The sequence below is a fragment of the Aquarana catesbeiana genome, linkage group LG01, assembly GCF_042186555.1.
Source record: "Aquarana catesbeiana isolate 2022-GZ linkage group LG01, ASM4218655v1, whole genome shotgun sequence".
Taxonomy (NCBI): Eukaryota; Metazoa; Chordata; class Amphibia; order Anura; family Ranidae; genus Aquarana; species Aquarana catesbeiana.
Window position 1 is genome coordinate 236,159,374 of NC_133324.1, and position 144,179 is coordinate 236,303,552.

Genomic DNA, 144,179 nt, shown 5'->3' on the forward strand with positions numbered 1-144,179 from the left:
GCATAACGCAGCGCCGTATCTGATCGTGTGTGTACGGGGCATAACGCAGCACCGTATCTGATCGTGTGTGTACGGGGCATAACGCAGCGCCGTATCTGATCGTGTGTGTACGGGGCATAACGCAGCGCCGTATCTGATCGTGTGTGTACGGGGCATAACGCAGCACCGTATCTGATCGTGTGTGTACGGGGCATTAGAAGAGCTGAGAATACGCTGTGTTTGTCAGTTCCATTGAATGGCTGGAAGGCCATGACTCAGATCATGGGAGTATGATAAGGAACACAGTGCATCCGTTGTGCAGTACGACTCCAGGACAGAGAGCTCCTCACTCTGCTCCCCACCGGTGCTGGCCTGGCCCTTTAACGCCGCCGTCCGCTTCCTGTCGCGCATGCGCACTCCGCTTCTGCGCTTGTCATCATGGCGGCGCGGGGCCATGTGCAGGATCCCAACGATAGGAGGCTCCGACCTATCTACGGTGAGAGACCGGGGAGTGGGGAGGACCGCTGAGCACGGGGCGGCCGGTGTCGGTAGTGAAGGGCTCTTTAGCGGCGGGGCAGTAGGTAGGCCCGGCACCGGAGGAGACAGTGGAGCCGATGAATGGCTGGCCGGGCGGGGTGATCCGGGGCCTGGCATGCTGTGCTCGGATCTCTATGGTTGTAGATGAGCCGGATCTGTAGGCTGTCATAATGTATGGATCCTGGGGAGGATGATCACCATAGCAGGCTGGATCCATCCCCCCCCGGGGGCACATAGGGTCATGGAGATGTACACTATACATGGGGGGAGGCAGGGAATCATTGGCACCATTTCTAGGTGGTATGGACCTTAAAGCCCCACTGCCACTTTCAGTTTCTTGACCAAATCATATGACACATTCCCATAGTTCCTTAGGGTCAGGTCACATGAGTGCACTGAGAGAAAATAATAGGGGTCTATGTTCACACAAATGTCACCAGCACACCGAGGATCTCCAGAGTGGGTCCAGAGCCTTTATCAGTGATCATCGTTACCACAGATTGCAACGTTTTGGAGACACACAGGACCCCTTCATCAGGGATGTGATAATCGCACGCCAGACGAAGGGGTCCTGCGTGCCTTAGAGGGATGTGATAATCGCACTCCAGACGAAGGGGTCCTGCGTGGCTTTGAGGGATGTGATAATCGCACGCCAGACGAAGGGGTCCTGTGTGGCTTTGAGGGATGTGATAATCGCACTCCAGACGAAGGGGTCCTGCGTGCCTTAGAGGGATGTGATAATCGCACTCCAGACGAAGGGGTCCTGCGTGGCTTTGAGGGATGTGATAATCGCACGCCAGACGAAGGGGTCCTGTGTGGCTTTGAGGGATGTGACAATCGCACGCCAGGTGAAGGTCCTGCGTGGCTTCAATGTTTTGCAATCTGCTGTAACAATGTGATCGCTGATGAACCACTTCTGGACCGCCCCCACGCATATATACTGCAGCAGGGCAGCCCTTCAGCGCAAAATCACGGACCTGGACGTGAGTCGCGCCCCGCTGGCGATCAGCTCCTGCTGTGATTGGACACGGCGGGAGCCAATCGGCAGACCCGCCAATCGTTTTGTGGCAGAAAGAATGGCATTCTGTGACAGAAGACAGAGATCTTGTGTTTCTTCTAAGCAGGAACACCGATCTGTCTTCGTGCAGTACAAGCACACACCCCCCCCCCATTAGAAACCATTTAAATGCCCCATTTTAACCCCTTCCCTACCAGTGTCAGTACAGTTACAGTGCATATTATTTAGCATTGATCACTGTATTGGTGTCGCTGGTCCCCAAAAAAGTCTCACTTAACCACTTCAATACCAGGCACTTAGACACCTTCCCGCCCAGACCAATTTTCAGCTTTCAGCACTGTCACAATTTGAATGACAATTGCGCGGTCATGCTACACTGTACCCAAACAAATTTTTTATCATCTTGTTCCCACAAATAGAGCTTTCTTTTGGTGGTATTTGATCACCGCTGCGGTATTTATTTTTTGCGCAACAAATAAAAAAAGACCGAAAATTTTGAAAAAAAAATAGTTTTTCTTTGTTTCTGTTTAAAACTTTTTTGTAAATAAGTACGTTTTCTTCTTCAATGACGGGCACTGATATGGCTGCACTGACGGGCACTGATACAGCGGCACTGATGGGCACCGATGAGGTGGCACCGATGAGGTGGCACTGATGGGCACTGATAGGTGGCACTGGTATGCGGCACTGATGGACACTCATAGGTGGCACTGATGGACACTCATAGGTGGCACAGATGGGCACTCATAGGTGGCACAGATGGGCACTCATAGGTGGCACAGATGGGCACTCATAGGTGGCACAGATGGGCACTCATAGGTGGCACTGATAGTTGGCACAGATGGGCATAGATGGGCACTGATAGATGGGCACTGATGGGTACGGATGGGCACTGACAGGTGGCATGAATGGACACTGATGGGTGGCACTGATGGCACTGCTTGTTTGCAGTGATGCCCCTAAGGGTGGCATTGCTGGGCATCACTGCAACATAATGGTGCCAATCAGTGCCCATTTGTGGGCACTGATTGGCACAGATTGGGCACATGTGGATGGCCATGGGGTACATACCTGGCCATCCACATGTTGCCCCTTCCCTGGTGGTCCAGTGTGGTGATCTGCGGGGGGGCTGCGCTGATAAACAATCAGCGCAGACCCCCCCTGCCAGGAGAGCCGCCGATCGGCTCTCCTCTAATCGCGTCTGTCAGACGCGAGTGAGGAAGAGCCGATCAACGGCTCTTCCTATTGACAGCGTGATCAGCCGTGATTGGACACGGCTGATCACGTGGTAAAGAGCCTCCGCCGGAGGCTTTTTACCAAGATCAGTGTAGCGGTGTGTCAGACTGACACACCGCTCCACCGATCGCCGCGATGCGCGCCCCCGGGGGCGCGCTGCGGCATGTTATCCTGCTGGACGTCATATGACGTCCAGTCAGGATAACAGAACCACTTCCTGGACGTCAATCCACTATAGGGCGGGCGGGAAGTGGTTAAAGAGGTTGTAAACCTCCAAAAGAAAATACCCCCCCCCCCCAAAAAAAAAAAAAAACCCTGCAAGACAAAGGCGTAATGAGCTAGTATGTATTGCATACTAGCTCATTATTAAATAATTATCTTAGAACGATGCCCTGGGTCGACGCCAGGACACTGCTCACATGGCCGACATGTTTCCCCGAGTTACTTCCAGGTTCGGGGGCTCCGGTGCTGTAATTGGTCGGAGCGGCGATTACATCACTCCCACGCAGGTGCTGCTGGTCACAGCACGGGCCTTGAAGAAACGGCATGAGTGGGCCATTCTTTCTGTGCGCATGTGCTGATGACATCGGTGGCAGCGTATATAGTAAATCTCTCCTAAACGGTGCAAGTTTAGGAGATCTTTACAGTACCTATAGGTAAGCCTTATTTTATAAGCTTACCAGTAGGTACAATTAAAGGGGTAGACTTTACTTCCTCTTTAAGCGGCATACACACTATACAACTTTTCCTTTAGATTTACCTTCAACTATGTAATGTAAGGGCCTGCCTGATTGCATACAAAATGAAAGTGTTTAGGTGTGACCTCATATTATATGGTTTTGGTAAATCTAAAGATAAAAATCTAAAGAAAATTGTATAGTGTGAATTCACCTTTAGTGTCCGATTTGTCCGTCGCAATCATGATATAAGTCGCTGATCGCCACCATTACTAGTATAAATATAAATTCTAGAAAAATATCCCATAGTTTGTAGATGCTATAACTCTTGTGCAAACCAAGCAATATGCACTTATTAAGATATATATATATTTTTTTTATCAAAATATGTAGCAGAATACAAATCGGCCTAAATTGATGAAGAAATTATTTGATTTTTTTTTTTCTTTTATTGGATGTGTTCTATAGCAGAAAGTAAAAAATGTTGTTTTTTTCAATGACGTCACTTTTTTTTTTGTTTATAGCGCAAAAAATATAAAGCAGAGGTGATCAAATACCACCAAAAGAAAGCTCTATTTATGGGGAAAAAAAGGACATCAATTTTATTTGTGTACTGGGTCACACGACTGTGCAATTGTCAGTTAAAGTAACGTAGTGCCGTATCACAAAAAAAAATGGCCTGGTCATTAAGGGGGGTAAACTGGACCCATTCTGGAGATCCTTGGTTTGCTGGTGACATTCTCTTGCTCTGACTTGACACGGTTCCAGCCATTGGTCACTACAGCACCCGTTTATATGCACAGCCATTTCTACAGGAACATGTGAGTTGGATGTTCATACTTCAACACACTAAAATGCACACGTGCTCCTATGGTATCACAGAATACAGGAAGGGGTCGCACTTCACTGTACAGCAGTGCAACGCCCCGTGCCGCTATACGGTGACGTGAAAGGTGTCACTTTGCGCACTTCAATTAAAAGGGGCTCCGCCCGCACAGTTGCGTCATTCACATGGATTTGTGAATGAATAATACACAAGTCCCTTCTGCCACCAAGGCAGACGGCTTGTAGTCCTCAATGGACTGTGAGGGTGCTAGTGAGTGTGATCATAGTCAATTCACAAGTCTTCCAACTTTCCAATACAGAGGTATAAGCTGGAGGACATGTCTGCAGGAGCCTGACATTGCAGTCACAATCCACTGATTGCAGGTGTAATGCTCTGCAGGCTACTAGGGGATAAAATAATAAATGTAAATTTTTATTTTTGTTTTCCTGCAAAAATACGTGCATTTATTATTTTCTTTTCCCTAAAGGTGAACTTAGCCTTTAGCCTCGGTTCATACTAGATGCTGTGCGAATTCTCTGTGGATTCCACAACGCATCAAAATCGCAACCTGCTCATGTGAACCGATTGCAGAGTGTATGTTAATGACACCCCCGCAATCAGTTAGCAAAATGCATTGCTATTTGCAGAATTGGATTGCGTGGGAGTTTGGTGCGAATGCAGTGCGATTTGAGCCATACAAATCCATGGCTCAAATTGCACCCCAGAGACACCGCATGTATTTCACACAGGAATGTGCTGCGCTTCCTGTGCGAATTACATGCGGTGTCCTGCACAACATGAATGTGAACCCAGGCTTAAAGCGGTAGTAAACCACCCAAAAAGAAAATTGGGCCCCTGCAGGTTGTCATTATGTGCTAGTATGCATCACACACTAGCACATTATGACATACTTACCTTAAGCCCCTGGGTCACACTGAGTATATTCTGTGCATGCAATTTGAGTCATTCATTTTGAATGGATTAAATCGCACCGCATCCGCATTTTAAAAGGAGGGGAAAAAAAGGTGGGCAGCTTTTTTTTTTTTTTTTTTTTTTTGCACTGGAACTGGATCGCTTGAGTGTTCAAACACATGCAATCCAGTTCCGTCAAATGCAGCAGATCGCATGAACAGTGTGATTGCTACACAGCACGGGAAACACAGAGGAAACGCTGTTTATCGCATCAGTGTGAACTGGGGCTAAAACAAAGCCCTCCAGCAGTGCTGTCGCTGCTGACAGGGTTTCCATCTTCACCCGGTCTTCCTTTCTGTGTTTGCTGGCTCTAGCTGCTTAAATGGCCAAGCTGCAATTACATCACTCATGCACACAGGAGCCAACGTCACGGCACAACTCTGAATGGATGGCATCATCAGCGCAGTGCACATGCACCTGTGATGTCACCAGTTGCTACCAAAGTAAATATCTCCTAAACTGTTGTGCATATTAGGCGTTATTTACCTACTTTATTATAGGCATAAATACAAAAAGCGGACTTTACTACAGCTTTAACACCATCTGTAAGTTGGTGTAGAGAGATGGGCAGCGTGCCCATATTTACAGCCGCTACCCCCTCCCCTCTTGTCACTGGTTGTCCAGGATGTTGACGGGCTCCTGGCAACTGGTAATGCTGACAGTGGGCAGAGCCTGATGGATAAGCTGAGGTTCCCAGTCAGGTCCACGTTCTCCTTGTGATAGGCAGTGGGCAGATCCTAGAGCCAGTATCACTGTCTGTTGGCTATGGATCCGCCTACTGTCAGTCACAAGGGGGGCAGATCTGATTGTGTCCTCCAATCCCCATCAGGCTCCGCCCATCCAACTACAATGATGGGTGCAACTCAAAGAGAGAGCTCAGCAGCTGAACCCAGGATGGAGTGTTTTCAACAGGTGCTTGAATTTAGGGCAAGGACTGACATTTGTATTGGAAAGACACAATGTCATGCTGAATTATTGTAGACCTTATTATGAATTCCCCAGAATAGGAGATCTTTATGTAAGATGAGGCTGTGTTGAATATAAAACTCAAAATCCAGTGTGCTTACAAAATGCCAAAAAAATATACCCAACATTCAGTCCTCATTGGCTGATGCACAGCAGGTTGATGACCATTATTTTCTATGGGGCTCATTCATACCTCTACACTTCTTATCTGTGCAGTCTTAAGCCTCGTACACACGGTCTGATTGTTGGATGACCGAGCGTCTGATTTTTTTCAAAAGTGCGTGTGCAGGATTTTGTCTAGTATACTACCTATCTGCAAATTGTCGTTTGACAAACACGAACATAGTGAGGTACTATGAGAGTATAAAGAGGAAGTTTATTTCTCAAGTGCCACCCTTTGGGCCCCTTCTGCTATTTTCATGTTAGTAGAAGTTTGGTGAGCGTTGATTCGCGATTTTCAGATCGTACAAAATGCCTTTTAAAATATGTTTGGCATATCTAGATCAGTATCACCAGCAAAGCAGCTTTGTTATTATCCCATTAAAGAAGATGAGAATGTGCGCTGCATTTCGACATTTCATCAATTGCTGCGTCACGAATGTTAATTCTAGATTACGAACAGTAGTTTACAAGACCGAACTCTTCCCAGTCGTACCTTGATTCCGATCATGCGTGTGTGTATGTTCGACTTTCGTGTGACGATTTCTGCACTGACCATCCGAAAATCAGACGATGAGTTCACATCCGACAAAAACATTATAGCCTGCACATCCAGCTTTTGTCTGATGTAAAAGTCAAATCGGCTGTCGAATGCACCGTACTGACGATCCGAAAATTCGCAGACAGCTCGTCTTCAGACTTTTCCATTCTGATTTTCGTACTGTGTTCACAGCTCAAGCACCTGGTGTGTGAACCACAAGTGGTACGGGTCTTTCAGGGCTAAAACAAGCAGTGAGGAGGCAACATAACACCATCTCACTGCTCGCCAAACACCCTCTGAAATGTGATACACCACTGAATATTCTTCAGAGGGCAGTACCAGTGTAATCAAGCCTGAAGAGCCAATCTCCCAAGGCTGAGTCTTCCAGCTAGCAGTGAAAGCTATGTGGGTCACTGACACTCCACCATTCAATACAATTTGATTGTTTTTATTTTGCTGTGGATTCATTTTGCAGTTGGGAATAGGCTTGAGGTTACATACTGAAAGATATCCTATGAAAGCCCAGTACTCTCTGTGCATAGGATGTATGGACTAAACGCTCTTCCAAATTTTTGAATGAAACTTTTGGCCTTTTAAACACATGGTGTTTGTTATAAATATTTATATAGTCATTTATTACAGCTTTGAGCTGCTGACATCTGTTTGATTTGTTCTTAGTTTTTCACATTGGGGGTTATTTACTGAAGGCAAATCCACTGTGCACTGCAAGTTAAGTCACTGTAGATCTGAGGGGACACGCAAGGAAAATAAAAAAACGCATTTTAGCTTGCACATGATTGGATGATAAAATCAGCAGAGCTTCCCCTTATTTCAGATTTTCCCCTCAGATCTACAGTGACTGCACTTCCAAGTGCACTTGCAGTGCAGAGTGGATTTGCCTTTAGTAAATCAACCTCAATGTGTCATACACGCTTGTGGATGGAATGTAGCTCTGGCTTGGTGCATGTTCTATATTGAGAAAATGCTGCTGTCCTCACTTCTTGGAAACAGGTGGCCCACATGGCTAGTTTTGTACATTTCTTGATTGGTGGTGGAGGTGACTTTCTCTGTGTTCATTCTGAGGACCTTGTCCTGCTAAGATGATGTGTGTCGGGAACAAATTCTTAACTAGTCCTACTTTAAGTTCTTACCACAGCACTACCTGCATGGTGTCTGCCTGTTTCCACGTGCGCCTACATGGGTTTCCTCCAAGTTCTCTGGTTTCCTCCTACAGTCCAAAGACAGTGCATTAAGTGTGCATTATCTGTGTTGAAATGGGCTCTTGTAGTCTCCATTTAGAGACAGGCCCGTCTTAACCCACGTGGGATGCATAGGTGTTCCATGCAGCTGCGTGCAGACAGCCTGTTCAAATTAGGGTTGTCCAGTATCGGTCCCGATACCGAGTATTTGCAGGAGTACTTGTACTCGTGCAAATCCCCCCGATGCTTCACCCGATACCTGGGTGGACAGTGTTGACCCCTGATAACTCCCCTTTGAGACATGGAAAGGAACTGAGGATAGAGATATCCCAGTCCCTTTCTAAGCAGCCTCAACTGCTCTGTGTGTGTGTGTATAATATATATATATATATATATCCCATATTGACAGAAAAACACAGAATTGTTGACATTTTTGCAGATTTATTAAAAAAGAAAAACTGAAATATCACATGGTCCTAAGTATTCAGACCCTTTGCTCAGTATTTAGTAGAAGCACCCTTTTGATCTAATACCGCCATGAGTCTTTTTGGGAAAGTTGCAACAAGTTTTTCACACCCGGATTTGGGGATCCTCTGCCATTCCTCCTTGCAGATCCTCTCCAGTTCTGTCAGGTTGGATGGTAAAGGTTGGTGGACAGCCATTTTTAGGTCTCTCCAGAGATGCTCAATTGGGTTTAAGTCGGGGCTCTGGCTGGGCCATTCAAGAACAGTCACGGAGTTGTTAAGCCACTCCTTTTGTTATTTTAGCTGTGTGCTTAGGGTCATTGTCTTTCTTCGGCCCAGTCTGAGGTCCTGAGCACTCTGGAGAAGGTTTTCGTCCAGGATATCCCTGTGCTTGGCCGCATTCATCTTTCCCTTGATTGCAACCAGTCGTTCTGTCCATGCAGCTGAAAAACACCCCCACAGCATGATGCTGCCACCACCATGCTTCACTGTTGGGACTGTATTGGACAGGTGATGAGCAGTGCCTGGTTTTCTCCACACATACTGCTTAGAATTAAGGCCAAAAAGTTCTATCTTGGTCTCATCAGACCAGAGAGTCTTATTTCTCACCATTTTGGAGTCCTTCAGGTGTTTTTTTTTTTTAAGCAAACTCCATGCGGGTTTTCATGTGTCTTGTACTGAGGAGAGGCTTCCGTCGGGCCACTCTGCCATAAAGCCCTGACTGGTGGAGGGCTGCAGTGATGGTTGACTTTCTACAACTTTCTCCCATCTGCATCTCTGGAGCTCAGCCACAGTGGTCTTTGGGTTCTTCTTTACCTCTCTCACCAAGGCTCCTCTCCCCCGATAGCTCAGTTTGGCCGGACGGCCAGCTCTAGGAAGGGTCCTGGTCATCCCAAACGTCTTCCATTTAAGGATTATGAAGGCCACTGTGCTCTTAGGAACCTTAAGTGCAGCAGAAATTTTTTTGTAACCTTGGCCAGATCTGTGCCTTGCCACAATTCTGTCTCTGAGCTCTTCAGTCAGTTCCTTTGACCTCATGATTCTCATTTGCTCTGACATGCACTGTGAGCTGTAAGGTCTTATATAGACAGGTGTGTGGCTTTCCTAATCAAGTCCAATCAGTATAATCAAACACAGCTGGACTCGAAGGTGTAGAACCATCTCAAGGATGATCAGAAAAAATGGACAGCACCTGAGTTAAATAAGAGTGTCACAGCAAAGGGTCTGAATACTTAGGACCATGTGATATTTCAGTTTTTCTTTTTTAATCTGCAAAAATGTCAACAATTCTGTGTTTTTCTGTCAATATGGGGTGCTGTGTGTGTGTGTGTATATATAATATATAATTTTTTATTTTAGAAATTGTAATTTTCGGGGGTTTGGCACCAAAATGTCCATTCGGTGCACCTCCTAGTAAACGTTATTAGTAGTTCATTCTGATTACAGATGTAGCATGTTACTAAAGGAGAACTTATCCTTTAAATTAGAAGTGTGAATTCCAGTTGCATCACAACAAAAGGTGTTCAAAGTTTTAGGCCTTGTTTACAAGCAGTAAAAACAGTTTTCCTGCCCGCCAAAATAAAAATATAGCATGCAGCCTCTCCAGTTTGTATACATGCCGTGACTGCAATACCCCCTGTTGCTTTCGCCAGGCAGTACAGCCACCAAAGGCAACCCATTCAAGTGAATGGGGCTACGCCGCAACCATGAGCCAAACACTTGGCTCATTGTTGCAGCGTGGTATATACGTTCAAGATATCAATTTGGCAGTCAATTAAAAAAAATTAAAATCCTGGTAGCTTCCCTGCTCTACTACCCTCTGAAAAGCAATCCAACATGGATTGTTTTCAGAGCCTATACACACAGCTGCCTCTACGTACAAAAATGTGCCCTGTGCTTAGTCATGCACATGTGCCCAGCAGATTTTACTCACACTATTAAAAGAGAACTTTAGGCATGTATTTTACACAGTCTAAACACAGCATTTATTCTGCCCGTGTGAATGAACCCTTAATGGGTATATGGGATGTCTGTGGGTAAGGGTTGCATACTTTAAGACTTCTTTTTATAGACCTATTCTCATGCTAGTTTTTGCTCAACCCCACTGTCACCAAACCTCCATGATGAGTTGCAGCATGACTCCATGTAAGGCCTCACACCTGCATGCAGTTTGCATACTCCAGGTGCACTTTGTGCTTTTCAGTACACGTTTTTGATCCATTGAAGTCTATGGAACCAAAAACACAACCTGCTGGTCCCTGGTCCTTTCCATAAAATGCACAAATGTGAACATGACCCATAGGAAACAATGTTAAGTTGATTGTAGCGTGTTTCTGCAAAAGTGAGAAATGCGCTAAAAAATGCATAGGTGTGAACCAGGCATTCGTTTTTGATAGCATGGTGATATTAGAACTCTAGTCCAGTTACTAAAATGCTGTCTGTGCCCCCTGTTGTGGAGATTCACCCTCTTTGTCCTGTTGATCATCATCCTCAAAAGTGAAAGTAAAAAAAAAAAAGCCAAATTTTTGGTTGACACCAGAACAGTAATAGAGGGAAATAATCCAATGGAGACACTAGTTATGGTGACACCCTGGGATTCCCTCACTTTGGAGGGATTTCCTCTCACTTCCTGTTTTGGTTATGTGACAGGAGGTGAAGGGAAATCTCTCCAATGGCATACAGATGGTAAAAAAAAAAATATTAGCCCTCCTTTACTCTATCCAAAAATAAAGAAAAATATTTTTTGCCTATAGTTCTACTTTAACCGCTTCCAGACCAGCTGCTGCAGTTATACTGCGGCAAGTTGGCTCCCCTGCGTGAGCCGTCATAGCTGTATGTCGGCTCTTTAAGACACTTTAGCGGGCGCGCCCGCAGCGTGTCCCCAGAGCCGATGCGTGTACCCGGTGGGCCCGTTGACCGACGGGCACCAGCTATCGCTCGTGACAGAGCGAGAACCGATATCTGTGTGTGTAAACGCACACATCCCGGTTCTCTCAATGGAGTAGAGACCAAATGTGTGCTCCTACTAAGTAGGAACACTGATCAGTCTCCTCCCCTAGTCAGTCCCATGCCCCCCCACAGTTAAAAAACACCTAGGGAACACCGTTAACCCCTTGATCGCCCCTTAGTGTTAACCCATTCCCTGCAAGTGACAATTATACAGTAATCAATGGCTATTTTTAGCTCTGATCGCTGTATAAATGTCAATGGTCCCAAAAAAGTGTCCGCCGCAAAGTCGCAGTCAAAATAAAAATTGCTGATCACTGCCATTACTAGTAAAAAAAAAAAAATGGCCCTATTTTGTAGACGCTATAACTTGCACAAACCAATCAATGTACACTTATTGCAATATTTTTTGTAAGAAAAAAAATGTAGAAGAATACATATCGACGTAAACTGAGGAAATTTTTTTTTTTTTTTTTTAATTTTGGAAAATTTATTACAGCAAAAAGTACAAAATTATTGTGTTTTGCTTTTTTTTTTTTTTTTCAAAATTGATGCTCTTTTTCTGTTTATAGCGCAAAAAATAATCGCAGAGGTGGTCAAATACCACCAAAAGAAAGCTCTATTTGTGCGGGAAAAAAAGGACATCAATTTTGTTTGGGTACAAGGTGGCATGATTGTGCAATTGTCAGGTAAAGCGACACAGTGCTGTATCGCAAAAAATGGCCTGGTCAGGAAGGGGGTAAATTCTTCCTGGGCTGCAGTGGTTTAGGCTCATGCACACTGGACATTATAAAAAAGGCAGTAGTGTTAGCTGTAGAATGAGTTTTTTTGCAGTAGCGTTTTTTAGCTGTAGTGTTATTTCACTTTTTTTTTTTTTTAACAAAAATATACTCCCACAAAAGCGTATGGCTCAAAAACGCTGATAAATGCAGAATAACCACGCTTTTCAGCATTTTTTGGTGTTTGCTTTTAGCAGAGTTGGAGCATTTGTTACAGCTGAAAAACTCTGCTCAAAACCCGTTAGTTCTGGGTTTTTTTTTTTTCCGGCCAAAAACTTCTGATAACAGCCTATGTGTGCATGGACACACAGGATAACATGCTGGAGATTTTATTGGCTGCAGAAAAAAAACATCTGAAGCCAAAAACAGCAGCTGTAAAAAACGTGCAATGTGCATGAGGCCTAGTTCTTCTACAGACTCCCCACCAGTGGACTTCTCAGGAAATTGTAATAGCCAACATGTGATGCAACCAGACAGCATTCGTTTTGTGTGCAGCTGACCTTTTAATCTACCCAAAAAAATCAGTAGAGGAGACCGTCCTCTTTTAGGCTCCATGCACACTACTGTTTTTTTTTAAGCTCCTAGAACACGCCCGCAGCGTGTACCCGGTGGGCCCGTTGACCGCCGGGCACCTGCGATTGCCCGACGTAATCCTTAGTGTCCATGCACACTACATTAGGCTATTAGCATTTTTGAGCTTCAGCGTCCTTCCTTTTTTTTTTTTTTTTTTTCTTTTAATAAAAAATACCAATAAACAGCTAATGCTATCGCCAGCATTTTTTATCCAGTGATTGTTTTCCAGGATTTTTTTTTTTTTTAGTTTAAAATAAACGCTAGAGTGTATGGAGCCTAAATCTGGCTTGGTTGGCCAGAATGTTGCTTTTTAACTGTATATAGCTTGTTGAAAAGCCAATGTTTACCATTCTGTTTTTATATTTCTACATACGCCAAGATCTATATAATGAGCTAGAACACTGAAATATTAAAGAACTCCAGGAAGCAGTGTCCATGTTATTTGTTGCCGTAATAAAATATTTCCATTCTAAAGAAAAAAAACCCTCTCTGTGAAATGATGCACTGATTTGGAGGCCACATGGTTATAATCGTGCCTGAGATAGTGTGTGTGTGTGTGTCTTCATCCCATCCTCTGTCACTATACACTGCCCTGAGCCATTGAAAAATGAAGACTTTGTTCCCTAATAATATGAATCTCTGCTTCAAGGTACATGTACTGAAAACAGAAAATACGTTGATTGGACTTATGGGTTATTTTGCAGTGCTTGTTTGAATCTTAAGCCGGCCATTCATGGATCTTCTCCCCTGTCAAAACAGCGATCTGCCTTGTTTACATAGGCAGACCACCATTCTGCCTCTCACGGGAAAGATCACAGGTGGCTGGCGGACATCGGGTCCGCCGGACCTGCTGATTGGCTCCACCTCTGGCGTGTGCACCACCTAGTGGCTATTGCGCAAAATGACCTATAGGTACACGATTTTGCGCAATAGAGCCGGCCTGCCTCAGTACATGTATGTTAGGCGGTCAGCAAGTGGGTAAAATTAACATGCCATACTTACCTGCTCTGTAATGGTTTTGCACAGAGCAGTCCTGATTCTCCTCTATTTGGGTCCCCCGCTAGTGCTTCTTTCTCCTCTCCAAGTCTCTTTCTACGTGGACACTAGTGTGTCCTCACTCCTGGGCTCTGTTCTATGCATCCAGCCGCAGCGTTGCCCCACCCACGCTCTCTCTCCTCCATTGGCTAACTGGCTGTGATTGACCAAACCAAAAAAGTCCTGCGAGCCACAATGGTCCAATGCCCAAAGTACACCAATACTCAGCTGCGAACGCAGATCACGTTTCATATACCGTGCACGCTAATAATGATGGAAAATTGATTGACGGCAGTGGGACCCAATGGCTCCTGCTGCTGTCTCAGCCAAGAGGAGCGGGAGTCCGAGGACGGCCAAGGCTCTCGTGCACATCGCTGGATCCAGAAGGTGGTTCAGGTGAGTATTAGGGGGGCTGTGAGGGGAGCAGCACACTGATGGTGTGTTTTTTTTTTGTTTTTTTTTTATCATGCATAAAGGTGCGAATTTTGGTGTGTTCTTAGCTTTGCTTCGTGGTTTGCTCTGTCAGCCCCCTTCCCAGCCGACATCCTTTGATCCATTTATTTATGATCTTTTACAGGGGTACCAACAAATCTGGGCAGGCCATTTTTAGAATGCTTATTCTACAAAAACAGTCCTCTCTTTTCACATTTTCCTTTACTTCATGACCTATCCAAGGCATTAAGATATAAAGGCAACAATATTGCATTACTTTTCACAAAGAACGAAGCAATGTTTCTATTTGACCATGTCTGTATATGCCTGTGGTTTTTTTTTTTTTTTTCCTTCCATAACAAAGATAGTTCAAGCTGACTATACTTATCATTGTGATCTGTTGCCATATTTATTGGGAACATTGGATAAATTAGACCTTTCAGCAACTTTACAAGCTTCAATGAACAAATTCCTGACATGCACATCATAGTGCAGTAAAAAAGTCCCCTTTTATTAGCAGTTCTTCAGCTCCAGTGTTTGGGGAGATGACTACAGCCTATCTTTGCTGGCCTTAGTTATTAGTGCCGGAGAAAAGAATGGTGCTTTGCCTTTCCTATCCAGTCAGATTGAAAATGAGAATTTGCCCGCTGTTGTTGACAGTTCTTGTTTTAGGTGCATTAATAACAGAACTGCTTCATTTTCCTCAGTCTAGTTGGAGACCTATTTATTTTGTTCTGGGGGAAAAAAAACAAACTAAAAACAAAGTAGCCAAATAACCCATAGCTACCAAATTGTACCGTCTGTGGGGCCCATTGAAGGAATCGGCCTATATAACTGCTGTTCAGAAGTATAAGAACACTTCCAGTTGCTAAGTGCTATGGGTTTTTAATTATGGACAGTTTACTAAAAAAAGTCCCAGATCTATTTAATTCTACATCCTTCACTTATTTCTAGCTGATGGTTCATATCCTGTGATACTTGTGATCAGCAGAAAGATGCCGTACGGGTGTGGGAAGAGTGGAGTGATTTACCGATTTCTGTGGCCTGATTTAAATGGAGACAAGCCGCTTATAGCAAAGTGACACACGGTACATTACGTGATCGCGGTTCACTTTAAGGTTTCATGCACATGTGCACATTAAAATATTCCTACCTACACCCTGTCTTTCTGCCAGGAGCATAAAATAATGCTCATTTTGGTGTTTATGAATATTGACAGGTATATGGCATTTTTTTTAACCACTTCAATACTGGGCACAATACGCCTTCTCGCCCAGACCAAATTTCAGCTATCAGTGCTCTCTCGCTTTGAATGACATTCAGTGTCATGCTACACTGTATCCAAACAATTTTTAGCATTTTTTTTTTCTCACAAATAGAGCTTTCTTTTGATGGTATTTAATCAACATTTCGAAGGGAACATTTTGGAAAAAAAAAAACTTTTTTTTTCAATTGTAAAATTTTGCAAATAAGTAATTTTTCTTCATAAATTTGGGCCAAGATGTATACTGCTACATATCTTTGGTAAAAATAACCCAAATTAGTGGATATTATTTAGTCTGCGTGAAAGTTTTATAGTCGACAAGTTATGGTGCAAATCACTGAAAATTGATCACATCTGTTGTACTGAAGGCCTATCTAAATCCAGGGAAGTACAAATCCCCCCCCAATGACCCCTTTTTGGAAAGTAGGCAGACCAAGGTATTTATTAAGAGGCATGGTGAGTTTTTTGAAGTTGTAATTTTTTACCACAATTCTTGGGAAAATGGAGAAATATTATTTTTTTTTTTTTTTTTACACAAACTTATCGTATTGACAGGTTATTTCTTGAACACAGCATATGCATACTTGCAACTACACCCCAAAATACATTCTGCTGCTACTCCTGAGTAAAACGATACCACGTGTGTGAGACTTTTACATAGCCTGGCCACATACAGAGGCCCAACATTGAAGTAGCATCTTCATGCGTTCTACGAGCATAAATGACACATCTCATTTCTCAACCACCTATTACTCTTTTGAAGGCCCTGGAACACCAGGACAATGGAAACGCCCATAAAATGACCGCATTTTGGAAAGCAAACACCCCATTGTATAATCTATGAGGCATAATGAGTCTTTTGAACGGTTCATTTTTTTTCCAGAAGTTTTCAGAAAATGTGGGGAAAAAAATGACACAAAGTTGTCAATTTATAAGATATTTCCGACACATAGCATGTACATAGCAAAAATGACACCCCAAAATACATTCTGCTGCTCCTCCTGAGTATGGCCATACCACATGTGAGACTTTTACGCAGCCTGGCCAAATACAGAGGACCAACATTGAAGTAGCACCTCCAGGTGTTCTAGGAGCATAAATTGCACGTATAATTTCCTGGCTACCGATCACATTTTTTTTAAGGCCCTGCGTATTTCTAACACATGGCATGTACATACCAAATAACAAAAGATTACCTGTGTTTTTAGTAGTGCATCGGTCCAGGCAGGGATGTGGTGAGCGACAGCAAAAGCAATTGTCCAGGCAGTAGGCAGGAATACTGTCCATAGTTAGTACAGGCAGAGCAGAGATGCTGTTAGCACAGCCAAAGCATTGGTGCAGGCAGAGATGTCCAGGCAGGTACTGTCCATAGTCGGAGGCAGCAGGCAGAGATTTGGTCAACACAGCCTAAGTATTGTTCCAGGCAGCAGGAAGAAACGTAGTCCATAAAGTCCTTGGTCTATACAGACAGCGATATGGTCAGCACAGCCAAAGTATTGGTCCAGGCAGCAGGAAGGACCATCGAGCTTAGGGCCAGGGGTAGAGGCTTCTCCCACCCAAATCTCTTTGAAGCCTCCGGGTAACCAGACCCGGTTCTGTGAAAACAGAAAACCAAAAACTGATTTTTTTTCTACTCTAAACGCTATTCTGAAGCCCCTCGCATATGTGAGACCCCTGTGTACTAAAGTAGAAGGGCAAAAGATCAGTCCAAGTGGCAAGCAAAAACATGGTCGATTTAACAGGCTGAGGTCGGTGCACGTGGAAGTCAGAAACGTGGTTGAAGAGGCAGGCAAAGACATTGTTGGTAAAAAGGCTAGGGTCAGTTAACATGGAAGGTAGAAACATGGTAGCAGGCAAATGATTCACACAGGTATTTGAAATGTGGAAATGGCAGTCTGTTACTAATAAGAACTAATATCTGATGTATGTGTGATTTCTGAAGCAATCACAGATACACAGGCCAGGTTGGGAGGGACATTGGGGACAATAATAGCTGGTATCTCTTCTAACTCCTCCACTGCTGCATACACATCTCTTTTGGCGTCTTCTTCAAGATTCTGCGTGGGTAATGCTATAGGGAAAATGTTGCTCATGAAGTCCACTCACACTATCAGAGCGAATGCTTCCTGGGGCGGGTCCTTGCTGATAAATTAGGGCAGTGACGATGTCTTCAATATATTTGAGGTAGGTGATGGGTTGGTTTTTGTGTGATTTTTTTTTTTTTTTTGATAGTAGACAAACGAATTGAACAGGGCCATATGAAACAGATAAAATGTAATTTCTTATACCAATAACAAGACTTGCGGGTTGACGAATATGGTTGTAGCATCTGATCATTTAAATCCACCCCCCATATACAGATTGTAGTCATGGACACATTCAGGCTTTATTACGGGGCCACATCTTCTCTGAATTTTCACCAAGGTGTCATTGTGGATGGTAGGCATCATGTGAACATCTTTCTTGTCCCGCCACTTCATGGCCAACACCTCCTCATGAATGCAGATTCCCCCTTTTGTAGCCATTTTGATAGTAAACTCTGTGGGAAGCCCTTCCTATTTTTTTGGAAGGTACCGCGGGCCAGGGTTTGTTTACGATACAGGTGACAGCAAAGGGGCAAGCTGCTGTAGTAATTGTCTACAGATAAGTGGTATCCTTTTTTGAACGGGGTATGCAAAGTCCCAGACAATTTTACCACTGGTTCCTATATATGTGGGGCACTCACGGGGCTGGGGCTTGGGAGTCTTTGCCTTCATAAATCCAGAAGGTGTGCACATATCCAGTGGCTCAATCATATAATTTATTCAATTTCAACCTGTACCTGGCTCTCTTACTTGGGATATACTGCTTGAACTCTAGCCGGCCAGTAAAGTGGATAAGGGATTTGTCTACACAAATATTTTGGTCAGGGATAAACACTTCAGAAAATTGTTTGATAAAAGAATTTATTAGGGGGCGAATCTTATACAATTTATCGTATTTGGGATGATCTTGGGGAGGGCACTGCGAATTGTTGTTGAAAAGTAGGAAACTCATAATCGTATTGCAGCGTTCCTAAACATGACAGCAGAATATATGGGCATGTGGTGGGTGGGGTTGGTGGACCAGTAGGCATGCAGTTTGTTTTTCTTTGTAAGCCCCATATTAAAAGTAAGGCCCAAAAACAATTTGAATTCGTCTAGTGTGAGACGTCGCTAATGGAACTTACAGGTGTAGGATGAATTGGGGTTGGCAGCAATAAATTGCTCTGCATAGAGCTTTGTTTGGTCCACCATGTACTGCATCAAATCTTCGGCGAAAAACAAATAAAAAAAGGTCCAATTGTGAAAAAAAAGTGTTGGGCTGCATGCCTGGCTGTGCAGTGAAGGGGGGGCAAGCAGGCAACCATAAGGGTTTTGCCAGGTGATTGGGCAGGTAGGACTGGGCCTGGATTCTTCCGGTTGGGTGTGTACTTCCAGTACTGGCACTGGGCTCCTCTTCCTGGGGTCTGGCGCTGCTGGTGGTAGTCAGGTTTTCTGATGTTGGTCCTGATCTCCCTGTTCTTTTAGGAGGGACGGTTTCCTCCTCTGACTCGGACTCCGATCCACTACCCTCTACTGGCTCATACTCCAAACCAGAATCGGATGATGGGAGCTCCCCGCTGCTCTCATCATTCGACATGGTAAGAATGTTTTATATGCCTCCTCAACTGTATAAACTCTTTGAGACATAATGGCGGTACTTTTGGCTGGCCTGTGTGACGGAACTGGTAGTGCTACTGATGGCCGGCCTGTGTGACGGAACTGACAAGTTACTGATGGCCTGTGTGACGGTACTTATGACGGGCCTGTGTGGCGGTAGTGATGGCGGCCTGTGACAGATGGGCTGCTACAGATTCAGATGGTACTAATGGGCTGTGACAGATTTAGATGGTACTGATGGCGGCCTGTGTGGCAGTTGGGCTGTTACAGATCCAGATGGACTGTTGCAGGTTCTGTCTCTCTCTCTAAAGATGTTTTTCTATTTCTATTCCCACAGTGCCTCCGTCTCTGACCCACTGTTGACTCACCGACAGTCCCATTCACTTTAATGGGATGGCTGGTGACGAGGCAGTGACAAAAGGTGAATCTTTAATATTTGTGAACAAAATTAAGGTTTCCTATTTTTAATAATAAGCTTGCAGGTTAGTTAAACGATGATATCAGAACCGATTCAATCATACAGTTTGTAGTGTACAGATTTGCAAAACAATGGGATAAAGGAATATTCCTGAACTTTGTTTTATCTTGGATTCATTGAATGAGTTTACCAAAAATGTAAATATTTCAGAATATAAAGCTACATAACTAAGCTCCATTTCATGCTGAATAAACTAAATTATTAGTTTTCTATTTAAGATTCTTTGTCCTTAGATTTTAAAAAACATGCTTTTGGAATAAAATTTGATAAAAATCATCAGATTTAAAAATCATTGTTTTTTATCCACCCTGCTCTGACCACAGGTTTGGGGCTGACTACTGCCCTAAAATTCAAACTGAAATGCCACAATGTGTATGGACACAGTGGGGGTTGATTTACTAAAACTTAAGGGTGCAAAATCCGGTGCAGCTGTACATTGTAGCTCGGCTTTTAACTTCAGCTTGTTTAAGCTTTAAGCTGATTGGTGCAGCTCTGCAAAGAAACCAGATTTTGCACTCCAGTTTTATTAAATCAACCTCATTTGCTGAAATAGATCTGTGTCCAGAGGCATAGGGGGGAAAAAAAGAAAAATGTCTCAAAATGGCGTTTGTTTCTTTTTTTTTTCCACCCATGTGCATTAGGCTCCATTCACACTTGCACTCCTGTGTTTGGATGTACTGACATTTTGCCTGATTTTACTCACCTTTTTGCATGCACGTACGGAAGGTGGCAGGGTTGGATGTGTGGGGAATGCAGGGGAGGGAAGGTGGCAGATTTGGGGGGTGTTGGGGAATGCAAGGGAAGGAAGGTGGCAGATTTGGGGGGTGTTGGGGAATGCAAGGGAAGGAAGGTGGCAGATTTGGGGGGTGTTGGGGAATGCAAGGGAAGGAAGGTGGCAGATTTGGGGGGTGGGGAATGCAGGGGAAGGAAGGTGGCAGATTTGGGGGGTGGGGAATGCAGGGGAAGGAAGGTGGCAGATTTGGGGCTTTGGGGAATGCAGGGAAGGGAAGGTGGCAGATTTGGGGAATGCAGGGAAGGGGAGGTGACAGATTTTGGGCTTTGGGGAATGCAGGGAAGGGGAGGTGACAGATTTGGGGCTTTGGGGAATGCAGGGAAGGGAAGGTGGCACATTTGGGGCTGTGGGGAATGCAGGGGAGGGAAGGTGGCACATTTGGGGGAGATGCAGGGGAGGGAAGGTGGCACATTTGGGGGGGGTGCAGGGGAGGGAAGGTGGCACACCTTTTGGGGGAGGGGGTGGGGAATGCAGTGGAGGGAAGGTGGCAGATTTGGGGTGTGGGAGATGGAGGGTAGGGAAGATGGCAGGGTTGGGGAATGCAAAGGAGGGAAGTTGGCAGATTTGAGGCTGTGGGGAATGCAGGGGAGGGAAGGTGGCACATTTGGGGGGGGGGGGATGCAGGGGAGGGAAGGTGGCACATTTGGGGGGGGGGGGATGCAGGGGAGGGAAGGTGGCACATTTGGGGGGTGGGGTGCAGGGGAGGGAAGGTGGCACATTTGGGGGGGGGGGGGGGGTTGCAGGGAAGGTGGCACATTTGGGGTGTGGGAGTTGCAGGGTAGGGAAGGTGGCAGATTTGGGGGTGTGTGGGGGATGCAGGGGTGGGAAGGTGGCAGATTTGGGGGTGTGTGGGGGATGCAGGGGTGGGAAGGTGGCAGATTTGGGGGGTGTGGGGAATGCAGGGGAGGGAAGGTGGCAGATTTGGGGGGGGTGTGGGGAATGCAGGGGAGGGAAGGTGGCAGATTTGGGGGGGGGTGTGGGGAATGCAGGGGAGGGAAGGTGGCAGATTTGGGGGGGTGTGGGGAATGCAGGGGAGGGAAGGTGGCAGATTTGGGGGGGTGTGGGGAATGCAGGGGAGGGAAGGTGGCAAATTTGGGGGGGTGTGGGGAATGCAGGGGAGGGAAGGTGGCAGATTTGGGGGGGGGGGGTGTGGGGAATGCAGGGGAGGGAAGGTGGCAGATTTGGGGGGGTGTGGGGAATGCAGGGGAGGGAAGGTGGCAGATTTGGGGGGGGGGGGATACAGGGGAGGGAAGGTGGCACATTTGGGGGGGGGGAATGCAGGGGAGGGAAGGTGGCACATTTGGGGGGGGGGATGCAGGGGAGGGAAGGTGGCACATTTGGGGGGGGGGATGCAGGGGAGGGAAGGTGGCACATTTGGGGGGGGATGCAGGGGAGGGGAGGTGGCACATTTGGGGGGGGGGGATGCAGGGGAGGGAAGGTGGCACATTTGGGGGGGGGGATGCAGGGGAGGGAAGGTGGCACATTTGGGGGGGGGTGCAGGGAAGGTGGCACATTTGGGGTGTGGGACATGCAGGGTAGGGAAGGTGGCAGATTTGGTGGGGTGTGGGACATGCAGGGTAGGGAAGGTGGCAGATTTGGTGGGGTGGGGAATGCAGGGGAGGGAAGGTGGCAGATTTGGGGGTGTGTGGGGAATGCAGGGGAGGGAAGGTGGCAGATTTGGGGGGGTGTGGGGAATGCAGGGGAGGGAAGGTGGCAGATTTGGGGGGGTGTGGGGAATGCAGGGGAGGGAAGGTGGCAGATTTGGGGGGGTGTGGGGAATGCAGGGGAGGGAAGGTGGCAGATTTGGGGGGGTGTGGGGAATGCAGGGGAGGGAAGGTGGCAGATTTGGGGGGGTGTGGGGAATGCAGGGGAGGGAAGGTGGCAGATTTGGGGGGGTGTGGGGAATGCAGGGGAGGGAAGGTGGCAGATTTGGTGGGGTGGGGAATGCAGGGGAGGGAAGGTGGCAGATTTGGGGGGGGGTGTGGGGAATGCAGGGGAGGGAAGGTGGCAGATTTGGGGGGGTGTGGGGAATGCAGGGGAGGGAAGGTGGCAGATTTGGGGGGGATGTGGGGAATGCAGGGGAGGGAAGGTGGCAGATTTGGGGGGGAATACGGGGGGGGGGGATGCAGGGGAGGGAAGGTGGCAGATTTGGGGGGGAATACGGGGGGGGGGGATGCAGGGGAGGGAAGGTGGCAGGTTTGGGGGATGTAAGGGAGGGATGGCGGTGGCAGATTTGGGTGTGTGGGGAATGCAGTGGAGGGAAGGTGGCAGATTTGGGGGTGTGGGGAATGCAGTGGAGGGAAGGTGGCAGATTTGGGGGTGTGGGGAATGCAGTGGAGGGAAGGTGGCAGATTTGGGTGTGCTGGGGAGGGAAGGTGGCAGATTTGTGGGGGATGCAGGGTAGGGAATGTGGCAGGTGTGGGGGAGGGAAGGTGGCAGATTTGGGGGGTGTGGGGGAGGGAAGGTGGCAGATTTGGGGGGTGTGGGGGAGGGAAGGTGGCAGATTTGGGGGGTGTGGGGGATGCAGGGTGGGGAAGGTGGCAGATTTGCGGGTGTGGGGAATGCAAGGGAGGGAAGATGGCAGATTTGGGGGTGCAGGGGAGGGAAGGTGGCAGATTTGGGGGTGTGGGGGGTGCAGGGGAGGGAAGGTGGCAGGTTTGGGGATAACAAGGGAGGGAAAGTGGCAGATTTGTGGGTGTGGAGAGAAGGTGGCAGATTTGGGGGTGTGGGCAAAGTGATGGCGGGAAGGTGGCAGATTCATAAGGCACCTTGCATTGTAGAATCTGAATTGTGGGAATGAGAATACATATTTATCAGCTCAAGGTGAAATCCCTGTTTGCTGAATTTTCTTTCAGACGCCTTCCCCAAAAATATTGATTAATGCTATTGAAGGTAAAAACTCTGGTGAATGTAGGAAATGGGTTCACATGTGCAGCTATACAGCTACCTGCTATGTCCCGGTTCAGCTTCACTGCTGTGTGTTAAATTGATGCTTATAGGACACGGATAAGAATGCAGATTCATTGTCCAATCATCAGCCTGGAGATAGGTGACGTAGGAAGTTGTAACTGAAGTAGGAATGGCTACTTGTGTCAGGAAAGTAAGAATCGCAGGATTCATTGGACAGAATTATAATTTTGTGGCTGATAAATTTCCTCATTTGTGGATGATGTTTGGTTTGTTCTGAACACACAGCAGACGGCACTTATTCCCACACTGTTTTTAGGGGTTCTGCAAAGTAGATACTGTTGTCTATCACCAAGTTGTGATGCCCGGCATCCATTAGCCTTGATGAGCCGCTGTGCTACATTGTTGGATCAGTGAATTACAAGGACAGCAGTGGGGATCGGATGAGTGTACCAGCCAGAGCTGCTTCTTCGTTTTTAGCCTGTGCAAGGGGTTGGAATTTTACATTTACACCCACGCTGGATTTCTCCTTCAAGGAATACAGTGCTGTCATCTGAAGCATGCAGGTCAAATTCGGATACGTACAACAGTTAAAAAAAATAAATATGTTTTAGTGAGTAACATTCTTTCTTTTATGTTTACATTCTAGATTACCTGGATAATGGCAATAACAAGATGGCAATTCAGCAAGCTGAGAAACTGCTGAAAAAACATAAAGACCTGCACTGTGCCAAGGTATTACCATTGGTGTACTTACATGTCTTGTTCACATGGGCTTCGGCATGTATATGAGCAGTGTACAGCAAGCTTTAAACAACTTTGTTTAGGGCTTTGAAGCACCCTTCAGCTTATCTAAACCCAAAAACAAAAATGTAATATATTCTGGAATACTGGTGCTACCAGGTGGAAATATACTAGAAAAAGCGCCTAAAAAGAAAACTGATGTAGGCCCACATTTAAGGTGTGATAATCTACAATATGTAAACAGTTTGCTATTGGATTTAAGGCTTGTGTATTATTTTTTTTTTTTTAATTTACTGAACATTAAAATTTGCGTTCAACCTCTTCATAGTGGAATGCATTTCCTTAAAATGTTCAACAAAGCTGTTTGAAGCTTACCAAAAGCTTCACAAATGCTTTGCAAAAGCTTGCTGTATACGCCCATAGACAAACCGTATATAGCTCAGCCCTTCCCACCGCTGCCTCTTCACATGATTTAAATGGCTCCCGTTGCTCTCAGTGAAGCCTGTACAAGAATGTACAGGAGAGAGAAGAGCTGCAGCTGGGCACAGCACTTCATCAATGGAGGACTCGGGTATGTGTTTTGTGGGGGGGCTGGGGGGCACTGCTATTGTAAGGTTTTTACCTTGATGCAGACTGCATTAGGTCAAAAAACCTTTTGCCTCTAGAACCTCTTTAATTAATTTATTCTCTGAAAATGTAGAAATCTATTTAATTAGTTTATGAAAGGGGTTGCATTAAAAACTAACCAGAGTCACTAAATTTCTGTGACATATCTCCTAGGTTCTCAAAGCAATTGGGTTACAGCGAACGGGGAAGCAAGATGAAGCGTTTGTGCTGGCCCAAGAGGTAACAGCTCTGGAGCCCACTGATGACAACTCCTTGCAAGCACTCACCATCTTGTACAGGGAAATGCACAGACGTAAGTGTAAATTTTTTATTTATTTATTTTTTTGCACAATTTCCAGGTTAACAGAATTTAATTTGTAGAAATGTAAACAATTGGAAAATCTGTGCAGCAGCATTCTCCACTTCTTGGCTAAGGGTGCTTTTTGGCTGGATTCCCTCCTTCCTTGTCCTTCAAACACTGAAGAGTGCTTAAACACATTACAGGTGTCTAATTCACTCACTGGCGGGAAAGCAGAGAGGTTTTTTCTTTTTTCTTTTTTTCTTATTTTCTTTCTGGAGTGGAGCTTTTAGGCAACACAACTTTGCTTGATGCTCACTGTAAGGTGAGGGTGGTCACCAGCTGGGATACAATATATCTGCAGTTCACACTGAAGTCTTGGTATTTTTTTTAAATTAAGGCATACATGCATTTAGTCCATATGAAAACTATTCCCCATTTTAGTGAGTCTTGTTTAAAAATAACAAACATGTTATACTTAGCTGCCCTGTGCAGTGGATTTGCACAAAGCATCCCAGATCCTCTAATCGGGTCCCTCACCGGTGCTCCTGCCCCCTGCTGGGTGCCTCCACAGCAAGCAGCTTGTTACGCGGGCACCCGAGCCGAGCCGCTGCTCTGTGTGTCCATTCAGACACAGAGCTGCAGCTTGGCCCCTCTTTTCTCATTTGTTCACTGACTTTGACAGCAGCGGGAGCCAATGGAGCCTGCTTCTGTCTCAGTCAATCAGGAGGGAGAGTCCCAGACAGCTGAGGCTCTCGTGCAACATCGCTGGATCAAGTTGGGGGTCAGGTAAGTGTTAGGAGAACTGCTGCACAAAGAAGGTTTTTTTATCTTAAAGTGGATGTAAACCCGAAAATTGTGAGCCAAGTCTTGCCACGAAGAGTTAATCCAGCTCTAAGCAATCCTTTTTTATTGTTCAGTGAGATAAATCTTGACAAACTGAGAAAAACTTTGTCAAATCCTCCCCCTTGCTGTGAGTGACAGGTGATTTACATGTCTTGTGCACTAGCCTAAGACATGCATTATTTTTTAATTCCCACCCCCACTCCTTTCTTCTGCTGCTCTGCAAGGATTAATTGCTCCACACCTCACCATGATTTGGCATGCTGAAGTCATGTGGTTACTTTCCTGTCTTTTCACTGGATGTTAGAGATCATAGCAGAAGTTCAGTGTAAGAAATACACAGGAGAAAATGCATATTGACAATGGGAGTGTAGAGGTGGGCGGGGAGTCTACTGACATCACAACTCCACCCACCGAGCTCCAGACAACAGACCCACCCACAGAATCTGCAGTTTTTCAGCTCTCATAATAGACAGAGGGGAGACATTTGACAGGTAAAGATACATGCAGGAGGCATTTACATCCTTATAGATAACCCCTATGGCAGTAGTTTAGAAAGGATGACATTGGGTTTACATCCACTTTAATGCATAGAATGCATTAAGATAAAAAAAAAAAAAAACTTTTGCCTTTAGAACCACTTTAAATCTTATGTACCTGCAGGTGCGCTGTGCTTTAAAAAGTGCTGCATCTTTGGTGCAGTTTTTCAAAAGCACACCAAAGATGCACCTTCTATTGTAAGTCAATAGGAATGCTTTAAAACCGTATCAGTGTAAAAGAGCTCTTAAAGAGGATGTGTTTACTTCCTCTGTTTCCCTGCAAAGGTAAAGCATAATGGGCTACTATGCATCGCATAGTAGCCCATTACGTGTCACTTGCCTGACACAGGAGCCTGCGAGGTCACCGCTGTCCCCTCTTCAACGAAGCGCCCATCTTTCTTCCGAGTATCTCTGCTCCGGCGCTGTGACTGGCCGGAGCAGCGATGACGTCACTCCGGCGCATGCAAGCGGGAGCCGTCAGTGACAGCATGATCACCTTCACTAACGGCACGCTCAGTGCACCTGCGCTGTTGTCTACGGCGCGCATGCGCCATAGACATCGGTGCCAGTTTGTAGGAAAATATCTCCTTAATCGTGTAGGTTAAGGAGATATTTCTTGCACCTACAGGTAAGCCTTAATCTAGGCTTACCTGTAGGTTAAAGTGGTCTGTAAGAGTTTACAACCACCTTAAAGAGGAAGTAAACTCTTATGCATAGTTTGCACCTATAGGTACTGTAAATCTCTGTAAACATACAGAAGTTTAGGAGATATTTACATTACATGCAGCCAATTATGTCATCGGTGCATGCGCTCTGAAGGAAGGCTACTCGTACCCGTCCTTCAGCTATGTGTGCCTTAAATGAAGGTTCCCGCGTGGGTATGACATCATTGTGGCTCCGGCCTGTCGGTCTGAGTCCACGGAACCGGAAGGAAGATCAGGAGAAGATGGACGCTGCAAAAGGGCTTTGTTTTCAGGTATGTTTCACATAAAGTGCTAGAATGCGATGCGTACTAGCATATTATGCCTTTACCTTGCCTTTTACATTGCAGGTCCTAAAAAAAACAAATAAAAAGAACAGCTAGTATGCATTATTGCGCGGGAGCCTCCGTTCACGGCACAGGCTCGGAAGGAATGGCACACGTGGGTTCGAATGCACCAGTGATGTCACTGGCTGCATGCACTGAAAATATCTCCTAAACTGTACAGGTTTAGGAGATATTTTCAATACACATAGGTAAGCCTTATTATAGGCTTGCCTATAGGTAAATCTGCAGGGGAAGTTTACTTCCCCTTTTAAGCCGCAGAAAAGCGCATCAGTGTAAAAGGGCCCTAACACAAGTACTAATGCTTTTTAGACACTAGAGGGTGTTAAACATACCTTTCTTGTCACTTAGTGTTTAGTAGATTCTCCGTGGAAATATAAGGAATCACTTGCCTTGAAACAACCACTTTTACCTACACGTAAGCCTATATTAAGGCTTATCTGTAGGTGCTAGAAATATCTCCTAAACCTCCATGGTTTAGGAGATATTTACAATAAAGCCGTGCACCGATGTTGACATCGGAGCATGCGAGCTTTACAAAGGGCAGATCGTGCTGTTTCTAAAGGGGGTCATGTCATGACTGGCGGCTCCCACGCGCATGTGTGGGAGTGATGCCCCAGAAGGAAGAGGGGTGAAGATGGACGCTCACTGTTAGTGGGGACAGCGGTGACATCGCAGGCTTCGTTTTCAGGTAAGTGACACATGATCGGCTACTATGCCCCCACCAGGGTTTACTTCCTCTTTAAAGAACTGAGCAATAGCTGACATGGCGAAGGTGGCAAAAGATTTTTCTGGATTTATCAGGGATTTAATTATTTAAATCGACTTCATTTGTTTTTTTTTTTTGTAGCGGAATTGGTGACTAAACTCTACGAGGCAGCTGTGAGAAAAGTCCCTACCAGTGAAGAATATCACTCTCATCTCTTCATGGCTTACGCCAGAGTAGGGGAATATAAGAAGATGCAGCAGGTATAGAAATCATTGCATTTTTTTTATATCCTTTTCAGTCTACAAAATGTAAGTTCACTGTATGTTAACCCTTATTAAAATGATTTAAATCTTGGTGTATTTTCCTTATTGTTTATTGTGCTTTTAATTTGGTGTAGATGCGTTTGATATCTGTAATGTATTAGTGATAGCTCTAGACTGTTACGCTGATGATGAATGATTACTACCTTGTCTTCTTTTGCAGGCTGGAATGGCACTTTATAAAATTGTTCCAAAAAATCCGTATTATTTCTGGTCTGTGATGAGCCTGATCATGCAGGTAAGCAATGAATATATCTTGAGATTGCTGTCACTTCAGTGTAAATATGTGGTCCATTTTAGTATGGTTTATTAGATGAATGGCACACTTCTATAAGGGTTGCTTTCATATTTTTTGTGTTTAACATCATTTGAAAACGCAACCAATTTAAAACTTGCATTTAGTTAGGTTGAAAAAAGTCCATATAGTTCAACGAATGAAGGGGAAACTTAAAAAAAAAAAAAAAAAAAATCATACAATCTCATATACACAATCCTATAGCCACAGTTGATCCAGAGGAAGGCAACAAAACCCCAGCAAAGCATGATTCAATTTGCTCCAGCATGGGTAAAAATTCCTTCCTGATCCCAAAAGAGGCAATCTGATATACTTTGGATCAACTTTACCTATAAATGTTAGTATCCAGTTATATTATGTACATTTAAGAAAGAATCCCAAGCCTTTTTTTAAAGCTACTGAGCTGGCCAGAACCAGCTCTTTAGTATGTCATCTTTTTGGAAGTCTGTATTAAGGTTATGGGACCGCCATGTTTGTCACATTGAAAAATGTGATTCCATATTGTTTAGGTTCTAATTACTTTTGTGCATTTTGATGCACAAGAGCTCACAAAAAAAATTGAAGGAAAGGATTGAATTAGAACTGATTAAAGTTGATAGAGGTTAAATAGGAACAAATGTTATTAAAAAATAGGAATTGGTACGGTTGCCTTAACTGATTTCATTTGCAGATCAAAGGTTGCTCCTCTTCAGATGAATGAAACAATCAATACAGTGTCACATTGTATTTCTAAATAAAGCTTCTAGACAGTGCTTTATAAATACTTTTCAGAAGCTCAGTTTTCGCAGAAGCGATCTGCACAGGAATGGTGTAAGAAGTGTAATTAGCAGTTCTGTATTAACCACTTAGCAATTTACTGCCACAGGGCAGCCCCCGTGCGCAGAATCATGTTTGTGTGATTCTGCATTTCCAGGCAAAGGGGTGCGTGCGCCTGTCTATGCTGTGATTCCTCACAACCCATGCCGATCACCGGGTCCCAGCCAATTATTGACCGCCATCACCTGGTGATCTGTTCTGAGCTTCCCTAAACACAGCTCCGTGAATTGTTTATTCCCTGCTTAGCACACAGTACATACATAAACACTTATTGGGCACACATTTAACCCTTTGATTGCCCTAGATATTAACCCCTTCCTGCCCTGTGTCATTAGTACACTGAAAGTGCATATTATTGTCCATTGCAGTATCTCAGTCCCATTTATAAATCGCTGATAAATTTCATTTGGATACAGCATTGCATGTCTGTGCAGTTGTCAGTTAAAGTAGCACAATGAATAGCAAAAAATGGTCTGGTCGTGAAGGGGGGATGAGCCGAACATGCGAACAGACAAAAAAATTTGTGCGAACACTGTTAAAGTCTATGGGACACAAACGTGAAAAATCTAAAGTGTTCATTTTAAAGGCTTATATGCAAGTTATTGCCATAAAAAGTGTATGGGGACCCGGGTACTGCCCCAGGGGACATGCATGTATCAATGCAAAAAAAAAAGTTTTTTTTAGGAGCAGTGATTTTAATAATGCTTAAAGTGAAACAATGAAAATTAAATATTCCTTAAATATCATGCCTGGGGGTCCCCTTGGTCTACCTGTAAAGTAGCGCATCTTTCCCATGTTTATAACAATACCGCAGCAAAATGACATTTCTAAAGGAAGAAATGTCATTTTAAAATTGGTCTCCGCTGTATTATACTGCTGGATCCCAGCCGGCAATATACATTCAGAATCATTGAACTCCCCAAGTCCATACCAGGCCCTTCGGGTGTGGTATGGATATTAAGGGGAATTCTAGGCCAAAATATATAAAAAAAAAAAAAAAAAAAAGGCGTCCCATGTGAATGGGTATTGGCCCTTGCCTATATACAGTATCTCACAAATGTAAGTAACACCCCTCACATTTTTAAAAAAAATATTTTATTATATCTTTTCATGTGACAACACTGAAGAAAGGACACTTTGCTACGATGTAAAGTAGTGAGTGTACAGCTTGTATAACAGTGTAAATTTGCTGTCCCCTCAAAATAACTCAACACACAGCCATTAATGTCTAAACCGCTGGCAACAAAAGTGAGTACACTCCTAAGTGAAAATGTCCAAATTGGGCCCAATTAGCCATTTTCCCCCCCGTTGTCATGTGACTCATTAGTGTTAAAAGGTCTCGGGTGTGAATGGGGAACAGGTGTGTTAAATTTGGTGTTATCGCTCTCACTCTCTCATACTGGTCACTGAAAGTTCAACATGGCACCTCATGGCAAAGAACTCTGAGGATCTGAAAAAAAGAATTGTTGCTCTACATAAAGATGGCCTAGGCTATAATAAGATTGCCAAGACCCTGAAACTGAGCTGCAGCACGGTGGCTAAGACCATACAGCGGTTTAACAGGACAGGTTCCACTCAGAACAGGCCTCGCCACCAAAGAAGTTGAGTGCCTGTGCTCAGCGTCATATCTAGAGGTTGTCTTTGGGAAATAGACGTAGGAGTGCTGCCAGCATTGCTGCAGAGCTTGAAGGGGTGGGGGGTCAGCCTGTCAGTGCTCAGACCATACGCCACACACTGCATCATATTGATCTGCATGGCTGTCGTCCCAGAAGGAAGCCTCTTCTAAAGATGATGCACAAGAAAGCCCGCAAACAGTTTGCTGAAGACAAGCCGAGTAAGGACATGGATTACTGGAACCATGTCCTGTGGTCTGATGAGACCAAGATAAACTTATTTGGTTCGGATGGTGTCAAGCGTGTGTGGCGGCAACCAGGTGAGGAGTACAAAGACAAGTGTGTCTTGCCTACAGTCAAGCATTGTGGTGGGAGTGTCATGGTCTTGGGCTGCATGAGTGCTGCCAGCACTGGGGAGCTACAGTTCATTGAGGGAACCATGAATGCCAACATGTACTGTGACACATTGAAGCAGAGCATGATCCCCTCCCTTCGGAGACTGGGCCGCAGGGCAGTATTCCAACATAACCCCAAACACACATTCAAGACGACCACTGCCTTGCTAAAGAAGCGGAGGGTAAAGGTGATGGACTGGCCAAGCATGTCTCCAGACCTAAACCCTATTGAGCATCTGTGGGGCATTCTCAAATGGAAGGTGGAGGAGCGTAGGGTCTCTAACATCCATGATGTTGTCATGAAGGAGTGGAAAAGGACTCCAGTGGCAGCCTGTGAAGCTTTGGTGAACTCCATGCCCAAGAGGATTAAGGCAGTGCTGGGAAATAATGGTGGCCACACAAAATATTGACACTTTGGGCCCAATTTGGACATTTGCACTTAGGGGTGTACTCACTTTGTTGCCAGCGGTTTAGACATTAATGGCTGTGTGTTGAGTTATTTTGAGGGGACAGCAAATTTACACTGTTATACAAGCTGTACACTCATTACTTTACATTGTAGCAAAGTATAATTTCTTCAGTGCTGTCACATGAAAAGATATAATAAAATATTTACAAAAATGTGAGGGGTGTACTCCCTTTTTGTAAGATACTGTATAGGCCTTTGTGTTTTTGTGTTTTGTTTGTTTTTTTCCCTTCTTTCTATTTTTCGGGTCCATCGTCGCAGTGATTGAAGATGGATGGACATCGCGGGACCCTTTTTTAAATTTTTTTTTTTAATAAAAGGAATTGTCAAACTCTCTCCTGTCGTGTTTTACTTTTTTGGTGAATGGGTAGGGGTACCCCCTACCCATTCACTTAGGGGGGCCTGGGATGTGGGGTCCCCTTGTTAAAGGGGCTTCCAGATTCCAATAAGCCCCCCGTCTGCAGACCGCCACAGCCACCGGGCAAGAGTTGTGGGGAAGAGGCCCTTGTCGCCATCAACATGGGGACAAGGTGCTTTGGGGGAACCTCAATACCAATTTTTTTTTTTATTTTGGTGCAGGGTTAACCACTTCTTCAATACACTGTGTTGCCTCACTGACTGAATATAGAGTCAGAGCGTGCTGTGATTGGCCAGAGCATGCTTTGGTCAATCATACAGCAATGCACTGCGATCTCGCAGTGCATTATGGGGCGTTCCACAGCGCTCAAATTTTCCACGAGCGCCCCATAATATTTGCTTTTCGGCGAACACCAGATGTTAGGGTAAAACTTACGTTTAACTCAAACATCGAGCTCATCCCTAGAAGGGGTTAAAAACTTCCAGAGCTCAAGTGGTTAAACATTTTTTTGAAAATACATACATACATACATATTCTATAATCTTTGGCAACCATCAACCTTGTCTGTGTATATCTGCTTTGTAAACCAGTCCATTTTAAATTCTTTATTTTCTCTAGTCTATTTCAGCTCAGGATAAAAAATTGTCTAAAACAATGTTTTTGCCACTGGCTGAAAGAATGGTTGAGAAGATGGTAAAGGAGGACAAGATAGAAGCAGAAGCTGAGGTATGATCACTTTTTTTATTTTTTAGAAAAAGTTTTTCCCAGTTTCCTATTACATGTGTGAGCTCATGGCTAATATTGGTCACATGGTAACATTAGTTAGAAAACTAATTTCTCTAACGGACAAAGAAATCAGATGTGCCTTGTGGCAGCAGTCTAAAGATTGTAGCTAACATTTCCCAGAATTATTATCCCCCACTCCTGTAATTGGCTCACTTTATTTAATTTTTCATACTTTTTCATAGCATAGGAAGTTTGCAGGGAATATGGCATCCCTGACAACATTATTTCCTGTGAGATATTTGCAATACATCTACAAGGATGTCAAGCATGCAGCATGTCTTCTTTTAACTCTGGGGAATGATATGTGATAGTATAGCCAAAAGTGCTACCAATGTTTAATGTAAATGGATGTTTGTGCCATGTGTTAGGAGCCCTTACAATTTTCTTCTTTTGGTCCCTTTTTTTTTTTTTTTTTGTTAAATATACCATTTTAGTGTGGTGTGTTTTTGAACAAAAAAAAAGGGCAAAAAGAGGTTTTGATGTTTTCTGTAGCCCTGTCCTAGGGTGACAGCGCTGCTTTGCCATACATATATGGTGTAAAGCGTAAGCATCTCTCTCTGGGCAATATGTCCACACCTCAAAATTGGTTGCCATGTCGGTGACTCCGACGGATCGAACGCAAGATACGCTACTCCAAACATTTTCCTTTTCAATGAAGCATGACTTAACTGTATCTTGGTATTAAACTGTCCCCCTCATATGATGGGCTCTACCAGGCCAATTATTCAGCATTGTTTATGCAATTTTCTGTCCTCTTAACCTCCTTGGAGTCATCTCTCACTGTCATGGTTTGGTAGAATTAATGCAGTTCGCATGACCTATCTTCCTAAACTCTTCTTTGTTTTCAGAGTTCCTCCAGTCCCCATACCTCCTCATATTATTGGAATCCACTAGCGGAGTGTTTTACAATTCTCCCTGGGGGTCTTCTTGCCCTTGCCGCGTATTATTCACCCACAAGATAAATTGTGAACTTTCAATCTTCAGGTTTACTATCTAGCAGGTAATATAGCTCCACTCTTAATACTTCATGCTACTTGTCTTCCGTTCTAGGCAACTATTGACATGATTGACTCTCATTCTATCTCAATATTTGCCTTGCCCTGGCTCCCTCCAGAGTCCTGTCCCTGTACCTTAGGCCCTGCTCTGCTCTATACTCTTCGACTTTGGGACTTCCCACCCCCCCACCTTTCCAATCTTGAAGATCCAACGCAGTTCCACTAGTGGTCCAAGGACTTTACGAATGTTCACTCTCTCCTCACGCCTACCAGGATTCTGACCTTTGAAACCCCCTAGTTCCTCACATGAGATACCTTTTACGCGAGCTTTTCCGTTACTTATAGCTCCGTCTCTTTGTTTCTGGCCTCCTTTGATCCCAACCCACCCCATATAGTCTGATGCCCTTTGAAAGTCTTTGTCGCTCTTGTCCACACTCACCGGGCCTTGTTTCTCTGGTTTACACCTCGATAATTTCTATCAAGCAACCCCCCTGTAAGACAATACAGGCAACGATGGGAACTGGGTTCAACGCTGGATCCTCAGGGCTGGCAGATCATGACTTTGGCTTTCTCTAAGTGTTCGATAAATGTTGTTCTTTAAAATGCGTATGAAATGGTGTTATATGCCAGCTCGTTTTGGCTTGCATTATCCTTCGACTTATTTTTGCAGTGGTAACAACCTAGGAACAATGGCGCATATTTAGTGGAATTGTCCAAGGGTGAGCAGACTATGCTTTGCTTCGTACATTGTTACGCTCTAAAGCCTAGTACACACGGGCTGAATGTCGGGCGACACTGGCCGGTTCAATAGAAACTGGCTGACATTTGTCCCACGTGTATGGCAGCCGGTCCGGGTCATTACCAAAAACAGTCTGCCGATCAGCACTCTTAACCAAAGCCACTGACAGATTTGCTGTCTGATTTATCATGACGAATTTCTTAGTTTGGCAACCTTGGATATCGCATTCTCACCTTTTGCGTTTTCATCATCTGTTGTTAGACATTTGATACACCTGCACCTCTGACCCCTGAGATGCTCTTGTTACTCTTGCTGTTTTTCTCCTCCCCTCTTTCCTCCCCTTTTTATCCTCCTTTTTTCTTTTTCTCCTCCTGGGTTTTTTCCCCTCTGGGTTATGCGTTAGGCATAGTGGTCCTTTTTTGGCTGTTCTTTTCTGGTTCCTTTTCCGTTTTTACTGTTTGACAACTTTCACTTTGTGTGCGACCATTATGTCTCTATTTGCATTATATGTGGACTCTTATCTGCCCATTGTGTACCCAATTTCATCTTCCTATATTGTTTTTATTTGTGCACTATTTGGTGCTAATGAAATATGTGCTGTTTTTTTGTATTTTTTTTTTCTGTTGCTATCCATTAATAAAACTTATTGTAACAGAAGTGTGAGCATCCTCACCCTAGGACAGGAAGTGTTACTTACAGAATCAGCAAGTGAAAATAGAGGCCTTTTAAAAAGCTGAAATATTACATTTTTTGTTTTTGTTCTTGGGCCATTAACCTTTTTATACATATGCTTGTTTTATACGATTTTTGTATTTTCTAGGTTCCAGATTCTCCTTTCTGAAATTTTCTTCTTGATCATGGTTTCTCAATGGTTATATTATGTACGCATTTATAAATATGTATCTAGTGGAGTGTGCTCTGTATAATGGTTCCAATTTTTGGATACTTTAAACTGTTTTGAGGTTGAAGCAAACAAGCCAGGGTGATTACTTCTTTGGCTTCACATACCACTTGGTGAGAAACCGAGTCCTAGACTTTGGAGCATCTTAAGTGCTTATCTAGCACACTCATCTGGCAGCAGACACAATTAAGCTGCTTGTGTATAGGTTTACTCCTAAGAAAGAGGCTTAAATTAAATTACATCTTTCACCCCATCAGCAATGATACACCTTGATACACATTTAATTGTTAGAATTAGTCAGATTATGGCTGCTTTAATTGCAGTAAATTGAAATTGGCTCATTTTACGTTTAATGAATTAATAAGTTGTGGCAGTTTAATGTTTTTTCCATGTAGCAATGGCATTTTCATTTATTTAGTTTCAGCAGTGTGATTGCTGTCTGTTGCAGGTTGAACTGTACTACATGATTTTAGAACGTTTGGGGAAATATGAAGAGGCACTAGAAGTTATCAGGGGCAAGCTAGGAGGTATGTCTCTAACAGGAGTCATTTTTACTTTAACTTGTGCGTATGCTTAAAAGATATTTGCAGAAAATTGTTCAATGGGATTTCCTGAGTTTGTGCGGTTATGGTTTTGGAAGCGGGTGACGAAGGAACTTATTTGGGAAGCCGCACAGTCTTTAATGCAATGAAGAGGGGTTTTATTCACAATGAAAGATACAGTTTATTTCTTCAGATACTGGAACAGTTTCAACCACCACTTTTTATGTTATTAAGTTCAACAGGTGTACAGGTAAGTAATTATCCTGCTTTTAACTCGCTGGGAAAAGGAAACCTGTCATCTGCATAACAACCAAGTGACCAATTTGTTTGCCCAGTTTACAAGGAAAGCAGAGTCCTATCAAAATAGATACAAAGGAGTTGATTTACCAAGGGCAAATATGCTGTTTACTTTGCAAGGGAAATTTCCCAAGAGCTTAGTGAATGTGGTGGAATTTCACCTTGTAAAGAAGACCCAATCGCAAGGCAAATGAGAATACAACAGCATTTTTACTTTTAACCGATTTGATGAAAGTCAGCAGAGCATTCACTAAGATCTAGGGAAACTTTCCTTTCAAATTGCAATTTCCTTTAAAAAAAATTTGAACAGTTCCCTTTAGTAAACCCACCCCAGAGTAACAAAAAAAGATAATGAGAATGGTCAAAATCCTTTGAAAAGAACCAACAAAGAAACTCGTACCTCAATCACATATACAGATAAAGATCATGATCCCTGTTTAATCCTTGGGGATACAGTGAGGAGAGCTTTCTCGACACGCCTCATATTTTTCTAAGAGCAACAATGGGGGTCTCCTCATCCTCTGATCATTTTGGGCATCTTCTAAATCACTCCAGTATGATTCTTTATGATATTTTTTTTTTTTTCAGTGAAGTGTCTTGTCTAATAGCATAAATTGGATGATGCGTGTTGTCCTTGTAGCTCCATTAGATGGGAAGAACACTTCGCCCTTGAGCCCAGGTTCACACTTGTGTGAACATAGACATCACATGTGATTTGCACCCGCACTGCGATACCGATCGCATGCAATGTCTGTGCAATACGAGTTCAGCCATACAGTTGTATGGCTGAACTCGCATTGGATTTGCACGAAAACAGTGCAGGATCACATTGGTGTTCTGATTCCTGTGTGGGTTCACAGTTCGCACTGTGATCTGTAAACCGATCATGGGGTGCCGTTAACATTGTATTGACACCCACAGCTGTTCGTAGAGGGCAGTGTGAACTGCCTGCAGGAGAGATGCGATACGGGAACCAGCGCTGTAATTGCCCCGGTTCCGGCATCGCATATGTGTGAACCTAGGCTAAACCTGAACTCCATCGGTATTTCCACTTTTGCAGGTAAATTTGAGAAAACCCCACTGTTTGCTTTCCCATTTACACAGCATACCTTTTAAAAAGATAAAATAAATGAAAAAAGCCCTTATAAGGTGCTCTCTGCAGGATGGTCTACACTTGAGTTGGTGTACTCCTTATGGACACGCTTACCCTATACTCTGCTCCCTACTCTGAGTACCTCCACAGGAAAGTAACTTCACTTGTAGCTTTGGCAGGCTACAGAACAGGCTAAAGGTAATCCATGCAAAATCATAGGCGAATATTTGCTCTGCCAAAGGCCTGCACAACACTCAGCCACATTGAGTGACAATTTGTCCCTTGTGTCGAAGCAAGAGCCAGCTCTAACACTGAAATCAGCATCTGGTTCTAGCTCTATTTCAGGCACACAACAAGCAACCTGTTTTACTAAAGCAGAATTCCCTGCATCTATTTCATGTTTCCTCAGACAGATTTATGAGCACAGCCCTCTTCTAGGGCCCAAAAATGCCACACTTTTATTTATTTATTTTTTTCCTACTCTATTTCTCCACTTAGGTCAGATTCCAATATGCCGGCCATAGAGGATGCAGAGATTCGGGATCTGAGAGGCTATTCAGGCAATATTGAGAGGAAGCTGTGGAAGATTTGTCTTCCCTAGATTATTGCTATATTGAAGAGGGAGGCTTCGCACAGCATGCTGGCTAAAGTTGAGAAACTCATTTCCTCATTTAACAAAAGCCTTGGCATTGTGCAACTTGACTCTCCTATCTCACCATGCTCATTTTGGGTACAAAGAATCCTGCAAAACATTCCCTGTTCTTGAACAGATAGAATGTTCTATTTATGACAACTGGATCACTCCAGAAAGGCTTTTCACTCCCCCAAAAATCGTTGCTGTACTCTTTCCAGTGGAAAAAGGTTTGCAAAGAAGTGGGCTATTCCTCTGGTTGATTCTGCGGTCTCTGTCCTAATCAAACATCTCACTTTACCTATTGCACCTATTCCTCCTTTCACAGATTTTGCAGAGAAAACATAGAGATTTGTAGAGGCTGGCTTTACTTTTTCAGGTCCAGCGCTGCAAGCAGTTCTTTCTATATTTTCAGTATATCAAACTGAAGCAAACTATGAACAACCAACATGACACTGTATTTCATGATTGTGCTGTTAGAGTAATTAAAGCAATTGCCTTGTCCGCTGCTTTTTTTTGTGTGGATTTCCTAGACATGCCATAAGACAAATATGTAGAATGACTTATCTCAGTTCACATGCGAAGAATCTTATGGCTAAAAGCGTGGATAGATGAAGCTACCAGTAAAAGGTACCTCACACTTATGCCTTTTCAAATAAGATGTCTGGTGATACATTAACCAATTTGTTTGAGGTTACGCTGAATCGTTTTACTTTCCACACTGGTAGGTCCTAAAACCCCCTTTTTAGGACTCCCTAGCTTCTCTAAAGCTAGAGCACCTGTCTGCTCTAACCAGGCTTCAGTTTCAAAGCCAAAGTTCAGCCCTTCCTTTTGTTGCAAGGCATGGCTGACTAAAGCCACCAAGCCTTCCCAAAGTCCTCTTCACAATGATGGGGTGTCCTCATTCTTAAAATTGGGAGAAGTCTATTACAAGTTATCTCTTACAGATGTCTCAGATGTACATAATAGAAAGTGGTGACAGGGTAGGGTTTTCAACTCTAATTTCAAATCAAGCAAAAACTGTCCAAGCACAGTTCGATTTGCAGAATGCCCTAAATCATCCCTTGTACAAGATAGTAGTTGTGCCAGTACTGCCACAAGACATCTTCAAAGGATTCTCTTCAAACCGTTTTATGGTACCAAGCCCTAGCTGGGATGTTTGTCCTATTCTGGAGTTAATATTCATTGACAAGTTCTTTAAAATTCCAAAATGTATTCTGCAAGTTCGGTAATTGCCTCTGAGACGAGGGGAATACGTGGCATCCATGGACATGCAGGATGCCATGTTCCCATTTAACCATGTCAGCGCTTTCTACGATTTGCAGTGGCAGGCAGTCGCTTCCAGTTTGTTGCACTGCCCTTTGACCCATCCTCTGCTTCCAGAGTAATTCACAAAGTTCTTATCACCTCTGCTTGCCATTCTCAGAACTTGGGGCATTCAAGTCACAAGCTGTCTAGATTACTTACTTCTGAAGGACTCCATCTCCCTCCAATCTATCAGAAAATGTTTGCAAGACAACCGAAATGCGCCAGGCCTTCGGCTGGGTAATTGCAACAAATCTGCTTTCCAGCCTTTCCTTCCTCCTTGAATACCCAGATAACCTCACAGACCAAAGGTCGCTATCCAGCATTCCCTGCAGTTCACACCCCAGGAGTAGACCGCTGGAAAGCCGATTGCCTCAGCAGCTATTGGCTGGATTAACAGTAGATGGGCCCTTCATGCAGATGTCTTTATTGGATATGCGTAAGACTGCTCCCAGATCTTCTGTTCATACTTTTTTCATCGTTTTACCTGGTGTAAAGCCTTGTACACATGATCAGATTTTCGGACGACCGTTCATCCGTTTTTTGTTGCATGCTAGCCTCCTGTCGAAAGCGAAGAGGGTTACTCACAATACGACCAAATTCAACTTCAGAAGCGACATAATGTATTGAATAGTTTTGTATGTATTCTTTAGTAACTGAGCATGCGTAGTCCTGCTCTTACGTTTTTTTTTTTCGTCCAAAAACAATACTAATTAACTGAAAATCGGACGTTGAGTTCACATACAACAAAAATTTTAGTGTCTGCACATCCAGCTTTTGTCGGACGAAAAATCGTAATCGGCTGTCGAAAGCACCATACAAACGACCTCAAAATCTTCTCTCACAGCAGTACTCTGAATTTAAATCATCTGGCCCTTGTTGTTTGAGCCTGTTGGAGCAGTTATTTTTGCATCATTGTTGCCCACCCTTCCTAATTGTTTGGAGAGGTCCCATGGTTGTGAATAACTCTGTGTACTGTACGATTTAAGATGCAAGGCATTTTTTTTACCTGTTGTGACGGATACCCCGGCTGTGTGCCTCCACCAGACCTGTGTCTCCTGTTCTCCAAACACACCCGACAGACTCGCAATAACCAGCCCTTAACACTCCAATCACGAGGCAAACCACATAGGTGTTGAGACTTAAACATGCAGAGGATAAACTGTTTGTTAAGTACAAAACATACACCTTTAAACACAGGGACACTCCCCTTAGCCTTGTCATAGAGGGGGTAGGGGACAAGGAACCAATGGAAAATCAACACTTGTTCATTCAAACAGAAACTATAGTTGAAACACACAAAGGGATTATGATAAGCAGGCAGCCCCTCCTTACGCATCCCCCGCTGGGATGTGTCTCCACACCTTTTGTCTACGTGCCATGACCTAACCAAATGAAACACAATAACAAGAGGGGGAGGATGGGGGAGAAGGGATCCAACTTATAAAGAGACATCATTACATTATCCCAACGCCATTTTAGCCCCAAGTCTCTCGTTCTCTGCTTGGCCATAGTCTGTGGGTAGGAGGTCAGCCCACAGCCCCCTCCAAAACACAGTGACCGTGGGTTCTGTCACAACAATTAAGTCAAAAATTCCCCTTTTTCTGAGAATACAATGCATTGTCCGTAATGAGACAGAAAATCCTTTAATAGGGTTGTAAACCTCACCCTAATGCATTCTATGCATTGAGGTGAATAACCTTTGTGTTGTAGCTCAAAATTGGGGTTGTGATCTGTCCACTTATTTTGGTATGAATGCACCAACATGCCTCCATCCCATAAGGTACAGAAAAAATGGAGAATGGAGATGGGACTTTGTGTGAGGCATGTTGGTGAATAAGTCCACATTACAAAAAATGTTATGATGGGATGTCTAAAGTGGATCCTGTATCCAGTGATGATACCCACAACATATATAGCAAGAAAATGATATATACTTTAATACAAAAAGATCATAAAACCAAATACATAATAAAAGGAATACATTTGGGCTACAATGAAGCATGTTATCATACGTAGGTTTACAGACATGATTCGAATAGTGTTTATACATGTACAGGACATGATAAAATGGTATATTACATGGTACAGTGGATAAAAGTATGCATCAATAGATGTTAACTCTACGCGTTTCTTGGCTTGAAACCAATTGTCAGGAGTCTGATGCAGTGTAGCTGCATTGAAAAAATAGCTATGTGTCAGTAGAAGTATGGGGAAAATGGACGCATAAAAATGCAAATTTATTTTAATATACTCACAAAAGATGCATGGGTGGATGATAACCCATACATTATGGTGCAATGTTGGTCCGGGTACACTGAATCTCCCCCGAGGTTGAGGCAGAGAGCACGCTCCAAAGGACCGTCGGCCCCGACCGACAGGGTGGCCAGGGCATCTACAAGGGCCACCAAGCAGGGACAGATGACGAGGCCCAGGGGATGGGAAAACCACTGGGAATGAAAAGAGGAGATGTGAGTGTGAGTGACTTGAGTGAAAGGTGGGGAGTGAGTGTGGAGGGAGGACAAGAGGTAGGGCCCAAGGTGTGCATATGTATGGAATTGTGAAATAGCCCATCACAAAAGGAAGAAGTGTGTGAGACAAAATGTGAGTGTACAAAACGGGAAGCCACTGCAGGTGTCAGTGGAGAAGTGTGGAAGTGTACAGGGAGATTACCTGTGGTGAGACCGCCGGGCCAAGTGACGTGCCCCGAGGAGACATGGTGAGCGCTCGAGATGCCCGGCCAATGACGGCCGTTATAAAGCCGAGGGCTAGGGGCGCGCTCACGCCAGCGTCATGGGCGGGCATAGTGACGCGACGGGGGGCGGGCAGCCAGGAACCTCGTGCGGCCACCTCCCAACCCCTCAGCGTCAAGGCCCTAGTAGGTAAATCACCAAAAAAGCTCCGCCTACGGCAGCCGGAGGCGCCAGAGGCGGGACGTGGGAGTCATGACGCCGATGCGTCGAGGCCAAGGCCCGCCCCCGTCAATGGTGGGACGGGTGGCGGGTCATGGACTGGGCGCATCGCAACCCCGGGAGAGGACCAGATATGTCCCGGTACCGACTGCATGAAGAGAGTAGTAGAAAAATAATGTGAATGATCGAGAAGGATAAAATGTAAATATTATGGAAAAAGGAAAGTAAAAGGAAAAAGCAAAGTAAAAAAATAATAAACAAGCCTTATGAAGGCTAATAATCTCTGCCCTGATTATCAGCAATGGTTGGCAGAGAAAGTGACATAATAGCCACAGAATCTTGCAATGAATAAAATCATTAAGCAAGAGAGTGTGGAGGTAATTAGCTATAGCCCTGAATAAATATGTGGTATTACTAAGGGAAAAGCAGAAAAAAAGTACAAAATGGGAGACAAATTATGAGGGTAAAAGAATGAATAAAAGCAAAAACAAAGAACAGCTTTAGCCCTGAATTAAATCAGTTTATATTGTCTGACTAAAGGGAAAACAAATAAACCCAATAAACAAAGAAAAAAAAAACAAAAAAAAAAGAAAAGAAAAACAAAAAGGGAACAGCTTTAGCCCTGAATTAAATCAGTATTTGCCTGACTAAAGGGAAAACAATGACGATACAGATTTTCAGCCCTGAATTGAATTAGTATTAATTTAGCTAAAAAAGGGAATGACGGAAGCAAAGGAAAAGAATTAGATATACTAACGGTATCAATTGCTGTGTTAGTGTAACTCTTGCACTGAAGTAAGTCAGTAAGCGAGAGGGGGACCATAGGTGTCTATAACATGAAAGATACCAAGGAAAAGGGGAAGACGACAAAGACAAAACAAAAATAAGGGATAAATGATGAGACAGAATGAAGCGTAGGTAGGATGGGAAATGGGTGGGTATGGCGTAAGAAAAGTAAATAGGGTTGGGAGGTATGAGCTGGATAGGTGGATTGTCAGGTCACAGGGAACAGGTGTCTGCCACCCTGGTAGGTATATGTCAAAATTGGGGTTGTGACCTGTCCACTTATTTTGGTATGAATGCACCAACATGCCTCCGTCCCATAAGGTACAGAAATAATGGAGAATGGAGGTGGGACTTTGTGTGAGGCATGTTGGTGAATAAGTCCACATTACAAAAAATGTTATGATGGGATGTCTAAAGTGGATCCTGTATCCAGTGGTGATACCCACAACATATATAGCAAGAAAATGATATATACTTTAATACAAAAAGATCATAAAACCAAATACATAATAAAAGGAATACATTTGGGCTACAATGAAGCATGTTATCATACGTAGGTTTACAGACATGATTCGAATAGTGATTATACATGTACAGGACATGATAAAATGGTATATTACATGGTACAGTGGATAAAAGTATGCATCAATAGATGTTAACTCTACGCGTTTCTTGGCTTGAAACCAATCGTCAGGAGTCTGATGCAGTGTAGCTGCATTGAAAAAATAGCTATGTGTCAGTAGAAGTATGGGGAAAATGGACGCATAAAAATGCAAATTTATTTTAATACACTCACAAAAGATGCATGGGTGGATGATAACCCATACATTATGGTGCAATGTTGGTTCGGGTACACTGAATCTCCCCCAGCCAAGAAACGCGTAGAGTTAACATCTATTGGTGCATACTTTTATCCACTGTACCATGTAATATACCATTTTATCATGTCCTGTACATGTATAATCACTATTCGAATCATGTCTGTAAACCTACGTATGATAACATGCTTCATTGTAGCCCAAATGTATTCCTTTTATTATGTATTTGGTTTTATGATCTTTTTGTATTAAAGTATATATCATTTTCTTGCAATATATGTTGTGGGTATCATCACTGGATACAGGATCCACTTTAGACATCCCATCATAACATTTTTTGTAATGTGGACTTATTCACCAACATGCCTCACACAAAGTCCCATCTCCATTCTCCATATTTTCTTTGTGTTGTAGCACCCCCCCCCCCTTTTTTCTTACATGAGCCTTATCATTCCAGCAATGGGGACAAGCACAGCAGCTCTAGCCATTGTCTCGGGTCCTCATTGGACAGATGGATAGCAGGGGGAGCCAATGGCTCCCCCTGCTGTCAAATCCAGTGACATGGGAGCCGGGGGGTGGGGCCGAGTCCTGCTATCTGTGTCAGTGGAGGCAGCAACAGGACTCGGGAGCACGCCCGCACAAATGCCCCCTTGGAAAGCAGATCTACGAGGGGCACTCGAAGAGGAGGAGCCAAGACCGCCGCGGGGGGATCCCAGAAGAGGAGGATAGGGGCAATTCTGTGCAAAACCCTTGCGAAATTGTCGCCAACATTAAACAATAAAAAAAATCAGTCAATTTCATACGTAGTTTTGACGTCTCACGTACAAGTGGGGGCATCTAGTAGTTCCACTCATGCGTGATAATTTTCAAGAGATGTTTTACGGCCGACCTTCACACCAACGAATAGAATATCGTTCATTCGCAAACAATACAACACAATTTTTGTCAATGGGTTATCGGGTATTACTTGCTGGGCATCAACGAGTAGAAAATCGGCGATCATTCTCAGAATGGAAATTTTCACCCAATTTTTTTTTTTTTAAATGTATTTATTTTTTCTTATCGTGTATTCCTGCTATAAAACTATATAACCATGTTAAATTCCACACTCGATATAAATAAAAAGTGAAAGTGAGGACAGCTGCTTGCACATGTTAACAGATACAAACCTACTACAAATAATTCACACACAGTGCAGCTCTTATCACAAAAGCATGAATTAACTTCAATACAAGAAAACTTATAAAGTCAGTCCTTACAAAGAAAATCCATGCATAAGTGTTATTTAAAAAAATAAAGAATAAAAAGCCCACAAATGTGCGAAAAAATTACCTCCCATAATTATAAACCAGAATAAAAACAGTTCCAAAAGGGCAAGCTCCAAAGAGGAAAAAGCAAGAAGACGCCCCAAAGGTCCAGTGGAGTTGGCTGCTCACCAAAGGTTATTGGCTTTCAAATGAATGAAAAGCAAGAAGCACTTTAGGGGATAAACCACAAATGAATCCGCAAATTAACAATGTCATAAAGTCAGCAACCGGTTCCTGGCGGCCACAGTTCGTTGTGACGACATGTTGGGCAATGCCCTGCGCTTTTCTTCATACGTTTGACGTCAGGGGCGTGGCTGGCCAGAAGGAACCTGTTGCCGAAAGCAAATAACCTTTGGTAAGCAGCCACCTTCACTTCCACTGGAGCTTTGGGGTATCTCCTTGCTTTCTCCTCTTTTGGAGTTTGCCCTTTTGGAACTGTGTTTTTTCAGCGTTATGATTGTGGCAAGTACTTTTTTTGCACATTTGTGGACTTTATTCTTTCTTTTCTTGTATATCAACACTTTTATGCATGGATTTTTACTTTATTTTTTGTAAGGACTGATTCTTTTTGTGTTCTTGTATTTAAGTTCTTTTTTTTTTTTTTTTGTTAAGCGCTGCATTTTGTGTGAAGGATTTCCCTACAAAACCTTTCCATAGGTTACCAATAGCCATTATTACCAGTTGAAAAATCAAAGAATCTGATCTGGGATATATGGTAAATGATGAGCTGCCCAAAATGAAAAGGGGGAGGACTGCATTTTTTGTTTTAAGTAGTGTAAGGTGTGGTGGACCCACAAACTTTTCATTACATTCCCAAGGGTTAAATAGAAATTATAACATTTATGTGGATGATTAACACTTCATGCAGTGTGTTTTTCGTCTGCTTTTTTACAGAGTGCTTTGGCCCAGAAAGAAATCTATTTTTGGTTCTTTCTGAAGGATTTTGACCATTCAAAATATTCTTTATTACTTTAATTGGTTACTTGATTGCTATGCAGTTGATATATTTGCTGCCTCTTCCCAGTCTGTTGAATGTGAGATAGTTACTTACTTGTAACCTGTTGAACTTGGGTGGCAGCAGTTGAAACTGTTGTTCAAATAGACCATTCACTTTATAAGGAAAGTTGCACTTTTTAAGGGATTTTTCTAGGGTTGCACTGATACTAGTATCGGTGCCGATACAGAGCATTTGCACGAGTACATGTACTCGCACCGATACCTGGACAGTCGGAGATGCTCTGTGCAGGCAGTTACAAGTAACGATCTCTCCTATGTAGATTTCAATAAAGCATCTGACAGCCGCTTCCCCTCTCTCCCGCGGCTCTCTGCTGCTTTGTTGAAATGTATACAGGGGGATCGGTGCTTGTAACCCCTGCCCTATGCTGATCGTCCCTGACTGTCCCCTGTGTCCTCCTAAGGTCCCCCTCCATGTGCTCTTCCACCCTATCTGTCCTGCCCCAGATCAGTCAGGTTAGTCAGGATGGAGAGTGGAGGAAGGAGACGGTAAATATGTAATTTACTGGCTTCTTCCTTCTCTGAATGCACAGTCAGTGATCACTGCTTAGTGACTGAGGTGAAGCTCTAGTGACTTCTATCACCTAGTCATGTGCAAGCAAAAATACGTTTTTTCTACTTTCCTTGCACATTAATGGGTATTTTTTGCTAAGTGATATTTAACTACATTCACAAAAAAAAGTAGGAATAATTCCCTTGCAAAGTGTACAGTCTATTTGCCTTGTGTAAATCTACCCTTCTGTATCTTTTTGTTCTTGAATAAAACCTCTTTTTTGCATCAGAAAGTGTGCAGTGTCCTTTCTATTTATTTGATGATTGTTGGAGTCTACTTGAAACTTGTTAGCGCAGTTGTTTGACACCTGTTACGTGCACCTCAACCATTTGCTTTTGTGTGTGTGTGTGTGTATGTTCAGGTATGTATATAATTTATTTTCTTTTATTTTTCACAATCATGTCAGAGAATGGGGCAGCAACCGTTTACATTTCCATACATACCTTTTATTCTTTAAAATAGCAGAACTAATAATGGGGAGAAGATATTAACCTATAGCAGCCCAAATGCCTTTCGCTTATAAGTAACTTATAATTTTTATGGGTCGTTTTACATTAATTGCAGATTGCTATTCACCAATGATTGGTTCTTGAAGAATAACGTCTTTGAAAAGGAACATTTTAAGAATTGTCTTAATTTTTTTTGGGGGGGGGGGGATTTCTGCACAGTTTATAATGTACTAATCTACAGGGGCCTGTTGTGAAAATCTGTGTGACATTGATCTCCTTACCTATCTTCCATATAACCATCCCTCTGCTGCATTTACCAGCAAACAAGAAAACATAGCAATTGTATGAGTCAGGCGGGTGCTGTGGTGAACAGATGTTATAAAGTGGCATTGTCCTTTGTAAAATGAAAACTCTTATAGGTATAGCTAGTCTTAGCAATAGATGTGACATGGTTTGCCCAGATATGACCAAGAATGGACAACTAAGAAATATAAACTCTCACACTTATTGGACATTTAATATTTGTGTTTTGTTACTGTTCAGAGAAATTGACCAGTGAACTGCAGAGCCGTGAAAACAAGTGTATGGCCATGTACAAGAAGCTCAGCAAGTGGCCTGAATGTAATGCTCTCTCAAAGAGACTGCTTTTGAAAAAGTAAGTTCTGAGCTTTGTGTATCATCTCTGCCTTAATTTTACCAGCAACTCATCAGGACTGGGAAATGGAAAAGCTGCCATTGCCTACTAGTTTTTGAAGGTGCATACTACGAGGCTGCATCCTGATCTTCCTTTTCTACTTTTGTGAATTAAGGGGGCTCTGGGTTACTGATCTTCTAGGTATTGATGTCATGATCATTACCTGTGCCTTCAAAGATAATTTGGTGATGGTATCCCCACCTGGCATCCTCCTTGTTAATTTGTACATATTTGATTGTTGAGTGTGTGTAATAAAAAAAAATGTAATTTGTCTGATGGAAAGCCTACCATGTCTTTTGCTGATATTACTTGCCTTGTGTGGAGCACCTAGGTATTTACATGGCTTGCGTGCTGATACCACTTCACAGCTACAATAAATCTATACAGACACACACCATTGATAGGCCTAATTGTCCTGTAAAAATTGTAGATGGGTTGAAATTTTTCTTGTAGAAAAATATTTATTGCATCAAAATCAAATTCACTGGAATGGTTTTCCAAAAATATAAATAGAAATTCAAGTTTGGGCTTGCGTATATCAAGGGAGCAAGCGAAAAAGCTAGAGGATAGCACATATGTAGAAAAGAGTAAAAGGGAAGGAACAATCTGAAACACTCTTAAGTAATACACGTAGTTTCCTTAAAAGCTAAAATGAGTCTGGACCTCATTTCTGACATTAACTGAATAAACTGGCCTTGCAACCTATTACAGTGGTAACTTTTTCCAGGACTTGTTTGGAAAAGGTAGAATATAATTTACAACACCTAGGCCACCAATGTTACCTGCTGTAGACAAAAGCTTAGGGTTACGTTGTACATGGATAAGTGTTGAATATTCCTTTGCATTACTTTTTGTTGTTTTGGCTCCCTGGCACATGCAGATGTAACATATTCAACACTTAGCATACTTGCTCTGGGTCAGTGATTTTGGATCAAGAGTTCTGATGTGCGGCATACTTGTTCCAGGTCAAAGACTTGGGGCATCAGCATAATTGCCAAGCAACTGGTATTTTCGTAGTGAGGTGAGCCACTGCCATTTCTATGTTCAGTGTGTTTCAAGGTCTATTCACGACAGTCCTTGGACCGGGGAATTCAGACCTTTGTATCAAAGTGGAACCAGTTTCAAAGAAGGCACACGAAGATTTTCTTCCAAATAAATGTGACAGCTGTCATGTGTTTCATTTCATGCAGAGCTTTTAATTTTTAAGGTTTACAGTGAGTAGCAGGTTCAGCATAAAGATTTCCACTTTAGGACGTTTATCGTGTGCTTCTCTCAATTCTTCAGCATAAATGTTAATATTTTGTTTACTTGGCTTAATAAATATGTCATTTTTTTTTTGTAGTCCAGATGACTGGCAGTTCTATATTTCTTACTTTGACTCAGTGCTGCACCTTGTTGATGGATCATGGACTCCTCCAGTAGAGAGCCCAATGTAAGTCTCTGCATTTGTTCTTTACTTCTGCATACTTCCTTGACCTCAAAGATTTAGATCAGGTTGGTAAATTTAGGCATTGAAAATTGTAATGGGTAGTTGGAAGGGTATTAAACTGTTAAAAGTATTTGCTGCAGTACCCTGAATCTGGACTATTATGTCACAAAGCCCGCAGTATCTGAATATTTGCTGCAAACAGCAAGATTGCTGACATTGGCTGCTATTTCTACAACAATTTTCTGTTTGATATAGTATAATAGGATGTGGAAAGCTAGGCTTTAGTCTCGACTAAAGGCTATTGACAGCTTGATGATCAGGCAAATACATTAAAGTTTACCTGTCATGAGACAAATATGTAGGCTTCTGTTGCTGACCTGAAAATGCTAGTTCCCTGACTGTCTTTTGGCATTACCACTTCTGCATCTTTCGACGCAGGCCAAGCACAGATTAAACAAGCCAGAGAAAAAAGTCAGCATTTCTAATCCCCTATACTTGTTCCAAGATATTGGCTCATAATATTGAATTAAAAGTATAAATATGACAGCTAGTATTTTCAGGAGGAGCCTACATATTTTTCACAAAACATTTCTTTAAGTTGGAGGCTTAGTCTGTTTAGCTCACTTTTTTCCTCTGGGATCGCTGATATGATCAATGCATAAACATTGGTCCTGCCACTAGGGGGAGCCTAGAGCCCACATTTCTGCAGCAGAGTTTTATTACAACCCCTGAAAAAAGTTTGGAAACCTTGGAAAATGTTTATTTAATTCTGTAGAAAAAAGCTAATTAGACATGCTTCAAAACTATTTTCATTTAACATTTTAACCTTCTGGCTTTAAAAAAACGCTTAAAAAAAACAACAAAAAACAAACACCCGTAGTCAACTGTTGCAACTGTTTTTGAAGATCAAGCAGAGGGGAAAAAATGGAATCACTCAATTCTGAGGAAGGTATTATGGAATCACCATGTACTTTGCAGTTCTAAAACAAACATCTGCATCAGATTACATCTGCTAATTAGTCTGCAGTTAAAAAAAGAGTGCTTGCACACCTTGGCGAGCTGTTGCACCAACCTGATTGACATGAATCATGGCTCCAACACGAGAGATGTTATTTGAAAAAAGGAGTCGATTTAAAAAGCTTCAAGAAGGTAAAACATCACAGAATGTTGCAAAAGATTTTGGTTGTTCCCAGTCAGCTGTGTCTAAAATCTGGACCAAGTACAAATCAAATGGGAAGGTTGTTAACCTGTTGCCGCCCGCCCACCGTCATATGACATGATGGACTTTGAGCGTGGATATCTGAATGATGCCTGTAGCTACAGACATCATTCAGATATTGCTGTTTTCAGCCGGCGATTCCCTACACCATAAGAAGGATCATAGCATCTGTTCCGCCGCTTGATCATTCTTACGGGAGGCGAGAGGGGACGTCCCCTCCCCCCGCCTTCCGGTGCTTCTACTGACTCACCGCTACGATCTATGAGTCGAACACAGGATCCGCCGGCCCCGGATGTTGATCATGGAGTCTCTATGATCGTCGCAGGCCGGGCACGATGTTATGACGTCACGCTCGGCCTCTGCATTCAAGCCGTGATCGGTTTATTTACTTTTTTGATTTCAGGCTTCCCAGCCTAGTGGTGAGATGTGGGGTTTTATTGACCCCATATCTCACTGTAAAGAGGACCTGTCATGTCATATTCCTATTACAAGGGATGTTTACATTCCTTGTAATAGGAATAAAAGTGATCAAAAATTTTTTTTTTCAAAAAAGTGTTAAAACTAAAAAAAAAAAAGTATAATTAACAATAAAAAAAAAAAAAATGTTTTTAAAGCACCCCTTCCCCCGTGTGCTCGCACGCAGAAGTGAACGCACACGCAAGTTCCGTCCACATATGAAAACATGTAACCAGTAAAAAAACTTCAAGCATCGCCTATGGGGATTTTTAAGTACCGAACTTTGGTGCCATTCCACGAGCGTGTGCAGTTTTGAAGCGTGACATGTTGGGTATCTATTTACTCAGCGTAACTTCATCTTTCACAATATGCAAAAACATTGGGCTAACGTTACTGTTTTGTTTTTAAAGCACAAAACTGTTTTTTTCCCAAAAAAAGGCATTCGAAAAATTGCTGCGCAAATACCGTGTGAGATAAAAAGTTGCAACAACCGCCATTTTATTCTCTAGGGTCTTTGCAAAAAAAACATATATAATGTTTGGGGGTTCTATGCAAAAAAAGATGATTTTTACATGTAGAAGAGAAATTTCCGAATTGGCCTGGGTGGCAAGTGGTTAAAGGGAAGTGTACTGGTAGACCAAGGAAGACATCAAAGCATCAAGATAGAAAGCTTAAAGCAATATGCCTTGAAAACTTTCACAACATAACAAATGAGGAACGGTCAAACTGGAGTCAATGTCTGTGACCGAACTAAGACATCTCCTAAAGCAGTGGTTCTCAACTCCTGTCTTTAGGACCCACCAACAGGCCAGGTTTGCAAGATAACTGAAATACATCACAGGTGATATAATTTGCTGCTCAGTGATTTAAGTATTCTAGTCTGCATCTCCCCAAGGTAATACTTAAAATCTGACCTTTTAGTGCGTCCTGAGGACAGGAGTTGAGAACCACTCGACTAAAGGAAATGGGATTTACAGTAATAGAGATAAGCCAGGCGGAAACCATCATTCACTTCTAAACAGAAAAAAAACAGGTTACAGTGGGCTAAAGAAAAGCAACATGAACTGTGGATGACTGGATGAAAGTGATATTCAGCGATGAATTACGAATCTGCATTGGGCAAGGTAATGATGCTGGAACTTTTGTTTGGTGCCGTTCCAATGAAATGTATGAAGACTGCCTGAAACATGCAAGTTTCCACAATCATTGATGATATGGGGTTGCATGTCAGGTAAAGGTAGGGGGAGATGACAGTCCATTATATCTTTCAAAAATACAAGTTTTTATGTTGAGATTTTGGACACTTTTCTTCCATCAATTGAAAGTATGTTTGACATAATTTTTCAGGATGATAATGCATCTTACCATAGGGCAAAAGCCGTGAAAACGTTCCTTCAAGAAAGACATATGTCAATGGCATGGCCTGCAAATAGTCTGGACCACAATCCAATTGTAAATCTGTGGTGGAAATTAATGAACATGGTCTATGACAAGGCTCCAACCTGAAAAGCTGTTTTGGCAAATGCAATAAGAGAAAGCTGGAGCCGGATTGATGAAAAAAATGCTGATTAGTTTAAATCCATGCCTCAGAGAATTCAAGCTGTTATAAAAGCCAGAGGTGGTGCAACAAAGTACTAGTGATGTACTGTAGTGCTCTTTCATGATAGCATAATATTTTCTTCAGATTTGAGTGATTGCATTTTTCTCCTCTGCTTGATCTGCAAAAACAGTTGCCTACAGTTTTCTTTCTTTTTTATTTTAAGTGTTAAAACCAGAAGGTTGGAATATTAAATGAAAATAGTTTTTAGGCATGTCTGTGATTCGTTGTTTTTCTACACCATTAAACAATTGAATGAACATTTTTCAAGAATGGTGATTCCATACTGTTTGTCAGTTTGTATTTTACCTCCTACTTAAATGTATGAGCCTTGCAGTTATGGATTGTAAAAGTAAATTAGGCCTTTTTGGTGAGTCTAGTCCCACTTTAAGTTGGGACCTAAATATAAAGGTTTGGACTATAAAGTTAAAAAAAATGGTATCAAGCAATAGTGTTTCCCCAGGTCAGCGGAAGGAGACTTGGATCACACCATAGAGCAGGTGGTCAGGTTTGTGGAAGATCAAATAGAGCAAGATTCTAAAAATCCACGACCGCTCCGAGGACCATATCTAGCCAAGCTTGAACTGATTAGACGTCTAAGAAGCAGAGGCTGTAATGATGATTACAATCTGGGTAAGTGAACAGGCTATATATTGGGTGGTGGTGTGCAAAAATGGTGAATCCAAACATTGTGGCTGCCTTATGTTCATTAGCTATATCTTCAACTATATTTTTGCACAGCTTTTGGTCTTCGTTTTTCTCACTTATTTAATTTTACCTTGGATACAGTGTTTTTAAAATAAGTTGGGAAACATTGCCAAATTTACTTTGCTTTACCTGTATCTCTTTACATGAACAAAACTGAGGGTTGGCTGGGTTCGTTTTTCAATACAGCAAACCGTTTAGCAGCACTGGGTCTTTCCCTGTGGTATCCAGAATTACTAATGTCACACCCCAAAGGTTTTGAAATGGGATCAGGCATACTCAACAAGTTGAGCAATGCAGTAGATTCCCCATAACTACATATTGCCCTTGCATATTTTTCAATATTAAAACAAAAGAGATTTTGCTGCTTAAAATTAATAATGGAAGAGCTCTGAGACTGAAGTATTTTGGTGTTTTAGGAGACCCGGAAGATCTGATGTTCCAATTCTTTATTAAGTTTGGAGACAAGCCTTGCTGCTTCACCGATATTAAAGTTTTTGTGGATCTTTTCAGTCCAGCCCAGCATTCAAATGTAAGTTTTATGTTCTTTTCATTTTTGTGGTTTCGTATATCATTGCACATAACAGTAATAATGAAAATTCGAAGAATACTCCCAAGGCGAAAATACATGTCTCTTATTTCATTGAGGGACACGGCCTGCAAGAATCTTGACTATAGGGCTTTTGGCGCCACCTTCAGGAGTAGGACACTAGGCAGCTCATTTTTTTTTTTTTTGTCTAGTGTCTGAGTAAGAACCTAGCTCCCTGCTTGGGACTCTTAGTCCCTTTGTTTCTAGCAGGGTTTTTAGTTTTTTGTTTTAATTTTTCAATCTTAATCAACAGCCTAGATAGTATAGATCCTAGTAGTCACCCCAGCTTGGCCAGCAAGTGCATGCAGACCCCTAGCCACATGCCATCAAGGAGTAGCATGGCCCATGGGTTTTTTCACAGGAAACGCACGATAGAACAGTCTGGACTCTTGACACACTGTCCGCTCTGGCTAACAGACCCCCCTATGTGGGAGGCTGACTAGGACAAGGTTCCTACGCTATTCTGATAGGAGCGGCTGAGTCTGAAGTATGGGCAGCACTTCCAAAAGCGAAAAAAGTCTTTCTACTCCAGGTGTTTGAAACAACTGCAGAACACATCAGCTTCCCTCTGTTCTTTTCCCGGTACTGGTTCGGGGGAGTCCTGGAGATTCTTGTCTCTTGGGTGGAAGGGACGCTCAGCCATAAATAAGGTGAACAAAAAAAGCTTACTTCCCATCTCCTCTTCCTCGAAAGACTGAGGTAGAAGTTGATGTGGCTGTGGTTTCCACACAACCTGTGGAGTTGGATCCGACCCCCTTGGATGCTGAGAACAAATCTTCTGCAACTTCTTTAGCACAAGAAAAAGCCGGTGTCTGCCTTGATCTTCTCTGTGCAGGAGACCCTTGAAATTGAGGCTTGCCCCAAGGAATTCAGAGGTGGAGACGTTTTCTTTTGGCACTTACAGTGCCTTGAAAAAATATTCATACCCCTTTGAAACTTTCCACATTTTGTCATGTTACAATCAAAAATGTAAATGTATTTTATTAGGATTTTATGTGATAGACCAACACAAAATGGCACATAATTGTGAAGTGGAAGGAAAATGATAAATGGTTTTCAACATTTTTTACAAATGTGTGAAAAATGTGGCGTTCAGTTGTATTCAGCCCCCCTGAGTCAATACTTTGTAGAACCACCTTTCGCTGCAATTACAGCTGCAAGTCTTTTTGGGTATGTCTCTACCAGCTTTGCACATCTAAAGAGTGAATTTTTTGCCCATTCTTCTTTGCAAAATAGCTTAAGCTCTGTCAGATTGGATGGAAAGTGTCTGAACAGCAATGTTAGTCTTGCCACAGATTCTCAATTGGCTTTAGGTCTGGACTTTGACTGGGCCATTCTAACACATGAATAAAACCATTCCATTGTAGCTCTGGCTGTATGTTTGGGGTCGTTGTCCTGCTGGAAGGTGAACCTCTGCCCCAGTCAAGTCTTTTGCAGACTCTAACAGGTTGTCTTCTAAGATTAGTAGTGTAGTATTAAACCGCGCTTAGTGTTCAAATTGTGAAAATAAAAGCTAGTACAAAGCAGCCAGCACTACAAGGGACAACTTGTGCAAAAGAAAGAAGTATAAACAGTGCAGCGCTGAACTTGAATCTTATAGATATAAATAGTGATAATGAGTGGTGAATCATTATGTAAAAAAAAAAAAAAAAGGGTAATAACATAATAAGAGAACTCATAAACAGTTCATATATGAAAATAGTGAGTCCATAGAGTTTTGTGATGCCAATAGTAATAATCAATCACCCAAGAAAGAGGGATTACTGCTGTGAAAAACTTCTGCCACCAAAATATGATTTAAGGAGGCTTACCGGAACATATGGACCCCAGCTTATACCAAATGGGTCAAACAGGCAGTGGTGTCTCAACACCTAGATATAGACGATTCGCTGGAATCTCCTCCAATAGACCTTTTGATGTTAGGAAGATTTGCCAACAACCACAGGAGCCGATATGATATGTGTAGATGACCTATAGGGCCTTTCAGAGTCAAAACTGGAATCTTCTCATCAGTACTCCGTTAGGACATAGATCCAAAGAGAAAGGATAGAAGACTCGACATAGTGTAAAACCATAGATAAAATTAATTTTAAAAAAGGTAGATCACTCACATTTCAGTAAACGTCAAAAGCATGGATTGAACAATGCATGGAAAAATCGAGTTGTAGTGGCATAGACAGGACAGTAGAAAGTTTAATTTTTGTCTCATCTGACCAGAGCACCTTCTTCCACATGTTTGCTGTGTCCCCCACATGGCTTCTTGCAATCTGCAAACTGGACTTCTTATGGCTTTCTTTCAACAATGGCTTTCTTCTTGCCACTTTTCCATAAAGACCAGATTTGTGGAGTGCACGACTAATAGTTGTCTGGTGAACAGATTTTCCCACTTGAGCTGTGGATCTCTGCAGCTCCTCCAGGGTTACTGTGGGCCTCTTGGCTGCTTCTCTGATTAATGCTCTCCTTGCCAGGCCTGTTGGCTTAGGTGGATAGCCATGTCTTGGTAGGTTTACAGTCATGCCATACTCTTTCCATTTTCAGATGATGGATTAAACAGTGCTCTGTGAGATGTTCAAAGCCTGAGATATTTTTTTTTATAACCTAAGCCTGTTTTAAACTTCTCCACAACATTATCCCTGACCTGTCTGTTGTGTTCCTTGGCCTTCGTGATGCTGTTTGTTCACTAAGGTTCTCTAACAAACCTCTGAGGGCTTCACAAAACAACTGTATTTATACTGAGAATAAATTACACACAGGTAGACTCCATTTACTAATTAGGTGACTTCTGAAGTCAATTGGTTCCACTAGATTTTAGTTGAGGGTATCCGAGTAAAGGGGGCTGAATACAAATGCACACCACATTTTTCAGATATTTATTTGTAAAAAATATTTGAAAACCATTTTATCATTTTCCTTCCACTTCACAATTATTCACCACTTTGTATTGGTCTATCACATAAAATCCCAATAAAATACTTTTACGTTTTTAGTTGTAACTTGACAAAATGTGGAAAATTTCAAAGGGTATGAATACTTTTTAAGGCACTGTAACAGACTGTGCGCCACAGGAGTTTTTCCCTATCCTTTTCATTTTGACAGATTTGTGTAAACGGTTTTCATTTCCAAATTTCTTTGAGGAGGCTCTTCTCAAAAAGTGGACTTCTCTCCCAGTTGTGGGTCCACCAGTCTTCATGCGAAACAAGACTATTATGATTGAGGTGGAAAAATTGCCATCATTCAAGGACCAGGCCAACAGGAAGGCGGACGCTGTCATGCCTTCCACATATACCGTTGGCTGTCTGGCCCTTCACCCAGTTCTGCACACAGCCCTTGTTAACCAAACACTCATGGAATGGTCAAAACTTCTGCATCAGGGCTTGGGAAGGAACAGTTTGATCTAGAGCCTCAGGTGCGTGTGTGATGCATCGCTGGATGTGAGCCCCCTTGCTCTGAAAACTGTCTTGGTTGTAGTTCTGTGCCGGCAGAAGTCCTCTCTGGTCCCAACAAAGTGGTTAGAATACCTGTAATAGAATGAAAAAAAAAAGTTTTGGAAGTTGCACATCTCTGCAAAACCCTGTAAAGTGTATGAAAGCCTCAGTCCGGGCTCCAACCAAGCCACACCCCAACTCGTTTCACTCCGCCCACTGTTCCCTATGACTAAACTCTGTGGGCAGAGTGAAACACATTGAGGGCGTGGCCTGGTTGGAGGTCAGGCTGACATACACCACCTTACAGCGTTGTGCAGAGATGTGTGCCTTCCAGGACTTTTCTCTTTTGTATTAGAGGACTAGAGCTGGGACAAGCTCTCTTTGTCTGCACTCCAAGACTATATAAGAGGACCCAGTGGAGCCTTGAGCAGCACCTGTCAATTTTTGTTTGAGTCACGGTTACAATACCTGGGTCTGATTATAGACTTTACACAGCCAAGAGTGTTTATTCCACTAGAACAAGCTTCGGAAACTGCGAGCCTTGGTTCGGTTGTTGCTGTCTCGCAGGTGGTCCCCTGTGATTCTGCATGCTGGTTTTGGGCCTTGTGGTTTCCACCTACGAGGCATTCTAGTATGCACAGTTGTATACTCAAGTTTTGCAGAAGGAAATTCTGAAAATCTCCATTGGACAGTCAGTCAAGTCCCCCCCTTTTCTGGTGGCTTCAGTCTCCGTTTCTGCTTGGTGGCAAGATTTACCCCCTCTTTAGACTGTGGTCACAACGGATGCCTGCCTGTCTGATTTGGGGTGGGGGAAGAGGATCGATAGCTCAGCCCAAGGCCTTTGGACCAAGGAGGAATCTGTTGCTTATCAGCTGGAGCTGCGTGTGATCAGGTTTTGTCAGAGAAGGCCACGGTGGTGGCCTATGTCAATCACCAGGGCGGAACGAGCAGTTCGTCCGTGACACTATAGGTATCTCACACTCAAGTGAACAGAGTTCCAATTTCTGCTCTCTGTAGTTTTATATTTCAGAAGTAGTAAAACAGGCAGGTAGATTACCTCTGCCATCAAATTCTAGACCAAGTAGCGTGGGCCCTACATCTAGAGGTTTTCCAACAAATTTGCCTGCACCCTGTATGTGGATCTTCTGGAGCCTCCTCTTAACAGGGAGGTGCTAAATTTGTGGCGAGGGCAAGGGATCTCTGGGCAGATGTGACAGATGGCCAGGTTGAGTCTCTTATCTCTTCCCACCATTGAAACTCCTTCCAAGACTGTTGCAAAGGATAGAGGCTGAATCCTTTCCAGTGGCCTCATATTCGTGTCATGGACCCAGGAATGCCAACAAGATGCGCTTAGTCCTCGATGCCCCCTAGCGTCATGGTCTGTGAGAGGACCTGCTGTCCCAATGGTCGAGCTTCCACCCTGCTTTGCTGGCTTTGACCGCAGGTTCTGAGGGACAGGGGGTTGTTAGTGTCTGAAATCCCTACTATGTTGAAGACACGTAAATTGATTTCTTTAAAAATGTATTGTCGTACCTTACATTTTCCGGTGCAAATCTTCTGGTGTGTATCCATGCATCTTTTCAGTGGCTAGGATCCTGGCCTTCCTCCAGCGGGGCATTGATCAGAAGCTTGCTATAAGTACCATTTAGGGGCCAGGTTTCAGCCCTTGTGGTTTTCTTTCAATGTCCTCTAACTATGCATCTCTTTTTTTTTATACCTTTCTTCCAAGGGGTTAGACATGTAGCTCCTCTGGTGCATTCTCCATTGACATCGTGGGGCTTGAACCTGTTGCTGTCAGTCCTGCAGAAGCCTCTTTTTCAAAATAGAAGGGATATTTCTTTGATGACTCTTTATTAAAAGGTCACCTTTTTTTTTTTTTTTTGGTGGGTTTCACTACTTCTGCGTGTTCTGTGTTGAAACTGGCAGCTGTCTTGTAAATCCCCTTGGTCCTGCACTTGGTTTGGCCACTAGTAAAGGCTGCCCATAGACGGTGCTTGGGGGTTTTTTTGTTTTGTTTTGTTTTTTTCCTTCTGCCTAGTCTTGTCCTAAAGGTGGTGCTATAGCCATATGTCCAGGGTTCTTGCTAGGCTGTGTCTTTCAGTGAATGCAGAGAAAGGGATTAGAAGTAGTAGTGAGTAGATGTTTCGCTATGAACCGTACCTGTCAGTCCATTTTAGCTAACGCTTTCTTCTGTGTGAAGTTTATAAACAGGCTGCTGGGCTCGTTACCTCTGACTCCTCCTGTCGTGGGAGACTTTGCATTGCCAGAGGATATCAAGGGCATGCAGAGACACCTATGTGTGATTCAGCTTAGTAGACTGCTGGGGCTCCATGAAAAGATGGACAGAGCACAGAAACAGGAAGCAGTTAGAGAAATCATCTTTAGATACAGACATGGACTTCAGTTTGGTAAGTTTGTCCTGTGGCTAGTATATATATTTTTCATTTTGTTTTAACATGTCGCTTTAGAAAATCAAGTTTGGTGTCCTTTTTCATGTAAAACCAATTATTAAAGAGTCAATAAAATAGGCCAGGCTGTCTGCAGTGGTGTTAAATGGGTGTTCTTATTACATCAAGACTATGGAATGTTGTGTCCAAGAGCTGTGTATACCAAAGGGTTGTTTTGCACATGCCAAATGACACACATTTCAGTGCCAGCTCTGAATCTTTAATCTTTGCATTGAGATGAAATCGGTCAGGTGCATGTATTGTATATCGAATGAGCAAATACGTGACGCCTTAAGACCTACCTACAGTTGAATTAAGACATTCAATTGGTTTATTTGATTGCCAGTAATGTTGCTCTGTTGGGTGCAAGTTATTAAAAACTGAAAAAGGTATTTAACCGCTTGCCGACCGTATACTGTAGATTTACAACAGCAAGGCCGCTTTCCTGCGCAGGATCCATGTACCTAGTACATGATCCTGCACTTTTGGGTTTGGGGGACGCGTGCCTCTGCCAGCCCGCTCCTGCTATTAGACCCAGTGGAAGCTGATTATCGGGTACAACAGACTTGATGTCTACTGGCACCCGCAGATGCTTCAGTACACAGGCAGAACGGCGAACAAGGCAGATTGCTGTTTTGTCACTACAGAACACATGGATCCTGTGTCTCTGGTAAGCAGATGTTAACCCCTTCCCTGCCAGTGTCAGTACAGTGACTGCATATTTTTTTTATCATGGATCACTATTGGTGTCACTGGTCCCCAAAAATTGTCAAGTGTCAGTGTCCCGACTGTCCGCAGCAATATTGCAGTCGCTGTTCGCCGCCATTACTAGTAAAAATAAATGAATAAAAATATATAGCTTGTAGACACTATAACTTTTGTGCAAACCAATCAATATACGCTTATTGGGATTTTTTTTTTTACCAAAAATATGTAGCAGAACACATATCGGCCTTTGATGAAGGAGTTTTTTTTTTTTTTATTATTATTTTATATGTTTTATAGCAGAACGTAAGTAATGTTTTTTGTTTGTTTTTTTTTTTTGTTTATAGCGCAGAAAATAAAAACAAACACAGCTCTATTTGTGGGGGGGGGAAAAATACAATAAATTTTGTTTAGGTGCAGTGTTGCACAACCAGACAATTGTCAGTTAAAGTAACGCAGTGCCGTATCGCAAAAAATGGCCTGGTCATGAAAGGGGGTAAACCTTCCGGACTTGAAGTGGTTAAATAAAACAAGATTTTAAAAATAAATCTTAAACTATAAAATTATGAAAAACTTCTTTAGGCACTGGCATCTATAGGGACAGTTTACCTTTGCGGGTGCAAACGCAGCGGAAAGCGCTTTGCTTCGCAAAAGTGGCAAGCATGATCTCCTCCTGTCATGTTCAGCGGGTTGTACCACCGTCGAGTGTGACTCCGTGAAGTCAGTGGCACCGTGCTGCAATCGGGAGCCTAGCATTTGGCTTGCAGTTGCGGTACGTTATTCCTGTTCTAAAAAACAATTTGGCTGTCATAGAAAAACAGGCATTCAGAAGGTGGCAATATCGTCTTCTGAATGCATGGCTGAGCTATGACTAAGCAATGGTGATGCTGTGAAACGCGTCAACTGTTTGTTTGTCCTGCTTCTGTTGTCATATGAACGTTGACTATTCATACAACTAGAAAATTCATTTCCTGGAGAAAATGAGTGGGAATGCTGAATTGCTAAAGCTAACTGGATGAATAGCTTAAATCCGTAAGAAAAGGTTTAAGTGAGAATAGTTGGAAAAGTAGGAATTGTTTTAAAATAGACATGAATTTCATTAAAAAAAGTTTAACACCATCACTAATGTATGAAAGATGTGAAATATTTAAAAATTTTTTGAAAAGCTTTTTGATCATTAATCCCCACGCCTAATGAGTGAGAGACAGTGTGAGAGAACCCTTCAAACGAGCCTTAATAAATCCACAATGTACATGCTATGGAAACAGCGACTTCACCGTTAGAGCCTTTGTGAACGTATAAAATTTATGTTGATAAACTTAAAAATGTGGGCATGTCAGTGATTTAAAAAAGAAGTTGGCTGTGCGTTTCGCTGGGAAATGTGAAGAATTTTATACCGGACAGTCAATGGAAGAAAGAGTGTAGAACTCTTGTCATTTGGAAGCTCAACCAGCCAAAAGTATCACAAAACTGAGCACATTGCCCCAAATTAGACAAAAATACCTACGTTTTGATGTATAAATTGTGTGCGACAAGTAGATCTTGTGGGCATGAGAGCAATTTATAGAGAAGGAACTCAGATTATTTCTTTAAGGCTCTATGCTCTAGCTATGGCATCATCCACTCTAAGCAGCCCAATACACACTCTGTTTAATCGATAAAATTTCCTGAAATTATCACTAAACAAACAGCTTTTTCACAAAAACTGTAAAAGATATCAAACTGAAAAGATATAGCCAGATAGCTGAATATTTTGGCGTCTGTAGGTGAAAGTATGAAGGAGCTGAAACTTTTGGGAGCAGAAGCAGATTTTAAGGATTTGAAGCATGCTCTCATTGACTTCAATGTTAAAAAAAGTGTTAAAAAGCTTAATATTTTAAAAAGTATAAATAGTAGAAAAAAAGTTGAAAAAGTCCCTTCAGCTGAAAGAGCTGAACATTTTAAAAGTTGAATTGTTTTAATAGCTGAAAGTATGCAGAAGTTACACAGAGCCAAAAAACGTATGGAATAATAAAATTATAGTTAAAACTAGAAAATGCATTTCCTGGGGAAAATGCGTGGGAATGCTGAATAGCTGAATTGCCGCCATCAAAACGGCCCCCATAAAAACGGCCCCCATCAAAACGGCCCCATCAAAACAAATAACAATAGTGGGACTGCTGAAGCATTCCCACTGATAAAGGCTTTGATCGGAGTGCGGCTCTCAAGAATCCATTTCTTCGGTTGTGCCTGCACCAGTCTCTAAAGTGATCCACCACAGTTAGCTCTTCAGAGACCAAACGAGCAGTTACTGTCTTCAACTGCACTGTTAGTACATGATGCAAAAAAAAAAAAAGCAGCAAACTCCAATGAAAAACCTGGCAAAGACTCTAAACTCTCACTCTTATATTTTTACATAGATAAAGATCTGTTATGTAATTAACCCAATAGGTAAATAGAAGGCACATGTCCCACACCTGTAATGCAAATACAAAAGTACAAACATATTTTATTCACACAAATCTCACACAAATACGGTACAGTAAATAAAAGATAGAGCCAACATCCTCCATCCTCATCCTGGTTTAGGTACATCAATGGCGTCTTTATTTTATGGACAAGCTCCAGAGAAGAGGCTCAGTAATTTACGGCATGTCACTAACGCAATGTGTGATTCTCAGGTGACTTTTTTTGGGGATTTGAGTGTTGAAATCGGGCCAGGGGTTACAAACAATGCAAAACTGTAAAGGGGGATCCAGGCAGGTGCCCTTAAATCCAGATTGTAAAAAAGTGTATAGAGAGTTTAACTGGCTTTAAGCTTTTCAAAGAACCAACGAGCGTAACAGAGGGGATCTTCTATATGCCGGTAGAAAAACACAGGAGCAAACTAAAGTTACAAGTACGTTGAGTCCCTGGTATACACACACCTCTTAATGCAGTTCAAGGAGATACTGTATGTGCCAAATATTGGCATTTTTTAGCAAGGGATGAGCTGATCAAGAAGTTTTATACCAGCAGATCTAGAGTGGATATAAAGTCTACACACCCCTGTTAAAATGTCAGGTTTCTGTGATATAAAAAAATTAGACAGATAAATAATTCCAGAAACTTTTTCCACCTGTAATGTGACCTATAAACTGTACAACTCAATTGAAAAACAAACTGAAATCTTTTGCTGGGGGGGGTATAAAAAAAAAAAAACTAACTAAAATGTGCTTGCATATGTGTGCACACCCTCTTATAACGGTTGTAACTGTGTTCAGGATTAAGCATTTGCATCTAAGCTCATGTTAAATAAGAGTCATTACACCCCTGCCATCATTTATAGTGCCAGTGATTAACCTCAAATAAAGTTCAACTATTCTAGTAGGTCTTTCCTGACATTTTCTTAGTCGCATCCTGCAGCAAAAGCCATGGTCCGCAGAGAGCATCCAAAACATCAGAGGGATCTCAATGTTAAAAGGTATCAGTCAGGAGAAGGGTACAAAATCATTTCCAAGGCATTAGAAATACCATGGAAGACAGTCATCAAGTGGAGAAAATGTGGCACAACAGTGACATTACCAAGAATTGGATGTCCCTCCAAAATTGCTGAAAAGACAAGAAGAAAACTGGTCAGGAAGACTGCCAAGAGGCCTTCAGCAACATTAAAGGAGCTGCAGGAATATCTGGCAAGTACTGGCTGTGTGGTACATGTGAAAACAATCTCCCGTATTCTTCATATGTCTGGGCTATGGTGTAGAGTGGCAAGATGGAAGCCTTTTTTTTTTTTTACAAAGAAACATTTAAGCCTGGCTAAATTTTGCAAAAACACATCTAAAGTCTCCAAAAAGCATGTGGGAAACTGTGTTCTGGTCTGATGAAACCAAGGTTCAATTTTTTGGCCATAATGCCAAAAGATATGTCTGGTGCAAAAACACTGCACATCACCAAAGACACCATACCCACAGTGAAGCATGGTGGTGGCAGCATCATGCTTTGGGGCTGTTTTTCTTCAGTTGGAACAGGGGCCTTAGTCAAGGTAGAGGGAATTATGAACAGTTCCAAATACCAGTCAATATTGGCACAAGAGGAACTTCATCTTTCACCACCAGGACCCAAAGCATACATCCAAATCAACAAAGGAATGGCTTCACGAGAAGAAGATTTAAAGTTTTTGGAATGGCCCAGCCAGAGCCCAGAACTAAATTGAATTGAAAATCTGTGGGATGATCTAAAGAGGACTGTGCACAGGAGATGCCCTTACAATCTGACAGATTTGGAGTGTTTTTGCAAAGAGTTGGCAGATATTGCCAAGTCAAGATGTGCCATGCTAATAGATTCATACCCAAAAAGACTGAGTGCTGTAAAAAAAAAATCAAAAGGTACTTCAACAAAGTATTCGTTTAACCACTTAAGGACCAGCCTCGTTTTGGAATTTAGGTGTTTACAACAGTTTTTTTTGCTAGAAAATTACTTCGAACCCCCAAACATTATATATTGTTTTTTTTTTTTTTTTTTTCTAACACCCTAGAGAATAAAATGGCAGTCATTGCAATACTTTTTTTCACATCGCAGCGGTCTTACAAGTACGCTTTTTTTGGAAACAATTCACTTTTTTGAATAAAAAAATAAGACACCAGTAAAGTTAGCCCAATTTCTTTTATATTATGAAAGATAATGTTACGCCGAGTAAATTGATACCCAACATGTCATGCTTCAAAATTGCGCCCGCTCGTGGAATGGCGTCAAACTTTTACCCTCAAAAATCTCCATAGGTGACATTTAAAAAATTCTACGGGTTGCATGTTTTGCGTTACAGAGGAGGTCTAGGGCTAGAATTATTGCTCTTGCTCTAACGATTGCGGCGATACCTCACGTGTGGTTTGACCACTGTTTTCATATGCGGGTGTTACGTATGCGTTCGCTTCTGCGCGCGAGCTTGTCGGGACGGGGGTTTTTTTAAAAATCTTTATTTTACATGATTTTATTTATTTTTACACCTGTTTTTTTTTTTTTTTAAATTGTGTCACTTTTATTCCTATTACAAGGAATGTAAACATCCCTTGTAATAGGAAAAAAAAGCATGACGGGATCTCTTAAATATGAGATCTGGGGTCAAAAAGACCTCAGATCTCATATTTACATTAAAATGCAATAATAAAAAAAAAATCATTTAAAAAAAAATGAATTGAAAAAATGTGCCTTTAAGACGTATGGGCGGAAGTGACGTTTTGAAGTGTCATGGAGACGAGTGGGCGCCATCTTAGCCTCACTCGTCTCCAGGCACAGTAGGGAGACGGACGCAATCAGCTCCGGTATGCGGCGGAGGGCACCGAATTGTGGCGGGAGGGGGGGGGCCCTTTCCCGTCACCGATAAAAGTGATCCCGTGGAGACTCCGCCGCAGAGATCACTTTTATCTAAAAGCCGACCGCCGCACGAAAACGGGGATACCGGGGTTATGGCAGCTAGCTGCTGCCATAACAATATCCGCCACCAAACTTTGGATGTACATCGACGTGCGGCGGTCGGCAAGTGGTTAAGGGTGTGCACACTTATGTAACCGTATTTATTTTTTTACTTCCCTCCAGCTAAAAGATGTCAGTTTGTTGTTCAGTTGAGTTGTACAGTTTATAGGTCACATTAAAGGTGGAAAAACTTCTGAAATTATTTTTGTGGGGTTTTTTTACGTCGCAGAAACCTGACGTTTTAACAGGGGTGTGTAGACTTTTTATATCCACTGTATGTTTAGGAAAGCTCAATCACTGGGAGATCTACTTATGCATAGTGATCTTACCTGAGAAATGAAGAGAAGTCATGGCGTTCCAGGTGGTATGTCCAGATGTAGAATCTGATATTTGTGGATAGATGATAAAAGGTCCCGCTCTTGGTTCACCAGAAGGCACCCAAGGAGGGTGCAGGCAATGCATGGAGTGAAATACAGAGCTGGTGGACAATGTGTTGACCTGCCATTAACTTTGGCAAAACTATTTAAATATGTTCAGAGATGCAGGGTCACGTCTGACAGTCTTGTCTTCAATTTGAGATCTGCAGTGGCAGTGCATTTAGATTTGGAACAGAAATAGGATGTTACTGTATTGGACAGGTGATGAGCAGTGCCTGGTTTTCTCCACACATAATGCTTAGAATTAAGTCCAAAAAGTTCTATCTTGGTCTCATCAGACCAGAGAATCTTATTTCTCACCATTTTGGATTTCTTCAGGTGTTTTTTTTTTTTTTTTTTTTTTAAGCAAACTCCATGCGGGCTTTCATGTGTCTTGCACTGAGGAGAGGCTTCCGTCGGGCCACTCTGCCATAAAGCCCCAACTGGTGGAGGGCTGCAGTGATGGTTGACTTTCTACAACTTTCTCCCGACTGCATCTCTGGAGCTCAGCCACAGTGATCTTTTTGGTTCTCCTTTACCTTTCTCACCAAGGCTCTTCTCCCCCGATAGCTCAGTTTGGCCGGACGGCCAGCTCTAGGAAGGGTTCTGGTCGTCCCAAACGTCTTCCATTTAAGGATTATGGAGGCTACTGTGCTGTTAGGAACTTTTTTTGTAACCTTGGCCAGATCTGTGCCTTGCCACAATTCTGTCTCTGAGCTCTTCAGGCAGTTCCTTTGACCTTATGATTCTCATTTGCTCTGATATGCACTGTGAGTTGTAAGGTCTTATATAAACAGGTGTGTGGCTTTTTTTAATCAAGTCCATTCAGTATAATCAAACACAGCTGGACTCAAATGAAGGTGTAGAACCATCTCAAGGATGATCAGAAGAAATGGACAACACCTAACTTAAATATATGAGTGTCACAGCAAAGGGTCTGAAAACTTAGGACCATGTGATATTTCAGTTTTTCTTTTATTTTAATAAATCTGCAAAAATGTCAACAATTCTGTGTTTTTCTGTCAATATGGGGTGCTGTGTGTACATTGAGGAAAAAAAGTAACTTAAATTATTTTAGCAAATGGCTGCAATATAACAAAGAGTGAAAAATGTAAGGGGGTCTGAATACTTTCCGTCCCCAGTGTATGCCTAGAGGTGTTGACCACACGTTTCCTACTGCTCACATGAAATATTGTGGAAGATTGACTCTATATTGATGAAACTCAGTTGTTATAAGGTCCTATATTGGAATGAAAGCAGTTCTATATATGGGAAGTGCTTTTGTGCCAACAGAATATATGAAATTTGATTACCTATTGAATTGTATAGATTATACTGTGAGATTTTTGTAGAGAAATCCAGTGGCATTTACTCAATAGTGGGAGCCCTTTGAAGCACAGGAGGACACTGCCCTTTTTTTTCTCCTTTCTACTTGGCCAAGTATTCTGGTGATGATTATGTGAATAAATTCTGTTTTTTTTCTGCTTTTGTATTGGTAGAATTAGGCATGAGTGTATGTTCCTTCTATTTACCTTTATTTTTTGTTTGAAAACATGAGATATTTGGTATATATGAATAGGAGTGTGCGTTTAAAGTCTTGGCCAGGTTTTTTTTATGTGAGTTTGGATAATGAACATTCTACCAGAGACTCCTCCACTCAAATGTTCTGTTGATTTGATACAGTCTATGATTGTTAGGAACCTTGAGATTTTTTTTACCCAGTGTTTCCATTGTTCTTCCCATTAGGAAAGTCCTGTCTGAAAACAGAGCTGCAATTCTCTGATTACTACTGTCTCATAGGAGCCCACTTACTCCTAGATATGTGGCTTAGTGGTAAGTATATGCTTTATTTGGGAGTACTTGCTGTTTATAGAACACTCAAAATAAAATGCTTTAGTGAGATTTTTTTAATGAACCACAGCCAAAAGTCCATTTTGAAGTGAAGAAATCTTTGTCCCAGTGAGAGATATTTTCCCTCACTTCCTGTTCTGGTGACACAACTGCGAGTGAGGGGAAACCTCCGTAATTTGGCATAGACAGCAATAAATATCTGGTAGTGCAGAAAAAGTTTACAGCCGCTATCAAAAAAAAAAAAAAAAAAAAAAAAGTTTGACCTTCATTTTTTGACTGATCTATCACCTCTTATCTCCACTTGTAGCACCTGATGCTTTAAAGGTTCTGTTCCATTGAATTGCATGTACTTCACATTTGTTTAGCTTTTGACATAAGGGAGTACACACCTGAAGGCAGAATTTCACTGGGCAGAATGGATGCGGCATATACCATAGTAGTGGTCATTTTTGAGAGTGTCACGGTATTCAGGCTTATTGGGAGCCTGTACGGAAAGAAATACCGGTGCTGGCATTGCTTACCACCTTCTGAAAATGCTAGTTCCCTGGCTTTCTATGGCTTTAAGACTTTTTTTTTTTTTTTTTTTATCACTGACCAAGAACAACATGGCAAATCCAAGTAATGTCGGAACTCTTGATCTGCATACTTGGCTTTCGGCAACATCTCGAAGCCCATGGACCAGCAAGACAGCTGCTGTTTTCAGTAGGAGCTCAGCAATGGTGGCCCAAGTTTCTCTAAGCACTAATTTCCAGTGCAGACTTTGTTTTAGTAGCCTTTTGTGGAAAGAAAGCTCCTAAGCATTCACTTAAGAGAATTCAAAAGTCTTTAATTTGATTTCTTTGTGCAGGTGAAGACTGGGCAGTTTGGCACGCTCTTACTTTATTAGAAGAAGGATTAAATAACAGTCCTTCTAATGCCCAGTTTAAACTGCTGCTTATTCGCACCTACTGCACACTGGGAGCATTTGAGCCAGCTATGGAACTGTATAGCAGCCTGGATGCTAAACACATACAACATGACACAATTGGGTAAGTGTTGTGTTTTGTTTTTTTTTTGTTTTTTGTTTTTTCCCTGATCTTTCCACCTATATTGCAGTTTGAAAAATATTCCAAAGTACCAGTATTTTTGTTAACGTTTATATTGGAGATTTACTGGAACGGGTGCAGCTGTGCATAGTAACCAATCGTAAATCTTCCTCATTGTGTCCATATATATTTCCTGTGTTCATAAACCAGCTTTCTATATTTTTTTTTTTCTGACCCCATTGTTCAATTCTCTAATTCTCTCTATCTATGTCATAGCACCTGCTTTAACTCTAGGAGTGCTTCTTTTATAATTGCTGTATACATACAGTATCTCACAAAAGTGAGAACACCCCTCACATTTTTGTAAATATTTTATTATATCTTTAAATGTGACAACACTGAAGAAATTACACTTTGCTAAAATGTAAAGTAGTGAGTGTACAGCTTGTAATAACAGTGTAAATTTGCTGCCCCCTCAAAATAACTTGACACACAGCCATTATTGTCTAAACTGCTGGCAACAAAAGTGAGTACACCCCTTAGTGAAAATGTCCAATTATGGCTCAAAGTGTCAATATTTTGTGTGGCCACCATTATTTTCCAGCACTGCCTTAACCCTCTTGGGCATGGAATTCACCAGAGCTTCACAGGTTGCCACTGGAGTCCTCTTCCACTGCTCAATGACGACATCACGGAGCTGGTGGATGTTGGAGACCTTGCGCTCCTCCACCTTCCGTTTGAGAATGCTCAATAGGGTTTAGGTCTGAAAGACACGCTTGGCCAGTCCATCACCTTTACCCTCAGCTTCTTTAGCAAGGCAGTGGTTATCTTGGAGATGTGTTTGGGATCATTATGTTGTAATACTGCCCTGCGGCCCAGTCTCCGTAGAGAGGGGATCATGCTCTGCTTCAGTATGTCACAGTACATGTTGGCATTCGTGATTCCCTCAATGAACTGTAGCTCCCCAGTACCGGCAGCACTCATGCAGCCCCAGACCATGACACTCCCATCAACATGCTTGAGTGTAGTCAAGACACACTTGTCTTTGTTCTCCTCACCTGGTTGCCGCCACACGCGCTTGACCCCCATCTGAGCCAACCAAGTCTATCTTGGTCTCATCAAGCCACAGGACATGGTTCTAGTAATCCATAGTCTGCTTGTCTTCAGCAAACTGCGGGCTTTCTTGTGCATCATCTTTAGAAGAGGCTTCCTTCTGGGACAACAGCAGACTAATTTGATGCAATGTGCAGCGTATGGCCTGGGCGCTGACAGGCTGATTCCCACCCCTTCAACCTCTGCAGCAATGCTGGCAGTATTCATACGTCATATCCCAAAATCAACCTCTGGATATGACTCTGAGCACGTGCACTCAACTTCTTTGGTTGACCATGGCGAGGCCTGTTCTGAGTGGAACCTGTCCTGTTAAACCACTGTAGTCTTGGCCACCGTGCTGCGGCTCAGTTTCAGGGTCTTGGCAATCTTCTTACAGCCTTGGCCATCTTTATGTAGAGCAATAATTATTTTTTTTTCAGATCCTCAGAGAGCTCTTTGCCATGAGGTGCCATGCTTATCTTCCAGTGACCAGTATGAGAGAGTGAGAGCGATAACACCAAATTTAACACACCTGCTTCCCATTCACACCTGAGACCTTGTAACACAATTCACATGACACCGGGGAGGGAAAATGGCTAGTTGAGCCCAGTTTGGACATTTTTACTTAGGGGTGTTCTCACTTTTTTTTGCCAGCGGTTTAGACATTAATGGCTGTGTGTTGAGTTATTTTGAGGGGACAGCAAATTTACACTGTTATTCAAGCTGTACACTCACTACTTTACATTGTAGCAAAGTGTCATTTTTTCAGTGTTGTCACATGAAAACGTAATAAAATATTTACAAAAATGTGAGGGGTGTACTCACTTTTGTGAGATACTGTATGTTCCTACATACTTACATCATGGTTCATGATGATGGCTAAAATATTGATATAAATCTGTGTTCAGAACTTTTTCCTAGCTCATGTAATAATGCCACTGCTGTGTGTAGTAATTGTTCCAAGAAACATGATTGCTCAAGACCAACCTAAAACCATGAACAAAAATGTAATATCTTAATCGTACAATACAGCACTCAGGACCTGTATTGATATTTCATAGTTTATATGCAGACTAACTTCAGGTGATTGGACAATGCCAAAAAAATTGCTATGGCCATCCCTAGTGTGCAGTCGTATAACCCTGACAACTCTGTAAGACTCCAGTTTTTTTTTTTTTATAGATCCACCACCCAATGACACTATCATTCTGGAGGAGGTTTAACACCTAACATTTCTATCAGGTTTCTGACTTTTTATTTCCCAGGTTATCTAGCAGTTACTGAATCTGTACCCCTCAGTGTTACCACAAGGATTGGGCCCCGTGGTGTCAGCCAGTTGACCAGCCTGTAATGTTTCTTTGGACAATGGATACTGCATTAACCTTGGCACAAAGTATGTGTATTTAGCTGCAGGGTGCTATACAGCTATGAGGGTAGTTCCATTGTGACGGATGAAACCTTTACTTCTTCTGGTAGGCCCAGTGTTGTAGATAAGGAAAGACGGGGTTTCTCTGTATGTCCACTCTGGTTCCTAGCTTTTAATAAGATACTCAGTGGCATTTAATTGATGCTCAATAGGTACTAAGGGACCCAAAGTGTTGTGCTAAGAAAATAGCCCCCACCACAACATGACACCACCAACCTGAGCTGTTGATACAAGGCAGGATGGATCCATGCTTTCATGTTGTTTACACCAGATTCTGACCATCTGAATGTCGCAGCTGAAATCGAGACTCATTAGACCAGGCAACATTTTTCCAATCTTCTGTTGCCCAATTTTGGTGAGCCTGTGCGAGTTTTAGCCTCAGTTTCTTCCTCTTATCTGACAGGAATGGCACCCAGTGTGGTATTCTGCTGCTGTAGCCCATCTGCTTCAAGGTTTGATGTGTTGTGCGTTCAGTGATGGTATTCTGCATACCTTGGTTGTAACGAGTATTTGAGTAACTGTTTTTCTCAAACCAGGCAGATGCCCATTTTCCTCTGACCTGACATCAACAAGGCATTTTCGTCCACTCAACTGCCGCTCACTGGAACAGACAGCGGTGACTGACATGTCAACAAAAATCCGATGGAGCAAAGTCCAATCGTGTGTACACAAAGGCATCAGACTTTTGTACAAACTACAGTACGCAGCCGTGAGAATGTTTCCAGCATGATCTGATCGCGCTGGTTCTCGGCGACAGGGTACTGTACATCTCACGCTGGCTGCAATAGAAAAACCATATTTTCCTACTGCGGCGGGCGCGAGGGGGAATTCCCCTCTGGGGGAATACAGGCCCTTCGGTCTGGTATGGATTGTAAGGGGAACCCCCTACGCTGAGAAACGGCGTGGGGGTCCCCCCCAAAATCCATACCAGTCCCTTATCCGAGCACACAGCCCGGCCGATCAGGGAAGGGGTTGGGGACGAGCGAGCGCCCCCACCCCTCCTGAGCCGTACCAGGCCGCATGCCCTCAACATGGGGGGGTGGGTGCTTTGGGTGAGGGGGGCGCCCTGCGGCCCCCCCACCCCAAAGCACTTTGTCCCCATGTTGATGAGGACAAGGGCCTCTTCCCTGGCCGTTGGTTGTGGGGGTCTGCGGCGGGGGGCTTATCGGAATCCGGGAGCCCCCTTTAATAAGGGGGCCCCCAGATCCCGGTCCCCCACCCTTTGTGAATGAGTATGGGGTACATCGTACCCCTACCCATTCACCTAGGGAAAAAACTGTCAATAAAAAAACAGTACACAGGTTTTTAAAGTAATTTATTAGGCAGCTCCGGGGTCTTCTTCCTTCTTCGGGGGTCTCTCTGGCGTCTTCTCCCGGTGTCCGGATCTTCTGCTGGCTCCTCTGCTATCTTCTGCCGCTCTTTTGCTAGCGGTTGCCCAGACTTCTGGATCGTCTTCTTCCCTCTTCTCTTCTTGCGATGTTGACACAACGCTCTCTCCAGCTGGAATGCTCTCTGAGCGCTCCGCAATGGACTTATATAGGCGTGACCCCGTCCCCTTTTGAGGTCGCAGTCCCGGGGCATGCTGGGACTGTGACCTCATAAGGGGACATGGTCATTGGATGTCATGACCACGCCCCCTTATGAGGTCACAGTCCCAGCATGCCCTGGGACTGTGACCTCATAAGGGGGCGAGGTCACCGCCTATATAAGTCCATTGAGGAGCGCTGAGAGAGCGTCGTGTCAACATCGGAAGAAGACGATCCAGAAGTCCGGGCCACCGCTAGCAAAAGAGCGGCGGAGGAGCCGGCAGAAGATCCAGACACTGGGAGAAGATGCCGGAGAGAACCCCGAAGTCGGAAAAAGACCCCCAGAGCTGCCTAATTCCTTTAAAAACCCATGTACTGTGTTTTTTTTTAATTTTTTTTTTATTGACACTTTTTTCCCTAGGTGAATGGGTAGGTGTACGATGTACCCCATACTCATTCACAAAGGGTGGGGAGTGGGATCTGGGGGCCCCCTTATTAAAGGGGGCTCCGGACTCCGATAAGCCCCCCGCCCGCAGACCCCGACAACCAATGGCCAGAGTTGTCGGGAAGAGGCCCTTGTCCTCATCAACATGGGGACAAGGTGCTTTGGGGTGGGGGGGCCGCAGGGCACCCATGTTGAGGGCATGTGGCCTGGTACGGCTGGGGGGGGGGCGCTCGCTCGTCCCCACAACCCCTTTCCTGACCGGCCGGGCTGCGTGCTCGGATAAGGGTCTGGTATGGATTTTGGGGGGGACCCCCACACCGTTTTTCGGCGTAGGGGGTTCCCCTTAAAATCCATACCAGATCTAAGGGCCTGGTATGCCCCTGGAGGGGAACCCATGCCGTTTTTTTATTTAAAATTTGGGGTGGCGTTCCCCCTCAAGATTCATACCAAACAGTGCCTGGCATTGGCGGGGATCCAAGTCGGATCCCCGCACCAGTGTGAACCCAGCTCGCAATTTGTCAATCTCAACGATAAAAGTGGCAAGATTGACACAATATCAGACAACAATACAGAAGTTGACCAAAGGGTGGTGGTAAAGAGCTGAAAAACCACGTGATTTAGTGAAAGTTGGCTGGAAAAGTCCTGCCGTCTATATGAAATACAAACTTATGGCCAACGCCCTTTGTACAAAAATCCAAGGGAAAGTTTGTACAAAGTCCTATCGTGTGTATGGAGCTTTAGAGCCAGCGGGGGACTGATGCTGCATCCACCTAGGTAAGTATGATTCTAAAAAAAAAAACTGACCAGCCAGAAGAGATCTGGAAAAAAAAAATGTATTTAGGGGCATCGTTTTCAACAAACATGTACACTGTGTAGGATGACTGGATAAAAGAGAGGGTCTGGCAGTTAATATTTTTAAGGTTACGACCACTTTAAGGTACACACATTTTCAAGTGTGGGGCCTTGTGCATCATGTTCAATCCTCCTAAACCTTTTGCTGAGATTCATCCTATTGAAAAGGATTTTTAAAGCCCAACCCCCATGCAGTGGCACTGTGCCTGGAGTTTGGTTTTATACATAAAATCCCAATAAAATTAATTTACGTTTTTGGTTTTGGTTGTAACATGACAAAATGTGGAAAATTTCAAAGGGTAGGCAATGTACATCACTCAACAAACCCCCACCCCCCGCAAAAAAAAATTGTGCCCCGCTCAACATACATGGACGCACAAACAAATGTAATTGGCATGCTGGGAATGTGCTTTACTTATATGCGTGTGCTTTACTTATATGCGTGTGCTTTTCTTACATCCGTGTGCTTTTCTTACATCCGTGTGCTTTTCTAATATTAGTGTACTCCCCTTATACTGTGTCTGACTACCTGTGTACCGACCCCAGCTTCATTTATTGTCTGTGCTTGTTTGCTGCCCGCCCTGGCCTTGGCTTGTCTTCTGGATTTGCTTTTGTTTACTATTGTACTCGCGAGTGGTCTCTGCATCATCAGCTAGGTGTACCTGGGGGCTGCGACCTGGTTTCAGCTTGCTGCAAGTCCATCCCCACCATCAGGGGCTCTAGTAAAGAAGCAGGTTGGGGCTTAGACTCCACACCCTGGGGAACCCTGAGTTGGCGATTTACAATTTTTATCACCAGTTAATTCCCGATTACTCCTCTCTGGTGACCCCAATCACTTATTTAACCCGGAAGGGCGCTAATGCAAGAACCTGGCCTCCTGAAACAGTTGAGGCTTTCTACAAGCTCAAAACAGCCTTCCTCTCTGCATCTTTCAGAGCTTATGCCCTTGAGGAAAAGGTTCCTCCCTCCTCAGAGCTCATTGCAGCAGGATTGTTGGTGTCTTGGGCTTTTCAGCTGTATCCCACATATGCAAGGCTGCCACCTGGTCCTCTGTTCACATATTCTCCAGGTTTTACCAGGTGGATGTTCAGACCATGGTTAATATAATATACATCTGCCAGGTGCTTCAAGCATTTATCTGAGTGAATTCTGTTAACTTAACCCTTGTTTTCTCATTGTGGACCCATTGGCACTTTTGTTTGCTATATTGTTGCCAACCACTCAGTTTATTGTCTGGGGATGTCCCATGATCTTTGAACGCAAACCACTTGTATTGTACAATTAGGATAACAGAATTTTGACTTACCTGTAATATCCTTTTTTTGAACAACAATACATGACACAGGCCCCTCCCTACTGCCTTGGTCACTCCTTTATTGCTTGCTGATAAACTGGAGCCTTAGAGTGAGTTGAGTTATGAGTGTACACTAGGTGTGGCCCTGGCAAGCTTTTTTGCCAGAAGAATTGAACAGAGCTGATGGGAATGTTCGAGATAACTGTATTTTTTTTTTTGTGCACCTATTGAATGCTGTAACAAAGTATCCAGTGGTATATTTAACAGACGAAAAGGGAGCAAATAAGCACATTTCATTGTTAGATTTTACATTGCCTTTTAAGTAGCTCTTCTAAATCAGAGGAGCTCATTGTTGCAGTTTCCACACACTTTAATGTTGGAAAATGGCTGCATTATGCAGGAAGGAATGTAACCGTAATTCTTATTTTGCAGTTATCTGCTGACTCGTTTTGCAGGACCGTTGGGTCACTATAACTCTGCATCACAAGCCTGCAATGCCGCACTAAGGTTTTTCCACTCAAACCAGAAAGATGTGAGTATTTTATTTAGGCATTTTAGTCTGCCAGTAAAAAGTGCTCCCAATCATGGATCGAGAGCATCTCATGACCTTTTAGTTGCGTTCCCTATGGATGCATATTTACTGACGCTCGTTGTTAAAGCCCATTGGCCCAGAGGCCACATATATGCATACAGCCTGTGGGAACGAGTTAAGCAGTAGAGCCTTATTCATTTTTTTTTTTTTACCTTTTTTGTATTTGTGTTTTTCATTTGTTAATTTCTCCTGGTTTTAACCTTTTTTTTTTTTTTTCTCTGATTTTTATAGACCTCAGAATATATTATACAAGCTTATAAATATGGAGCCTTTGAGAAAATCCCAGAATTTATTGATTTTAGGAACCGGCTGAACAGTTCTCTGCATTTTGCACAAGTTCGCACTGAACGAATGTTACTGGACCTTTTACTTGAAGCACATATGTGAGTAGTTCTTTTCTTTCTGGCTAACACTGTTGCATGTTTCACAGCTTGTATTGCCTTGTATTGTGTTGTGTTCCTTTTTGTTACTGAAATATTTTTTCCATCAGCTCCAGCAGTCTGGAAGATAGTGTCAAGTCAATGTGTTTGATTCCAGAGGAGGATGACATTCCATGGAAGGACTTAAGAGATAACCGGGATCTGACTGTTCTTTTCAGCTGGGACGCACCAAATGGGTAAAACAAAAAACTTCAGAAACCGTGTAGTCACAGTTTAGAAAAATGTGTGTTTCCTAAAGCTGGCCATACATGGATCAAAATTTGGCTGGTTCAGTGGGAAATTTCGATCCATGTGTGGGAAGGCTGGTTGTACAGAAGTTTACCTACTGAAATTGGAAAATTTCCACATAATCATAACCGACAGCATTGATTAATTGATCAGTGAATTCTGACTATGGATAAGTCTCAAATTAAAGCAGAGCTCCACCCAAAAGGGATAGCTCCACTTGTTTGCACCCTCCCCTGCCACCTTTGGCACTTTTTGGGGGGGGGGGGGTGCGGGTACCTGTTTTTGACAGGTACCCACTCCCACTTTCTGTTCAGATCGCCACGGTGAACTGAGCTGGAAGTTCAGCCCCCCCCCCCGCAGTCTTCTGTTTCACATCACAGGTCCCAGAGGACTACGAGACCATTCACAAGGCGCATCGCGACTTGGGCATGCACAGTAAGAAACTCTCTGTGAAAGCCGCAAGGCTTTACTTCCGGTTTCCCTTATTATAGTTTTTGGCGCCTGCAGCCAATTGAAGAATCGGCTCCGATGAGGACATTTCAGGATCCCTGGACTAGTGAGTGTCCATATATTAAAAGTCAGCAGCTACAGTGTTTGTAGCTGCTGACTTTTTACCTTTTTTTCTGAAGGAGCTTGGAGCTCCTCTTTAAGATGAAAAGAATTGTAGAATTAAACGTAATGCTTTTAACTTAACTTGACAGGTCAGTAGATAGAGATAATCTGGCTTGTTCTGTGACCTTTATGCAGTACAGAAGACTGAATTTGCAGTTTTATTTTTGGTTTGACAAATTGAACACGTCCTCAATTGCCTTGTAAAATCCTTGCAAAAACTAGTGAACATGTCAGTCCATCCAAAAGTATTCTTTTAATTCATAGGAGGGCTTAGTCAGCCTCTGGCACGCCAACAGTGACATCTCCCTGTCATAATTTTCTGACTATTTGCTCCAACTCTTCTTGTTGCATTTTCCATAATGTAAAATAAGCAAATCCAAGAGTGTGGAAACCCAACAAGCTGTCAGGTGGTTTAACTTTTAGATCTAACCAGTTCTGAAAAATCACTTTTTGGTGGAATGGCCTTTAAAAGTTTATTGTAGATTCAATCCCGCTTCTGTTCTAAATAGTATATTTGAAACAGCATTGATTATTGGCACATATTGAAGTTTCAGTTAATACAAAATTTGACAGTGAACCACACATCTCCTAGAAACCTAAATGTGTAATATCTTTATCGTGCAATACAGGACATGGGTTATATGCTGCTACCTTAAGGTGATTGTTTGCTGGCAAAAGCTTTCCTGGTTCTGCCCACTAGTGTCCTCGTATAACTCCAGACATTTCATGAGGATCCAGTGTCCTCTTTTTGGAGAAGAATTTCGTACTATTTTTCACCAGATTTATTTTACCTCGTTTGACACTTGTCAAGATTTGACTGCTTGCTGCATTCATGGTTCACTAGCAGTTTCTGGATAGATGAATGACTCTTGTAAGGTGACCCTGGGAACCGTACCTGGATCCAAAGTGGGGCCAGCTTGTAATGTTCGCTTCGGCACTGGATCCTGTGTTTGAGTCTCACCTTGGCATGTGATGAAATGAGTGTTTTTAACTGCAGAGTGCTAGGGCCATGGTCCATTCCTATGGCAACCAGACCCGGAAGTTCCCTTTTGAGGGTATGTCCACAGTGACGGGTGAGGCCTGGATCCCATCGCAGACTAGGTAAAGACATCCTTATTATGCAAGTGGTTTATAGGACAGAGGTATAAGAGGACTTGCACATTTTTCACTAGTGTTATTGTCTCACTGTTCAATCTAATGGACAATGTTATAATATTTATTCTAATTTGGCAGTCTTCTTCCACCTCACCAATTTTGCATCTTGGAGTACAGTACAAGAAACATGTCTCTACCCTCTCTGTAATTTCTTCCTTGCTAACAAAACCAGATCCTCACTGAGTGGGCGGGGTTATATAGGGACATCGGGAAGCGGACCCTGCAAAGTTTTTGCCAGTGTCCAATCACCTGAAGGTAGTGGCATATAACCCAGGGTCTATGAATCGATTCCCATGTCCTATATTAGACTTAAAGATACAGATACAGAATTTACAGGTATGTTAAAATTCCTCTCTCTTTGATTTAGAGCCTATACCATAAGGCATATCTAAATCCCCCTTTTTAAAGCAGTGTTCATGCCATACTGCTGCTTTATAAATGGGACATTAAGCATTTCTGTTTCCAAAGATGGAATTTTACTTGCAATTACTGTTCTGGTATTGCTGTGTTATAGAAATCACGGTTTCCCTTTTTCTAGACACCATACGGAGGGTTACAACCAGCTCTCATTGGAAGAAGAACGTATCTGGCTACTTATCCGATCATTGACTTTAAGATTGGTTACTGGTCTGACCACTCTCAACCATACTGAGCCCAAGAATTCTGAAAAGGCTACAGAAAATGGGGTATCCTCCAAGATTGACACGGTGCGCACCTTGTTACAGCAGTATGAGGAGACAGTGGATTCTGGGAAACGATTTAGTGAAAGGAATATTAAGGTACAGCTATTTTTTGCACCCCTTCTGAAGTGTTTTTTTTTTTTTTTTGTATGCTTTTTATCTTTAGCTGTTTTTCGTTCTTGCCTGAAGATTCTGCTATGAGGTGTATTTATAAAGACACATGCTGCGTTTTCCTGCATTTATAAAGCATGTTTTGTAGATACACCTTCAAGTTTGGATAATACAAATTTGCTTACCTCTGTTTAATGGGGAAATAGTGTTCGTTGTACAGTAAATTCTGTAACGTTGTCAATATTACATTCACAAAAAACCCTGCACCTGTCACTCTGAAAAAGCACGGCATTGCATTTTGCTATGGACATTTTTGTGATCATCTGTGGAGAAGACCGATTTGTTTATCATACCGAACCTCTGTGTTTTACAGCCAGAGGCTGAGAAGTGTGCAATGTGGGGCCTTTTCTTTGTTTGTTGATGGGGAGAGGATGGTATACCCTTTTTTAAGAATCCCCATTGTTAAGGACATACATGTTGATATTAGCATGGCTGGGAGCACTGTCGTCTCATTATCCTACACATTGATACAAAAATTATTTTACTCTAAATATAATAATTTGTCAGCGGCTCATTTATTGCATTCAATATGTTAACAGATGTACATAAAGTCCAGCATGGTCTATGGATTTGCCAGGTTTCTAAATTGTTTGCTGTTCTCTTCACAGTATCCTTTCCTTGGTCCTCCAGCTTCTCGGCTCAGTGGATTCTTAAGCAGTGGCTGCTGTCAGTGTCAGAAGGAGACTTTTCAGCTGGTGAATGATATTTATCAGCTTGATTCATGTGGCATAGGTACGAACAATGCTACTCATTAGATGCGGTTGTAGAAAGGGAGGTGTGCTTCAGAATGCACCCTCCTGATACTAGAAGCTTGCAAGTGTTCTAAAATGGCTTAGGTGTGTTAGGGTGGAAATAAACTGAGCCCAGCAGTGAGCTTCTTTAGGGATGATCCTTAAAGGATATCTAAAGGTTTGTTTTTTTTTTTTTTTTAATAAAAATGTCATACTTGCCTCCTCTGTGCAGTTGGTTTTGCACAGAGTAGCCCTGATCCTCCTCTTCTGGGGTCCCTCAGCGGCGCTCCTGGCTCCACCTCTTCTCGAGTGCCCTGTTGGAGAGCCGCTCTCCCTCGGGGCCCTCGTGCAAGCTCACACCCGTGTCCTGCTGCTGCGTCCATTGACACAGACAGCAGGACTTGGCCCTGCCCCTGGCTCCCTCGTCATTGGATTTGATTGACAGCAGCGGGAGCCAATGGCTGCACTGCTGTCTTGGGTCCTGATTGGATAGATTGACACCAGCTGGAGCTGGTGTGCTCGCCCCTGTAGCTGGAAAGACCGCTTTCAGGTAAGTAAAAGGGGGGCTCTGGTGGGCAGCTGAATTACAGGAGGTTTTCCACCTTAATGCATAGAATGTATTAAGGTGAAAAACCTTGAGGGTTTACAACCCCTTTTAATGAATCAAATAAGCAGTTAACTTTTAACGAACAGCACTATTATTCAAAGTTTCTTTAGCGTGCAGCATGTTTTATCGCTTTTGTCCCGGTATGAGTAATTTTGTGAATATTCTTTCACTTGTACAGTATATAACTTGCTGTAAATTTACTGTCTTATGATTGCAGTGTTTCATAATGAAAACCAGCCAGCTCCCATGTTGTGCTAAGTTTCTGTTAGCAGTTTGTCACTCCCACTCCCCTTTATACCTACTTGGAGTTAATCATTTACCATCTACTAGTGCAATCAACACTGGTCACATTTCTTGTTTAACTTTCGCTCAGACTTTAGTTTCAGACAGTAATACTACAGAAATCCCAAACAGCTTGATCACTTGATACGTACATGAAATCGGCAGATGCACTCTAGATTTATAAGCCTTTTTAAAGAGCATTGTTAAATCACCCTCTTGGGGATCGCACTTCATTTCTCTGATGTGCTAGATTATGCTAGATGCAGATCAGACCAATTGCAGTCCTTTAGTTTTTGTTAAAGTGCCAATTTCCATTCCAAATTCTTTGGATTTGAGAATGCTGTGACTTACCGTGGATCTTGGAAATGAGCAGGTGCTTATTGAAAAGATTTTCTGTAAATGCATTTGATTTGTGGACTTTTTTATGGGATGAAATAATAAATGCATATGTTTCTACAATTAGAATTACTAGAAACACTAGGTAATGTGGTGTGCTTGCAGTGCATCAATGTGCTCTTGCCTTTTGGCCGCCATCACTTCCTGGTTACCACAGATTCTTTGCAGCAAGGTGAAAAGGGAGGCTGATCTGTGGTTCAACTGCAGGTATAGCCTCTCTGTGAATTGCCTCCTTAGCTGGTTGATTTAAACTCTGATTTTACTCTGATTTTGAGGCCACATGCCAAATTTTGAGTAACTTAGTAGAGGTCCAGCCCTAAATGTCCCCAAATAATTTAACCCTTCTATGGGTAATTAACCGTACTTCTTTCTAATGAATGCTTCTGGAGAGGAAAGGGATAGTTGGGAAGTAAATTTTGCACAAATTTTGAAAAGTGTTTGAGCCCCTAAGGTGATTGCATGTGTACATCAATACTCTTCCAACAGCACCTACACCCAAATTGGAACATTCCCTGCACTCCTTTGGGGCACACTAGTATGTTACTAATAGTGAACTGGCCATGCAGGATCTCTTTCAATATCACATGTTGGGAGTCCTAGCCCTCAGCTTCAAGAATGTCCCTGAACAGGACATAAGGCCACATGGCATCAGCCCACAGATGGTAGTGATGACTGACATTACCAAATGGTGTGGAGTGGAGGCATTTAGTCAGATTAGGAAAAAAAGGAGATTCACGCTTGAAAAGCTGAAAGTCAAAACTCAAGTTTTAGCTGCCAGTACAGTACATGGAGCTACCCTGTCTTTCCAGTTTCAATATTATTTGTTTTACTGAAAAAAAAGCTAACCAGCTTTAGAGGTGTCTTATCCAGGTTTGCAGACCACTGCTAGGAGGTCGTAGCCTGTAAACCCATGCAGTGATTAATGCCATCCCTTTTAATACTTATTGATGGAGTACTCACTTTATCTCAATCGTACAGGACTCAGGAATTGATTTTTAGACTATTGGCTTTTTGCTGCTACCTTCAGGTGATCGGACATTGGCAAAATCTTTGCTTTTCTCCACTAAGTCACCAGGACTCAACTCACTGTGTGGGAAGGTTAGCTCTAGTACCTAGAGCCTTTACTCTCTGTTGCTATAACTCCTATCTCCCTGGCTTACAACCCTCAGACTCTGCCTTGAATTTTTATTTGCCCCCCCCTTCCTGAATCAGTTTGCAGATTACAAAGTCACTCGTTTTACAGGCTGAAAAGCCATTCTACTTCAGTCTTCTCAAAAATACTGGCCTCTTACACCAGTCCACTCCATTTGCCAGTTTAGTATTTGAAAAGTTGAATTGCCACTGTTCTCAGTGCTTCCCTTATGTGTGTTTTCCCTATCCACATGTGGTCTGTAGGTACCCAGGCACTCGCCTGCCTCTCACTAGATATCTTCAGTTATATGACTGCTTCACAGAAATTTGCCCAGAGATCTCCTTGCATCTCTGATTCACTAACGTTCACCAGTTAGACACATTTCACCCTCTAGGTCGGGTGCCTCTCTTTCATTGGGTATTGGGTATGCAGATTGCTTCCCCCATACTCTGCATTCTATCATGGGAGGTAGTTCTCATCTAGTGATGGTGAATCCCATTCCAGAACCTGTTTCTGCTCCTCATCCTGCAACTCCTTCCTCTGTTTTGTATCACCAAACAACTATAGCCCTTGGTACTCTGCAGGTCTTGGTTGGACCTTCTGTATCCTCTTCCTAACACTCTTGCAGTTCTTATGCACTTTTTGCAAGAATTGGCTCCTCTTCATGGCCCCACTGCAACCTTTTGTTTTCCTCTGAGGCCTTCTTTAGGTGCTCTTGCCCAAACAGAGGAGCCCCCCCTTGTATCCAAGTGGACTACTCCCTTTGAAAGATCCTCTGTAAGATGGAGCCGCCTTCACTCTGTTTCCCCTGGCAGCTGTGGCTCTGCCTTGGCTCCTATGTTCTTGAGAGCAGCCCTTGTTTTATTAGGGGGGGAGGGGATCAAGTAGCCTAGAAGTCAGTGGTTCTTGCTTCCCTGGTGCTCCTCTATCACCTTTAATGGAAATGTCATTCTCCCTCCCCTTGTCCTTCCTTAAAGGCATATCAAACAATTTTAACTTGACTTATGGGTGGGGTCGGGATTGTTATCTATGGCTACTTGCTACTTCTCTTGGGAAGATGTCCCTGTGGGATTCCTTCCTCCTATTTTAAGTGGCTGGATGGTTATTTTGCCCCCCCAGGCCCTTGCCATCAGTGAGCGCCTCCTTACCTACATGAGCACGTTCTTCAGAGATGTCAGGGTTTTGGGGCTTTTTACATAATCCAGCACCTGTTTTTCTTGCTAGTTGTTGGGCCACCACCTGATGCTCTGTTCGTGTGAGATATATATATATATATATATATATATATATATATATATATATATATATATATATATATATATATATATATATATATAATTTTTTTTTTTTTTCTTTCTTTCTTTGCCAGGAGGCTGCTTGAGCCTGTGCTGATGCGTACTTCGGCTGTAAAGGTGCTTCTGCTGGCAACTGTTCGGGTCATTGACCCTTTTTCTTTTTCCCATGGGCCTGATGCTGCTATTTTAAATATTGTTGCCCATACCTCAATTTATTGCTTGGGAACATGCTGTGGTTTAAGAATCAATTCCTGTGTCATACACTGTACGATTTAAGATAATAGGAATTTTGACTTGCCTGAAAATTCCGTGTCTTGGAGTAACAGAACTCCAGTCTCTCCCCTCCTTTCTCTGTGATGTCCTGAAGCGTGATCATTGCTGCCTTGTCATTAGCATATCCCCACACACAGTCACCATATTCTGTGTGTGTGCATTCAGGCACTTCACTGGTAACGGCTAAACCTGACACTCCAGCTAAAGTGGCAGGTTTTATAATCTTATCAACAATATGAAAAATGTACATTTTAATCCTTCGTTATCCTACATATTTAAAACAGACTGAATATTTAAATTACTGATAAAGACTATTAATTAAAAAAAGTCATCTCTCTCCAGATGATAGCTGTGACATTCAAGAAAAAATTGGGAACAGATTAAACTCTTCTCTAGGCAATTTAAAAGGTACGTGCTGAATGTTTAATATGTATTAGTGCTGGCAGTACATGCTTTTTCACAAATACTAAGCTAATTTTTTTGATCTCTTCAGACCTTTTCAGCCAGTGTAAAGGAGATCTTCTGTTTTATCGAGAAGGACACTGCAAGACATCGCCTCTTATAATTGAGAACTTGGTCTTCTTTGTGGAGGTTTGTCCATGTATAATTTGCCTTCTGATTTCTTTCAAGTTTTGATTAAGAAAACTTGTGAAATAATGATTGGCTAATCGATGGGCAGCTCAGGAAAATGTAGTGTTATTTACCTGATTGTGAATCAATTGTATTTTCCATTGTTTGTAGCAGTCTACTGCTGGGCATCCACTTAAACTAATATGAAACCCACATTTAAAACGTCCGTTTTGCTGCGTTTAAATGCTGCGTTTAGAAGCGTTTAACAAAAACAATTTTATATATATATATATATATATACACACATATATATATATATATATATATATATATATATATATATATATATATATATATATATATATATATATATATATATATATTGCACTTTCCAGCTTTAGTAAATAAACCCCATTGTGTACTTAAAAGTGGGGTATGCCTGTTTTTTTTTTTTTTTTTTTTCAAAATAGCCAAAAATGAAAAAGCCTGTAAGTTAAACGCAGCTAAATGGCAGTTACCGCGTTTAGAAGCGTTTGGTGCTTGAAATGCCTCTAAATTCAGCTTCTGAACCCATTTTTTTGCGTTCCAAAAAAGCCTCTAAACCCAACTGCCTAGAAACGACTATAGACGACCCTGTGTTACATGGACAGATAAGATGACATTGGATGAGTTCAGGAGCAGATGAAAAAAATGCCCAACTGCTCCTAAACGTCAGTTTACTAGCTGCAGTGTACATGAGGCCTTAGGCTTCATGTACACGGGACATTTTTGCAATCTCTCCTGAACGATTTAACTCGACAGATAGTAACTCGCGTTTAAAACGTCAGTTTTGCTGTGTTTACATGCCGCGTTTGTGTTTAAATCTTTTTTAAAAAAATGGGTTCAGAAGCTGAGTTTAGAGGCATTTCAAGCGCCATACGCTTCTAAACTAACTCGCATTTAGCCGCGTTTCGTTTACAGGCGTTTTTCATTTTTGGCTATTTTGAAAAAAAAAAAAAACCTTTAAAAAAAAAAAAACGCTTCTAAACGCAAAGTGGAAAAACGCAGCTAAACGCGGCAAAACTGACGTTTTAAACGTGTGTTACTATCTGTCAAGTTAAATCATTCAGGAGAGGTTGTAAAAACACCCTGTGTACATGAAGCCTAATGGGGAAATGTTTTTGGGGTGGGACTTTCAGAATACGCATTAGGTGTCAACACCTCCTCCGTTCTTTCCGAATGAAGAAATCTATTTCACAGCAGCACATTTGTAAAATGCTATTTTTTTTTTTTCCTGTCTGTGCATGCGAGCTTGCCTGTTTTTTCAGTAAAGTTTGATCTGTGTTTCAAGAGCCATTTGTTTGAAAAGGGTTGTGGTTTAAAAGTAATGTGTTGATTTTACTGTTTTATTTTTTTCCTCCTGCAGACTATATCTATTGTTCTCTGGGTATCGGGATATTTTGCTGCTGTTCTTAGACCGTTCAAGTCAAATCTTCAAAAGAAGAAAAAGAAGAAAAAAGAAAGTAGTACTACCGTAAGTAAAGATGGGTGTAGAGCACTATTTCTGGAAAGGGTATTGTTGAAAGTTAAGGCTGCATTCTCACCTGAGCGTTTCAAAGTCGCACGTTTTTTGCCGCCATTTTGCACAGGTCACCAATGTAAAAAGCAGAAAAACGCCTGTAATCTGCCCCAAAGAAGCTCATGTTCTTTTTTGAGCTTAAGGCGTTTTGCTTCAGGTGACAAAACGCTCAGATGTGAACAGGTGCTATTGAAATGAATAGGGCTGCAACTAACGCTTATTTTCATAATCGTTTAGTTTGCCGATTGTTTTGATTAATCGGTTAATAACCTTAAAAAAAAGTGTGGTGTATAATTTGGTTAATATGTAAAGTTTTAAAAAGCAATTTATTCTTAAATATCTCTATGCAGTGGTAAATATAAATAACCAACTATATGGTTCGGGAGCAAAATATCGAATCCACTCTGAGAATAACAGAAGAGATATACCGTATATTGTATACTGTAGATATACTGTAGATACTATTAGAGGAGAGATATACTGTATATATTAGAAGAGAGATATACTGTATATTGTATACTGTAGATATACTGTAGATACTATTAGAGGAGAGATATACTGTAGATACTATTAGAGGAGAGATATACTGTAGATAATATAAAAGGGTGAATCTGGTAAATATCATCAGACTCGGATCAAATTTTTTTTATTCAAAAAACAAACTAGGTCTTACTTTTAAAAAAAATGTCATTTTAAGAACGTTCGTTCGATTTTCTAATGGTTAGTGGGGTCAAATCGACGTCGTTTTCAACCACAGTGACGGGAAAATTTGGAAATAGAAAACTTCTTGGTCAAAGCAATTTTCAGACAGTGTATGTGGTTTTGGTCAGAAATTACATTCATTTTAAAAACAAATGAAAATTTCAAACATTCTTTCAGCGAATGTACAAAGATTTTTCGTCTGAATATTCTCGTCTGAAAATTGATCGGTGTGGCCAGCATAAGGCTCGATAGACACCTATGCAGTTTGGTTTTGATTTGCTTCTGCAGTGCTTTTTGCTGTGCGTTTTGATTCCTGCACACATGATTTTGCTGCGATTTGCGTGTTTGCAATTCATTTTGGCCAATTTATTGGCCAGATTAAAAAACACAAATTGCTGCAAAAACGCATTACATGCTTTTCTGCAGCTTCTCCATTGAAGTATATTGAACCAAAAAAGCACCATTTTGCGTAAAAAAAAAAAAAAAAAAAAAAAAGTCCCTGACACTTTTTCCAAATATGCAGCAGCTGAAAAAGCATAGATGTGAATGTGTCCCATAGGAAACCATGTAAATGAACTGTAGTGCATTTCTGCAAAAAGCACCAAAAAACACATAGATGTGAACAAGGTCTAAGACGTTTAGTAACATTAATGGGGTTAAAAAAACTAAAATTAGCCCTTTATAGTACAAAAAAAAGCAGATAATCACTACTGTAAGGGGTTCATTTTTTTACTGTAGAACTGTGAAAGTAATACTTACAGTAGCAATTTGCTCTTTGTACTGTAAGGGGCTCATTTTAGGTTTTTTTTTTTTTTTTTTTTTAAACCCATTATGTTACTGGCCGATTAATCGATTATGAAAATAGTAATTGATTAATTTCATAATCGATTAGTTGTCGATTAATCAATTAGTTGTTTCAGCGATAGAAATTAATGGGATGTTGCTTGTTGGTCGTTTTTTCGGGCGTTTTATGAGCTGAAAACGCGCAGGTGTGAATGCAGCCTAAAACAAACAGCAACGGTTCAGAAGTTCATAAACAGCAATAGGTTCTCAAAACCAAGTAAAATTCTAGTACTGTCAAAGATATTGTAATGTCTGTTTGCTCTGTTTGTTGTGTACAATGATATCAACTTGGTTGATACTGTATATGATCTTGTTCAAATCAAAAAATTGATTACTAGAAACTGTTTTAAAATATTGGCTGTATATGTACATGGGCAATCTCATTTGCACATTAGGGCTTTTTCACACAGTAATGTCCGTTTTCGCAGACTTGGCTTGATCAGCAGGTATCGATCCATTGATCCCCGCTGTACCGGCGGATGACAGGTCCGTCTCAGCTCACTGTGCTGAAACGGACCTGTCAGAGCCGAGCTCTCCTCTATGGGGGATCGGATGAAAACTGATCCACCTGTCCGTTTTCATCCGGTCCGCCAGACGGATGGAAAATAGGGTTTCTATCCGTTTGGATTTAGCGGATCGGATGTTGGCGGACATGTCAACACTGATATCCGTCGTTCCATAGGGGTACATGGAGCATCCATTCAGGTCCACCTGAAAAACTGACAGGCGGACCTGTCAGTTTTGGGGCTCTGTCTGTGTGAAAGAGCCCTTACATAAGTAGGCTTTGTGTGTTTTGTTTTTTTTTTTTGCTTGCTTAACGCCGAAGGCTCCTTTTGAGATGGGCGGACTCCGCTATCTGATTCGGCTGCTCAGTGGGGTATCTGTCCGCTGATGCCTGCTGAGCAGGCAGATGACAGGTCTGCTCTGCTTATCCAGAGCGGACACAGTTTGCTTTCCTCTATGGGCTTCGGATGGAAACGGACCGCTGGTCAGCTTCCATCCAACTGTCATCTGATCTAGTCCGCCAGATGGGTGGGGAACAGATCCTCCATCTATCTGATCTTGGTGAATAGGATCGGATTGAATGTCGGCAGGTGTCAATGTGCACATGTCCGTTGACACTCACCGTTCCATAGAGGGCAATGGATGGTCCAATCGCGTTGGCCTAAAAACTGACAGGCAGACCCAATCGGTCCGTCTGTGTGAAAGGGGCCAAAATTAGAAGTCTAGTCAAAAACACGATAGCCCCAGCAGTTGGCTTCAGGGGAGAGGAGAGATCAGACAATGGCCGCAATGCCTATGTGTTGATGTCATCTGTTGTCAGCTGTACCTCCTCTACATTGAAGCTGGCGCTGGAAGTTGATCATGTGACCGGACCGGCGCACCCTTGGAATAGGTAAGACCTCTTTTTTCACATATAGCTAGGGCTTAGAATGTAGGTGGGAGCAGGTTCAAGTTTAGACTTCTACTTTAAACACTAAACTAAACCATACCTGACCCCAACACTTTACCTAATGCCTATAGTTAACAATCCTTTTTTCTACCTTAATCCTTCACCAAACAATAACCTAATGTCTGACTCTAAACCGCACTAGCATAGTGCCTATCTGACTCCCAAAGCATTATTGTTGATACTGAACAGTACTCAATTAAAAAAAAGAAAAAAAAAACCTGTGGTGCTGACACTGAATCCTCCTGATCTGCAAAATGTGTACTACCTGAAAAAATACTGTAACTGGGTGGCATCCACTCTTCTTAAAGTGTTTACATACATGGTTACAATGCTAACATTGCTCAATTGTTCTTTATAAAGGTTGGTTCTCGGTCTAACATTTATATCGGTCTCACTGTCCTTACTCTTTCCTTTTCCAGCCCCCTGTGTTTACTGGCTTCCATGACTTCATCACTGGGCTGCATACATTGCTAACAGACTCGAATGACTACATAAAGGAGTTGGAAGCCTCTTTGGTTGCACTGAAACTTGAAGATCTCTCCTTAGAAAATATAACACTCAGTGACGTTAGTATTTTTTTTATTCTTTTTTTTTTTTATCCTTGGGCATGTTTTCTTCAATTAGCAACTCAAGGTGTAAAACATCTAGTCACAAATTCTCACTGACAGGTGTAACATTCCTCACACCTGTCTGTTCTGATTGACATGTACCGATCTCACGAATTCTAGAACTGTGAGGGAAAACTTTACACGTTCATAGAAAATGTAGAAGTCGCTGCACAAAATATTTAGCTGAGATAATCATGTCTTGCAGTCACTTTTCTTTGTAAATTCGGGCGTGTGCCTTGAGTTTCTTGCAACATGACATTGTATTTGGCCTAGATCAGATTTTGGTCTTTACTGTGAGTACTTTATAAAGTTATTTGGCAACATAGTTTAAACTTCTGACAAGAATCTGTAATTTTTTTTTTTTTTTTTTAGCACTGTTTTTAACAAGTCTTGGTGTTGTCACACATTGCTGTTACTAATATATGTATCCCATGTGTGTTTATACATCATGCCACCGAGAATACTGAAAATATATTTTTTGCTTGTAGAGTTTGGGACACAGGAAAGTCGGCACTTACCATAGATTATATGCAGCTATCTTCAAAAAAATGTTGCTATTGTCCTTAGGAGATGGACCCCCTCCTCTCTACTGAAAGAATTATACCTCTTTCCTAGCTTAGGTTCAGCATTCAATTCCAATGGGGGTTGTAGTTTATCCACACAAGGCCTTAGTACCCTTTATTCTGATGGTTGCTCTCAATATGATGCCTTGTTCTGGCCATTCTGCTAGTTCATCTGCCACACCACCTTCCTCTTCCTCTAAAAAATCGTAATAACCTTGCTGGTACTATTTGCATTCAAATGGTGATCTGTGTTGGTGCTATCTGCATACAATTAGTAATCTGCTTGCTGTTGCCAGCTATTACCTTGTAAAACTTAAATTCCAACATAAATGTATATTAGGTTTTAGGCTAGGTTCCCACTATTGGGATGTCAGACATTGCATGCGATTCGCACCGCAGTGCAAATTATTTGCAATGTCTGTGCGATGCGATACAGATGCATACAGATTGTTTGGCTGAATTTGCATCGCATTCGGACAAAAATGCTGCAGGACCCTTTATTTGGTCCACACTGGAATCAGATGTGAACACCCATGCGATTAGATTCCTGCACCATTTGGTCGTTTGCACTACGATCTGCGAACCGATCTGGGGGTGTCATTAACTTTGTATTGACGCCCGCAGTGGTTAGCATAGGGCAGTGTGAACTGCTTGCGAGAGACGTGGTGCAGGAACTCGCACTGGAATCGCGCTAGTTCGCGCATCGCATATGTGTGAACCTAGCTTAAGGTTCAATATGTATGATGACTACAAATCCACTTCCACCAATCCTTATTATAAAGTGCTTGTGCTGTGTAAAACTTCTCAATGTCCAATATATAACCATTGCAAACAACGTGCTTCCATTAATTGTGCTCTTCTACCATATCAAAAGTGCTCTCCACCTCTCCCTTTTGAAAAGCCACTCGCCAGATCTTTATGACCTGTTATATAAACATGTCCACAACGTTTTATTAACACCCTTTATTTCCTCCAGTTTGGCTCCAAATGGCAACTTCTCTAGCTCTTCCGCACTCCGCTTCCGGTTACATGGCAAGGAATTACGAGGATAGAGCCTGCAGTAGTGTGTGTTTTATTAAAAAAATATCCCCACACATTAAAATGCACTTACAGGCTGACAAATGCGGTGTGCTATGAAAATCAATAGCACCTCCAAGGTCCCAGGCAAAGAGGCCGTGTAAATAATAAATAATTTTTTTAAATAAAACACACTACACTATCCCTTTTAAATTTTTTTTTTTTTTTTTTTAATCTGGTATCTTTGAGCATACTATGTTTTTGTTGAGCACTGCACTAACTCAACTATATTTTTGTACTGCTTTACTGTTTTCCATTTGGAAATAGGTGTGTAGCAGTTTATAACACGCTATTTGACACATTTCCAGAGGCACAGAGGTTCATTGTATTCTATTTAGTGCCCTCTTTTACTTAGGCCCTGCCAGGCAACCTACAGTTTTGTCTATTGCAACTTGATATAGACCATTGCTGTTTGGACTAAACGGCTCAAGATCCCAGATACATCCTAATGGATACCTCAGTCCAAGGTGAGTTAGACTTTTTACCTACAGCTTTGCGCTACTGTGTGAATGGCTTTTGGTAGACACACTTCATTAGATCTACAGGACAGGTCTTCTTTCCATCCATATGCTCAGGATCCTTTTGGCTTAACTGCTGATTAGCTGGGCTCTCCAGAAGCACCCCGAGCCCATGAAGGTGAATGCCTGTTGGTACCACCTCAGAAAAGTACTTCAAGGAGATAAAGGGGGTAAGATTACTCTTCTCCCACAGAAAAAGGCTTGTGCCTCTGCTAGTAGGACTTCAACTCTGAGGTTAGGAATTGGCCTTGCATTTTTGAATCCAAGGCAGCAACATACTTTCATAAAAAGCCATGGCCCTCCAAACCCACCAAGGCTAGTTCCAAGGCTTCTTCTCAGTGATGGGGTGTCCCTACTTCTCCAAAGTCCCAGAAAATCTCTCACTTGGGTCCAGAGTGTCCACTCTAGGTTCTACAAACTGGAATTTTGAACGGTTTCTCAAATGTTCAGGATCACCACGTGGTCTCCTATCCACACATTTAATCACTTGCCTACAGGGCTTTACACCCCCTTCCTGCCCAAGCCATTTTTTAACTTTCAGCGCTGTCACACTTTGAATGTTCACACAAATAGAGATTTCTTTTAGTATTTAATCACTGCTGAATTTTTTATTTTTTACAAAAAAAAAAAATTGAAACAATTTCTTTTACTTAGTTTCTGTTAGTAAATTTTGTAACCAAGTATTTTTTCTCCTTCACTGAGGTGCGCTGATGAGGCGGCACTGATGGGCACTGATAGGCTGAACTGGTGGGCATTGATGAGGTGGCAATGATGAGGCGGCACTGATGGGGCGGCCCTTATGGGCAGATCTGGGTGGGCCCGGATGGGCGGCGCTGGTTGGCACTTGTGGGGAGTGGTGGGCACTGATTGGTGACGCTGTTGGCGCTATAATGTAATCAGGGCACTGATGATCAGTGCCCTGATTACATGTTTTGTTGCCCCCTGTGAGGAGATACTGCTGATTGGCTCTCCTCGCCACTCACTCTGTCAGTGTGAGGCGAGTAACGCCGATTACCGGAATCTCCGTGTTTACATGTGACCGGCTGTGATTGGACTTAGCCGATCACATGGTTAAAGAGCCGCGGACGCGTGCCCTGCTAGAGCGCCTGTTCTGGGACGCTGTCATATGACATCCCAGAATGAGAGCCGCCCTGCTGTCATTTGATGGTGGGCGGGCGACAATTGGTTAAAGTGGAGCGTCACTCTCTTAATCCAGATTGACTGTTTTTTATCCTTATGCTGCTAGCATTAGAAAATGGTTAGGAAAGTATATTTTATATTTAAACTTTTTTTTCTCTTAGTCATCTTCCAGGACGGCACACCTGAGAGATGAGAGGCTCCTCCCTACAGGAAACACAATCAATCGACAGCTGTTTTAAGTCCACAACCTTCCCCTTGATCCTCAGTTTTTGATTGTGTTTCTCCCTACATAGCGAAACCGTTTGTTTTTTTCCGAATGACCCGAAGCCTGGGGCTGGTGGTCCCCCCCTGGGAGCCGGACCAAATGTCTGGGAAGGCCTACGGCCACATCACCCTGAAAGTGAAAGAGGGCGCCGCCTGCCCGATCTCGTATGATCTCGGAGGCTAAGCAGGGTCTGGCCTGGTTAGTACCTGATGGGCCTCTGGGTCTGGCCGGATATATTTATCCTTCCTGGGGGGTTCCTGCCTCCTCAGGGGGGGCAGCAGAAACTGGAAGAGCCCCCCTGAGAGCTGAAGGCCCCTGGGTACAGTGGTGTCCCCAGAACTTCAGGGGCCTTTTTCCTGTCTCCCCCCCCTTACCTGTCTGGGCGTCCGTTCAGACAGGGGTGCTGGCTGTCAGTTCTTTCCAGGGCCCCCGACTCCTGGGCCCCTGGTAGCTCACATGGGCTGCTGGGGAGGGCGCCGCCTGAACGACCCGCGTTCTTACCCAGGAGCGAAGGCTGAGAGTCAGCAGGAGCAGGCGCCCACATCCTCCTTTCGAGGAGGCACCAGTTCACTACGGTGGATGTCTGCCTAAACCACCTCAGAATGGAATGAGGAATGTACGGTATTGCCCCCCCAGGTGTGTATACTGACTGGCAGGACACAGCCCAGCCTTGCAGCTCCCTACGGGGACAGCAGTTGGGGGGGCACTTTGGCGGCTATCCTCCTTGCGTGTGGACCATAAGGATGGAAAAGCAAGCCCGGTGGCTGTGGCAAAAGGGGAAGACAACAACGGTGAGTACTTTCCTTTACCTTGGGAATTTAGCTGCAAAATCCCCAATCCCAGCCAGATGGTTTCCGGGCATTTGAGATAATCTCCCCTGGGGTCTGGATTCAAATAGCCCAGAAGCTTCTGCTAAAAACACCAGCTACAGCTCCCTCTTACATCAGAGATGCTGTATGGTGGACAAGTGGTGCAGAGGAGCGAGTGTGCCTAAACCACCTCAGATGGGAAAGAGGTAGGTAAGGCATTTCTTCCCCTTCCCCCTGTATTTACTGAGTGGTACCGTGCAGGACCTGGGGTCTGCATAACAAAATAGCCCAGAAGCTACTGCTAAAACCACCAGCCACAGCTCCCTCTTACAGCAGAGACACTGGTTATCACAACAGTAGGTTGCCAGCCTCTCCCTACATGTCCGGTTGTGGGACATTAGTAGGGATGAATAGAGCGAAGTGGGGGGGGGGAACCTGGTAGATACAAAGAGTTCCTTACAGGCCAGGTATACCACTGAACAATTTATGGATTGTGCAATGGTTGAAGGATTCGGGAGTAAGCTCTACTGGTCAGCAGGTGCACTAGGTTGTATGGCCCCATTAGCCCAGCTGCTAGGAATCTGAAGTCATAAGCTCCAACCTTCCACTCCACCTTTACATTGTGGTTATATTATAGTGCAGGAGGTAAGAAAAACCTTTTTGTTGGTTTGGGCTACAGTCAACTCAGTGACAGATCTAAAGGCGATTTACCATAAATCGCTTCCTATATCCTTTAATTAAGGATTTTCTGTGCAAACATATGCAAGAGCTAGATAGATACATGATTGCTTGTTTAACCACTTAAGGACCAGCCTCGTTTTGGATTTTAGGTGTTTACATGTTTAAAACAGGTTTTTCTGCTAGAAAATTACTTAGAACCCCCAAACATTTTATATGGTTTTTCTTCTAACACCCTAGAGAATACAATGGCGGTCATTGCAATACTTTTTTTTGCACAGTGTTTGCGCAGCGGTCTTATAAGCGTACTTTTTTTGGAAAAAATTCACTTTTTTGAATAAAAAAATAAAACAGTAAACTTATCCCAACATTTTTTTATAATGTGAAATATAATGTTACGGCAAGTAAATTGATACCCAACATGTCATGCTTGAAAATTGCGCCCGCTCGTGGAATGGCGTCAAACTTTTACCCTCAAAAATCTCCATAGGCGACGTTTAAAAAATTCTACAGGTTGCATATTTTGCGCTACAGAGGAGGTCTAGGGCTAGAATTATTGCTCTCGCTCTACCGGTCGCGGCGATACCTCACATGTGTGGTTTGACCACCATTTTCATATGCGGGCGCTACTCGCATATGCGTTCACTTCTGCGCGCGAGCTCGTCGGGACAGGGGGGTTTTAAAAAAAATTTTTTTTTATTATTTATTTTACAATATTTTATTTATTTTTACACTGTTTAAAAAAAAAAAAAAATTGTGTCACTTTTATTCCTATTACAAGGAATGTAAACATCCCTTGTAATAGAAAAAAGCATGACAGGTCCTCTTAAATATGAGATCTGGGGTCAAAAAGACCTCAGATCTCATATTTACACTAAAATGCAATAAAAAAATTAAAAAAAAAAAGTCATTTAGAAAAATGACATTTGAAAAAATATGCCTTTAAGAGGCGTGGACGGAAGTGACGTTTTGACGTCGCTTCCGCCCAACAGTGTCATGGAGACGAGTGAGCGCCATCTTGGCCTCCCTCTTCTCCAGACACACCACGGCACAGGACGCGATCGCCTCCGCCGCTACCGACGGCTCCGGTAAGCGGCGGAGGGCACCGGATCGCGGCGGGAGGGGGGGCCCCTCTCCCGCCACCGATAAAAGTGATCTCGCGGCGAATCCGCCGCAGGGACCTCTTTTATCTGAAAGCCGGCCGCCGCACGAAAACGGGGATACCGGGGTTATGGCAGCTAGCTACTGCCATAACAACGATATCCCCGTTCAAACTTAGGACGTACATAGTCGTGCGGCGGTCGGGAAGTGGTTAAGGCCTGCAGGTGGCTATTTTCCTCCAGGCTAAATGGGTGACCACCTTTTCTAGAGGTTGTCCTAAATTGGTCTCTAGGGCTGGGCTCATTGAGACTTTAATATCTGATCAGCCCCACGTGTGTGTGTGTGTGAGCTGGCCAGCGTTTGCTCAGTCTACGGAGGTAAGGTAGGACAACAGCTACTATAGTAAGGTGTCTAACCATTTTAGGATTTGTTCCTTCACTGGGGGTGAATTGTTAGTATCTACAGCCCAGGCTATGCCTAGGGATCAAATTGCTTTGTTGGTTATTTCATAAAGGGATACACCATGACTCCTCCTTGGTTGCACACCAGTAGACCTCAGTAGTGAAGGTTTGTCCTTGCTGGGATGTTTTGTGGCACAGCAGAAATGCACATTGAGATTTGTGACATTTCTGCTCATAAGGGGTATATTGCTGTACATCAGAAATGCACTGCACTGAAGCTTGGTTGTTGTCTGTTATATCCTAAAGGTACTGCCTTATTTGGCTACAGATCAGAAAAATACAACAGGGAAGGTGGTCTGTACTTTCTGGTCTTGTGAGGCATGGCGGAAATGCACATCATTGAGTTTTGTGACATCTCTGCTCATATTTGTTATATTGCTGCACATCAGACATACTCAAAATTGAGTTCTGTCTGGGGTTTTTTGTGTCCTGTATTACTGCCTTATTGGTTGCTTATTAGAAAGGCAGTAGTGAAGATTGATGGTCCTGAATTTTTGGGAAATACAAATTGAACCTGTGCCAGGGGTAGTACTTGTACTGCCTTTGGTAATCGGTGCAGCCCCGCAAAGTGGCGTCGGGCTGACAGTGCTATTAACGGCAAAGGCTGCCGATTTTAGGCATGCGATTTGACATGTTGAGTCGCATGCCAAATCCCTTCAATATGGATGTGCTATCTCTATTCAGATTGTTATATTGTTGCACATCAGATATATACAAGATTGAAGGTTATCTGTCCTTTTATGTCTTACATTTACTGCCTTATTGGCTGCATATCAGAAGGGACACAGCAGTGAAGGTTGCTTGTCCTTTTCTGATTTGTTTTTGCTGCCTCAGCAGGGAGACACATTGAGGGTGGTGGCGTCTCTGCTCAGTCTTGGTATATTACACATCAGACATACACAAAGATTGAAGATTGTTTGTGTCCTGTATGTTCTATATTTACTGCCTTATCGGCTGCATATCAGAAAGGCACAGCAGTGAGGGGTGTCTTTTCTGTTTCTCATTGTTCTACCTTGCTGCTTCTTAAGGATACACAGCAGGGGGTTGTTGGCTGCACTCCTCCAGGGAGATACAGCATTGGGGACCCCTCGCTGAAAATTGCAAGTTACCTGCGACCTGTGTAATCTTGAGGTCTGTGGATCCAGAAAGCAGGGTCTGCTTGGTGGCGCTGCGACCTGGAGTTGCACAGACACGAATGGTTCCCATTGGAAGCCATAGTGTATGACTTTTCTCTTGCGTTTTTGCGGTTGCAGGTTGGGTCGCACAGGTGTGGGAGCCCTAAGTTTTATCTGTCCCTTCTGGTTGAGGTTTTGCTACACAACAAGAATAGACATCATGGAGTTATTGCCTTACTTTGCAATACACCAGAAAGATCGCAGCTAGGAAGGCTGTCTGTTTTTATGTGGCTGCACAGCAGAAATACTCAACATTGAAGCTTGTTGGTGCGTTCTGTTTCAGATTCCCTTACCTTACTGCACTTCAGAAAAACACAATGCTGCAGGTTGCTTGGGTCCTTTCTTTGTTGGTTCTATGTGACTGCACTACAGTACTGCATAACAGAAAAGATATTGTCTTGTGTGCCATATTGATCTTATAACTGTATTTGGTGGTTCGTCAGAAATACGCAACATAGAAGTTTGGGTCTTTCTGTCTTATATTTATGGCCCTGTTTTGCTGTAGATCAGTAAAACTCCACCGTAAACAGGACTCCCGTCCTTTATGTATATATATCAGTTATGACCTAGCTAGCTGCACTTCAGAAACACGCAGCATTTAGGGTCGGTTCACACTGAGGCAGCACGACTTACAGCGCGACTGCCTCAGGCGACCCAGGACACGACTCAGCGGCGACTTGCGAAACGACTTCTGTATAGAAGTCAATGCAAGTCACCCCAAAGTCGTACAGGAACCTTTTTCTAAGTCGAAGCGACTTGCATCGCGCCGATTAGAATGGTTCCATTGCACAGAACAGGACGCTACTTGTCAGGTGACTAGGTCGCCTGACAAGTCGTCCCAGTGTGAACCAAGGCTGAGGGTTTGCGTTTGTCTTAATGTTTTTACATATTGACGGACTGTTTGTCTACATTGAAGTTCAGATTTGGGTCTCTCCCATATTTGATATGTTGGTTTAGCTAGTCACACTCGGATACACATTATTGTCTATGCTTGTGTCCTTTCTGTCTAAATCTATTGTGCTGGGTCCACAATCTATGATCTTTTTTAATTTGTGATATTAATAATGCATGTATCGCCTTTTGTATTTCAGCCCTCTTTTCCGTGGAGGGGCCTGGAGTTCTGGCTGCAGACGTCACATGTCAGAAAGCCTCAGCCCCTTACATTCGGGAATGCTGGAACCATTTCCTAGGGTTGAAGCCCAGTAGGGTTATAGGACACTGGAGGAAGGCGATAAAGAATCACCCTGCTTAGTAAGAACTTGGGAAGTTCTGTTCAGAGGAGTATTATGACCTGAAGATGAAGTATAAAGATGTATACCAGACCGAATAGGTTACGGCTCGGTGCATGGCCTTCATCTCACCCTTCTAGCAGAACTAGATGTAGCAGTATAAGTGTTATACTCCTGCTATGAACTTTATTCTCCTGAAGTAGGCACTCAGGCGTAAGTAAAGCCACAGAGTGGGCATGCCTTAAACCCAGGGATCAAGCCTCGGTTAATCTATTACCCTTAAGTAGGCTTCCCTTTAGTCTTTGCTGATGTAAAGATAAAAATGAACAAAAAAGGTTGTCTGTTAGGGGCCCACCTTTTTTTGCAGTTTTAATTCCATGAAACAGGGTAGTGTTAAGACAGGCCCTCTTAGTGATCAATGAGTGTCCTTGTCTTACAACACAGGTCTCTGATTAATCTTTAGGGGTTCTAAGTAGCACCTACAGGCACAATAGGCCATGGTTGTTAGATGTGTGAGACAGGCAATATTGCTAACCTACAAGTTTAACATGTTTTCTGATTCCATCTTTAAGAGCCCCACTCCACCTAGGTCCTGCATCCGAAGCGGAGAAGGCAGGGACATCGGTGGAGTAGACCTGCAGACCAGCCGCATGATCCAGCTATAATACCTTCATCAAGCATATGGAGTGGAGGTAAAACTCACTGCAGAACCAAGGTCCGCCAAGAGGGTCTTGCAGTGGTCCCACCCTAAGGTAGGCCTGAGGTAGCTTGATTATCCTCTCAGGTGTGCCGTCCTGGAAGATGACTAAGAGAAAATTGACAGTTACTTACAGGTAACTGTTTTTCTAGGATATCTTCCAGGACGGCAGGCCTACTTCCTGCCCGTTGGAGGAGGGAAAATGGTAGAACACTAGAAGGTGAGTACATATGAGGAATGATTTCCCTTGTGAACCAGGTTCAGGAGTTACTTCTCTACAAACTGAGGATCAAGGGGAAGGGTGTGGACTTAAAACAGCTGTCGATTGATTGTGCTTCCTGTAGGGAGGAGCCTCTAGTCTCTCAGGTGTGCCGTCCTGGAAGATATCCTAGAAAAACAGTTACCGGTAAGTAACTGTCAATTTTTTTTTACATTTAGTTACTTCTTGGTTTCCATGCTTAGGCAAATGTCATACATCCCAGCAGTCTTCAGTAGGGGAGGAGGGGCTTTCTCAGCTAAGCACACCCTTTCCTGCTTGCATGCTTGATCTAAGGGCAAATGGATTTCAGGAAGTGAATGCTACATGAATCTGCCCTTATTCAAGATGACCGGAATGCTAGGGGATGTTTTCCCAATAAAAATAAAGTATGAAGACATGGATGGATGGGGGGGTTTGATATGAATTAAATCACATTTTTGGTTTGTGGTGCTCGATTAAAGTATAGTTTCAGTTCTAACAGATGGAAGTTCAGGCCTCCTTGGATGCCAGTTTTGGGTGTAAGGTGCTACTAGCTGCTGTCTGAATCTGTCAAGCCTTTCTTAACCTTTTCTTTGTTGGGCCTGTTGGCATTGTTTGCTGTGTTGCCCACCCCACATTTGGACTGATTTTGGATGTTCCATGGTAAAGAATAAAGTTCCTATGCCCCCATACCTTAGAAATAAGATTTTTGACTTGACCGTAAATTCTGTTCCTTGGGATACGGAACAGATACAGTCCCTTTTTTTGATCTCCCTATTGCTTACTACAAACCTGAGGTTAGCTGCGAGTGGGCAACTTGTATAGGAGGGTGGCCCTGTAGCATTCTAATTTTTGCCTGAAGGTAGCTGCAAATAACCCATAGTAAAGACTTCATTACCTGTGTCCTGTACTGTATTACCTCACTAGCCAAACCAGCAATGTGTTGCTTTGTTTCTAGTTCCTTTCTTGATGTTGCCGGAATGAAAAGGGTCCTAAATTGGCTATAAACCAGTAGATTTTTCCTGTTTCCATCATTCATGTGCATACTCTTGACACTTTTCGATGCATTATAATACCATATATAGATAGCTTAAATAATCAGTTTGTATCTGTGTAGGTTTATAGTAAATTTGCTATATCGTATAGCTTGCTGTGGTCTGCTGTTTTTGAGTACTGTTCCTTCTTACTTACGTTAAGATCTTTCTATTTCAGGAAGAAAAGATATTTACAAAGCAATCTATGGACAAAGTTCAGAACAGCTATCTGCACTCTTTGCAAGAGGTTGGAGATCTTTTGAGGAAAAAACTCGAAACCATTAAGAAACTCAAGCTCTAGAATGTGAATAGGAACTATATAACTATAGATACTTTGCTGGGCTCCTGGCAGACATCTTAATCCAGAACTTCCCAAGAGGATGCATGAATGACTTAAAAACTGATTTTTTTTTTTTTTTTTTTGATTTTTTTTTTTCCTCCTTTGTTTTTTAAAGGTGTTGAGAATGGAATTTATACAGCTGATTTAAATTATTGTACATAAACTAAAAGCAGGAGCTGCCACCTGCCATAGACCACTTTTTATACATGTCCATGAACTTGCAGCAGTGAGGTTTTCATGCTTTTTTTTTTTTTTTTTTTTTGATTTTCATGCAACCTTGGAAACTCTGTACCCGCAGCAATAGAAAATTGGCTTAAAACCAGCAGCTTTTCTTATTCCTTGCCATTTAGGTGAATTTTATTTGGGGTTTTTTTTTTTTTTTTTTTTTTTTTTTTTTTTTGGCTCGTTAGGAAATCTATTAATCTTTTATTCCACACTTTATTTTTTCCTCTGCTCTATTAGCTTTGCAGTTTGTCCTTTCTGATGTCCCCTCTCCTCCTAGCAGCTTTTTTAATTTATAGGAACTGAAATATGTCTGAAGATGGCACAGAATTGAATAGTTGGTTCCAGATCATTGATGTGGTGGATATGCAGTCTAATCTAATGATGGCTGACTTTAAAGTGAGACTTTCAATGCTGTAGTGTCGGATCGCCGGCGGAGAAAGACCTCTGTTTAATCAATCATAGTTGGCAGCTAGCCACTGTAATTTGCTCTGCATTATTACACCAGTGCGGCTGTGTATACTATATTATAAATAAAAAAAGCCTAATGCTGCTTGGTTACACCACCAGTCTAAACAAGAGACTAGTTTTTGAACGTAACTGTTTTTAGGTTACCCAGATGCTGTTACTTTGCTTTCTACTGCAGAAGGAATATTTAGAAGCAACTGGTTCCATTTTGCTAAAAAAAAAAGAAACATTTACACCATTTTGTATGCTTATTTATGCAGCCCTGTCACCGAGTACTGGTGTATATTTATATAAATATAGATGTATGTATATTTGTATAGTATAATATGATGTACATACATATATGCATACAGTCAGATACACATGTAATTAAATGGCTTAGCTATACATGCAGAACAAACCAGCATGGAAGGAAAACAGTTCAACTTGGCTTGCCAGGTGAATGTAATATTTTCACAAATCTTCTACTTACTCTGACATTTTCAAAAGCTAAATATGAGATTTCTGAGACCCTGACAGTCAGGGCATTGTCATATATTACAGACTCGTTTTGTTAGTGATGCTAGGTGGTTGATGAGAGTATTTTTAAAATAAATCCCTACATAATAAGCAATGCGTATGTTTTCCTTTTTGTGGTATACAAATTAATAGGTACATTGCTTTTCAGTTGAGCTGGAAAACTAGTTTTAGTCGTGGAAAAACATGCTTTTGAAAATATATAGAACCAGTCATTTCTTATATTTCTGTAATGTTAAAGCACAATTCCAGCCAAACACCTAAATACACGACTGAAAAGTAAGTGTATTGCATTACTGGCTGAAAGAATATTGCACATCTATTCAGCTTGAAATGTGTACACTTCTGCAAAATTGCACAACAAGACTGGTGACGCACTTTTATTACCGGATTCAGCAATGCAGATTCTGCCTTCAGCCAGCTCACTTTCCAAAACGAAGAATGTTTTGGCTGGACTTTAAACTTAAACACGTCAGTGTACCTACTGGCAAGTCTGGAAGACCTGGCTTGTCACTTGGCCAAGAGCTAAATGACATTCATATGTTAAACAATATCTGATACAAATGGACATTACATTTTCCTTTTCTGGGCTTGCTAATAGAAGATGCTAAAGAAGCTGTTCATGACCTACTATAGCTCTGAAGCCCTTTTGTGTAACTTCTGAAATTCTTATATAAAACCAAACATAATCAAAATTATGTAACTTCATATTACCTGGTGACATTTTGCTTTAGTGAAGGTCTCCTATGATTAGAATGCACACTGATTTTGTCTGAAGCCTGCATTGTTTGTGACTGCTGTAGAGTGAATGTGATAAACATGAAATACATTGATTCAGATGCTGGTAATATGGTTAATAATATGACTTCTTATGTACAAATATCAGACCATATGTGTTTTTAGTGTCTGTTTCCCCATTTCAATTTTGTATGATGAAGATGAGGAAAAACAAGAGGATGTGGGAGAGTCCTTATGTTGTAGTATTTAAGTGATTCATTAGATATTGCAGAAGTGAAAAATTAGGTGAGGTCTCACATTACATCTGTAAAGGTTGCTAGAACTCATTGGAATGTCTGCAGCATTAAATGGCAGTTATAGAGAATATTTCGGTCTACATGAAGACCTTTCCGTTTGTTGTCTGGTCACACTATCGTCGTGGAGATCTGGTGCTGTTGGGTTACTGAAAGTGAATTTGTGGATCTCTAAAAGGTATATAATCTAGTGGCTCCCAAGTAAAGCGGATATCAAGAAACCATCTTAGAATGGGCACAGTGTCTCATAGATTAAAGATATGTTTTATTGTAAGTGAACATTGTTCCGAAACAAAAAATGCGTTTTGTGGTGGACATACAGCCACTTCTTCTGCCAGGGTGCATCAAACACTAAACACCACCATATCCACTTCCAGACCAGGCCTTTTCTGGCACTGTAAGAATCAATATTGCTAGAAAATTCCTTTAGGCTCCATGTACACTAGTGGCTCCTAAACTTGAGTGTTGAGGAGCTTTTGGTGTTTTTTTTTTTTTTTTTTTTTTGGCCAAAGCTCCTATACTCCACTCTATAAAATCCAATGTGTCCATGAACAAATAGGCTTTTAGAAACGTTTTGGAGCTGCTGCGGTTAGGGGAGGTTCAAATATTATATATTTTTAAAACGGAGGCCCTAGAGAATAAATTGGTTTCGCAATTTGTCGCACAATATTTGCGCAGTGGTTTTTCAAACGCAATTTTTTTGGGAAAAAAAAAAACTTTGAATCTCCATGCTAAAAAAAATACATAACCCAATTTGTTTTTTTAAAATATAAAAGTTGATGTCGTGCAGAGTAAATGGATACCAAACATGTCACACTTTAAAATTGCACACGTCTGTGCAACAGCAACAAATTACATACATTTTACTATCCATAGGTGATGACTTTACAGGTTACCACTTTAGATTTACAGAGGAGGTCTAATGCTAGAGCTACTGCACATGATCTGACGTTTGCAGTGATATCTCACATGTTTGGGACGATCGCTGTTTGCATGCGTGCGTTAGCCTTTGGACAGGGGGCAGATTCATTTTTTTTTATTTGATTGTTTTATTTTTACACTGTTCCTTTTACATTTTTTTTTTTGGATCACTTTTATTGCTGTCATAAGGAATGTAAACATCCTTGTGGCAGCAATAGGCATGTCCAATGCAATACTCCAACACACAAGTTCCTGCACAAACGGCTGTATCTTAAATTGGGTGCTGAAATTACCAACGGCTGGAACCGACTGCAATTATGAGAAGGAAGTGTCACCAGCACACCAGGATCTCCAAAAATGGGTCCAAAACTTTAATCACATAGTATCAAAAAATAAAAGCGACGTTCCGGGCCACGCAGGGCCCCTTTGTTGCCACATGACTGATGAAGGGGACGCTTTTATTTTTTGATACTATGTGTTTCAAGTTTTGGACCTAATTTTGGAGATGCTGGTGTCACTTCCTTCTCATGATAGCAATAGGCATGTGACATAGACCCCAGATCTCTCCATGAAGAGTACCTAAGACCCCAAATCCCTCCTCTGCCCTTTTAAAAGCATTAAAAACACCAAGATCGGGTACGTTGCTGGTCCGGAAGTGGATATTCTGTACAATGTACTTTCCACTGTTACCTGTAGGAGATTGACACCAGGCACAAAAACTGTGGACCAGCTCCTAGGAACATAATCTCTCTAACCTTTTTGCTCAGTTTGGTGCCCTCATGGAGGTTTGATTCATTTATTCACAACTTTACTTAGCCCAATGCTGCTGGTAGATGCATACCGGATCTTCATATCCCAGACGTCTCTTAAAAGAGAAGTATGTTTTTTTTTTTGTTTTTTTTTTCTGAATCGTACTTGCCTTGGTGGATGCAGCATCGGTCTTATGCTGCTTCTGTCCCCCGGCGCCTCTACACTGAGAGCCGAGCGGTTGAACACCGTCGATTGCTCAGTTCTCACAGTTCCCCAAGCAGAGAGCTGCAGACAGTCACAGTTCTCTGCTCTGCTCATTGTAGCACTGGGTTGTGGAGGGGATGGGAGCGGCCGGCTCAGGCTCTCAGCAGCTCGCTGAGCCGGGTGTTGGTCCAGGAATCTGGTGGATCCAGACTCTATTGTCATGATGATGCAGACCCTGGACCGACTTCTGTGATGTCAGCAAAGAGCGGACTTCAGCCTGCTCTCTGCTGAAAATAGGTCACAGGAGTGCAAAATGAACTGCACTCCTGTGATCCACAGGAGAAGTACAGCCAAACGAGCTTTGGCTGTACTGCTCCTTTTTAATGTGATTGTAAGGCTTCGGGTTTTTTTTTGTTTTTTGTTTTTTTTAAATAACAAACCATGTCATACTTGCCTCCACTGTGCAGTTCGTTTTGTACAGAGTTGCCCCGATCCTTGACTTCTGGGGTCCCCCGGCGGCGCTGGTACCGCCTCCCCACATTGTATAACCCCATAGAAGAAGCGCTCTCCCAGGGGGTTACCTTGCCTGCGCTCTCCCGAGTCCAGCATTTGGCGTCCATAGACGCCAAATGTAGGACTCGGCCATGGCACCATTGGATTTGATTGACAGCAGCGGGAGCCAATGGCTGCGCTGCTATCAATCTATCCAATCAAGATCCGAGAACCTTGGGCAGAGAGGAAGAGGCGGCGGAATACAGGGCTCAGGTGAGTAAAACAGGGAGGCTGGGGGGCCGGTCAGTGACAGAAGTTTTTTCACCTTAATGCATAGGCTGCATTAAGGTGGAAAAAAACATGAGGGTTTACAACCCCTTTAAGTCTGACACTGAATCCAGGTTTTACCAAATTCATATGATGGTAAGCTTACTGTGGTATGCCTGGAAGTGCCTTCTCATATACTCAGGACTTTGCTTTAAGTGTCCTGTGTAGCGTTGGTTTGCTCCATCTGAGAGCTTACCCTTTTTTTTTTTTTTTTTTTTTTTTTTTGTCAGGGTGAGCCGTTTGCAGCACCTCATTTATTCTTAGGGCCCATGTGCTTTGTTTGTTGCTACTGGCCCCAGTTTTACCACCCTTGCAGCTGTTTCCTCCCTTTTATGCTGCTTTCTCAACCCTGAGGTATTTTTTGCTGCAACTTTCATAGCTTCTGTCGCAATCCTGGTCATCAGGGTCAGGACACAATAAAACTGATAAGATGCCTTGGCCCCTTTCTCTAGGGCAGTGGTTCTCAACTCCGGTCCTCAGGACCCACTAACAGGCCAGAATTTAAGTATTACCTTGGGGAGATGCAGACTAGAATACTGCAATCACTGAGCAGCAAATGAGATCACCTGTGATGTATTTCAGTTATCCTGCAAACCTGGCCTGTTAGTGGGTCCCGAGGACAGGAGTTGACAACCACTGCTCTAGGGAGATTTAGGGTCTTTGCTCTCACAGGTTTTGATTGTCCATTACATTTGTTCTCTTTTAAGAACTTCCTTTATGAGCTTTGTAAACATCCAGACAGGTCTCAACTTCCTCCAAAACATTTTTCTGCCTGATTTGCCTTTGGGACTTTTGGACTAGGTCTACCAAGTCCATGTCCTAACATGGGTATTGCTATTACAGGCGATGAATCTCCTCTCCTTCAGATCCTATGGATCTCACTTCCACTCCCTATGTTCCCTTGGACGAAACCAGATGAAAGGGAACCACAGCAAAAGGGTAAACAACTTCACTGTGAGGCTTCCCTTGCACTGGTGAAGGATCCATTTTTTTACACCAGTCTCTGCATTCTGACTTAAGCAGACGCTTTTCTGCAAATAGGGTCCAAAAACACCAGGTTCCTTCTCCAGCTCCACGGTGTCTACCTGATTTGGATCCCAATATGCCTGCCCTTAAGGTGGTGGACATAGAAGGGAATAAGATGACCTGGAGGTGGTAGAAGAGTCTGTGGAAGATTTCTCACCCCAAGGCGCTGTGCATCTGATGTTATGGGTTTATGCAATATGCTTTCAAATGTGGATATGCTTACTTCTGTGTGCAAAAGCCTCCTACATTGTCGCACTTAAATCCCACCCCATCTTGCCGTTCCCCTTTATGGTACAAAGAAAAATTTAGAAAGATTTCCTGTTTATGAACATATAGAAAAATCTATTATGATTGGGGTCAACCCAGAAAAGATTCTCACCTCTCCATAAATCATTGCCAGGCTCTATCCATTGACAAAAAGTTACCAAAAATTAGTGTTATGGTAGTAGACAGAAAGTCTTCAGTTTTACAGTCTTCAGCATCTCAACATACCAACGGAAAATGTTTGTTCATTCAAAGAATCTGCAAATAGAAAGTTTGAGCGATATTAAACCACAAGGCAATCATTTATTATATTGCAGTTTACCAATTCTTGTGGCTACATTTGTTTTATCAAATTTATTTATTTTCACCTAGTGATAGTAATATGCTGGTTAGAAAAAAAAAAAAACACCTGTAAGGGTGCTTTCACCCCAAGGCGTCGGCAGTAAAGCGCCACTATTTTTAGCAGCGCTTTACTGTTGTTTCCGCGGTGCTATTTGGCTGCTAGTGGGGCGCTTTTAACCCCCGCTAGCGGCTGAGAAAGGGTTAAAACCGCCTGCAAAGCGCTGCTGCAGCAGCTCTGCCCCATTGACTTCAATGGCCAGGGCTGCTTGCAGGACTTTTTTTTTACCATCTTGCAAGCGCACTGCTCCAGTGTGAAAGCACTCAGGCTTTCACACTGGAGAGGCTCTTTACAGGCACTATTTTTAGCGCTGTAGCGCCTGTAAAGGGGATCTAAGGCCATTGCATAATGTGCATCGCATACTATCAAAATATGAAATACTTACCTTGGAATAAAGCCTTCCAGTGGTGCGCTGTCATCTTCCCCTCTGCACTTTCTCTCGGGTTCGCCTGCACCGGCTATGTGATTAGCCAGAGCCACGATGATGTCACTCATTGCGCATGCGCGCGGGAGCCCTCGGCTCTGGCAAGGTATGCTGGTCCTTCAGAGCACATGTGCCAGTGACATCACCAGCTGCATCTAGGGTGAATATCTCCTATAATGGTGTACATGTTCATTTTGCATATAAGTAAGTGTTAAAGGCTTACCTGTAGGTAAAAATCATTAAGTGGGCTTTACTACAACTACTCACTACTAAAAAGTGTGAGCTGGAGTTTGATTTAACTTTGTTAGTGTATTGACATCTGTTAGCACACGTAACATTCCCCTTCTCCCAGATTAAAAAAATGCTACAGTCCAAAGGTGTGTCTGTGTTGCTCCTTCATTCATAGTGTAAGCACTATAATAAGGTAAAGTGTGTTATTGGCCAGATCACTAAGTGAAAACAGAGGGAAAAAGGCAAAAAGAAAAAAATTAATGCAGCCACATCTGAGGATTGTTAACCCTTTCACGTGGAGCGGATCTGTTGGACAGACTCCGCCGGCTTAGTGGGATCTCACTCTGTTGATCCCTGCTGAGCAGGTGGACGACGGGTCCATCTCTGCCAACTGTGCAGGGATGGACCTGTCAGAGCCCCACTGATCTCTGTGGCGAGATCAAATGAAAACGGACAGGCTGTCCGTTATACATCCGATCCGCTAAAGAGATGGCGAACGTTTCACCAGCCGCCTGCTGATATCCACCTGCCAATATAAGTCAATGGGTGGCCCACTTGGATCTGCCTAAATGGGCAGGCAGATCCGAGCGGCCTCTTCATGTTAAAGGGGCCTTTAAGGGTAAAACAAATCTTCATGCTTAAGCACAATTTTGCAACTTTGACATGTGTTGTTAAAACTGTACATATCACAACTACTATGTGCATCCAGGTGGATTATACCTTGCTTTTGTCAGGACAAATTGGGCTTTCATTTGGATGCAAATAGTTATGGATACCCTTTCCTTTTTTATCATCAAAGGAAATCTGGCCCAAAATAGTAATAACATTTTTTTTTTTTTTATTTAGCTGTATTTTTCTTGTTACTACCAAAGAACAACCCAAAACAAAATTCTGCTCATGACGATCTCAGCTATACCACATATGTGATACAAGATATTATATATATAAAAATATATTATCCGTGCTCCCACATATATGCATAAACATTAGCGAAACAAAACTTATAAGGTTGGCACCAACCTGTGATGTGAAAAGTGTCACTAAATTTGACATACAAAATTCAGATAAATAATAAATTGGCAGTCCATGAAGTCCAAAGTAAATCTAATATGGTGCATATTCAATTCACGCATATGTGAAAACAAAGTAGTGTTCCTCCACCAACATGTAGATGCACACTGCACTCATCAGACTCTATTGAACCCTATTACAGGGAGTCAAACACAGCAGAGAGATAGGCTTGCTAGCTGGTCAACAGTTCCACATCCAGATTGCTGCTAGTGTCCACCCACATCTCATGGGTGTAATCCCATATGGTGTGTAACACAGCGCTCCAGCACTTTAAATTATGGCTCAGCATAAGTGGGCAAAGAGAAAAGGGTTCTCATGGTGTAGTGTTATAAAAGTTTATTTTAAAACAACAAGTTACTTACTTTGTAGTTGAATCATAATTAAAATCACTGGAAATGCCGGTTTGCGTTCCAACTACTGGATATGACGTGTCTTAAAGGCTATGTCCAATGCGTTTCATCAGCATACGCCTGATGTCATCAGGATTTTTAATACTTTATATCATACTATATTTTTTACTTTGTATGTTTTACTTTCCAATATTTTTATTGAATATAGTGTATAAAAAATATACAATATTTATTGCTCAAATATAAACAACAATGTAGAAGAGATTAAGAGAACAGAACTCGGCCAACATGGCCTACACACAGTACATATAGCAAAATGTAACATTTTTACTGGTGAGTATATCAGTTCTACATCTGTCTGTCCTTACATTTTAGTTGCCCCAGAATCGTTACCTTATCACTTATGTATTCCTTGTAGAGAGGTTGTGGCGCCGGGAGTCCACCCCAGATGGGATCTACTCTGCGGACGAGAGGCTCCCAACCCCCCAATCCCCCCCACTTTCAAGCAGCTATGCTACTATCGCTTCTTGATTCTTTGCTAATATTGCGAGGGCAATAACACCAGACAGGAGAACCTACATAAACTAATAAATGTGGAGAGAGGAAAAATTAAAGAGTAAGGGGGCAGAAGAAGAAGAGAAGAAGAGGTGGGGGGAAGAATTGGGGTTGAGTGCGCCCCTAGGGATCTTCTCTGAGATCCATTAGTTATCAAAGCCCGCAGATAGGTATGTCAACCATGGTTCCCAGATCCTGTCGAAAGCCTGTTGTTTATCCGAAAGGATCGCCGACAGGCGTTCATTAATCATGATCCATGTCAGTTTAGCTTTTACCAGTTCAAATGGGATCAGAGGTTTTCTCCAGGATCTAGCAATCGCAATTCTAGATGCTGTGAAGACAAAGGATATGAGTTTTTGCCTGTACCGAGGCACACCTTCCACTGGACTTCCCAGTAGTGCCTGTTGTGGGGATTTGGTTAGGTTAACTTGGGTCAGTGAATAGATAAAATTATAGATGCGTATCCAAAACCGTCTAACCTTAGAACAGGACCACCAAGTATGATATATCGTGCCCTCCCCTCCACACCCCCTAAAACACAGTGGGGATGCGCCGGGGATGTATGTAGCAATTCTCGCCGGAACCGTATACCACCGTAATAAGACTTTATAATTCGCCTCTATTAGGGAGGTATTTATATAACCTTTTGAGGCTAATTGAGCCGTATTAAACCATGTGTCCGTTTCCATCATTTCCTCCATATCTTGTTCCCACTTTTGCATGTAAAATCATTTTTCTGTCTTGGAGGAAAAAATACCATAAATGTTGGATATGTGACCTTTATGTTTATCGAAGGACCTGCATAGATATTCCATTGGAGTGAACGTCATAATGTCAGATTTGCGCTGTAGAGTTTTCAGGAAATGTACTATCTGGAGGTAGTGATAGAATTCTGTATTAGGTAATTGGTATTTTTCTATAAGGAATTGTTTCGATACTTTGTATGATTTAAGATTTGTATTCACTAGATGACACTGGTAATCCAATTGCACGGGTTTGGGAACCACTATAAGCAATAGTGTGTGTTTTTGCTTTTTTTTTTTGGTCCTAACTAAAACACACTGATGTTAATTAAAAAAATAAATAAAATCCTGCCCAAAATATACTGACTTTGACCCAAGCACTAACCTAAATCAAACCTTGATCTAGGTATTTTTTTTTTTTATCCCCCCCCCGTAAGGAAAGAAATACATTGTATCTTTCCTCACCATTCACAAAGAAACACTGGGACTGGCTTCACAGTGACTGATCACTGTGGTAGCCAATTAGAGGCTACCACAGCGATCAGGTGATCCAGAGGCTAACGCCCTGTGAGGCCATGTCAAGGTGGTGTTGGGCATATTATAACCAGGCTTTTTTGTGGCATTGGCACAGTAAGCCTCGGTTCACACCAGAGGCGGCACGACTTGCAGGTCGCCTCACCGAGGCAACCTGCACACGACTGCCAGGGCGACTTGCAAGACGACTTCTGTATAGAAGTCTATGCAAGTCGCCCCCAAAGTAGTACAGGAACCTTTCTTCTAAGTCGGAGCGACTTGCGTCGCTCCGATTAGAACGGTTCCATTGTACAGAACGGGAGGCGACTTGTCAGGCGGCTAGGTCGCCTGACAAGTCGCCCCCGAGTGAACCGGCTCTAAAGGATTCTTTCTGGCAACTCAACCATGCAGCTAATTTTTGTTCATATTGTTCTTAAAAACAACCATGCCGTCTTTTTCCAAAGCAGCCTGTATTTTTCATGAGCTTACCTGTGGATTTTTCTTTGTATCCTGAACAATTCTTCTGGCAGTTGTGGCTGCAAACTTTCTTCGTCTACCTGACATTGGCTTGGTATCGAGATTCCTGAATTTCCCACTTCTTAGTAAGTGATTGAACAGTAATGGCCAGCATTTTCAAGGCTTTGGATATCTTTTTATATCCTTTTCCATCTTTATTAAAGTGTCACTAAACCCAGGACCCTGCATTCACTATAGCTGGTCTCCCACAGTACGCATAACATGGAAAGGCAATCATTTTAGTAAATATAAACTGCTAAAAACCTTTTGTCATCAGTAGTATATAGCAGCCTTGTGACTTCTATCACTGCCTGGTACAGCTTGTAAGAGGAGTTTTCATTTTCCCACAACTGTCTTATCAGGCTTCAGGACCCCTGACCCTCTGTCTGGGTAGTGCTGATTGGCCCTGTGCTGATCCCATGCACCCTCCCGAGTATAAAAAATAAAAAAAGCAATATACAACTGAAGCATGTGCAGCCTAACTCCACTAACTCTGTCTTATCTGGACCTGGTTTGGAGTCAGTGGAAGAACAGCATTTTTACACAATGCAGAGGATTAACCCCTTCACAGTGAGTATAACAAGCCTGCTTTATTACATATACAGACTGATTTTACTGTTGTGGGTTTAGTAACACTTTAAGTTCCATTACCTTGTTATGCAGGTTTTTTGACAGTTTTTTTTTTTTTTTTCTGTTCCCCATGGCTCAGTATCTAGCTTGCTCAGTGCATCAATGTGAGAGTTAACAAACTCATTAACTTTTTATAAACAGACACTAATTGCAAGTTAAAGCGGTTGTATACCCCGCTTTGTGATTTTTACCTACAGGTAAGCCTATAATGAGGCTTACCTGTGGGTAAAACGAATATCTTCTAAATGGACACCGTTTAGGAGATATTTCCCCCTGCATGCAGCTGCTGATGTCAGCAGCACATGCGCTCTGAAGGTCCGGCGCATTGTGCTGGAACTTCAGAGCTTCTTCCCAGAACCGAGGGCTCCCATGCACATGCGTGGGAGTGAAGCCATTGTGGCTCTGGCCCCTCAGCACCGAAGCCCACGAACCAGGAAGAAATGCTGGGGCTTGGTGCCACTGCGGTGGCTTCGTTCTAACGTAAGTATGTCATAATGCGCTAGTATACAAAGCATACTAGTAAATTATGCCATTGTCTTACAGGTTTTTCTTGTGGGGTTTTTCCAGCGGTTTACTACCACTTTAAAAAGTCACAGATGTGGGAAGATTAACCCTTTAATTGCCATTTTATATCCATGCCAAAATGTCAAGATTTCTGCTAAAATATGCAAATAGGATCCCCACGTGTCCCGTAATGGTGCAGGGCCGCAGAGGCAGAGCAACAAAGACGGCAGCAGCGGCATCTTGAAACCGCAAGCAGTACGAGGTTGGCTAGGACCTGCTCAGGGGGGAGTGGGAGAAGACTTCACCGTCACCCTGACCTGAGCAGCATAAGCGCAGCATTCCTGGCACCGCCTAGAGCCTGCACTCCGAGCTGTCACTGTCATTAAGAAGGAAGGGCTGACCGGCAGGCAGGGCTAGGTGGTCTTCCACCCCCCTCTCTCTCCCCCCTCTCTCTCTCCCCTCTTTCTCTCCCACTCCCCTCTCTTCTACCTTCCTCTCTCTCTCCATCTCCCCCCCCTCTCTCTCCCACCTCCCCCCCTCTCTCTTTCCCACCCCTCCTTTCTCTCTCTCTGTGTGAGAAAGGGGTGGGTGAAAGAGACTCCCTAGCTCTGCCTGCAGTCCCACCTGTGCCCCATGTCTGTGGGTAGGTGTGTGTGATGCATCTACCTCCTGCCCATCTTCGTCCTGGGAGAGAGAGCACAAGCCCCTCAGAGCTGAGTATGTGACAACCCCCCCCCCCCAGGTAGGTCAGTGTAGGAATTGAGTAGAAGACCTCACCGCCACCCTGACCTGAGCAGCAGTGGACGCAGCATCCCTGCCACCTCCCAGAGCCTGCACTCCTCCAGCGTCCACTCCCAGCTGTCACTGTCATCAACAAAAGGGAAGACAGGCTGACCAAGGGCCCAGATGACGAAGATGGGCGGGAGGTAGGTGCATCACACACACCTACCCACAGAGGGGGGCACAGGAGGGACTGTAGGCAGGGCTAGGGGGTCTATTTCACCCCCCCTCTCACCCCCACCTCTCCTCTCTCTCACACCCCCTCGCTCTTTCCCCTCCCCTCTTTCACGCATCCCCTATGAGCCCCTCAGAGCTGAGGATGTGACACCCCCCCCCCCCCATGGAGGGGGTAGGAATCGGGTAGGTCAGTGTAATGGTCAGTATAGGAATCAGGTAGGTTAGTGTAGTGATCAGGTAGGTCAGTGTAGTGGTCAGGAGTCAGGTAGGTCCAGGTAGGAATTGGGTAGGTCCGTGTAGTTTTTAATCCAGATTCCTCAGGTCATTTGTATTCCTTTTGCAGTATAAAGTATGGGGGGTGGGGGTTTTATATACAACTTTAGTGCCTTAGATATAAAGAGCATTTGTTTCATGTATGTTAGCCCAATATTGTAAAAACAATTACACTCTGAATCTAAGTGGTCGCCTGCAGCTGCAATGTTTGGCTAACATACATGAAACAAATGCTTAAATAGGTAAGGGGCAAGGCCACCCAGCGACGTCACGTGGCACCGCCCCCTTGTGACATCATTGACTGCTGCATGCTGGGGGGTGTCCACGAATGGCAGTTTGGAAATGTTATCACCCTATATGCAAACTTTTATGAGCACAACTGTATACACAGGCTGAAACTGGTCAGTGCGTCAGGAACTGGACGACTTTTGGCTCGTGTATACAACTGTCTGTCCTACAGAAGTTGGTCTCACAACTGGTTTATGTCAAACGGGTATACTGTAAAACCAGCATTCATGCGGCATCCCATCAGCGCTGGTTCTGGTGGGGGGGCGGCAGTCACCCTGTCAGACCCTAAAGGCATAGCGGGGGAGACTGCCTTTGTTCGTATGGCGATTTTGTTTTTTTTTGTTTTTTTCGTTCGGCCCCTGGATTGATCAATTAAAAAAAAATCCTTCTAGTGTGTGTTATGAAGTAACTCTTTGTAGGTATAGTGAAAGTGACCTTTTATTTGAATAAAAGTCGTAATTACCTTGACAATGTCCCTTTTTAATTTGGTAAAACCTCTCAAACTAAATTTGAGTTTGTTTACATTTTTTGAGCTGACCAAACTAGTGATTCCTTCTCACAAGTGTTAAAGATACACGGCTGACAATTTAGTCATGTATGCTCAGAAAGTGCTGTGTGAATAATCAGACTTCAAATATAAATCCACAATGGTCATGTAAAATACAAAAATATTTGCCTGGCTAAATCTCTGGCCTTCAGTGGCCATACTACATTCTGTGAATGCTGAGTTTCCAGTACTGTTTTCTTTTTCATACATCATGGGACACAGAGTCAGGCTAATATTCATTACCTGCTGGGTTATACGTCATCTCCAGGTGATAGGACACTGGTAGACCAAAGGTCTTTAGACAGGAAGTGATCCCCAATATAACCCCTCCCATACATGAAGCACTTACGTTTTTTACCAGTGTCTGTAAGGTGGATGGCATGGTTTGTTTGAGCTCTCTGACCTCCAGGTCTCTAGTCTCACAAGCGGTTCTTAAATGAATCAAGGGATTAACTGATCGGATCCATTTGACACAGGCTTTATATGCTTAGATAAATGGTACCTGCAGGGTGCTGTACAGGTCCAAGGAAGTGGACCCTAAACATGAAAACGGTACCCAGTCTTTGAAGGTCCTGAAGTGACAGGAACCCACCGTGATGGATGAAGTTTGGGCTCTTAGTTTCTAAGCTGCCCTGCGCCTAGACTGGTAAGTGAAACCCCTTTACTTATTATTGTGGGGTGTCCCAGTGATTGTGACGATCAGTCAAGCTAGCTAGTGGCTGGACACCTGTGTGCGGTGACCAAACGGGGGATTTTTGGGCTAGCTGTGGGTGTTTGAAAAGTGTACCTTTTTTTTTTTGCTTGTGTCTGGCTGTTTTTTTACCTGTATAATGGTGCGCCATTTCGCCTTGGTTCATCATGGCGCACGTGCATTCGCAAGATTGCCACTGTGCTCGGCAGTTGTTTGGTGGCTATGGTGCACGTGTATTTGCAGAAGCACCGCTGGACTTAGTTTGTTTGGCGGTCATGGCACATGTGTCTTCGCCGTACATGTGCAGTAGCCTTTATCTGGGCGCACGAAGATTTGCCTCGTACGCGAATACAGCCACGCCTGTTCGCCGGGACCGCGTACATGCGCACAGAACGCTCCAGCGCACACCCAGATTATTTAAGCTGTATATGCCAAGCATGCGGTGCTTCCAGAAGGCAGCTGTGGGACACAAATCAGACTCTGAACAGGCAGTTGCAGTGGTTCATTTCTCCTTACCCGGGTCACATGAGTCACTAAGTGTTGCTTGGCAGGCTAAGGTGCTTAGCAGGCTTGTTGCATGGGGGCTTGGTGAGCCCTACTAAAGGGTCTCCCTTCTGAAATGTTTTAATACCACACCCAAGTACTCTCTTTTTGTGGCTAGTAAATGTCTTCAAAAAGAGGAGTGGGATTTATGTCGTCAGTAGTTCCTAATGAACCTAGCCGTATCCCTAGTGTTGTATCCCCTGAAGGACCTGAGGCTTCCGGGCAATCTGAGCTGCTGCACCTATCTGGTATTGTGCGTACAGTCAACGCTGCTGCTTCACCCTTTATCACCAAGGATGAACTGTCCTCGGCCCTAGCCTGGTTAGAGCACAGGATTGCTGGCATGTTTGCCTCCATCCCGCAGGGTGGCAAGAAGTGTGACAGATCCCCCTCCCCGGAGTCTCGTAGTTTGGAGAAGGAATGGGTTGAGAATGGGGAAGAGCTAAAAGAGGATTCTGTGGAGGGCCTGGCGGATGAGTCTGCTTCCAAGCAATCTGGACAAAAAGATATCCAGTTGATGTCTGCCTCTCAGTCATCCTGACCAAAATGGTTCGTTCTGCCTTTAAGTTGCCTCTTGCAGAGGTGACTGAGAGCCCCCCTGGTCCTCTTGGGATCCCTGAGGCCTCTTCAGGCCGTACAGGCTTTCCCCCTACACCCCCCTGCTGGAACAGGCGGTATATGCTGATTGAGAACATCCTGCCAGGATTTTGTTCCTCTTAAGAGGTTTTCCCTTTTATAGCCCATGGATGAAAAGTTTATTAAAAAAGGGAGCATGCCAGCCGTAGATGCAACAGTCTCTTCCTTAAACAAGAGCTTAACTTATCCAGGTAGATAATGCAAAGGGCTTGAAAGACCCTGTTGACAAGAAATTGGAGTCCTTATTAAAGGCTTCCTTTTCTTTAGCCAGTTCCACTATTCAGTCAGCTGTTGCAGCAATTGGTATTTGCTAGTCCGTAAAGGATCAGGTTAAACGGCCTGATATGCCTAACCAGGAGGATGATCTGCCTGAAAATAAGACAGCTATTCCTCGAACGCTGGTGTTTTGCTGTTGACGCCATAATTCAATACAGCAGGTTTCTCGTTTGGCTCTCTTGTCCGTACATATGCACAGACTTTTGTGGCTTAAGAACTGGTCAGCTGAGCTTCCTTGTGAAAAGTTATTGACAGGTTTCCCTTTTCATGGGGAACATTTATTGGTGATCATTTGGACGAATATATCCAAAAGATTTCCGGAGGGAAGAGTTTCTGTGAAGAAAAACACCAGGCATCCCCCGTTTAAAACTTCAGGGACTGCTTCCTCAAATGTCTCAGCGCCAAGGCAGTTCCGCTGCCAACAGGGCGCTAGGGCCAGGGGCAAGCCGCAAGGTCAGGGCCAGAAAGCCCTGGGTCCAAAATTCTTCTAAAGCCAGCACCAAGCACTTCTTTTGAGGGGACGCCCCTACTCCATCGGGTGGAGGGAAGGCTGCTGCACTTTGCAGACATTTGGAGAACGATCATTCAGGACAAGTGGGTCACCTCAATTACATCCCGCAGTTACAAGCTGGAGTTGCGGGTGGTTCCCCCTCAGAGGTTTTTAAGATTCAGCATTCCTTTGGATCCTTCAAAAAGAGAATTATTGCTTCAGGCACTACATCATTTAGTGCATCAAGGAGTGATTGTACAGGTTCCTGTATCCGAAAGAGCGAACCTGTTTTACGGTTTAAAAACCAAACTGGGTCACAAGGCCTATTTGTGGACCTAAGATCCCTAAACCAGTATCTACTAATCCAGTCCTTTCAGATAGAGTCTGTCCACTCAATTGTAGCCACGCTCCAGATGGACTTTTTAGCCTTCATCAATATTAAAGACGCGTATTTACACATACCTATCTTTCAGCCTCATCAGAGGTTCCTGTGATTTTCAGTAAAGGAACCTCGTTTTCTGTTTGTGGCTCTACCCTTCAGGCTTGCTACAGCTCCCTGGCTGTTCACAAAGGTCCCAGCACCAGTGCTGGGTCTTTTAGGGGCCCAAGTGATCCTGGTGCTTGGGTATCTGGACGACCTACTGCTCAGATATCACTCATTACAGGCTCTAGAACAGAGCATAACATGCACAGTGCGGTATTGAAAAGCTTAGGCTGGGTCAGAAATACCAAAAAGTCAGCCTTGAAACCAGCTCAAGGTCTAAAGTATTTAGGTCTGATCCTAGATACGGTCCAAGCAAGAGTATTCTTTCCACCCGCAAGGATCTGTGTACTGAAGAATCAGGTGCGTCAGATAAGGGGCACCAGACAACCCTCCATTCGGCTCTGTATAAGTCTTCTAGGGAGGATTGTATCCTCCTTCGAGGTGTGCCCTATGCCCAGTTCCATTCCAGACCTCTACAACAAGACATCTTGTTGGCCTGGAACAGGAGAGGACAAGCCCTGGATTATCCAATGTTCTTATCTCCTCGGGCACGCTTAAGCCTAAACTGGTGGTTGCAGGATCAGAAACTGAGAAAGGGAAAATCTTTTCTCCTGGCAACTTGGAAAGTACTGACTACAGATGCCAGTCTCTCAGGCTGGGGAGCGACCCTAGAAGGACTCACAGCTCAGGGGAAATGGTCAGGGACAGAACAGATCCTGCTCATCAACGTCCTGGAATTACGGGCAGTACGTCTGGCCCTACGGTCCTGAACGGTGGAGCTTTAGGACGGCCCTATCAAGGTTCAGTCCAACAATGCCACTGCAGTGGCCTATATAAACCACCAAGGTGGTACCAGGAATCGTTTAGCTCTGAAGGAGGTGAACCACATACTAGCCTGGGCAGAGGGACATGTGCCGATTATTTCGGCAGTCCACATCCCGGGAATAGAGAACTGGAAGGCAGATTATCTCTGCCGCCAGCAGATCGGGGGAATGGTCCCTACACCCGGGGGTGTTCCAGGAAATTTGCCAGCGTTGGGCATGGCCAGGGGTCGACCTATTGGCATCCAGGTTCAACAACAAGCTACAGCAATTTGTGCCCTGAACAAGGGATCCTCTGGCAATCGGAGCAGATGCTCTGATAGTTCCATGGAGCCGGTACTAGTTTTATGCTTTCCCTCCATTCCCTCTCCTTCCACATTTGTTGCGCAGGATTCAAAGAAAGGGAGTTCCAGTCATTCTGTTGGCATCAGCCTGGACCAGAAGGCCCTGGTTCCTAGAGATTGTGAGACTGACAATAGACGGGCCATGGACGCTTCCACATCGCCCAGATCTACTGTCTCAAGGTCAATTCTCAGCTATGGAAATCAAATTGGCTTTGATTACAATCAGAGGTCAAGTTTTGGCTCTATCCGTATTCTTACAAAGGCCTTTAGCCTCCCATTCACTGATCAGAAACTTTATGCAGGGGGCAACCCACTTGCCTCCCCCCATTAGGTCACCTTTGTGTCCTTGGGACTTGAACTTGGTGCTGTATGTGTTACAGAAGCAACAATTTGAGCCTATTAAGGAAATTCCATTAGACGTGCTGTCACACAAGCTAGCCTTCCTGATGGCCATCACCTCGGCTAGAAGGGTGTCGGAGTTGGCGGCCCTTTCGTGCATGGAATCATACTTGATCCTTCACCACGACAGGGTCGTGTTACGACCTGTTCCATCCTTTTTTCCAAAAGTGGTGTTGGCCTTTCATTTAAATCTGAACATTATTTTGCCTTCTTTTTTCTCTCAGCCTCGTTCGGCGAAAGAGACGACTGCATTCTTTTTTTTTTTTTTTTTTTTATTTATTTCAGAAAAAAGTTGCATAACAGAGCCTCTGGGCATTCCCCGGCTCAAGGTGTATAAAACATTAGACAAGGCATACCATACCTTAACTACTAGCCTAAACTAGTTAAACAAACAGCAAAACGACCCCATAGCTTGCTGCTAAAAATAACAGGATAAGTGTAATGCTCAGCAAATTACATAGATATGTGATATACGACAGGTATCACCCAAAAAATAAATACATAAAAAATCTACCACCAAGTGGGTTATTATAGGCACATGGTTAGTCAGAATGCACCCCCCGTGGGGACAGTCAGAGGAACCATCATCTCATTTGTGAGATCAAATCAGACCGGTAGTCCCATAGGGTCCTCTCGTTCTACAGTTGTCGTCTCTGACTCTAACCATATGTTCCAAACCTTTTGAAACTTCAGGGGACATCCTCTACTAGAGTATGTTTCCTTATATAAGGGTACTGCAAGGTTGACTAACGATTTCCATGCATTCAGGGTGAGGGCAGACGTGGGAGCTCTCCACTTGAGTATGATGAGTTTCCTGGCATAGAAGAGAAGCAATCCTAGTAGTGTACGAACCGCCCTCAAAGAGGCAAGAGCATCTACCAGGCCAAGTAGGCAAATAATGCTGTACATCAGGGCATGACCAGATCATATGTAAGAAACCAGCAGAGTCAGCTCGACAGCGCCAACACTGCGACGTGCAGTCTGGATATATTTTGTGAAGCCTGTATGGAGTATAATAAAACTTGTGTAGTAATTTAAACTGAATCAACTGATCTCTAGAAGAGACCAGGGTGACCAAAGGGGGAGTCCCAGATATCCTCCCAGTCCTCCCCATTCAACTCCAGCTCCGAAGCCCAGGAGTCACGAAGTCTCTCCAGACCGTGATGCACGGTAGGCTGCAGAGCCTTGTAAATTGTGAACAGTGGTTTAGTTAATGTCTCTTGACGTAAAAGCGATTCTGTGTTTGACTGACTGGTAAAGGGTCAGGGGAGAGCCCCCGAACTGTGCCCTGTAGGCGTGACAGAGCTGCAGGAACCGGAAGAAGTACACATTGGGTAAGTCAAATCTAGATTTAAGTTGGTCAAATGTCAGCAGTGCACCATTCTCAGATATGATGTAAATACCGAATACCCCGTGACGCCCATATGACCCGGTCCGGGATGGAATAGAATTCAGGTAGAGAAGGATTAATCCATAGTGGAGTATTTGGGGAACGCACCTGGGGATCCGCCACCCGGGAGCCGGCTGCCCCAGACCATGCTCTAAGCACCGTTTTCGTTGTGGTAGTGAGGGGATGTGGAGCCATAGTACCTCGAAATAGAACATTCCGCAGTGCTTCGAATGACCCCACAACGGCTGCCTCCAAGGCAACTGCTGCATTGGTGGCATTCAATATGAGCCAGTTTTGAGTATGGGTAAGCATCGCCACAATAAAATAAAGGAAAAAATCAGGGAAGGCTAGCCCCCCCTGGATCCAAGGTCTTTGGAGAATAGACAATCGGAAACAGTGGGGGGCCAGAGCCCCACAAAAAGCTGGATATATGAGAATTTAGCCGCTTAAAAAGTCACACGTTGACTAACCACATTGGAGAATGGCGCACTACATACAGAAGAGGGGGAAGTAATTTCATTTTAATTGAATTTATCCTTCCAATCAATGTAAGGGGGAAGGTTAGCCCACGCTTTCAACCTATTTTGAAAAATTTGTAGGAGAGGGAGAGGGTTAAGCTTGCAGAAGTCCTGTACTCTGGGGGAAAATATGGATGCCAAGATATTTTATACACTCAGCCCATTGTAGTGGAAGTGACAGATCTGCTAACTGTGTAGCACCCGGATCCACTGGCAGTATCTGGGACTTGTCCCAGTTAATTCTTAATCCTGACATGTCAGCGAAGCGTGAGAGGAGCTCTAACGCTGCCCGGAGGGAGGGCCCTGGATCCCGGAGGAAATGGATGATATCGTCGGCATAAAGTGCTATTTTTTCCTCCAGGGATCCGACCCGTACCCCCCCAACAGCATCCGAGGACCGTGGTGCAACAGCCAGGGGCTTAACCATCAGGGAAAAGAGGGCGGGTGTAGAGGACACCCCTGTCGGGTGCCTCACTCCACAGGGAATGAAGAGGATAACACCCTTCCATGTTTAATCTGTGCTGTCGGTTTCTAGTATAAGAGCTGAATCTATTTTCTAAAAGTGGGGCCAAAACCATATATCTTGAGTACCTCCTCCATGTAAGGCCAGGCTACAGAGTCTAATGCCTTTTCCAGGTCCAAGGCAACCAAGACTCTGGTACTCTGTTCTGTAGGAGGAATTTGTAAATGGGTGAACACCTTACGAATATTAACATTCGTCGACTTTCCTGGCATTAAGCCTGTTTGATCCATATTTACCAAGAACGGGAGGATCCCCATCAGTCTGGTGGCTAGCACTTTCGTTATTATCTTTAAATCATAATTTAGAAGGGATATGGGTCGATATGCTGAACAGTATGAGGCATCCTTCCCTGGCTTTTGTATCAGTACTATATGAGCTTGCGACATTGAGTCAGGTAGGCTTCCTGCTTCTAAACTAAGGGAATACAACTTTTGGAGTCTACTGGGAGACCATCAGGGCCCGGTGTCTTGTTAGGGGGAAGTAAACGAATTGCCGTTTCAATCTCGGTCACCGAGATCTCTGTGTCAGACAAGGTCTCGGAAGGGATCTGCTATTGGGCACTCTGGTGTGCGCTGGTTCGCGCTGGTGCCAATTGCCCTATTTAGCTTGCTGGAACCTGCTGCTCAGTGCTGTCCGATCTGCAGCTCCCAGTTCCTGAGTTCCTGTTTCCTGTTTGCTTGTCTGATCTCCTTGTGGCCCCGGCCTGTCTTTGGACTCCTCAATGTCATCTGCCTGCACCTGACCCCGGCTTCCCTTGATCACGAATCTGCCTGCTCCTTTGTACCACTTGCCTGATTGCTGCCAACTCTGCCTGTGACCGGACCTGCCCTCTCTGCTCCTGCTCTGCATCAGCTGCCTAGGCCCCTGCCTTCTAAGGACTTCTAGACCATTCGCATCAGGATCCTGGGCCTTACCTCCGCAAGTCACCCGCCAGACTCTCTTACCACTCTGCGCTCCTGTGCCTTCTGTTTACACTACCAGGGGCTGGGAACCAGATACGTACGGGAGGCCTTCCCCTGCTATATTGGGTTCCTCAGTCAGGTACGTGCAAGTCTGACAGTATCGGACAGCCATGTCCGAGCCCGAGCAGGGATCCTCTCCCATGGAGGAACTATGCAGACACCTGGCGGGTCTCACTCAAGCTGTAAAGAGCCTTCAGGATGGTTACACTAGGCTGGAAGAACGAGTCCAGGTGCTGTCCTCACCTGCTAACCCTCAAGCTGCTTATGCTGCCGGACTCTCATCTCCTCCCTCCGTGGTTATGCTTCCTCCTGAGCCAGGGTTCCTACACCCAACAGATTTTCCGGTGAGCGTAGCAAGTTCCTTCCGCATTGCCTGTGGATTTTACTTTGCTCTGCTACCACGAACCTTCTCCTTGGAAGTGACTAAGGTGGGCTTCGTGATTTGTCTTCTGTCTGGTGAACCACAGACCTGGGCCCACCGTCTCCTGGAACAAAAGTCAGCATCTCTAGACAACCTGGATGCATTTTTTGCCGCCATGTCCCAACTATATGAGGACCCCCAGTTGAAAGCCACCGCTGAGTCCGCTTTGCACGCCCTACAACAAGGGCATAGACCCGCAGAAGATTATGTCCTGGAATTCAGGCTTTGGAGTTCGGACACGGATTGGAACGACGCGGCCCTGCGTTACCAATTTTGCATGAGTCTTTCCGATTCGCTTAAAAATGAGTTGGCGTGAGGGGGCGTGGCCTGACACTGCATGGAGTAGGACGTGTGGACTCTGAGCTCCGTCCATTACTCCTGTAAAATCATTAATCCTGGACCTATTCACTGACCAACTGGCTGGACTACCTCTCTAGGACACCTGGGACAGCTGGCCCTGACTCCTGAAGGAAAAAGACGCACGGCGGTCCGAACGGAGCGGCGATCTCCCGCTCGGCGGGTGAAAAACTAATTGAGACCACGGCTTCGGCCTACAACCGGAGGCCGCGGCCATCTTGGTACACCCTAATCTCGGACCTGCTTGGATCCAGCCACACAACACAGGTACCTGGCTGTTAGATAACTCCCTGAAGGAGCTGCACTGTGCTCATCCCTCCTCCTCCTAGCCTGCTCACCCATCTGAGGCCCAGAGAGACTGACACTCACAAACGGCCTGGCTGGAGGCCTGGGCCTACATGTGCTGACCGGCGGCCATCTTGGCACACCTGCCCCCTATACCTGTGCAGTACACATAGACTGCAGCCCTGCTATCCCCCTGTAAGGGCGGTTTATCCTGAGGACGTGGCCTGACAGAGGAATAGGACGCATTCCTGAGAAGATCTGCCCATTACTGCTGACTTTACCTCATCCTGTACCCGCAGACCCCTCTAAACAAGCCTAGTAGCTCTCCTTTCGTGACCGCTGAAGAATCCAATCAAGATGTCTCCCACAAAGGCTCAGAAAGCAGCGACGGCGGCAAAACTAGCTCAGTACCGCCGGCAGGAAGGAGAGGAGATGGAGGAAAATGATACAGCGGAAAAGCCTGAGGAGGAACGCCCGGCGGGAGATACGGATCGGCTTCTCGAGGCAATCACATTCTGCAGAACTTCACTAACAGCCCAGATAGAGGAGGTAAAGGTAGATATATCTCTGATCCGACAAGATTTACATAAACTCCGAGACCGGGTTAAAACTACAGAAAACCGAATCAGCAATGTGGAAGACGCCATCCCGCCCCTGCAAGAGGGGACAGAACGTATACAGCGCCAAATCCAGCAACTGTTCTCCAAGCAAGACGAAATGGAGAACAGACTGAGGAGATGCAACCTGCGATTAATCGGCCTCCCTGAAGGCGCTGAGGGAAAGGACCCCACCACGTTCCTGGAGCAGCTACTTATCACACACTATGGCAGAGAGGCTTTCTCTCCAATGCTAGCTGTGGAAAGGGCCCACCGAATGCCTGCCAGACCGCCTCCGCAGGGAGCACCCCCGCGCACCTTTATAGCCAAACTCCTTAATTATAAGGATCGGGATGCGGCCCTGAGAATGGCGCGAGAAAAAGGCAACATTCAACTAGGGAACAGTAAAATCGCCATATTCCCTGACTTCTCAACAGAAGTACAGCGCCGCAGACAAGGGTTCACAGAAGCCAAACGCAGGCTGAGATCAAAGCAAATTAAATATGTCATGCTATTTCCAGCCCGACTCCGAGTAGAGCAAGATGGCAGAGTTCACTTTTTTGAGGACCCCGAGGAGGTGATAACCTGGCTGGAACGCCAAGGGGCACCGGAGAGAGCAGACTGATACCGCTGTAAGTACTTTTTTTTGCTACCACTTACCACAATCAATACAGCATACAACTCCTGACACTTATTGCAGACCTGATTAGAAATTAACAGATATGCGCTGTGCACTGAAGTGGACATATACAGATCAAACTGCTAGATTTAAATATTCTTTGCACTAGCCCATTTATTCGCTCAGTGAGCCAGATGGAAGACCCGCCAGGGAACTGTGAGTTGTATCCTTACCACGAGAGTCAAGTTTAGCCAAACAGTCAACAAGCTGATTTTTTTCCCTTACCCACATTTTTTACTTTAATTTGTTTTCCCCTGACATCTGATGTGGCTCAATATGTTTTTTGAGAAGACGGAGCCCCGGAGAGGGCACAGTCCTGCCCCTCTATTGCAAAGTGCAGCGAGACTTTACCCCACTCGACATCAGAGAATATGCTAGTGGGATTGGGGACCACTGCAATGAACAATTATATACCGCTCCTCCATTACGGAGTGTAACCCGTCAGCACTCTCTTGTGCAGTGGCCCCAATTACTCACATGTTTATGGCTTCACCATGCAAAGTTTTGTATTTCCTTGTTGGGGATTTTCAGTCGGTTTGGGGATGATGCCTGCAACGGTTGGGGAGGTTGCAAGGCGTGGTGGGGGGGATAGTTCAACCGTTGAACAGATTTATATGTGTCATAACCAGATGGTACACCAACCAAAGTTGGACATTGTTGTTGCAGACATTAAACGTTATGCTATACTTAGTGCAATGCACGCTAAATATACATTACAGACATCTGAGAAGGCTAACCAAAAATCTAGATGTATATATGATGGCTGAAATACGTTGCTGTATAGAAGAGAACACATGGGGACTCTAAAGTTTCTTACCTGGAATGTACGGGGCCTGCGTGAGAAGATAAAACGCTCGGCGGCCCTCACGTTCCTTAAAAAACAACACGCTGACATCTTAGTCTTAGTGGAGACTCATGTGGAAGGGAGATTGCAAATGGCTCTTCGCCGACCATGGGTCGGATGGGCATTTCATTCAACCTACACATCACACGCACGTGGAGTATCAGTTTTGGTGGCCAAATCGGTACAATTTGAACTTATAGAGGTTTCCACAGACCCGCAGGGACGGTATGTCTTTTTATCTGTCAAGCTGTATGGGGAACCTTTCCTTATTTTGGCTTTCTATGTACCCCCCCCATTCTCCATACCCATAATCTTAGAGGGCTTCACATATATGACCAAACACCCCACAGTCCAGGCGGTCTGGCTGGGGGATTTTAACACCACACTAAACCCCTCGGTAGATAGACTTCAACCCTCGAATCCACAACCAATAACCAACAGAGAAACCAAATTTGCCAAGCTAATTTCCTCCTTTCACCTTGTGGATTCTTGGAGATACAAATACCCACACAAACAATTATTCTCTTGTTTCTCTTCCTCCCACGGCTCTATGTCTAGAATTGACATGATACTGTTATCACAAAGTCTCACACCCCGACTACTAGAGACGGCTTTTTCTCCCAGGCTGTTGTCTGACCATAGCCCATACTGGATTACACTAAGCGTGCCCACTGACAAACCAAAGCGGAATTGGCGATTAAACCCGTTCTGGCTCTCACTACTCCCTGAGGATGATGAACTTATGAATGAGTGGAAGTCGTTCTTCAGGAACAACGACCGCTCAGCTTCCCTGACAACAATCTGGGAGTCTTTTAAATCTCATGTCCGCATGATACTCTCAACCCGCATCAACAGAATTAAAACAGATTCCTCTGGAGAGCTTGATAGAGCGATAGCGGTACTATCCCAATCCGAACAAAACTATATAGATGATCCCTCTCCCGCAAATGCAGACTTACTTAAACTTCAGGCCAGAATAGTAGCCCAACTCCAATATGGGAAAGAAAGACACAAACTGTTCTTTGCTAAACAAAAACTGTTTGAGCACGGGGAAAAGGCTGGCAAGCTCATAGCATACCTGGTACACAGTGAAGATAGACCCCCTGTGGTAATATCTTTACACGGCCCTGGCGGTGAATCCATCACTAATCCCCTCACAGTAACCTCTATGTTAAGGGATTTTTTTATTGACCTCTACACCTCAAAAAGTCCTGAGGATAAGGGCCCAATGAACTCCTTTTTGGAGGAGACGGCATTTCCCCAGTTAACAAAAGACCAGGTTGACCTCCTTGAGGCACCACTCACTGAGGAAGAAATAGCGTTGGCTATTGCTGGATTTGCCAGGTCCAAATCCCCGGGCTCGGACGGCCTACCTATAGAATTTTACTCCCAATTCGGCGATTTTTTGATCCCAAAACTTCTAACCTTATATAATCACCTATTCGAGACATTTACACTCCCCGCTTCTATGAGAGAGGCAACAATAGTCCTCATACCCAAACCGGGAAAAGATCCAGGATACCCCGAATCCTACCGCCCAATCTCCCTATTACAAGTAGATATCAAGATATTAGCCAAGGTACTCTCCCTCCGACTCAATCAGGTCATTCTCTCTCTGATACATACGGATCAGGCGGGGTTCATGCCTGGTCGTAACACCTCGTTCAACCTACGAAAATTGTTCATAAATTTACAGGCCACACATGAAAATGTGGGATCCCGGGTGATTGTGACGCTTGACACGGCCAAGGCATTCGACTCCGTGGAGTGGGGATACTTATGGCAATGCTTGGGAAGATATGGCTTTGGCCCCAGATTCCTTAAGTGGATCAAACTGCTTTATCAAAACCCCACAGCTAGAGTGGTGGCGAACGGATGGCCGTCTCAAGAGTTTGACCTCAGTCGAGGCACGAGACAGGGCTGCCCTCTTTCCCCACTTCTCTACGCCTTAGCTGCGGAGCCTCTGGCTGTGTCAATCCGTGCAGACCCCGAGATTGTGGGTCTACAAATGGGAACCTTAACTGAAAAAATTAGTTTATATGCGGACGATACCCTATTATACCTCGCTGACTCAGGCCCATCCCTTCAAAAAGCACTACAGTTGATCGAACATTTTGGAACGTTTTCCGGTTTAAAGATGAACTGGGAAAAGTCCCAGATACTACCTATAGACAGTTTCCCACCATCTGAATCATGGACAGATACCCCACTAAAAAGAGCAGACACAATCAAATACCTGGGAATCCATATATCCAGAGATCCGGCTGATTATATTCCCCTTAACATTGAACCCCTCTTTTCACTAGTCAAAACCAAACTACGCACTTGGACCCGCCTACCACTAGGAGTATGGGGTCGCATAAATCTGATAAAAATGGTCCTTCTCCCAAAAATCCTCTACATATTGTGGCATACCCCACTCTATCTCCCATTAAAACACTTTAAGTCTCTTGAAGCTTTACTCAAACCCTTTGTGTGGGGGACTAGCAGACATAAAATCGCATGGTCAGCGCTTAAAAACCCGACAGACATGGGGGGAATGGCCCTACCGGATCTGAACCTCTATTACATTGCATCACAACTATCACAACTATTCCACATAGACAAGACAGACAACGTACGCTTCCTGACCCTTCTTTGCTCCAAAAGTGTGCAACTCACAGGTGACTCTCTGTACACAATATCGGCGGGATCCAGGAATACTGAAATGGGGGGAGACAAGAAGTCCTTGCTATACCATTATAGACGTATTTGGGACCTTGCCTCCACCAAATTAGAAATACCAAGACTGCACGATCATACACCGATATGGCACAATAGAGATATGTCAGAATTCATTAACATACCGGACTCGGAGCTGTGGGAGTCTAGGGGAATTTATTATATACATCATCTGCTGTTCAATGGAACTCTCAAAACCTACGATATACTCAAAGAGGAATTTTCTCTTCCACACTTCATGTTTTTCAGATACCTGCAAGTAAGACATGCAACCCAAACACAATTCTTACAGGTTGAGGCTCCTCCTGCTCTTCATCCCGTTATGGCTATTGTTAAAAGTACAGACCCACGTGGACTAATATCCACATTTTATAATATGCTTCTAACTCCCACCTCGTCAAAAATAGCGTTTGATTTGAAGCCTCGATGGGAGAGAGAGGTGGGCCTGATGGAAAATGAGGAGTGGGAGGAAGCCCTCGAGACATGCAAAGCAGTATCACCAAAACTCTCGGACAGACTCTCTCAGATTTACATAACACATAGAACATACCTCACCCCAATTCGAGTAGCCAGATATAAGCGTAATCAGTCCACTCTATGCCCGATGTGTGGCCAAGAAACAGGTACGTTCTTTCATTTAATATGGACATGCCCCAAGATACAACTATGGAAACAGGTCATAACATTTCTACACGACACCATGGGCTCCCCAATAGCATTAGAACCAAAACAATGTCTCCTAGGGATATTTCCAGACACAGTTGACAAATTCACCAAGGTATTCCTACATGAGACTCTATTCTCCGTCAGAAAAATTATTGCAAGAAAGTGGATGAGACCATCCCCTCCCAGTGTGATGGAGTGGAAAATAGAAGTTAACAATACCTTGCCATACAAAAAACATATTTACATTAACAGAGGATGTCCGACAAAATACAACAAAATCTGGGATCGATGGTTGCAAGAACCTGAAACTTGCACTTAACCATAAACTCGCTCAGTAATACAGCATGTGGATCTCTGTACCTAAAACTCTATTCCAGATACATACAGAGAAAGTATAAACCAAAAGATACCATGGTCCATGTTGTTCCCCCAAAATGGTCATGTCTGTACTAAACACAATATATCCCCTATAGACTTAAAGGTATATAACAGTGTCACATTATGCACATACATAGCACGTGTACTAAAATAAAATACAATTAAACCAAATATGTTCAACGGGGGGGGGGGGGTGTGGGAGGGAGATAATATTACACATTATGATGATAGTAGTTCATGGTGGTATACATTTATTTTACATTAACATATACTACCTCTAATGTTGATTATATTAACAATGTATACTGTCCTTGTTTAATGCGCTTTTTTTATGTATATGTATATACATATTGGTAATACTATGTATTTATATGCATCATCTTTGCCTAATAAAACCCTGTTTGATGAAAAAAAATGAGTTGGCGTGGGTTGGAGTACCACAAACATTGGAGGACCTTATCAATCTGTCTGTCCAGATAGACCAGCGCCTCAGAGAGCGCCGCTCCGAAAAAAAACACCAATCAGTTCCGTCCCACCTGGGTCCTCCCAAAGGTCCCTAGTGCCACCAGCTCTGTCAGCCCAAGCCCTCATGTACCGCCTACCTCGGTCCTTGATTCCCCTGAGCCAATGCAGCTTGGCCTTCTTCGACCATCTCTCACGCCTGAAGAACGAAAGCGTCGACGTGTCAACAATCTATGTATGTACTGCGGGGAGTCAGGTCACTACGTGAAATCTTGCCCTAACAAGACACGTAAGTCTCTTTCAACCTCTACTAAGTGTGCACCTGCCTTGCATAACCCTGCTAATCATCTTGCTCTCCCCATTGTTCTACAGCTTCCCGGACAGGATCTTACAGTCTTGGTCATAATTGACTCCGGAGCTTGTAGCTGCTTCATGCCATTAAGGCCGCATTGGAAGAGTGGCGTTATCTTTTAGAGGGTGCTGCACATCCCATTTTGGTCTATACCGACCACAAAAACCTTGAGTACTTGAGAACAGCCAAGAGACTGAGACCTCGGCAGGCAAGATGGGCTCTGTTCTTCTCTAGATTCCAGTTTCACATCACGTACAGGCCTGGCTCCAAGAATATTAAATCGGACGCATTATCTCGCATGTTCCAGGATTCTGAGGAACCTTTACCTTCAGACACCATCCTTCCTGCTGGAAATTTTCTGCTGCTACAGGGGAATATCATATCCCAAATTAAACAAGCCTCCAGGAATCTGTCCCCACCTACGGGAGTCGACATAAGTTTGCAAAATGGTTTGTTCTTGTACAAAAACAAGATCATGGTCCCAGAGAGTCTAAGAGTGGCAGTACTGGAACTCTGCCATGACCATAAATTGGCTGGGTATTTTGGCGTACTGAAGACGAGAGAGCTGGTGCAACGTACATTTTGGTGGCCTCAATTGGTAAGAGATTGCAAAAGCTATGTGGAGTCCTGCACCACCTGTGCTCGGAACAAGAATAGTCGGACAAAGGCCCAGGGGCGGATCCAGAGTCTAGTCTCGGGAGGGGCACTGCCAGAAAATATATTTTTTTGGGGTACATCTATCGGGGAAATGGCTGGTGTTGGCGCTTCAATCATCACGGCACCATGGTTGTTATGGTGTCAGGATGATTGAAGCGCATTATTACTATTATTACATTGTTATAAAAAATTAAATAACTCACCATAATGCAGAATCAGTGGGAGCCCCGAGTGTGTCACTTGCTACGTCACCTGTCACCAGATGCAGATTGTCACTTGCCACGTCGCCTGCCACATGTTGCGGATTGTCACTTGTCACGTTGCCTGTCACCAGATGCAGATTGTCACTTGCCACGTTGCCTGTCACCAGATGAAGATTGTCATTTGCCACGTCGCCTGCCACGTTGCGGATTGTCACTTGCCAGGTTGCCTGCCACATGTTGCAGATTGTCACTTGCCACGTCACCTGTCACCAGATGCAGATTGTCACTTGCCACGTCGCCTGTCACCAGATGAAGATTGTCACTTGCCACGTCGCCTGCCACATGTTGCGGATTGTCACTTGCCACGTCGCCTGTCACCAGATGAAGATTGTCACTTGCCACCTGCTAAGGTGGTCTCTTGTGTCCCAGAGACAGGCAGCAGAGAGATGATGTAATCTCTCTGCTGCCGCAGCTGCCTGCAATGTTGGGGGGAACTGCAGGGATGCAGGGCGGGCGCCGGGCAGTGAGAGATGATGTCATCTCTCTGCTCCCCCGCCCGCCGGCTCCCTGATTGGCCAGCAGCCCGCCCCCTCTCACTATGGAGCCGCCTGGCGGCTCTCTCACTCACGGAGCCGCTCAGCGGCTCTCTCACTGACTCACGGAGCTGCCCGGCGGCTCTCTCACTCACGGAGCCGCTCGGCGGCTCTCTCACTGACTCACGGAGCCGCCCGGCGGCTCTCTCACTCACAGAGCCGCCCGGCGGCTCTCTCACTCACGGAGCCGCCCGGCGGCTCTTTCACTCATGGAGCCGCCCAGCGGCTCTCTAACTTACGGAGCCGCCCGCCGGCGGGCTCTGTCACAGTCACCCGCATTTCTCGGAGGGGGCAGTTGCCCCGTTGCCCCCCCCCCCGGATCCGCCCCTGCAAAGGCCTGGGGTCTACTAAAACCCTTATCCGTCCCAGAAAGACCCTGGAAGATGATTGCGATGGACTTCATTGTAGAACTCCCTCTGGCAGAAGGTTTTTCCACCATTTTCGTCATTGTGGATAGGTTGTCTAAGATGGCTCATTTTCTACCCATGAAAGGCACGCCTTCTGCCATAGAAACTGCAAAAATTTTCGTCAAAGAAATCGTGAGACTACATGGAGTACCATCAAGTATAGTCTCTGACAGAGGTGTGCAGTTCACTTCCAGGTTCTGGAAGGCTCTCTGTGGCTCACTTGAAATTGAATTGGCGTTCTCATCTGCCTACCACCCCCAGACAAATGGGCAGACAGAGAGAACTAATCAAACTCTGGAGCAATACCTCCGATACTTTTCCACCTTCTCACAGGACGATTGGGTCTCTCTTCTGCCTATTGCTGAGTTTGCATATAACAACTCTGTGCACTCAGCAATCAAACAGACACCAATCTTCGCCAATTATGGCTTTCACCCGTCATTCCTGCCTGAATCCTTACCTGAGTGCTCTATTCCCGCAGCTTCTGAAACAATGGACTTCTTCTTCACCAACAATAAACTACTACGTGAAACCATGGCTAAAACCCAAGACTATAATAAAAGAATGTTTGATAGGAAGAAGCGTGGAGAACTCATTCTGGTGCCTGGCAACCAGGTTTGACTGTCTACCCTTAACGTAAAGATGACCTGTCCCTCAAAGAAGTTGGGTCCCAAATTCATGGGTCCCTTTCCAATCAAGAGGAAGATTAATGACGTGACCTATGAGCTGGACTTACCCAATACATTAAAGGTTCACCCAGTCTTCCATGTATCCTTGCTGAAACCCGTTATTCCCAATTCCTTTTCGGGTCGTAATACCGGCCCACCTGAACCTGTAATCGTGGAAAACGAGACAGAATTTGAGGTGGAAGCAATCCTGGACTGCAGGAAGAGACACAATCAAGTCCAATACTTGATCAAATGGAGGGGGTATGGACCAGAAGATAATTCCTGGGAACCAGAAAGCAATCTGCACACTAAGGAACTTTTAAGAGATTTCTGGAGTACCCACGCTGATAGACTGGCCCAGATGGGCATCAGGAGGCTGCCCTTTAGAAGGGGGCACTGTCAGAGAAGGTCTCGGAAAGGATTTGCTATTGAGCACTCTGGTGTGCGCCGGTCCGCACCGGCGCTCGCCCGTTCGCACGGTGCCAATCGCCCTATTTAGCTTGCTGTAACCTGCTTGGTGCTGTCCGATCTGCAGCTCCCAGTTCCTGAGTTCCTGTTTCCTGTTTGCTTCCTGTTTGCTTGTCTGATCTCCTTGTGACCCCGGCCTGTCTTTAGACTCCTCTCTGTCATCTGCCTGCACCTGACCCCGGCTTCCCTTGACCACGAATCTGCCTGCACTTTTGTACCACTTTGCCTGCTTTTTGCCAACTCTGCCTGTGACCGGACCTGCCCTGCTCTGCACCGGATGCCTAGGCCCCTGCCTTCTAAGGACTTCCAGACCATTCGCATCAGGATCCTGGGCCTTACCTCTGCAAGTCACCCGCCAGGCTCTCTTACCACTCTGCGCTCCTGTGCCTTCTACACTACCAGGGGCCGGGAACCAGATACGTACGGGAGGCCTTCCCCTGCTATATCGGGTTCGTCAGTCAGGTACGTGCAAGTCTGACACTCTGCCTCCAGGGAGGCAACGTCCTCCTCTGTCAAGGTTGCCAGAGTCAGTTCGCGGAGATACAAGAGGTGGTCAGTGGACATCTGCGAGGTGGTAGAGCTATACAACGCGGCGTAAAAAACTTCATCAAGGATGTCAGACAGGTTTGAAGTGACCCCCCCCCCCCCCGCAGCAGTATGTATTGTGGGTATAACTGTTTGAAATTTGGGGTCGGCCACCAGACTGGCTAGGAGCCTCCCGTTCTTGTCCCCAGACTCAAAAATTCTGTCCCTGAGCAACCTTTCTGACGAGGTAGTTGAACCAGAGAGGTGTAAAGAGAGCGCCCTTCGAGCCTGTGCCAGGGAGGAATATGCCCCAGGAGAAGAGTCCGACACAAACACCTCCTCTGCCATACTCACTCAAGACTCTAGCTCTTTAGTCTCGGAGGCATAGTCCACCCTGGCAGCTTTAATTGCAGATATATAATCCCCTCTTATAGTTGCCCTAAAGGTTTCCCAGGTCACCTGTGCACTGGCCACATTGTCATTACAGTCCCAATATTGGGCAATTTTCCCTTGCATATTCTCGTCTTCTTTTTCATCCTGAAGCCAGCGTGTTGCCAGCTGACAGCTGACAGCAACATTTGCGCCCCCCCCCCCTCCAAGCTGCAGAATGACCTCTAGGGGGGAATGGTCTGAAATCCCCGCCGGCAGGTAAGTGGCTAAGGGAGAGCAAAAAGCCAGGTGTATTCTGGAGCCCGAGCGGTGAACCGCAGATAAGTGGGAGTAGCGCTGTGCTTGGGGATTTTTCCATCTCCATACCTCTGTAAGCTGCAGGGCCATGGCCCATTGCCCCAATTCGAGGTCCGGTAACCTGGTTGGGTTAGAGGTGTCCAAAGTCTGGTCCAGAATGCCATTAAAATCCCCTGCTATGATGATTCTAGTGACCATATAAGGAGCCAGCCTGTCATACACCGTATAGAGTACAGACGTGGAAAAAGGGGGCGGAACATATACGTTCACAAAGGCAAACATCTGGGCCTCTATGGACAACAGTAATATGACAAACTGTCCCCCAGGGTCTGAAATAACGTGTTCCACCAGTTCAGGGATCTGTTCAGGAGAATGGACACCCCTCTGGCATAGTTAGAGTATGTGGCCTGGAAAGATTGTCTCATCCATCTCTTGCGAAGGACCAAATGTCTATTGTCCGTCAGATGGGTCTCCTGAAGAAATAGGATATGTGGCTTATGTGCTTGTAAATACTTGAACATAAGTGTTCTTTTGAAACGACTGTTTAAACCATGCACATTCCACGATAACAATCTAAGCTCCATCTTGCATGTAAATGTGGAATGGGACGGCCCCCGGGGGGGCAACCACTCCGCCCCCCCCGGGCCATCCACCCCCGTAGAAGGATAAGATAAAAATCACCTGTATGTACCCATTGTCATAATCACATGTGCAGATAAACAGTATCAATGAATAGTAATATAGCAGCAAGCAAACAACCCCTGCCAACCCACCAGAACCCTTAGGACGGGTTAGCTTCATCCCTAAACAAAAAAACTGGAACAGTCTGTAATCCAAACTAATCTCTAAGATAAGAGAAACTAGTCAGTCCTATTTCTTCTATACTTTTGTGGTGCGACAACAGTACTTTGTAGTGGAGACAGATTCAAAAGGGGGCAACGTCCAAGAGTGTAAAGATCCTCCATTCTGTATAGGATGACAAAAGCAGTATACAGGAGAGTACCTAATTATGCGGCAGAATGTTCAGACCTGTTAGGGTAGGAAAATATATTAGTCAAACACCATGGGACATTTCAGGCAACCACAGCTTACCGCAGAGTGGAAAACCATGAGTCGGCCTCCTCCGGGGAATCAAAGAATTTTGCAGTGCCAGCATGTACAACTCTCAGGCGGCTCGGGTATAGCATGCTGTAGGGCAGGCCTTTTTCTCTGAGGCATCTGCGGATGTCTTGGAAGGTTTTTCTCTTCTGTAAGTCCGCCAAGAAGTCAGGGTAAAAGTGGATGTTAGCATTTTCATACTTGAGGTGAGGATGTTTCCTGGCTTCACTGAGGATGCGATCATGATCCCGATAATTGAGGAACCTTACCAGGAATGCACGAGGTGGTGCCCCAGGGGGTCGACAACCAGTGGGAACGATGTCCTCGTTCGACCACGTAGGTTGGCGGAACAGGCGCCAGCTCAAGGATGTCCTTGAAAAAAGCCTCAGCAAACTCTGCAGGTCGCTCGCCCTCCGGCAGACCAAGCACTCTCGCGTTGTTCCTCCTGAGGCAATTCTTGGCATTGTTGGATTTAGCTACCAGTGATTTGACCGTGTTCTCTAGCACTTCAATGCGGTGGTCATGGCTGGTAGTCAGGTCCTCTGTGGCTGATATGCGTGATTCAGATTCTGTGAGGCGGCCTCTGAACTTCCGTGAGCTTATCAATACGGGTCAGCAGGGAGGATATACTGTTTTTGATGGCTAGCAGGATCACCGCTGTGTCTCCGGAGGTGGAGGACACCGGGGTCGCCGGAGCCATCGGGCCCTCCCGGCTCACGGCCATGTTCAGCTCAGCCAGCAGCACATGGAGCCTGTCAGCTAAGATGGCGTCTGGGCGCTCGGTCGGCGCCGGCGGGTGCTTTTTACTGGAGTTCAGGGCCACGGTTTTTCCTTTTGCCGGCATAAATGGAGGCACAAGGGCAAGTGCTGTCTGATCACACTGTGTACAGACAATCCGTGCTCACCAGTAGCCTCCCCCCCTCACAGTAGACATACAGGCAGGGGCAAAGCAGTCAGGATGCTGGGCTGGGAGTGCCAGGGTGTAGAGGGCCCAGAGCAATGGGACACAGGCAGCAGTAGAGAGGGCACACCAGGCCACTGGATACCCCAGCTCAGGCAGAGTCTGTGGTGGCACCCCAGGCTATGGAAGGGATCCAAAGGACCGGCAGCATGGGTGAAGAAAGGAGGCCCGCACCTCCAAGTTAGGCCGGACCAGCCGCAGTTCTCCCTGCGGGATAGCAGCCGCAGGAAACAGCGGGGATCCATAGGCCGCACTAGGCCAGACCAGGCTGCGGCCGCCACGGACGTCCCCGGAGCCAGGGCAGGCCTCCGGATTGTACCAGGTGGGTGGATGGGCAGTATTTGGGGATGGATGAGAGAGTCCCTTACCTCCAGAGCCGTTCTGAGTAAGTTTCCCCGTAGGCCTCAGATCTGCAAAATGGCGGCGGCCGCGGGTGTCTGGAGGCTATATACCTCAAGTGGTCACAGGCAGAGCTGCTAAGAAATATTGGTGCAGGACACTGCGGGGCACCTGGATGGGCAGATTGGCAAGGTGTTTGGCTCCTAACAGGTATTTATATGTACAGATGTCGGCGGAATAAAGTCAGGATACTCGGAGCTCCTTGGAAAGAAGTCCACCGCCGCTCACATCAGGACACGCCCCCCGACAACTGCATTGTTTGGACATTTTCCGGGCAGTCAAGGATTATTTGTCTAGATCCGAAGATCAGACTCCTTTTTTGTTTTACCAAAAGTACCCAAGAAGGGGCAGGCAGCTTCCAAGGCTTCCATTTCCAATTGGGTCAGTCAATTGATCATTGAGGCCTACAGTCTGAAACATAAAGCTCCTTCCTTTAGGGTGAGAGCTCATTCTACCAGGGGTGTAGGAACCTCCTGGGCTTTTCACCATCGGGTATCTGTGGCTCAGATTTGTAAGGCTGCCACCTGGTCTTCAGTGCATACATTCACAAAATGTTATCAAGTGGATGTTCGAGCAGCCGAGGATTCGGCTTTTGGCCGCAGTGCACTGTGGGCTGCCGTATACGTTCCGATGGCTATTGTTTGGCAGGGTGTCTCCCCCCCCCTCAAGGCTATTGGTCTTGGACGTCCCAGCAAGTAATGAATATTAGCCTGACTCTGTCCCATGATGTATGAAAAGGAAAGTAGGATTTTTTTCGTCATACTTACCTGTAAAATCCATTTCTTTGAGTACATCATGGGACACAGAGATCCCTCCCCTCTTTTTTGAGGATTCAGTGCTTGCTACAAAACTGAAGTGCTTCCTGTATGCGAGGGGTTATATAGGGGATCACTTCCTGTCTAAAGACCTTTGGTTCACTAGTGTCCATTCATCTGGAGATGAAGTATAACCCAGCAGGTAATGAATATTAGCCTGACTCTGTGTCCCATGATGTACTCAAAGATAAGGATTTTACAGGTAAATATGACGAAAAAATACTATTTTCCCATAAGCGGAGTTTTCCTCAGGCATACTGTTTGTGGGAAATCTTCCAATGGGGACACTACTTTTGGTAACCTAGGGATCCCCAAGGATTTTCTATATCTGCAGGGATTTCCCTCTCATTTCCTATTGTGGCTATGAGACAGGAAGTGAAGGTAAGTTTCCACAATAGGACACAGAAAAAAAAATCCAACAGGGGTAATAACCCACTCTTGCTCGATCCAAAATTAATAAACTTTTTCCTGTAGTTCTACTTTAAAAACAAGATGAAATGTTTTAACACAAACACATAAATACCTCCTCCCTTTAGAATTACCAAGGGAAACAAAAATCCCCTGTAATTTGAACACTTAAATGTTTGTATTAGGTCAGGTAACTTTCGATGTCTGCCTAGGTGTCTTAAACGTGGATAAATCATCTCAATGCATTTTGTGGGAAATCCTGCTTCTTCAGGAGAAGTGGGGAGTGCAAATACAACTAGAATTCAAGCAACAGATATAGTATACAAGTGTGCACACAAATTATACAAATTCCTAAATACAGCTACATTTCAAGCTTACCAGACCGCCAGCAGGGCCACAACCGGGGGGGCAGGGTTGGCAGCTGAGACTGTCAACAACACTCCTTGGGGCAAGAGTGTAGGTACCTTAAATATTTAAAAAAAAATGACAAATGAATTGCAACCCTACAGGGTTTATTCCATATGTCACATAACAAACTAAAAAAAAAATGAAAAATTACTGCAGCCCTGGACTAGAATTCAAAGTACCATGGTAATATAGAATCAACGAAGACCTGACAAAGGCTAATAAACAAATGACAATTGTAAATAAAGGCTTACCACATGTTTCACTGATGGTGTTTCACCAATTAAAATAAAGCTGAAGTGATATAACAAGTGCTAAAATAAACTATATGATACCTAAGGAGTCAATGTTTTTTTTTTTTTTTTTAATTCTTTTTATTGTTTTGCAAAAAGGAAAAAACAAACACCAACAACCAGACGGGCAACGTACCCATCCTCGAATCTGCCTTGCAGGGCTATTTGTCTAACAAGTTCTACTACTACTACTACTCCCTTGAACTCCCTCCCCCCCCCTTAACCCGACCAACCGTCACGGCTGCAGTGTTAAATGTAGTATTTATACCCTGAACATATACAATTATATTGTCCTCTATGATACACAAAACCGTCCCCACTATTATATATGAAACACATAACAGGAGATACTGACAGCTTCTATAGAATTAGGACCTCAAGGACTTATGGCTTCATCTCTCCCCCACCAGGCCTATTTTACAATGCCAATTCGCAAACCTACAGCATATTTGTTATTTAGCCTACCGTTACTGTTGAATCCAACCATGGTTGCCATACTTTTGAGAATTTCTTTGGGCAACCTCTGATTCTATATGTGGCCTTATATAAGGGTATGACCGAGTTGACCAAACCCTTCCAAAAGGAAAGTGTGGGCGCCGCTGCATTCTTCCACTTCAGAAGGATAGCTTTTTTACCATAAAATAGGCCTATATTCAACAGGGTGCGGTGTGCCAAGGATGGCACCACTTCCTCCACCAACCCAATGAGGCACACTCTGGGCGTCAAGGGCACTGGGGTACTAAGCACCTCCGTCAGACAGTCTGTAACCTCCCTCCAAAATGTATGTATTTCCGGACAGTCCCAAAAAATGTGTTTCGCATCTGCCTGGGGAAACCTACATCTCCAGCACTTTCCATCTGTGGATGGAAAAATTCGCAACAGCCGAGCTGGAGTTAGATAGATGCGGTGGAGAAATTTGAATTGGATTAGCCGATCACGAGCTGATACTAGGTTTGTAAATGGGTGGTCCCACATATCCTCCCAATCCTCTCCTTGCAATTCCGGGACCTCTCTTTCCCATTTTTCCCTACATTTAACTACCCCACTCGGTGTTTCCTTGAATAGAGATTTATAAACAGTTGATAGTGGCTTGGCCAAGTCTTCATCTTTTAACATAAGCTCCAGTGAGGAAGGGAGATATTCCACCCTTCGATTCCCGAACTGCGCTCCAAAAGCATGGCGCAGCTGGAGGAATCGAAAAAAGGTAGAGTTTGGAAGGTCGTGTCTTGCCTTAAGCTGATCAAAAGGAAGCAGCTCTCCTTCTCTGACAATATCCTCCAGTTTCTTTACACCCCTACCAGACCACACAGCAGGATCTGGAATGGAGCAGAAATGCGGCAGATTTGGGTTAAACCATAGTGGTGCAGATGGTGTGACTCCCACATAACTAGGGGACACCATGGCAGTAGCCACCTCCCATGCTTTAATAGTGGCTCTCATAGAAATAGTCATGGGTAACCCCGACCTTGGCCCTCTGTATAGTGCTAGACTTAAACTTTCATACGACCCTATATAGGCTGCTTCCAGAACATTAGCAGAGTCCCCATCCTCCGCCATCAGCCAGCGTCTGGCAAAAACCATTTGCCCTGCCAAGTAATATTTTTGCCAGTCTGGAAGTGCCAAACCTCCCTGTCCCCAAGGTTGTTGAAGGGACTTTAAACTTATCCTTGGTGCCCGTGGGTGCCATAAGAAGGACCCAATAATACCGTTGAGAGTGGAGTAAAAAGATTTCGGAATCCAAATGGGGGAATGGCGCAGAAAATACAGTATGACAGATAAAAATGTCATCTTTAATAGACTCACCCTCCCCATAAGAGACAATGGTAGCCTCTGCCATAGTTGAACTTTGTGTTTAAGTCTAGACACTAGGGGGAGAAGATTTAGTTTCATGTAGTCGTATATGTTATCCGTGACCTTAACCCCTAAATAGGTGATATTGGGAACCCATTGTAGCGGGAGGGTAATGTCTCTTACACCCTGTGCCCCATGTCCCAGTGGCAATATAGACGACTTGCCCCAATTCACTCTCAAGCCAGAGAAAGTTGCAAATCTATCAAGAATCTCAAGAGCAGCCTTTAAGGAAGGCCCCGGATCTCGGAGGAACAACAGCAAGTCGTCAGCGTAAAGTGCTACACACTCCCGAATTGTCCCCACCTGAATTCCACCTACGGCTTCAGATCTCCTTAGTGCCCTGGCTATAGGTTCCATCATCATTGCGAACACGAATGGGGAGAGTGGACACCCCTGTCTAGTGCCCCTGTTAATTTTAAAGAATTGTGAGGTTGACATTCCCAGCCTTATTGCCGTTTTGGGTTCACTGTATAACATTGCTAACCAACGACAGAACACGGGACCAAACCCCAGAGTTTTTAGCACTCTATGCATATACCCTCAATCGACTGTGTCAAAGGCCTTTTCAATGTCTATAGAGACAACAACCCTTGCTGGATACTCAGGTGCCTCCAACTGAATATGTGTAAATAGTCTTCTCAGGTTTGTGTCTGTTGACATACCAGGCATAAAACCTGTCTGATCAATATCAACTATTGTTGAGAGGACCTTTGCTACACGCATAGCTAAAATTTTTGCAAGAATCTTTAGATCCGTATTTAAAAGTGCTATGGGGCGATACGAGGAACATTGCAGAGGATCCTTTTCCGGCTTCAGAAGGAGCACCATATGTGCCTCCATCATGGATGCCGGCAAAGTACCCTGTTCGCAGCAGAAGGCAAAAAGCTTTGTCAACCTAGGGGCCACTTGGGATAAATATGACTTATAGAAGTCTGCCGGGAATCCATCCGGTCCCGGCGCCTTCTTAGGAGGAAATGCCAGAATGGCGGACTCAACCTCCAGTACAGAGATAGGTTCATCTAAGGATGCAGCATCAGCTTCTGATAATTTGGCCATATGGAGAGACTGTAATAATTTGTCCAACTCTTTAACATCATACTTTGGTATAGGAGAATACAATTTTGTGTAAAAACGTACAAATTCCTCTAGAATGCCTTCTGGTTCAGTTATGAGAGTCCCACCCTCACCTTTCACTACCGGAACACTAACCGGTGCCTTTTGGTCAGCAACCAGATTGGCCAGAAGCTTACCATTCTTATCACCTTCAGCAAAAATGATCTCCGCCCTCTGTTGAATTTCTTTACTAGCCATAGCTTTAAAATGTAAATCAAGCGAGCGTCTTGCTTCTAGAAGCGATAGATACCCCTGCTCTGAAGGTGAGTCCGCCTGTACCCGTGCCGCCTCCCTTTCTTTGGCAAGCAGAGCCTCTCCCTCAGATTTTTGATCTTTTCTTGCTGAGCTGATAGCAGAGATGCATTCCCCCCTAATCACTGTTTTGAAGGCATCCCATTCAATGATAGGGTTCACTGAACCTTCGTTACATTTCCAGTAAATTTCTACTGATTTTTGAACATGGGCACACACCTGTTCCTCCAGTAACCAGTCAGGTGATAGCTTCCAGGACCCTTTTTTAGATCCCGAAGGAAACTTCATAGTAAGTAGAAGAGGATTATGGTCAGAAACTCCCCCTGACAAGTATTCCGCTGCACACACGTACCTCAACAAGGTTGCATTCCCAAATGCTAAATCAATCCTTGCGGAGGACCTGTGC

At 43.8% G+C, this 144,179-nt stretch overlaps 1 protein-coding gene across 1 annotated transcript; it reads left to right on the top strand.

Moving 5' to 3' along the window:
• Positions 1-380: 380 nt before the first annotated feature.
• NAA25 (N-alpha-acetyltransferase 25, NatB auxiliary subunit) lies at positions 381-103,212 on the top strand. Its single transcript, XM_073626004.1, has 24 exons — positions 381-475; positions 24,111-24,196; positions 24,986-25,124; positions 28,387-28,505; positions 28,729-28,803; positions 33,127-33,234; positions 36,378-36,456; positions 48,180-48,291; positions 49,673-49,762; positions 53,495-53,664; positions 54,156-54,268; positions 59,951-60,158; positions 68,492-68,578; positions 69,444-69,624; positions 76,689-76,788; positions 77,080-77,231; positions 77,339-77,464; positions 79,822-80,062; positions 80,743-80,866; positions 85,193-85,258; positions 85,344-85,441; positions 86,826-86,933; positions 90,396-90,542; positions 101,748-103,212. Exons 1-24 carry the CDS (start codon positions 418-420, stop codon positions 101,868-101,870), a joined length of 2,910 nt encoding a protein of 969 aa, XP_073482105.1. The 5' UTR covers positions 381-417; the 3' UTR covers positions 101,871-103,212.
• Positions 103,213-144,179: the final 40,967 nt, after the last annotated feature.

Excerpts from the sequence above, each read along its gene's own strand:
- NAA25 (XM_073626004.1), top strand. The coding sequence starts at position 418 with ATGGCGGCGCGGGGCCATGTGCAGGATCCCAACGATAGGAGGCTCCGA. Across the intron at positions 80,867-85,192 it reads GCTTGATTCATGTGGCATAG|ATGATAGCTGTGACATTCAA; the intron begins GTACGAACAATG and ends ATCTCTCTCCAG. Across the intron at positions 85,259-85,343 it reads TTCTCTAGGCAATTTAAAAG|ACCTTTTCAGCCAGTGTAAA; the intron begins GTACGTGCTGAA and ends TGATCTCTTCAG.